Source organism: Petromyzon marinus, chromosome 21 (genome assembly GCF_048934315.1).
Source record: "Petromyzon marinus isolate PM22_M1 ecotype Great Lakes invasive population chromosome 21, UKy_Petmar_22M1.pri1.0, whole genome shotgun sequence".
In the NCBI taxonomy this organism is placed as follows: domain Eukaryota; kingdom Metazoa; phylum Chordata; class Hyperoartia; order Petromyzontiformes; family Petromyzontidae; genus Petromyzon; species Petromyzon marinus.
Window position 1 is genome coordinate 5,148,846 of NC_133687.1, and position 116,068 is coordinate 5,264,913.

Genomic DNA, 116,068 nt, shown 5'->3' on the forward strand with positions numbered 1-116,068 from the left:
TGTGTGAATCAGGTGAGTGGATTCCAGGTGTGTGAATCAGGGGAATGTATTCCAGTTGTGTGAATCAGGTGAATGTATTCCAGGTGTGTGAATCAGGTGAATGTATTCCAGTTCTGTGAATCAGGGGAGTGTATTCCAGGTGTGTGAATCAGGTGAGTGTATTCCAGTTGCGTGAATCAGGTGAGTGGATTCCACTTGTGTGAATCAGGTGCATGTATTCCAGGTGTGTGAATCAGGTGAATGTATTCCAATTGTGTGAATCATATGAGTGCATTGAAGGTGTGTGAATCAGGGGAGTGTATTCCAGGTGTGTGAATCACATGAGTGTATTCGAGGTGTGTGAATCAAGGGAGTGTATTCCAGGTGTGTGAATCAGGTGAGTGGATTTCAGTTGTGTGAATCAGGTGAGTGGATTCCAGTTGTGTGAATCAGGGGAGTGTATTCCAGGTGTGTGAATCAGGTGAGTGTATTCCAGGTGTGTGAATCAGATGAGTGTATTCCAGGTGTGTGAATCAGGGGAGTGTATTCCAGTTGTGTGAATCAGGTGAATGTATTCCAGTTGTGTGAATCACATGAGTGTATTCCAGGTGTGTGAATCAGGGGAGTGTATTCCAGTTGTGTGAATCAGGGGAGTGTATTCCAGGTGTGTGAATCACATGAGTGTATTCGAGGTGTGTGAATCAGGGGAGTGTATTCCAGCTGTGTGAATCAGGTGAATGCATTCCAGGTGTGTGAATCAGGTGAGTGGATTCCATTTGTAAATCAGGGGAGTGTATTCCAGGTGTATGAATCAGGTGAGTGTATTCCAGGTGTGTAAATCAGGGGAGTGTATTCCAGTTGTGTGAATCAGGTGAATGTATTCCAGTTGTGTGAATCACATGAGTTTATTCCAGGTGTGTGAATCAGTGGAGTGTATTCTAGTTGTGTGAATCAGGTGAGTGTATTCCAGGTGTGTGAATCAGGGGAGTGTATTCCAGGTGTGTGAATCAGGTGAATGTATTCCAGTTGTGTGAATCACATGAGTGTATTCCAGGTGTGTGAATCAGGGGAGTGTATTCCAGTTGTGTGAATCAGGTGAGTGTATTCCAGCTGTGTGAATCAGGTGAATGCATTCCAGGTGTGTGAATCAGGTGAGTGGATTCCATTTGTAAATCAGGGGAGTGTATTCCAGGTGTATGAATCAGGTGAGTGTATTCCAGGTGTGTAAATCAGGGGAGTGTATTCCAGTTGTGTGAATCAGGTGAGTGTATTCCAGGTGTGTGAATCAGGGGAGTGTATTCCAGTTGTGTGAATCAGGTGAGTGGATTCCAGGTGTGTGAATCAGGTGAATGTATTCCAGGTGTGTGAATCAGGTGAGTGGATTCCATTTGTAGATCAGGGGAGTGTATTCCAGGTGTATGAATCAGGTGAGTGTATTCCAGGTGTATGAATCAGGTGAGTGTATTCCAGGTGTGTCAATCAGGTGAGTGCATTCCATTTGTAAATCAGGGGAGTGTATTCCAGGTGTATGAATCAGGGGAGTGTATTCCAGGTGTGTGATTCAGGTGAGTGGATTCCATTTGTAGATCAGTGGAGTGTATTCCAGGTGTATGAATCAGGGGAGTGTATTCCAGTTGTGTGAATCAAGTGAGTGTATGCCAGTTGTGTGAATCAGGTGAGTGTATTCCAGGTGTGTGAATCAAGTGAGTATTCCAGGTGTGTGAATCAGGTGAGTGGATTCCAGTTGTGTGAATCAGGTGAGTGTATTCCAGGTGTGTGAATCAAGTGAGTATTCCAGGTGTGTGAATCAGGGGAATGTATTCCAGTTGTGTGAATCAGGTGAATGTATTCCAGTTGTGTGAATCAGGGGAGTGTATTCCAGTTCTGTGAATCAGGGGAGTGTATTCCAGGTGTGTGAATCAGGTGAGTGTATTCCAGTTGCGTGAATCAGGTGAGTGGATTCCAGTTGTGTGAATCAGGTGAATGTATTCCAGGTGTGTGAATCAGGTGAATGTATTCCAATTGTGTGAATCATATGAGTGTATTCCAGGTGTGTGAATCAGGGGAGTGTATTCCAGGTGTGTGAATCACATGAGTGTATTCGAGGTGTGTGAATCAAGGGAGTGTATTCCAGGTGTGTGAATCAGGTGAGTGGATTTCAGTTGTGTGAATCAGGTGAGTGTATTCCAGGTGTGTGAATCAGGTGAGTGTATTCCAGGTGTGTGAATCAGATGAGTGTATTCCAGGTGTGTGAATCAGGGGAGTGTATTCCAGGTGTGTGAATCAGGTGAATGTATTCCAGTTGTGTGAATCACATGAGTGTATTCCAGGTGTGTGAATCAGGGGAGTGTATTCCAGTTGTGTGAATCAGGGGAGTGTATTCCAGGTGTATGAATCAGGTGAGTGTATTCCAGGTGTGTAAATCAGGGGAGTGTATTCCAGTTGTGTGAATCAGGTGAGTGTATTCCAGGTGTGTGAATCAGGGGAGTGTATTCCAGTTGTGTGAATCAGGTGAGTGGATTCCAGGTGTGTGAATCAGGTGAATGTATTCCAGGTGTGTGAATCAGGTGAGTGGATTCCATTTGTAGATCAGGGGAGTGTATTCCAGGTGTATGAATCAGGTGAGTGTATTCCAGGTGTACGAATCAGGTGAGTGTATTCCAGGTGTGTGAATCAGGTGAGTGGATTCCATTTGTAAATCAGGGGAGTGTATTCCAGGTGTATGAATCAGGGGAGTGTATTCCAGGTGTGTGAATCAGGTGAGTGGATTCCATTTGTAGATCAGGGGAGTGTATTCCAGGTGTATGAATCAGGGGAGTGTATTCCAGTTGTGTGAATCAGGTGAGTGTATTCCAGGTGTGTGAATCAGTGGAGTGTATTCCAGGTGTGTGAATCAGGTGAGTGTATTCCAGGTGTGTGAATCAGGGGAGTGTATTCCAGTTGTGTGAATCAGGTGAGTGTATTCCAGGTGTGTGAATCAGGTGAGTGTATTCCAGGTGTGTGAATCAAGTGAGTATTCCAGGTGTGTGAATCAGGGGAGTGTATTCCAGGTGTGTGAATCAGGTGAGTGTATTCCAGGTGTGTGAATCAAGTGAGTATTCCAGGTGTGTGAATCAGGTGAGTGGATTCCAGTTGTGTGAATCAGGTGAATGTATTCCAGTTCTGTGAATCAGGGGAGTGTATTCCAGGTGTGTGATTCAGGTAAATGTATTCCAGTTGTGTGAATCATATGAGTGTATTCGAGGTGTGTGAATCAGGGGAGTGTATTCCAGGTGTGTGAATCACATGAGTGTATTCCAGGTGTGTGAATCACATGAGAGTATTCCAGGTGTGTGGATCAGGGGAGTGTATTCCAGGTGTGTGAATCAGGTGGGTGGATTTCACTTGTGTGAATCAGGTGAGGGGATTCCAGTTGTGTGAATCAGGGGAGTGTATTCCAGGTGTGTGAATCAGGTGAATGTATTCCAGTTATGTGAATAAGGTGAGTGGATTCCAGGTGTGTGAATCACATGAGTGTATTCCAGGTGTGTGAATCACATGAGAGCATTCCAGGTGTGTGGATCAGGGGAGTGTATTCCAGGTGGGTGAATCAGGTTAATGTATTCCAGTTGTGTGAATCAGATGAGTGTATTCCCGGCGTGTGAATCAGGGGAGTGTATTCCAGGTGTGTGAATCAGGGGAGTGTATTCCAGTTGTGTGAATCAGGTGAGTGTATTCCAGGTGTGTGAATCAGGGGAGTGTATTCCAGGTGTGTGAATCAGGGGAGTGTATTCCAGGTGTGTGAATCAGGTGAGTGTATTCCAGGTGTGTGAATCAGGTGAGTGTATTCCAGTTGTGTGAATCAGGTGAGTGTATTCCAGTTGTGTGAATCAGGTGAGTGTATTCCCGGCGTGTGAATCAGGGGAGTGTATTCCAGGTGTGTGAATCAGGGGAGTGTATTCCAGGTGTGTGAATCAGGTGAGTGTATTCCAGTTGTGTGAATCAGGGGAGTGTATTCCAGGTGTGTGAATCAAGTGAGTATTCCAGGTGTGTGAATCAGGGGAATGTATTCCAGTTGTGTGAATCAGGTGAATGTATTCCAGTTGTGTGAATCAGGGGAGTGTATTCCAGTTCTGTGAATCAGGGGAGTGTATTCCAGGTGTGTGGATCAGGTGAGTGTATTCCAGTTGCGTGAATCAGGTGAGTGGATTCCAGTTGTGTGAATCAGGTGAATGTATTCCAGGTGTGTGAATCAGGTGAATGTATTCCAATTGTGTGAATCATATGAGTGTATTCCAGGTGTGTGAATCAGGGGAGTGTATTCCAGGTGTGTGAATCACATGAGTGTATTCGAGGTGTGTGAATCAAGGGAGTGTATTCCAGGTGTGTGAATCAGGTGAGTGGATTTCAGTTGTGTGAATCAGGTGAGTGTATTCCAGGTGTGTGAATCAGGTGAGTGTATTCCAGGTGTGTGAATCAGATGAGTGTATTCCAGGTGTGTGAATCAGGGGAGTGTATTCCAGGTGTGTGAATCAGGTGAATGTATTCCAGTTGTGTGAATCACATGAGTGTATTCCAGGTGTGTGAATCAGGGGAGTGTATTCCAGTTGTGTGAATCAGGGGAGTGTATTCCAGGTGTATGAATCAGGTGAGTGTATTCCAGGTGTGTAAATCAGGGGAGTGTATTCCAGTTGTGTGAATCAGGTGAGTGTATTCCAGGTGTGTGAATCAGGGGAGTGTATTCCAGTTGTGTGAATCAGGTGAGTGGATTCCAGGTGTGTGAATCAGGTGAATGTATTCCAGGTGTGTGAATCAGGTGAGTGGATTCCATTTGTAGATCAGGGGAGTGTATTCCAGGTGTATGAATCAGGTGAGTGTATTCCAGGTGTACGAATCAGGTGAGTGTATTCCAGGTGTGTGAATCAGGTGAGTGGATTCCATTTGTAAATCAGGGGAGTGTATTCCAGGTGTATGAATCAGGGGAGTGTATTCCAGGTGTGTGAATCAGGTGAGTGGATTCCATTTGTAGATCAGGGGAGTGTATTCCAGGTGTATGAATCAGGGGAGTGTATTCCAGTTGTGTGAATCAGGTGAGTGTATTCCAGGTGTGTGAATCAGTGGAGTGTATTCCAGGTGTGTGAATCAGGTGAGTGTATTCCAGGTGTGTGAATCAGGGGAGTGTATTCCAGTTGTGTGAATCAGGTGAGTGTATTCCAGGTGTGTGAATCAGGTGAGTGTATTCCAGGTGTGTGAATCAAGTGAGTATTCCAGGTGTGTGAATCAGGGGATTGTATTCCAGGTGTGTGAATCAGGTGAGTGTATTCCAGGTGTGTGAATCAAGTGAGTATTCCAGGTGTGTGAATCAGGTGAGTGGATTCCAGTTGTGTGAATCAGGTGAATGTATTCCAGTTCTGTGAATCAGGGGAGTGTATTCCAGGTGTGTGATTCAGGTAAATGTATTCCAGTTGTGTGAATCATATGAGTGTATTCGAGGTGTGTGAATCAGGGGAGTGTATTCCAGGTGTGTGAATCACATGAGTGTATTCCAGGTGTGTGAATCACATGAGAGTATTCCAGGTGTGTGGATCAGGGGAGTGTATTCCAGGTGTGTGAATCAGGTGGGTGGATTTCACTTGTGTGAATCAGGTGAGGGGATTCCAGTTGTGTGAATCAGGGGAGTGTATTCCAGGTGTGTGAATCAGGTGAATGTATTCCAGTTATGTGAATAAGGTGAGTGGATTCCAGGTGTGTGAATCACATGAGTGTATTCCAGGTGTGTGAATCACATGAGAGCATTCCAGGTGTGTGGATCAGGGGAGTGTATTCCAGGTGGGTGAATCAGGTTAATGTATTCCAGTTGTGTGAATCAGATGAGTGTATTCCCGGCGTGTGAATCAGGGGAGTGTATTCCAGGTGTGTGAATCAGGGGAGTGTATTCCAGTTGTGTGAATCAGGTGAGTGTATTCCAGGTGTGTGAATCAGGGGAGTGTATTCCAGGTGTGTGAATCAGGGGAGTGTATTCCAGGTGTGTGAATCAGGTGAGTGTATTCCAGGTGTGTGAATCAGGTGAGTGTATTCCAGTTGTGTGAATCAGGTGAGTGTATTCCAGTTGTGTGAATCAGGTGAGTGTATTCCCGGCGTGTGAATCAGGGGAGTGTATTCCAGGTGTGTGAATCAGGGGAGTGTATTCCAGGTGTGTGAATCAGGTGAGTGTATTCCAGTTGTGTGAATCAGGGGAGTGTATTCCAGGTGTGCGAATCAGGGGAGTGTATTCCAGGTGTGTGAACCAGGTGAATGTATTCCAGTTGTGTGAATCAGGTGAGTGTATTCCAGGTGTGCGAATCAGGGGAGTGTATTCCAGGTGTGTGAACCAGGTGAATGTATTCCAGTTGTGTGAATCAGGTGAGTGTATTCCAGGTGTGTGAATCAGGTGAGTGTATTCCAGTTGTGTGAATCAGGTGAGTGTATTCCAGGTGTGTGAATCAGGGGAGTGTATTCCAGGTGTGTGAATCAGGGGAGTGTATTCCAGGTGTGCGAATCAGAGGAGTGTATTCCAGGTGTGTGAACCAGGTGAGTGTATTCCAGGTGTGTGAATCAGGGGAGTGTATTCCAGGTGTGTGAATCAGGGGAGTGCATTTCACGTGTGTGAATTAGGTGAATGTATTCCAGGTGTGTGAATCAGGTGAGTGGATTCCATTTGTAAATCAGGGGAGTGTATTCCAGGTGTATGAATCAGGTGAATGTATTCCAGGTGTGTGAATCAGGTGAGTGTATTCCAGGTGTGTGAATCAAGTGAATGTATTCCAGGTGTGTGAATCAGGTGAGTGTATTCCAGGTGTGTGAATCAGGTGAGTGTATTCCCGGTGTGTGAATCAGGTGAATGTATTCCAGGTGTGTGAATCAGGTGAATGTATTCCAGGTGTGTGAATCAGGTGAATGTATTCCAGGTGTGTGAATCAGGTGAATGTATTCCAGGTGTGTGAATCAGGTGAATGTATTCCAGGTGTGTGAATCACATGAGTGTATTCCAGGTGTGTGAATCACATGAGAGCATTCCAGGTGTGTGGATCAGGGGAGTGTATTCCAGGTGGGTGAATCAGGTTAATGTATTCCAGTTGTGTGAATCAGATGAGTGTATTCCCGGCGTGTGAATCAGGGGAGTGTATTCCAGGTGTGTGAATCAGGGGAGTGTATTCCAGTTGTGTGAATCAGGTGAGTGTATTCCAGGTGTGTGAATCAGGGGAGTGTATTCCAGGTGTGTGAATCAGGGGAGTGTATTCCAGGTGTGTGAATCAGGTGAGTGTATTCCAGGTGTGTGAATCAGGTGAGTGTATTCCAGTTGTGTGAATCAGGTGAGTGTATTCCAGTTGTGTGAATCAGGTGAGTGTATTCCCGGCGTGTGAATCAGGGGAGTGTATTCCAGGTGTGTGAATCAGGGGAGTGTATTCCAGGTGTGTGAATCAGGTGAGTGTATTCCAGTTGTGTGAATCAGGGGAGTGTATTCCAGGTGTGCGAATCAGGGGAGTGTATTCCAGGTGTGTGAACCAGGTGAATGTATTCCAGTTGTGTGAATCAGGTGAGTGTATTCCAGGTGTGTGAATCAGGTGAGTGTATTCCAGTTGTGTGAATCAGGTGAGTGTATTCCAGGTGTGTGAATCAGGGGAGTGTATTCCAGGTGTGTGAATCAGGGGAGTGTATTCCAGGTGTGCGAATCAGGGGAGTGTATTCCAGGTGTGTGAACCAGGTGAGTGTATTCCAGGTGTGTGAATCAGGGGAGTGTATTCCAGGTGTGTGAATCAGGGGAGTGCATTTCACGTGTGTGAATTAGGTGAATGTATTCCAGGTGTGTGAATCAGGTGAGTGGATTCCATTTGTAAATCAGGGGAGTGTATTCCAGGTGTATGAATCAGGGGAGTGTATTCCAGTTGTGAATCAGGTGAGTGTATTCCAGGTGTGTGAATCAGGTGAGTGTATTCCAGGTGTGTGAATCAAGGGAGTGTATTCCAGGTGTGTGAACCAGGTGAATGTATTCCAGTTGTGTGAATCAGATGAGTGTATTCCCGGTGTGTGAATCAGGTGAATGTATTCCAGGTGTGTGAATCAGGTGAATGTATTCCAGGTGTGTGAATCAGGTGAATGTATTCCAGGTGTGTGAATCAGGTGAGTGTATTCCAGGTGTGTGAATCAAGTGAATGTATTCCAGGTGTGTGAATCAGGTGAGTGTATTCCAGGTGTGTGAATCAGGTGAGTGTATTCCCGGTGTGTGAATCAGGTGAATGTATTCCAGGTGTGTGAATCAGGTGAATGTATTCCAGGTGTGTGAATCAAGGGAGTGTATTCCAGTTGTGTGAACCAGGTGAATGTATTCCAGTTGTGTGAATCAGATGAGTGTATTCCCGGTGTGTGAATCAGGTGAATGTATTCCAGGTGTGTGAATCAGGTGAATGTATTCCAGGTGTGTGAATCAGGTGAATGTATTCCAGGTGTGTGAATCAGGTGAGTGTATTCCAGGTGTGTGAATCAGGTGAGTGTATTCCAGGTGAGTGCACCCCAAGTCAGAGGTTGGTATTTTGATTATTGTTCTCCGAAACATTTCCACATGATAAGCCACTTTGTTGAGCTATCATTTGTGGCCAGGTCGAAATTGAAAAATACGTTAATAAGCTCAGTGGGCTTTATCTGGTACAATAAAAAAAAACTTTAATTTTATTTGTATATTTTTTTTAAAAAGTGAAATTAGTTTTCACCATTCCTATACTTTGCACGCCTATCGTGCTTTGTATTGTTTCTTGTTGTAACGTTCCGGAGACCCCCGTACCCATCTTCGAGAAAAACAGAAGAGCTTTATAGCTCATCGGATTCCTCCACCGACAGTATCTGTAAGATAAACGCCCGTAACGGGACTCCGATTGTGGTAAACCTCCCCACCCCCCACCACACGCGGACGGGAGTGGCGACACGTGGCTCGTGGCAGGCGAGGCGTGACGGGAGGAAGGGGGAGGAGTCGGCGCTGGCACTGCATGCTAGGAGGGAAGCGCTTCCGCTTCCGCCAACCACGAGCAGCAGCAGGATAGAGATGGAGTCGCGGTGCGGGATCAGCAGCAGCAGCAGGAGGAGGGCGAGCAGACAGCGAATGGGGGGGATCGTGAGGTGCCTCCTCTTCGCCGCCTCCGTGGCGCTCGCCTCGGGTGAGGCTGTGGAGGGAGAACGGACGAGGAGGAAGGTTGATAAGGAAGGAGATGGTAGCCACCCCCACCCCATCCCATCCCCCGGGGTGCGGAGTGGTGACGTGGCCGAGTCTGGGGGAGCCAGGGTCCGGACTCTGGGTCCCAGGCCCCGGGCTGTGAGTCCCGGGCGCCGGGCTGTGAGTCCCGGGCCCCAGGTCCGGGCTCTGGGTCCCGGGTCCCAGGTCCGGGCTCTGGGTCCCGGGTCCCAGGTCCGGCCTCTGGGTCCCAGGTCCGGTCTCTGGGTCCCGGGCTCTGGTTCCCGGGTCCCAGGTCCGGACTCTGGGTCCCAGGTCTGGACTCTGGGTCCCGGGCTCTGGTTCCCTGGTCCCAGGTCTGGACTCTGGGTCCCGGGTCCCGGGCCCCGGGCTCTGGGTCCCGGGTCCCAGGTCCGGGCTCTGGGTCCCAGGTCCGGTCTCTGGGTCCCGGGCTCTGGTTCCCGGGTCCCAGGTCCGGACTCTGGGTCCCGGGTCCCAGGTCTGGACTCTGGGTCCCGGGCTCTGGTTCCCTGGTCCCAGGTCTGGACTCTGGGTCCCGGGCCCCGGGCTCTGGGTCCCGGGTCCCAGGTCCGGGCTCTGGGTCCCAGGTCCAGGTTCTGGGATCTGGACCCAGACCCGGGGTTTTCCAGGTTCCGGGTCGCGGGCCCCGGGGTTCGGGCTCTGGGCGAGGAACCGCGGCGCTGAGGGGCGTCACTCGCATAGTGGCAGCAGCAGCTGTGTTGTGTGTCGGTGTCGAACTGGGGACTAACAGGGATAGGGGACCTCGCCTATGACCGCCTGGCTGTGTCGCCAGCATTGGTTCAATTAGCGCGACTGACTGCTGCTGATGAGACACTGCATGTCGAAACCGCTCCCGAGTTTTGCTTGTGTTGATTAACCAACGCTGCTGCTGCTGCTGGGATGATGCCTTCCCAGATGGCCGTGTGTGTGGGGCTGACGGGATGTGTGAAACAAATACTGTACTTGTTTTATATGTGGAGAGAGAGAGAGATGTGGGCTGTTAACCAGCATGGTGAAGTATGGTCAGAGGAACCCCCTCCCCCCACGACCGACACAGCGTGGGGATGCCTTAATCCTGCAGTGGATTGTCGCAGCTGTTTTAATCATTGACACAGTCTTACGTGAAAACCGCGTTTTAATTCGGACACATTCACAACAAATGCACAGTGTGGGTTTAACTCTAGAGAGGGAGTCATAGGTCTATACTCTTTGGTTCTATTCGGTAAAGTCACGTAGGTAAAAAATAAAACAACAAAAAATCACGACGTTTCGGCCACAACACAAGCGGCCTTTATCAGGTGAAGGGATCAGGCTGTCTCGAGGACAGCGCTGGAGTGAAACACAGCCACGCTCAGACCGCGACCTTTAAGCTGTGTGCGAGGAATTAGCATAAAACATTTCTATTTTTTTATGCTAATTCCTTTGTCAAGGCACCTTGTTTCCTCGCACACAGCTTAAAGGTCTGCGGTCTGAGCGTGGCTGTGTTTCACTCCAGCGCTGTCCTCGAGACAGCCTGATCCCTTCACCTGATGAACGCCGCTTGTGTTGTGGCCGAAACGTCGTGATTTTTTGTTTTATTTTTTACCTACGTGACTTTACCGAATAGAACCAAAGAGTATGGATCCTTGCAGTCACGAAAGCTTCAAATCTACAATAGTCATAGGTCTATTGTGTGCATGTCTACGGCCCTACGGGTCTCAGTGGGCCTCCATATGAGCCTGTGTGTGTGTGTCCATCTGCGTACCTATGTGAGTCTGTCTCTCTGACTCTTTGTGTCTCTTGTCAGGGTGTGGGTCTCTCTGTGGGTGTATGGGTCTTCAGAGGTGCTCGCTGACAGCACTTGCTCCTACACATCATGATGTGAACTCTGCTCATCCTTGCAGCGGCTTTTGGCTGGCCATCGAACCAAGACGGGTCACCGCATCGCGCGCTTTTAGATGCGCTTCTGCGGTCGTCTGTAACGCGCTTCCAATAATCGGAAGCCACTGGACCTATGGCACTTGTAAATAATCTAGATTGAAAACTAATTTCTTCGGACCTGCTTTTTGTTTATAGTTTGTTATCCTTCCCCCGCGCCACCGATTGGCTACGATTGGCTACGTACGCTGCGAAAGAAGTTTTAACGTACACTCGTACAGCGGCAGGGTGGCTCTCCTCGTGGTGCCGCCACTCTGCGTGGCCCCCACTCTGACCGTGTGCCCCCCCCTCCCCCCCCCCGATTCTGCCTCTGTGTAGGGGAGCTGTGTGCGGACCCCGCGGTGGTATCTTCCTCGTACAGCACGAGTGACGGTGTGCTGGCCACGGACACCGTGTTCATTGTCGAGGTTTCGCTGTACTGCGGCAGCGAGGCCCAGAACGTGGCGCTGTACGCCGACGTGGACGGGAAGCAGTTCCCCGTCACCAAGGGCCAGGATGTGGGCCGCTACCAGGTGAGCTGGCTGGAGGGCCACAGCGGCCGCACTGCGGCCCTCGCCGCTCACCCGAGTAGTCCGACAGAGGCAGTGACGCCTCGTTTTGTAAATAGCGCCATCCGGCTACAGGTAAATGAGTGGCCGTTTTAGCCCCATCCGTGCGTCTTCATCCGTCCGTGTCCATCTGTTTGCCTGGTGCGTGGTGTGTAACGTGGGGTCATTATGTCTCTCGTACGGACGATCTGAGCGAAGCGGATCACATCTGGCAGTGCTGCTGCTACCACCGGCCTAGAGGATACTGGGTCACGCCGATTCCGAACAAAAACGAGAGCTAGAAGTCCGCGGCACTGTGTCTCCTCCCCCCGCCATCCCCACCCCCCAGGTGTCGTGGAGCGAGCCCCACCGCACGGCACGCAGCGGCACGCACGCGGTGCGCTTCTACGACGAGGAGGCCTACAGCGCCCTTCGCAAGGTGCGACGCCCCGCGCCGCCACACATTGCCACGCATTACCTCCCTACACCACCATCGTACACCGTCATAGCACCATACACCGTCATAGCACCATACACCGTCATAGCACCATACACCGTCATAGCACCATACACCGTCATAGCACCATACACCGTCATAGCACCATACACCGTCATAGCATCGTACACCATCATAGCACCATACACCATCATAGCACCATACACCGTCATAACACCATACACCGTCATAGCACCATACACCGTCATAGCATCGTACACCATCATAGCACCATACACCGTCATAGCACCATACACCGTCATAACACCATACACCATCATAGCACCATACACCGTCATAGCACCATACACCGTCATAACACCATACACCGTCATAACACCATACACCGTCATAACACCATACACCATCATAACACCATACACCGTCATAGCACCATACACCGTCATAGCACCATACACCGTCATAGCACCATACACCATCATAGCACCATACACCATCATAGCACCATACACCATCATAGCACCATACACCATCATAGCACCATACACCATCATAGCACCATACACCACCATAGCACCATACACCGTCATAGCACCATACACCGTCATAACACCATACACCGTCATAACACCATACACCGTCATAGCACCATACACCGTCATAGCACCATACACCGTCATAGCACCATACACCGTCATAGCACCATACACCGTCAGAGCACCATACACCGTCAGAGCACCATACACCATCATAACACCATACCCTGTCATAGCACCATACACCATCATAACACCATACACCATCATAACACCATACACCGTCATAGCACCATACACCGTCATAACACCATACACCATCCTAACACCATACACCGTCATAGCACCATACACCGTCATAGCACCATACACCGTCATAGCACCATACACCATCATAGCACCATACACCATCATAGCACCATACACCGTCATAGCACCATACACCATCATAGCACCATACACCGTCATAGCACCATACACCGTCAGAGCACCATACACCATCATAGCACCATACACCGTCATAGCACCATACACCGTCATAGCACCATACACCGTCATAGCACCATACACCGTCATAGCACCATACACCGTCATAGCACCATACACCATAGCACCATACACCGTCAGAGCACCATACACCATCATAACACCATACACCGTCATAGCACCATACACCGTCATAACACCATACACCACCATACACCGTCATAACACCATACACCATCATAACACCATACACCGTCATAGCACCATACACCATCATAACACCATACACCGTCATAGCACCATACACCGTCATAGCACCATACACCGTCATAACACCATACACCATCATAGCACCATACACCGTCATAGCACCATACACCACCATAGCACCATACACCGTCATAACACCATACACCGTCATAGCACCATACACCGTCATAGCACCATACACCGTCATAGCACCATACACCGTCATAGCACCATACACCGTCATAGCACCATACACCACCATAGCACCATACACCGTCATAACACCATACACCATCATAACACCATACCCTGTCATAGCACCATACACCATCATAGCACCATACACCGTCATAGCACCATACACCGTCATAGCACCATACACCGTCATAACACCATACACCATCATAGCACCATACACCGTCATAGCACCATACACCACCATAGCACCATACACCGTCATAACACCATACACCGTCATAGCACCATACACCGTCATAGCACCATACACCATCATAGCACCATACACCGTAATAGCACCATACACCATCATAGCACCATACACCGTCATAGCACCATACACCGTCATAGCACCATACACCGTCATAGCACCATACACCGTCATAGCACCATACACCATCATAGCACCATACACCATCATAGCACCATACGCCGTCATAGCACCATACACCACCATAGCGGAGTGCAACGTCAATCGCGGCTGCACTCATTGCACTAAGTGGTGGTGATCGTGGTTATGGTGATGATATTGGTGGTGCTGATGTTGATGGTGCTGGCGGTGCTGGTGGTGTTGATGGTGGTGATGATGATGGTGCTGGTGTTGATGATGTTGATGGTGATGGTGGTGTTGATGGTGATGGTGGTGTTGATGGTGATGGTGGTGTTGATGGTGATGGTGTGTTGATGATGTTGGTGGTGTTGATGGTGCTGGTGGTGTTGATGTTGATGTTGGTGTTGATGTTGGTGTTGATGGTGCTGGTGGTGATGTTGTTGATGGTGGTGATGATGATGGTGCTGGTGGTGTTTATGGTGTTGGTGGTGCTGGTGGTGTTGATGGTGTTGATGGTGCTGGTGGTGTTGATGGTGCTGGTGGTGTTGATGTTGATGGTGCTGGTGGTGTTGATGGTGCTGGTGGTGTTGATGGTGCTGGTGGTGTTGATGGTGCTGGTGGTGTTGATGGTGCTGGTGGTGTTGATGGTGGTGTTTATGGTGGTGTTGATGTTGATGGTGCTGGTGGTGTTGATGGTGTTGATGGTGCTGGTGGTGATGATGTTGGTGGTGTTGATGGTGTTGATGTTGGTGGTGCTGGTGGGTGATGATGTTGGTGGTGCTGGTGGTGATGATGGTGATGGTGCTGGTGGTGATGATGGTGATGGTGGTGATTATGGTGTTGATGATGTTTATGGTGGTATTGATGGTGATGATGTTGATGGTGATGATGGTGCTGGTGGTGTTGATAGTGCTGATGTTGATGGTGCTGATGTTGATGGTGTTGATGGTGCTGGTGGTGCTGGTAGTGTTGATGGTGTTGATGGTGATGATGATGGTGCTGATGATGGTGTTGATGGTGTTGATGTTGCTGGTGCTGGTGGTGTTGATGTTGATGATGTTGGTGGTGTTGGTGATGTTGGTTATGTTGATAGTGTTGATGGTGTTGATGGTGCTGGTGGTGTTGATGGTGTTGATAGTGTTGATGGTGTTGATGTTGATGATGTTGATGATGTTGGTGGTGCTGGTGGTGTTGATGACGTTTGTAGGCACAGAGGAACAAGGAGGATGAGTCTGACATCAGCCCGCTCTTCGTCGTAGCAGTGGAACACAGGGTGAGTGCAGACGTGCCAACACACACACATGCCTACACACACACACCTACACACACACACCTTCACACACACACCTACACACTCACACACAACAACAACAACAACCGCCATTCGCCACTAAGTGGCGGGGACGTCACCACGACGCTTGTACCAGGCTATGTGCACCGTGAGGCCACGTGAAGTGTCGAACGCCCGCTGGCAGGAGGTCACTGGGCAGACCCAGGTGCCACGGGTCGACTGACTGAGATGACTGGCTGATGCACCACCTGTGCCCCCTACTGTGCCAACCTGCTGTGCTTTAGCCACCCGGCGTTCCGCTCGTTGTTGTGAGCGTCGCTCCTCCGCCCTCCGTTGTTGTTGGAGGGCGACTGCCTCCAACTGCCCAGTAGCATCCTTCACGAGCCTCCTCCACAGAGGCTGATCTTGACACCGCTGGTACCAGTCATCGGCAAGTCCACTCAGCTCTACGTCCTCCTGTACCACATCACTCCATCTCTTCTCTAGCCCGTGCCGCGCCCGCTTAGCCCCCTCAATCCGGCCAAACAAAAGCTGTTTCGGCATGCGGTGGCTGGGCATGCGGGCTACATGACCCAGCCATCGCAGCCTTGCCTGCCGGAGGAGCTCACCGATGGGACCCTGCCCAGATCTTTCAAGGATTTGTGAGCTCCTCACACAATCCAGTCTGGTTAAACCCAGGATGGATCGTAGGCAGGCCAGCCTAAATGTTTCTAACCGGCGAAGATGTTCCACCAGGGGGGTCCACGTTTCGCAAGCGTAGAGAAGGGAGGGAATGACCGTGGCCGAGAAGACCTGAAGCTTAGTGCGGAGCGACAGACCAGGTAGCTTCCACACAGCGTAGCGCAACCGATGAAAAGATATTGCCGCTCGACTGATTCGGAGTGAGACCTCTGCTGTTAAACTGGAGCCAGTCATAAGCACACTGCCCAGGTATGGGAAACACTCCACTCTCTCCACAACTTCCCCATCACCGATTGGGAGTTGTGGGGGTGGAGTGTCCGATGCTACAAAATACCCAGGCAGGTGCTTAGTTTTGGTGGGGCTGATGGTAAGGCCCCACCTCTTAGTGGCACGCTCCAGTCTCAGCAGCAGCGTCTCCAACTCCTCCTCTGACTGAGCAGCTATTACCAAATCATCAGCATACATAACGTGGTTGAGCAATAGGGAGCCATCCCTTGACCGCACCCGGGCATCGATTAGCCTCCCATTATATCTGTACCATATGGAGATTCCCCCGGTACAGCTATTGAAGGCTTCACGAACTACGTGGTCAAAATAGATGTTAAATAATGTGGGAGCCAGAGGACATCCCTGTCGCACCCCAAGGTGTACAGGGAATGGCTCTGACTCCCGGCCACGTAGTTTTACCCGGGCCCGCTCACCATCATGAAGGTCCTTAATGATCGTGAGCAGAGGGTCAGGTACTCCAAAAGCACGAAGAACGACTCACACACACACGCCTACACACACACACGCCTACACACACACACGCCTACACACACACGCCTACACACACACCTACACACACACCTACACACACACACCTACACACACACACCTACACACACACACCTACACACAGACACACCTACACACACACCTTCACACACACCTACACACACACACACCTACACACACACACTTACACCTACACACACTTACACACACACACACTTACACACACACACACCTACACACTTACACCTACACACACACGCCTACACACACACACTTACACCTACACACACACACTTACACCTACACACACACACTTACACCTACACACACACCTACACACTCACACACACCTACACACACACACGCCTACACACACACACACTTACACACACACACCCTCACACCTACACACCTACACACACGCCTACACACACACCTACACACACCTACTCACACGCCTACACACACACACCTACACACTCACACACGCCTACACACACACCTACACACTCACACACGCCTACACACACACACGCCTACACACACACACGCCTACACACACACACGCCTACACACACACACGCCTACACACACACACGCCTACACACACACACGCCTACACACTCACACACGCCTACACACACACGCTTATACACGCCTACACACTCACACACACACACACGCCTACACACTCACACACACACACGCCTACACACACACACGCCTACACACTCACACGCCTACACACTCACACACGCCTACACACACGCCTACACACACACGCCTACTCCTGCACACACGCCTACACACTCACACGCCTACGCCTACACACACACACGCCTACACACACACACGCCTGCACACACACGCCTACACACTCACACACCCCTACACACTCACACACTTACACACACTTACACACACGCCTACACACACGCCTACACTCACACACGCCTACACACTCACACGCCTACACACACACGCCTACACACACACACCTACGCCTACACACACACACTTACACACTCACACACACTTAAACACACACACGCCTACACACACACACACCTACACACTCACACACACACACTTACACCTACACACACACGCCTACACACACACACTTACACCTACACACACACACTTACACCTACACACACACCTACACACTCACACACACCTACACACACACACGCCTACACACACACACACTTACACACACACTTACACACACACACACACCCTCACACCTACACACCTACACACACGCCTACACACACACCTACACACACCTACTCACACGCCTACACACACACACACACCTACACACTCACACACGCCTACACACACACACACACGCCTACACACACACACACCTACACACACACACACGCCTACACACACACGCACACACGCCTACACACACACACACGCCTACACACTCACACACGCCTACACACACACACGCCTACACACTCACACACGCCTACACACACACGCCTACGCACTCGCACACACACGCCTACACACTCACACACGCCTACACACTCACACACGCCTACACACACACGCCTACACACTCACACACACACACGCCTACACACACACACGCCTACACACACACGCCTACGCCTACACACACACGCCTACACACTCACACACCCCTACACACTCACACACGCCTACACACACACACACACGCCAACACACTCACACGCCAACACACTCACACGCCTACACACTCACACACGCCTACACACACACGCCTACACACACACGCCTACACACACACGCCTACACACACACGCCTACACACACACGCCTACACACACACACCTACACACTCACACACCCCTACACACTCACACACGCCTACACACACACACACACACGCCAACACACTCACACGCCAACACACTCACACACGCCTACACACTCACACGCCTACACACACACGCCTACACACACACACCTACGCCTACACACACACACCTACGCCTACACACACACACTTACACACTCACACACACTTACATACTCACTCACACTTACACACACGCTCACACGCCTACACACTCACACAAGCTTATACTCACGCCTACACACGCTCACGCCTACATACACACACTTACACAAATACAAAGATCGCCCGTATAGCCTTCACATACTGTTGGGGCAAGTGCTGTTAACGAGTAGCACCTATGAAGGCCGAAAAGGTACACCAGGGGGTGGGAGGCCAGCACCGCGCCCTACCGCCTTTGTCTCCCTAGTGGTGATGTTTACACACTGCACCAGGTACTCATTTGAGGCTGAGTCGACCTAGGGGAGGCCCAGGATCGGTTCAAATAATCGTCACTGGTGTTGGCCGTAAGCGGGAATCGAACTCGGGTCGCCGGGTTTATAGCTCAGCGCGCCAATCACTACACCACCGCTCCCCACCAGACAAAGACCCCCGTATAGCCTTAACAGACTGTTCAGATAATTAATCTGCTCAGGTAATCATCACCGGTGTCGGGAAAGCGAGGTGCGCCTTCAGGCCACGTGATGTGTGTGGTTGGCGCACTGGCAGGAGGTCAGAGGTAGAGGCCCAGGTGCCCATGGGTGGACTGACTGAGATGATAGGCAGAGGGCACCACCTGTGCGCCCCACTGCGGTTTAGCCGCCCGGTGCTCCGCTCGTTGTTGCATCGCTCCTCTGCCCTCGGCTGCGCCACTGCTCCTCGTACAAACACACCCGTATATACACACACACACATATAGAGTACGCAATGGTGTGATGTATTTATTGCTACGTAAAGGTGTGGTGTGTGTATTGCCATGTAACGGTGTGGTGTGTGTATTGCCATGTAACGGTGTGGTGTGTGTATTGCCATGTAACGGTGTGGTGTGTGTATTGCCATGTAACGGTGTGGTGTGTGTATTGCTATGTAACGGTGTGGTGTGTGTATTGCTATGTAACGGTGTGTTGTTTGTATATGGCTATGTAACGGTGTGGTGTGTGTATGGCTTTGAAACGGTGTGGTGTGTGTGGCTGTGTATCGGTGTGGTGTGTGTATTGCCATGTATCGGTGTGGTGTGTATGGCTTTGAAACGGTGTGGTGTGTGTGGCTATGAAACGGTGTGGTGTTTGTATGGCTATGTAACGGTGTGGTGTGTGTATTGCCATGTATCGGTGTGGTGTGTATGGCTTTGAAACGGTGTGGTGTGTGTGGCTATGTAATGGTGTGGTGTGTGTGGCTGTGTAATGGTGTGGTGTGTGTGGCTGTGTAATGGTGTGGTGTGTGTATTGCCATGTATCGGTGTGGTGTGTGTGGCTTTGAAACGGTGTGGTGTGTGTGGCTGTGTAATGGTGTAGTGTGTGTGGCTGTGTAATGGTGTGGTGTGTGTATTGCCATGTATCGGGTGGTGTGTGTGGCTTTGAAACGGTGTGGTGTGTGTGGCTGTGTAATGGTGTGTGTGGCTGTGTAATGGTGTGGTGTGTGTGGCTGTGTAACGGTGCGGTGTGTGTGGCTGTGTAACGGTGTGGTGTGTGTGGCTGTGTAACGGTGTGGTGTGTGTGGCTGTGTAATGGTGTGGTGTGTGTGGCTGTGTAACGGTGTGGTGTGTGTGGCTGTGTAACGGTGTGGTGTGTGTGGCTGTGTAATGGTGTGGGGTGTGTGGCTGTGTAACGGTGTGGTTTGGTGTGGTGCGGCAGGGCGTGTGGGGCGGGCCGCTCGTGGCCACGGAGGTGGTGGCGGCGCTCGTCGGCGTTGGCCTCTACGCGTTCGCCTACCGGGCCAAGGGCCTCATCCAGAGCTAGCGCTCGCCTCGCTCACCGGCACCAGTTCGCCACGCCTCGCCACTCGCACCGCACCCGCACACAGTCACACACCACCCACGCGCCCGCCGTCCCTCGTGTGAACTCGGAGATGTTTGAATAAAACCAGCGGTGGCCAAATCTCGCAGCGTCCCTCGTGATGACTCCCCCCCCTTCCCCCAACGGGGATGACGGGGAGATGGAGACAGATGTTTGTGTGTTATCGAGGGTGAACACATGGCGATCGGTGCGCGGCCTCGCAGCACGAACATCACAAGAAGCACATGGGTTCGACTCCCAACCTGGACGTCGCTTCTCTGTGTGGAGTTTGTTGTTTCTCCCTCTGCCGCGTTGATTTTCTCCAGTTTCCTCCTTCCATAGCTAAAGCCCCCAACACTCAGCGGAATTGGTATTGGGCTAGGCCACATCCACAATGCTGACGATGTTCACGGAAAATCTCTCAACTGGGATCGAATAGCAGCAGCATCACCCCCGTACTGGTGCAACAAACCTGGCAGGACCCTCCTGAACACGAGTCTTGAGACTCAAACTAAACAGACGGTGAGGACTCTTACCCACGTTGAGTCTCGGAGTGTCTCGCCGTCTTTGTGTGTCCATGCCCTGTACAAGTGAAAGTGGCTCTTGTCTCTTGATTAAAAGTGGCTATATATGTCTGTCTGTGTTTCCATAACTGCTCACAGATGTGAATTCCTGAACAGCAGGGATGTGGGGGGAGAGGGATGGGGGGGTGCTGGAGAGTAATGGCAGCCACGTGCAGGACTCCCACCTCCTGTACCCCCCCCCACAACCCACTCCCCCCAGACCCCTCCCCTCCCCTGAAGAGCAACGAGTCGAGATTGAGTTCGAAGTGATTGAGTCGTCCGGTTGCTTTGTGAGTTGGTGATTTGCAGGTACACCCACCCATTCACACCCCGCACCCACTCACCCATTCACACCCCACACCCACCAGCCCACTCACCTCACCCACTCACCCCCCCATCCACTCATTCACTCCCCCACTCACCCCTCCACTCACCACCAAGTCACCTATTTACCCATCCACGCCTCCACGTGTGTGCAGCAGTGCGAGGGTCAATAGCCGTGGTGTTCGTAGCCACAGTCGCCCACAGGAGGAATCTCCGAGTCTCCTCCACTCGTGCACCTGGTGTCCTCGCCGATGAGCTCTGTGGAGTGGAAGCCGGTAGTGTGGTGGTGGTGGTGGAGGGCTCGCTGATGAGATGTGTGGAGTGGAAGCCGGTAGTGTGGTGGTGGTGGTGGAGGGCTCGCTGATGAGATGTGTGGAGTGGAAGCTCGAGGCGATGGACTTTCCTGCTTAATAACTGTTTAGCTTTGGTGCCTATGGGGAGCCAGGGTCCCTCCTGGCACCCATCCCAGGTCCCTCCTGCGAGTCCCACCCCTGCCCAGGTCCCTCCTGCGAGTCCCACCCCTGCCCAGGTCCCTCCTGCGAGTCCCACCCCTTCCCAGGTCCCTCCTGCGAGTCCCACCCCTGCCCAGGTCCCTCCTGTGAGTCCCACCCCTGTACAGGTCCCTGCTGGTCACAGGGGATCGAGGGGACTCCGCAGACTCCTCCGGCCTCGGTCGAGAACAGCGGCCTCCACTTCGCCCACCGCGCCCAGGGCGAGGAGGAGTCGGTGAGGAGGTGACGAGGAAGAGGAGACGAGGCGGAGGAGGAGGTTGTGTGCTTGAGTAGCCACAACTCTCCTCCACACAAACCAAACCCCTCCCCTCAACCTCCTCCCCCGAGCGCAGAGCCCCTCCCCTACCCCAGCTACCCCCCCCCCACCCAGATTCCACCAAACCCCTCCCCCCGCACCGGAGCCCCTCCCCTACCCCAGCTACTCCCCCCACCCAGATTCCACCAAACCCCTCCCCCCGCACCAGAGCCCCTCCCCTACCCCAGCTACCCCCCCCACCCAGATTCCACCAAACCCCTCCCCCCGCACCGGAGCCCCTCCCCTCCCCCCCCCCGCCTTTGTTCTGCGTGCGGTGTGCGAGTCTCAGAGAGGAGTGCGGTGAGTGTGAGGAGCGGTGGCGCAGCGGTTAGCGCTCCGCTACGAGTTCAATTCCCGCTGAGCATTCCCTAGGTGGACTCAGCCCAATATTAGTTCCCGGTGCGGTGCATAAACATCAGTGCCGGAGAGACAACGGCGGCCGGGCGTGCTCTGGCTGCATGGTGTTGTTGCGTCACTTTTGGGGTTGTTGTAGCAGGTTTGTGCCAGGCTAGGTTCACCATGACCGCCAATATGTGGCCAATCCTCTTGCTGCTCCTGATGGTGGCAGCTCCAGGTAAGTCCCATGTGACTTGCTCACCCATGACTCACCCATGGCTCTTTTAACCCGTGACTGACTCACCTGTGACGCTCTCACTCACCCGTGTTCCACTCACCCATGACTCACCCATGACTCTTTAACCCGTGACTCTTTAACCCGTGACTCACTCACCTGTGACGCTCTCACTCACCCGTGTACCACTCCCCCATGACTCACCCATGACTCACCCATGACTCACCCATGGCTCTTTAACCCGTGACTCACCTGTGACGCTCTCACTCACCCGTGTACCACTCACCCATGACTCACCCATGACTCACCCATGACTCACCCATGACTCTTTAACCCGTGACTCACTCACCTGTGACGCTCTCACTCACCCGTGTTCCACTCACCCATGACTCACCCATGACTCACCCATGACTCACCCATGACTCTTTAACCCGTGACTCACTCACCTGTGACGCTCTCACTCACCCGTGTACCACTCACCCATGACTCACCCATGACTCACCCATGACTCACCCATGACTCACCCATGACTCTTTAACCCGTGACTCACTCACCTGTGACGCTCTCACTCACCCGTGTACCACTCACCCATGACTCACCCATGACTCACCCATGGCTCTTTAACCCGTGACTCACTCACCTGTGACGCTCTCACTCACCCGTGTTCCACTCACCCATGACTCACCCATGGCTCTTTAACCCGTGACTCACTCACCTGTGACGCTCTCACTCACCCATGATTCACCCATGATTCACCCATGACTCACCCATGACTCACCCATGACTCACCCATGGCTCTTTAACCCGTGACTCACTCACCCATGACCCTCTCACTCGCTCTCCCGCGACTAAACCGTGACCGACTCACCCGTGACTGCTGTCTGTGGTGTAGATGGAGAAACTGGGAGTATCGGCAAGAGAGCTGGAGATGAGGTTCAGCAACAAGGTGATCCATTTACTCACCCACTCACTCACCCACTCACTGGGTGGCCAACACCACGCGCGGTCTCACCAGTGGCGATGTTTACGCACCAGGTACTCATTTTAGGCAGAGTCGACCTAGGGGAGGCCCAGGTTTCAGATAATCGTCACTGGTGAGCGGGAATCGAACTCGGGTCGCCGGGATCGTATCGCAGCGCACGAACTGCTACACCACCGCCCACTCACCCACTCGCACTGATTCATCCACGCATCAGTCCATCTCTTCTCCAGCCCGTGCTGTGCCCGTTTAGCCTCCTCTATGGGTTGGCTGGGGCATGTGGGCCACATGACCCAGCCAACGCAGCCTCGCCTGCTGGAGGAACTCTCCGATGGGACTCTGTCCAGATCTCTGGAGGATTTGTGAGCTCCTCACACAACCCAGTCTGGTTAAAGCCAGGACGGATCGTGGCCAGGGTCAGCCTGAATGTTTCATACCGGGGTAGTTCCTTCAGGGGAGTCCATGTTTCGCAGTTATAGAGAAGAGAGGGCACAACTTTGGCTGACAAAGACCTCGAGCTTCTTGTGCAGCTAGAGGCCAGGTAGCTTCCACACAGCGTGACGCAGCTGACGAAAAAGGTGACGCCACTCGACTGACTTGGAGTGAGATCTCCGAGGTTAAAAAACCCGGGTAGAGAGACTCCTCCACTCTCCCCTCTCCCATGCAGGTCACTCTTGCAAATGAGACTTCTACCCTGGTCTCTCCAGTTCTCACCTGGTCACACAGAATGTACTTGCCTATCAACACATTAACTCGCCTCCATCTCTACCCCCCCCCCCCCCCCACCTTCTATCCACCTCACGTCTCTGTCTCATCACTCCCCCGCTCCCTCCCCTTTCCACCTTCATTTCCCTATCCTCTCCTTACCTCTCCCCCCTCTACCCCCTCTCCTCTCTGTCTCATCTCCCCCCCTCTCTCTCCACCTTCACTGTCTCATTCTTTTCTCCTCCTGTTCTCTCTCCCCCCTCACTGTCTCTCCTCTCTCCCCTCTCTCCTCCCCCCCCTCTCTCCTCCTCTCCATCTCATTCCTTTCTCCTCCCATCTCCTCCCTCTCCCCTCCCTCTCCTCGCTCCCTCCCCGCAGTCTCCGTGGGCTCCCCTGCTGCCCACGCCTTCCTCCGGACCCGGCGCCAGGCCTGGGACCCCCAGGACCCCACGTTCTGGCGCCTGCACCAGCACTTCCTGCACCTGGGCCACTACGAGGCGGTGAGCGCCCCGCTGCCGTGGGCCCCGCGCTGGGAAAGGGTCCCCCATGGGACACTCTTGATTCACCCCGTGGTCCTGTTGTCCACGTTGATCCCCGCGGTCCCCCCTCGACCCGCCACGGTCCCCCCTCGACCCCCGGCAACCCCCCTTGACACTCCGCAGTCCCCCGTGGTCCCCCTTGACCCCCCCCCCCCCCACCAAAGTCCCCCGTGACCCTCGCAGTCCCCCTTGACCACCTCGGCCCCCCTTGACCCCCCGCGGTCCCCCCTCGACCCCCCCCCCCCCCCCCACCGCGCGTGCAGGTGTTTGAGATGGACGCGGCGTTCTGGGCTCTGCACGCGCGCGACCCCGAGGCCTCTCGCCGCCACTACCTCGACCGGCCCGACCCCGTCCTCGACCGCGACCCCGAGGCCGACCGCGACCCCGAGCCCCCGGGTCGCGACGACCCCGACCCCGACCCCGACCAGTCCGAGCACGACCCCGGCAACCGGGAACCGGGGTTCGAGTACCAGGGCAGGGGGGGCGCCCCCCAGCGGGGAGCCCGGCGCCACGAGGAGGACGAGGAGGACGAGGAGGACGAGGAGAGGGGTCATGGCAGGGCCCCCCAGCGGTTCCACCACGGGGACTACGGGGATTACTGAGTCCGGGGTCTCACTGGGGTCTCACTGGGGTCTTAGGGTCACCGCAACTCGCACGGAGGTCCCCCGAGCCCCCCTCTGCAGGATTCACTTTGAATCAACAAGCCCACCCCCCCAATGCCTCCCAGAGTCTCTCATAGTCTCCAGGCCCCCCCCCCATCAGTGTGCACGGTTCCCAAATTAACTTCCTAGGGGTCCCCCCCCCCATTTCGTTCCCAGGAGGGGGTCCACGATCGAACCCCCAAGATTACTCTGAAATTCCCTACCTTAGCTAGCGGAGTTCCGTTTAACCCCCACTAGGAGGGGTCTTAATTCTCTTGCTCCCCCCCCCCTTTTTCATTTTCAGGGATCCCAGTTAGACCCCCTCACCCCACCCCAATGTTCACCCCGTTTATCCCCGGGGTCTCTAAGTCGGCCGCTGGCTCACAGAAGCTGTCAGTTGCAGGGACGGGGAAAATTCAAGAAGGCGTGTGCACTAGGCAGAGCGACAAGTTACAAATGACACGCTGATCCAGTGCCGGATGAAGCTAGTGCGGGTCCTGTAGCATATGTTGTGAAGGGGCCCTAAATAAATAAATAAAACACAAAAATATTAGAACACACATTTTATACTTGCATAGTAAAGTAATTGTATTTTTCTCATTTGCTATACAGCCAGATAATAACGAGAAATCGCTAACCTTAAGCACCCAGTCGTTCATTAAAGTTGAAGGTGGTATAGTACTATAGTAATAGAGCAAGTGCAGAGTCACTGAATCGGAATTGATAGCTTGAAAGCATTTAACGCTGGGCCCTTGAAAGTGCGGGGCCCGTAGCTACTACATATGTAGCTACTACGCGTGTAGTAGCTACTACACGCTACCACACGTGTAGTAGCTACTACACGTGTAGTAGCTACTACACGTGTAGTAGCTACTACACGTGTAGTAGCTACAACATGTGTAGTAGCTACAACATGTGTAGTAGCTACTACACGTGTAGTAGCCACGCGTGTAGCTGCTACTACACGCGTAGCTACTACACGCGTAGCTACTACACGTGTTGTAGCTACACGTGTAGCTACTACACGTGTAGCTGCTAGCTGCTACACGTGTAGTAGTAGCTACTACTACTACTACACGTGTAGCCACACTCTTTGGTTCTGTCGGTAAAGTCACGTGGGTAGAAACAATAACATATCACGACGTTCCGATCGCAACACAAGCAATCGTCATCAGGTGCTGAAGTAGGCTGTGGTTGTCCCACCTGATGACGATTGCTTGTGTTGCGATCGAAACGTCGTGATCTATTAATTTTTCTACCTCCTTGACTTTACCGAAAGAACCAACGAGTATGGCCTCCTGCAGTCACGAAAGCTTCAAATCAAGATTCATATGTAGCTACTTCTGCTACGAGTATAATCCGGCACTGCGCTGATCAGCCGTAGCCACACGTCGGTTGCATGCAATCTAAATCACGTGTAGATGTGCACGTGATCTAAGGCAGGGATCATTCTCTGTCGGGCAGCTGCCACTGTCGGCAGTGATGCTTGTGGCGAGCAGCGCTGGACTTGCGATGCAGAGGTCGCCGGTTCGGTTCCATCTCCCGGCGTGGCAGCTGAAGCGATGGGAGGGGTGGGAGGGTGGTCAAGTGCCCCCCCCCCCCTTCCCATCCACCGCAGTGAAGTCGAGGATGGGCAGGGTTCGTCGTCGTGGTCGTGTGTGGCGGTGGTGGCGGTGGCGGCGGTGGTGGCAGTGGTGGTGGTGGTGGTGGCGGTGGTGGTGGTGGCGGTGGTGGCGGCGGTGGCGGTGGTGGTGGCGGCGGTGGCGGTGGTGGTGGCGGTGGTGGTGGTGGTGGTGGTGGCGGTGGTGGTGGCGGTGGCAGTGGTGGTGACGGCGGTGGTAGCGGCGGTGTTGGTGGTGGCGGTGGTGGCGGTGTTGGTGGTGGTGGCGGTGGGGTAAAGTTGTGGGCGACTCTCCAAGCTTCCTCTTTCTGTAGCGGCCTCTGGTGGAGGCCCCTTCCGCCAGCAGTGGCGCATGCGAGCACTTGCAGGGCTGCGCCTGTGCCTCGTGTGCGGCGTCTCTGGATTAGGGGCCCAGCTTCTCTCTGCAGGGCCCCCCCCCACCCCCCTGAATTCCGTGGGGGTAAGGGGGGGGGTGATGCTGACCCTGTCTGTGACCTGTGACCCCGTGACCCCACTCACTGTGGAATAAATCAATATATAGATGCAATGTCACGGAGACTCCCCAAGTTTATTGTGAGACCATCATCACCACCATCACAACCATCACCATCATCACCACCATCACAACCATCACCACCACCATAACAACCATCACCATCACCATCACAACCATCACCATCACCGCCCCTGCCTCCTATTCTTCTCCGTGTGTCGCTGGAGCGGCGAGGCCTATTCCGGGTAGAGGAGAATCCCCGAGAACATGGAGTCGTTGTTGTTGTCAGCGTAGATTCCTCCGTTCTCCGGGCCGCCAAACACCTCGAGCCACACCTACACATCACCGCCACCATCATCACCGTCACCACCGCCACCATCACCGCCACAATCACCTGCCTCGACAACATTAATATCACTACCATCATCACGAACACCAACCTCACGAACATCATAATCATGATTCGTGAACATCATCATCCCACCTCTCCTCTACCTCCATCAGCCTTCCCCCATCACTCATCACAATCATCATCCCACCATCACTAACCCCCCCCCCCCATCACTCATAGTGCTCCCCCCATCACCATCATCATCCCACCATCACTAATCCCCCCCCATCACTCATCGCCATCATCATCCCACCATCACTAACCCCCCCCCCCCATCACTCATCATCATCTCACGATCAGTAACTTCCCTCCCCATCACTCATCACCATCATCATCTCACCATCACTAACCTCCCTCCCCATCACTCATCATCATCATCCCACCATCACTAACCTCCCTCCCCATCACTCATCATCATCTCACCATCACTAACCTCCCTCCCCATCACTCATCACCATCATCATCTCACCATCACTAACCTCCCTCCCCATCACTCATCACCATCATCATCCCACCATCACTAACCTCCCTCCCCATCACTCATCATCATCTCACGATCAGTAACTTCCCTCCCCATCACTCATCACCATCATCATCTCACCATTACTAACCTCCCTCCCCATCACTCATCACCATCATCATCCCACCATCACTAACCTCCCTTCCCATCACTCATCATCATCTCACGATCAGTAACTTCCCTCCCCATCACTCATCACCATCATCATCTCACCATTACTAACCTCCCTCCCCATCACTCACCACCATCATCATCATCATCATCCCACCATCACTAATCTCCCTCCCCATCACTCATCATCATCTCACGATCAGTAACTTCCCTCCCCATCACTCATCACCATCATCATCTCACGATCACTTACCTCCCTCCCCATCACTCATCACCATCATCATCATCCCACCATCACTAACCTCCCTCCCCATCACTCATCACCATCATCATCTCACGATCACTAACCTCCCTCCCCATCACTCATCACCATCATCATCCCACCATCACTAACCTCCCTCCCCATCACTCATCACCATCATCATCATCTCACCATCACTAACCCTCACCCCCCCCATCACTCATCACCATCATCATCACCTCACCATCACTAACCTCCCTCACCATCACTCATCACCATCATCACTAACCCCCCCCCCCCCCCATCACGCATCGTGCTCCCCCCACCACCCATCACCATCACCCCCCCACCACCCATCACCATCACCCCCCCACCCCCACCACCCATCACCATCACCCCCCCACCCCCACCACCCATCACCATCACCCCCCCACCCCTCCCCCCCCCCCACCTGGTCCCCCGCGCGCAGGGGTAGCAGCGCGGTTGCGGCCGCCTGGTCCACGTCCCCAGGCTGGTACTGGTCGTAGGTGAAGATAATCCCGCGGCCATTCTGATAGAGACCCACCTGGGAGAGGACACGGGGAGGCAGAGCACACACAGAGAGTACACACAGAGCACACACACACAGAGTACACACAGAGCACACACAGAGAGTACACACAGAGAGCACACACAGGGAGCACACACAGAGAGTACACACAGAGAGTACACACAGAGAGTACACACAGTACACACAGAGAGTACACACAGAGAGCACACAGAGAGTACACACAGAGAGTACACAGAGAGCACACACAGATAGTACACATATAAAGAGTACACACAGAGAGCACACACAGAGAGTACACACAGAGAATACACACAGAGAGTACACAGAGAGCACACACAGTACACACAGAGAGTACACACAGAGAGTACAGAGAGTACAAACAGAGAGCACACACAGAGAGCACACACAGAGAGTACACACATAGAGCACACAGTAAGTACACAGAGAGTACACACAGAGAGTACACACAGAGAGCACACACAGAGAGTACACGCAGAGAGTACACACAGAGAGCACACGCAGAGAGTACACAGAGTACACACAGAGAGTACACACAGAGTACACAGAGAGTACACACAGAGTACACAGAGAGTACACACAGAGAGTTCACAGAGTACACACAGAGAGTACACACAGAGAGCACACGGTGAGTACACAGAGTACACACACAGAGTACACAGAGAGCACACACAGAGAGTACACACAGAGAGCACACAGAGAGTACACACAGAGAGCACACACAGAGAGCACACAGATAGTACACACAGAGAGTACACACAGATAGTACACGGGGAGGTGTGAGTGTGGTGAGTGTGGTGAGTGTGGTGAGTGGTGAGTGTGGTGAGTGTGGTGAGTGGTGAGTGTGGTGAGTGTGGTGAGTGGTGAGTGTGGTGAGTGTGGTGAGTGGTGTGTGGTGAGTGTGGTGAGTGTGGTGAGTGTACTGTGTGGTGAGTGTGGTGAGTTTACTGTGTGGTGAGTGTGATGAGTGTGGTGAGTGTACTGTGTGGTGAGTGTGGTGAGTTTACTGTGTGGTGAGTGTGGTGAGTGTGGTGAGTGGTGAGTGTGGTGAGTGTGGTGAGTGTGGTGAGTATGGTGAGTGTGGTGAGTGTGGTGAGTGCGGTGAGTGGTGAGTGTGGTGAGTGTGGTGAGCGTGGTGAGTGGTGAGTGTGGTGAGTGTGGTGAGTGCGGTGAGTACCTTCACGTGACTGGTGTACACGGTGAGATGGTACGAGAAGAGGTAGAGTCCGGGACTCACGCACGTGAACTTCCCGCTCTCCGGGTCGAAGTGTGGGGGGCTGTTGTACAGAACCTTGGTGAAGGAGATGGGGGTCCCGGGAAGGGGGGCCCGCGCCCCCAGCCCCGCAGAGAACGCCGAGCGCGGGGGGGGACCGGCGGTCAGCAGGGAGGAGGGGCTCTGGGGGTGTCCGGGGAAGCCCCGAGCGGACACGCCGGGGTTGCCCGAGGATCCCGGGGGGCCAGGGGGGCCGACGGGACCCTGCACCCCTGCGGAGGGAGGGGGTAAAGGAAGAGACACGCGGGGTTGTGTGGTGTTAGGGCTCGCGTACGGTGTGCGACGAGGTGCGTGGGGAGCGGTGGTGTAGCGGTGAGCACCCTGCGCTACGAACCCGGTGAAACGAATTTGATTCCTGCTCGCGCCCGCCACCAGTGACGATTATCCCAATCGGTCCTGGGCCTCCTCTAGGTTGACTCAGCCTAAAAAAATAATACCTGGCGCTGTGTGGAAACATCGCCACTGGGGAGATAAAGGCGGCCAGGCATGATTCTGGCCACACACCCCCTCGTGTGCCGATTCGCGTCAGGGATCTTTCAGAAACGGCAAAAAAGCCACTGCGAGTGGCCACGTGGAATGTTTGAACGGTCAATGTGGAGGAGAGGCTGCCACTCCTCTATCGGGAGCTGGACCGGTACCGCCTGGATCTCTGCGGTAATCAGGAGGTCCGGTGGACCGGCTCTGGCTCCTGCCACAATGAGGGGTGGACAGTCCTCTACTCGGGGCAGGAGACTGCCAAACAACAGGCAGTGGCTCTTCTTCTGAACAAAAGAATGAAGGGGGCAGGGCAGCGTGGTGGTGAGGTGTTGGAATCTGTAGGCTCCAGACTACTGTGGACTCGCCTCCCCATCAACCATGGACGAGGAGTGGTGGTGGTGGTTGCTTATACCCCCACCGAAGACGAGCATCAGTAGAGGGATGCAGGCAAGGCCGATTAGTAAGATGCCTTCAATGACCTACTGTCACAGGTGATACATTAAAGTGGCCCCTCGGGATAGCGTTATCCTGTTGTGTGACTTTAATGCCCGAGTGGGTCACGATGCTGGCACCTGGGTTGGAGTGATTGGAAAGCATGGGCCAGATCAGTTCAATAACAACGGTAGGAGGCTGATAGACGTATGTGCAGCCCATGGGCTTGTAATCACCAACACGCTGTTCCGTCATCGGTGCATGGTGTGTGGATGTGGGTTTGAATACGACCCCATTCAAACCTTCAGTGGCCTGGTCTCAGCTAGCTGATGACAGTTGCAAGCGAAAACTTCATCACCGCTTGCAGCTGGGATTGGCATCGCCCCCCTCCCCTTCTCCTGATGCCGAGGGGAAATGTGCAAGGTTTGGGAGTGTGGCTCATGCAGCTGCAATGGCTGCTTTGGGTACACGGTCCAGACCTACCCAGAGACCCTGGCTAATGGAGGAGGTGTTCTGGCTGGTTTAGAAAAAGAAACAGGCCCACTCCCACCATCTCCAGCATCCCACGTCAGAGAATGAGGAGGCTTACCGCAGCCTTCGCGTGGAGATTTCGAGAGCCATGCAGTGCTGCAAAGATGAGTGGTGGTCGCGGGTTGCTGAGGATATGGAGTCTGCCTCAGTAACCGGCGATTACAAATCACTCTTTAACTCTATCAAAAAAGTAACTTGCAGCGCCACACTTATCTCCAACTTTAGGGGAAGAAAGGTGTTTTAATGTCCGACCCTCAGAATCAGGTTTGCAGATTTTTTTGAGCATTTCTGTGAGGTTTTAGGGGAGGGGAAATTCCTCAGCCTGGAAAACATCATGGGGCAAAGTGGGGATGACCCTGCTGGGGCTGTGGTACCTCAAACATTGGAAGTAGTCACCCCCTGTGAGTGACTGGCTGAAGTGCCATCTGTTGAGGAAGTACGGAAGGTGATCCAGAGTCTGAGATGAGGAAAAGCGCTGGCATTTGTGTGGAGACTGCCCTATATGACATCATAATAACTGTCTGGACCACTGGACAGTTTCCGCAGGATTGGAAGGATACCCTGGTGGTCCCCATCTTTCAGAAGGGGGACCGCACAAACTGTAACAACTACAGGGGCATTTCCCTCCTCAGTGTGCCAAGATAGGGCCTGGCAAAGATTATTCAACATCGCCTTGCCAGGCACACTGAGGATACATATTATTGGTTCTTTTGGTAAAGTCACGTGGATAGAAAATAAAAAATAATAGAATATAATAAAAACTAAAAATAATACATTGTGCTTTCAGAATCTCTGACTCTGCTCACAATCATTGAGGACCTTCATGATGGTGGCCAGGCCCGGGTAATACTACGTGGCCGGGAGTCGGAGCCATTCCCTGTTCACCTTAGGGTGCGACAGGGATTTCCTGTGGCTCCCACATTATTTCACATCTTTCGACCACGTAGTTCAATTCGCCTTCCATGGCTGTACCGGAGGAATCTCCATCTGGTACAGTTACAATGGGAGGCTGATCGGTGCCCGGGTACGGTCGAGGGATGGCTCCCTATCGGTCAATCATGTTACGTATGCTGATGATCTGACAATTGAATAATTTCTGCGGGACCCCGGGGTCCCGCAAAAATCAGGTCAATAATTATTCTTGTTGTTCAGTCCGCCCACTCGTGATCCCGACAGCAACGCGCCGCCCGCCCAGACTCGCGCCAACAAGCGCCAGCAGCAGCTGGCGGCGATCGACACGACGGGCGCCACCCCCACCGGCCAAACGCAAGCCCCGGTGGGGCGTCCGCCGCAGTCGCGAGCGGCGACGACGCCGCCCTCCGGTCAGCCGTCGTTCCTCGGCTTCTTTGCCAAGGCGAGCCCCGCCGCCACCCCAGGCGGTGAATTTAACGTGTTTATGTAATTTTTCAACTTCTTACGAAACTTAGTGCCCCGAGTAGCTCTCGACGAAGCCAATCGTTTGACCACTAGTTTAGTTGTCGGTAAGGCAAGACTCGTGTAGCTACGCGGGTTTCCCCACCCCGGGGCAGTGATGGGGACCCCGGGGTCCCGCCAATTGCTTCAATTACTGCTCCCTCAGAGGAGGAAGGAGTTGGAGGCGCTGCTGTTAGACCAGGAGCCTGCCACTAAGAGGTGGGGCCTTACCATCAGCCCCACCAAAACTAAGCAACTGCCTCGGTATTTTGTGCCATCAAACACTCCACCCCCTCAGCTCACCATTGGTGATGGGGCAGTTGTGTAGAGAGTGGAGAGTTTTCCATAAATGGGACAGTGTGCGTATGACCACGTCCGGTTTGATAGCAGAGGTTTCACTCCGAATCAGTCGAGCGGCATTATCTTTGCTTCGGCTGTGTAACACGCTGGGTTGAAGCTACCTGGTCTGTCGCTCCACACGAAGCTTCGGGTCTTTTCGGCCACGGTTATGCCCTTCTTTCTCTGTGCTTGTGAAACGTGGATCCCCCTAATGGAGCATCTTTGCAGGCTAGACACATTCAGGCTGGCCTGTCTGCGATCCATCCTGGGTTTAACCAGGCTGGATTGCGTGAGGAGCTCACAAATCCTTGAAATCGGTGAGCTCCTCCGGCGGGCAAGGCTGCGATGGCTGGGTCATGTAGCTCGCATGTCCAGCCACCGCATGCCGAGGGGGCTAAGCGGGAGCGGCACGGGCTAGAGAAGAGATGGAGTGATGTGGTACAGGAGGACGTGGAGCTGAGTGGACTTGCCGATGACTGGTACCAGCGGTGTCAAGATCGGCCTCTGTGGAGGAGGCTCGTGAAGGACGCTACTGGGCAGTAGGAGGTAGTCGCCCTCCAACAACAACGGAGGGCGGAGGAGCGACGCTCACAACAACGAGCGGAGCGCCGGGTGGCTAAAACACAGCAGGTTGGCACAGTAGGGGGCACAGGTGGTGCATCGGCCACTCATCTCAGTCAGTCGACCCATGGCACCTGGGTCTGCCCCGTGACCAGCGGGCGTTCAACACTTCATGTGGTCTTAAAGCGCACCTAGCCTGGCATAAGCGCCGTGGTGACGTCACCAGCACTTAGTGGCAAATGGCGGTTGTTGTGCGTGATGAGGTGTGTGTGACGAGGTGTGTGTGTGATGAGGTGTGATGAGGTGTGTGTGTGACGAGGTGTGTGTGTGTGCTCGCTAACAGCACTTGCCCCTACAGTCTGTTAAGGCTATACGGGGGATCTTTTGTGTGTGACGAGGTGTGTGGGTGTGTGACGAGGTGTGTTTGTGACGAGGTGTGTGTGTGTGACGAGGTGTGTGGGTGTGTGACGAGGTGTGTGTGTGATGAGGTGTGTGTGTGTGACGAGGTGTGTGGGTGTGTGACGAGGTGTGTGTGTGATGAGGTGTGTGTGTGATGAGGTGTGTGTGTGTGACGAGGTGTGTGGGTGTGTGACGAGGTGTGTGTGTGATGAGGTGTGTGACGAGGTGTGTGGGTGTGTGACGAGGTGTGTGTGTGACGAGGTGTGTGTGTGGTGAGGTGTGTGACGAGGTGTGTGTGATGAGGTGTGTGACGAGGTGTGTGTGTGACGAGGTGTGTGTGTGTGATGAGGTGTGTGACGAGGTGTGTGTGTGATTAGGTTTGACGAGGTGTGTGTGTGATGAGGTGTGTGGGTGTGTGACGAGGTGTGTGTGTGATGAGGTGTGATGAGGTATGTGTGTGTGACGAGGTGTGTGTGTGATGAGGTGTGATGAGGTGTGACGAGGTGTGTGTGTGATGAAGTGTGTGACGAGGTGTGTGTGTGACGAGGTGTGTGTGTGACGAGGTGTGTGTGTGATGAGGTGTGTGACGAGGTGTGTGTGTGTGACGAGGTGTGTGTGTGATGAGGTGTGAGGTGTGTCTGTGTGTGACGTGTGTGTGTGTGACGAGGTGTGTGTGTGATGAGGTGTGTGACGAAGTGCCTGTGTGTGATGAGGTATGTGTGTGATGAGGTGTGAGGTGTGTGTGTGACGAGGTGTGTGACGAGGTGTGTGTGTGACGAGGTGTGTGTGTGATGAGGTGTGACGAGGTGTGTGTGTGTGTGTGTGATGAGGTTACCGGGCTCCCCTCGCTCCCCCGTCTGGCCGTCCCTCCCGTCCCTGCCGTCTCGCCCCGCGACTCCGTTGTGCCCCGGGACTCCCGGGACCCCCAGGCACGGGTAGTGGGGGGCCCCGTGTCCCTCTTTGGCGGGGGGCCCGTCCGCTACAGCGGGGGGGTCAACGGGGGTAGAGGCAGCCGAGACCTGGGGAGAGGGGGGGGGGACAGCTGAGCAACAACTAATCAACCACCACACAACCACTTTACAACTACCACCATGCCTAGTATCACCACCACCACCGCATTCATCACCACGACCACCACCACCACCACCATGCCTAGTATCACCACCACCACCGCATTCATCACCACGACCACGACCACCACCGCATTCATCACCACGATCACCACCACCACCGCATTCATCACCACGACCACCACCACCACCGCATTCATCACCACGACCACAAGCACAACCACCACCACCGCATTCACCACCACCACCACCACCGCATTCATCACCACGACCACCAGACAACCACCACCATGGGCCTCTATGAACACCACCACCACCACCACAATCACCTCTACCAAAAGCACCGCCATCATCACTACCACCACCAACACCACTACCGGCCACAATCATCACCGATCGCCGTCATCAACACCGCCACCATCTCGACGATTCGACCCCATCTCAACTCGCACCTCCGCCTCGTGCTGCACCTCCGCCTCGTGCTGCACCTCCGCCTCGTGCTGCACCTCCGCCTCGGGCTGCACCTCGGTGCCCTCACTGACCTCATCTTGACCCCGGATCACCGGGGTCAGCGAGGTCAGCAGGAGCAGGAGCAGACCCAGCAGCGCTCGAGGAGACATCTCCAGGGAGACCACGGGGATCAGAGACAACGGGGGGTCAGAGACAGCGGGGGGTCAGAGACAGTGGGGGGTCAGACACAGCGGGGGGTCAGAGACAGCGGGGGGTCAGAGACAGCGGGGGGTCAGAGACACTGAGAGCAGAGGTGAGAGACACGGAGACACCGGGAGAAGAGGAGACGAAGAGACACCGGGATGAGAGACACGAAAATCTGGGTGGGACCGGACAGAGTGCGCTTGGACGAGATTAAATATGGGGGGGGGGCGTGTGGGGGGCTCGAGGTTAAATATAGAGGGGGGGGGCTGCTTCAGTAGAGCAGGAACGTGGTAACGCGACTCGCGGCTATTTCAGACACGGGGACAGAGAATCCCGTGGGACAGGGAGAGTGTGTGTGTGATGTGTGTGTGTGTCTAGAGTTCGTGTGGTGTGTGTGGTGTGTGTGTGTGTTTGTGGTGTGTGTGGTGTGTGTGTGTCTGGAGTTCGTGTGGTGTGTGTGTGTCTGTGGTGTGTGTGGGGTGTGTGTGTGTCTGGAGTTCGTGTGTGTGTGGTGTGTGTGGTGAGTGTGTGTGTCTGGAGTTCGTGTGTGTGGGGTGTGTGTGTGTCTGGAGTTCGTGTGTGTGTGGTGTGTGTGGGGTTTGTGTGTCTGGAGTTCGTGTGTGTCTGTGGTGTGTGTAGGGTGTGTGTGTGTGTGTGGAGTTCGTGTGTGTGTGGGGTGTGTGGGGTGTGTGGGGTGTGTGTGTGTGTGTCTGGAGTTCGTGTGTGTTTCGGTTGTGTGTGTGTGTGGAGTTCGTGTGTGTCTGTGGTGTGTGTGGGGTGTGTGTGTGTCTGGAGTTCGTGTGTGTCTGTGGTGTGTGTGGGGTGTGTGTGTGTGTGTGGAGTTCGTGTGTGTGTGGGGTGTGTGGGGGGGGTGTGTGTGTGGGGTGTGTGGAGTTCGTGCGTGTGTGGTGTGTGTGTCTGGAGTTCGTGTGTGTGTGGGGTGTGTGGGGTGTGTGTGTCTGGAGTTCGTGTGTGTGTGTGGTGTGTGGGGTGTGCATGTGTGTCTGGAGTTCGTGGGTGTGTGGGGTGTGTGTGGAGTTCGTGTATGTGTGGGGTGTGTGGGGTGTGTGTGTGTCTGGAGTTCGTGGGTGTGTGGGGTGTGTGTGTCTGGAGTTCGTGTGTGTGTGGGGCGTGTGGGGTGTGTGTGTGTCTGGAGTTCGTGTGTGTGTGGGGTGTGTGGGGTGTCTGGAGTTCGTGTGTGTATGGGGGGGGGGGCGTTGTGTGTGTTGGGGAGGGGTGTGTGTGGGTTGCGTGTAGTATTTGTTGTGTGCATGTGTGTGGGATGTGTGGTGTGTGTGTGTGGTGCGCGTGTGGTGTGTGTTTATGGAGTCTGGGGTGTATGTGTGGTGTGTGTGTGTGGTACGCGTGGGTACGTGTGGTGTGCGTCGTTCGCGTGTGGTGCGTGTGGCGTGTGTATGGTGTGCATGTGTGTGTATATTTGGAGTTTGCGTGTCTCTCTCCTCGTGGTCGCGTTGATTTTTCTCCGGGTCCTCCGGTTTTTGCCTCCACATTTAGAAACACGCCTTTAGAGTATAAATTTCCACAAGACGACAAGACACTTCGTTGAGTGCTCATTTGCGGCCAGGTCGCTTCTGTGGGCCTTACCTGGTCAAATAAAATGGTTTAGTTTAGTGCGGGGTCCGTTGGCTGGCCTGCCTACAATCCATCAATGGGTTTAACCGAGCTGGATTGTGTGAGGAGCTCACAAATCCTTGAGAGACGTTGGACACCGTCCCATCGGTGAGCTCCTCGAGGAGGCGATGTTCCGTTGGCTGGGTCTGTAGGGGCAAGTGCTGTTAGCGAACACCTATATAGGCCGGCACAGCACAACACCACGCCCGTCCGCCTTTGTCTCCCTAGTGGCGATGTTTACACACCGCACCAGGTACTCATTTGCGGCTGAGTCGACCTAGGGGAGGCCCAGAACCCGGGTCGCCAGGTTCGTAGCGCAGCGCGCTAACCGCTACGCCACCGCTCTCTATGGATGGAGAGGCGCGGCACGGGCTAGATAAGAGATGGACTGATGTGGTACAAGAGGATGTAGAACTGACTGGACTTGCTGACGAATGGTACTGGCATTGTCACGATCGACCTCTGTGGAGGAGGCTCGAGAAGGACGCTCCTGGGGAGGGCAGGGGAGCGGCGCTCACAACAATGAGCAGAACGCCGGGCGATTAAAACGCAGAAAGTTGGCACAGGGGGGAGTACAGTTTGTGCATCTGCCAGTCATCTCAGTCAGACAACTCATGACATCTGGGTCTGTCCCGTGATCCTCCTTCCTTCGACACTTCACGTGGGTGAGTGAGTGAATGAGGCTCGTGTGGGTGGGTGAGTGAGTGGGTGAGTGAGTGAGGCTCGTGTGGGTGAGTGAGTGAGGCTCGTGTGGGTGAGTGAGTGAGGCTCGTGTGGGTGAGTGAGTGAGGCTCGTGTGGGTGGGTGAGTGAGTGGGTGAGGCTCGTGTGGGTGGGTGAGTGAGTGGGTGAGGCTTGTGTGGGTGGGTGAGTGAGGTGTGGGTGGGCGAGTGAGTGAGTGAGGCTCGTGTGGGTGGGTGAGTGGGTGAGTGAGGCTCGTGTGGGTGAGTGAGTGGGCGAGGCTCGTGTGGGTGGGTGAGTGAGTGAGTGAGGCTCGTGTGAGTGGGTGAGTGAGTGAGTGAGGCTCGTGTGGGTGAGTGAGTGGGCGAGGCTCGTGTGGGTGGGTGAGTGAATGAGGCTCGTGTGGGCGAGTGAGTGGGTGAGGCTCGTGTGGGTGGGTGAGTGAATGAGGCTCGTGTGGGTGAGTGAGTGGGTGAGGCTCGTGTGGGTGAGTGAGTGGGCGAGGCTCGTGTGGGTGGGTGAGTGAGGCTCGTGTGGGTGGGTGAGTGAGGCTCGTGTGGGCGGGCGAGTGAGTGGGTGAGGCTCGTGTGGGTGGGTGAGTGAGTGGGTGAGGCTCGTGTGGGTGAGTGAGTGGGCGAGGCTCGTGTGGGTGGGTGAGTGAGGCTCGTGTGGGCGGGCGAGTGAGTGGGTGAGGCTCGTGTGGGTGAGTGAGTGGGCGAGGCTCGTGTGGGTGGGTGAGTGAGGCTCGTGTGGGCGGGCGAGTGAGTGGGTGAGGCTCGTGTGGGTGGGTGAGTGAATGAGGCTCGTGTGGGTGAGTGAGTGGGTGAGGCTCGTGTGGGTGGGTGAGTGGGTGGGTGAGTGAGCGAGGCTCGTGTGGGTGGGTGAGTGAATGAGGCTCGTGTGGGTGGGTGAGTGAGCGAGGCTCGTGTGGGTGGGTGAGTGAGCGAGCTGGCTTGTGCGTGAGTCACGGTGGCTCTCCATGTGAGTTGACGATGGAGGCAGCGTCACCAGACAATTCCCCTCACCTGGCATCGTCATCATCACCGGGTACCTGAACGCCAACAGCCCTCGTCACGTGAACACCCCCCACCCCCACCGCGTGGCGCGCGCTCACCGGTCGCCTCGCGCACGCGCCGCCAATTAGCGCGATGGTTACCCGCGTGGTCCGCTCATTGGTCACGCGGCGCGCTAATTGGTCACGTGGCGCTCTAATGAGTACGAGCAGTTAAGAGGCGCGCGGCAGGTGCGGCGCGCGCCTCTGCGCTGAAACGCGGAGACTCGGGACCGGAGATTCAGGACCGGAGATTCAGGGGACTTGGGGTAAAACCTCAGGGGGGACCCCCTCGAGACTTTGGGCCCACGGAGAATCTTGGACCAGGGGGTGGAGGGATCGGAGACTCGCTCAGAACCGAGGCTGCGGAGCGGGGGGCGGGGGGCGGGTGAGTGGAGGGGGGGGGTGCCGGCTCTGAGTCGGCTCTGAGTCGGCTCTCTCGACACGGATCGGTCCGGGTCTGATCGGGTGAGGTCAGGGGTCGGGTCCGGGCGGTTGGGGTCCGGGTCGGGGTCCGGGTTGGGCCCCCTCCCGTTCGCAATGCAGTGCGAAGGGCTGCCCCCCTATGCGTGTCCTCCGTGCCCCCCTTACGCCTCGTACCCCCCACTATTCGCCCTACTTCTACGCGGGGGGAGCGCTGCGCCCCCCCACGCTGTGGAAGCGGCGCCGCTACGGGGGTCCTGTGGCGGGGGGGCCCGGCGCGTGGCTGCCCCCAATGGAGGGCAGCGATGCACGGGGGGTGATGGCGATGGCGGCAACGCAGAGCGACACGCGGGGCAGCGGACCCCCACCTCTGGTAAGCGGTGAGGATGATTATGATGTGGTCGAGAGCGATGGTGTGTCAATGTGTTGGCGTGGCCCTGCGATGGTGTGTCAATGTGTTGGCGTGGCCCTGCGATTGTGTGTCAATGTGGTGGCGTGGCCCTGCGATGGTGTGTCAATGTGGTGGCGTGGCCCTGCGATGGTGTGTCAATGTGTTGGCGTGGCCCTGCGATGGTGTGTCAATGTGGTGGCGTGGCCCTGCAATGGTGTGTCAATGTGTTGGCGTGACTCTGCGATGGTGTGTCAATGTGTTGGCGTGGCCCTGCAGTGTTGGTGAAGGAATCGATGCGTGAAGTTGACGTGTCCCGTGACCACCGTGGAGAGGAAGCAGCGATAGCAGAGCGACAGGGAGGCGTGTGGGGGAGCTCGCATGACAACATCACGACCATTTGATCTCTGACCCGTTCTCCAGGCGCGGCAGCCGTGGGAGGCTCTGCGCTCTCCCCCCTCTCCCCTCCGTTCGCCCCCCAGCGCGGGCTCTGCTGCTTTCATCAACCACCACAACGTTCACCACAACCCTCACCACAGCCCTCACCACAGCCCTCGCCACCACGGCGAGGCGGTCTCCGCCGCCGCTGCCGCCTCCGCCTCGCCACCAGCAGGGGAAAAGACGCGGAGCGCGGGAGAGGCGGCCGGCGGAAATTATGGGGAGGTGACGACCCGTGACGCGGGTGTGCAGGTGAGCAGGAGGGGTGGGGGGAGGGTGGTGAGTGTGGAGTGTTGGGGGGGGGGGGGTGGGAAAGGGGAGGTGGTGGGGGGGTGGGAGATTAGGGGGGGGCGGGTTTGAGATTGAGGAGGGGGGGTGGAGATTGAGGAGGGGCGGTGGAGAATGCGAGGGGGGGGTGGTGATTGAGGGGGGGGGTGGTGATTCGAGGGGGGGGGGGTGGAGATTTGAGGAGGTGGTGGAGATTTGAGGGGGGGGTGGAGATTCAGGGGGGGGGGGGGGTGGAGATTCAGGGGGGGGTGGAGATTCAGGGGGGGGGGTGGAGATTCAGGGGGGGGGTGGAGATTCAGGGGGGGGGTGGAGATTCAGGGGGGGGGGTGGAGATTGAGGGGGGGTGGAGATTGAGGGGGGGTGGAGATTTGGGGGGGGGTGGAGATTTGGGGGGGGGGTGGAGATTTGGGGGGGTGGAGATTTGGGGGGGGTGGAGATTTGGGGGGGGGTGGAGATTTGGGGGGGGGTGGAGATTTGGGGGGGGTGGAGATTTGGGGGGGGGGTGGAGATTTGGGGGGGTGGAGATTTGGGGGGGGGGTGGAGATTTGGGGGGGGGGGGGTGGAGATTTGGGGGGGGGGGTGGAGATTTGTGGGGGGGGTGGAGATTTGGGGGGGGGTGGAGATTTGGGGGGGGTGGAGATTTGGGGGGGGGTGGAGATTTGGGGGGGAGTGGAGATTTGGGGGGGGGGTGGAGATTTGGGGGGGTGGAGATTTGGGGGGGGTGGAGATTTGGGGGGGGGTGGAGATTTGGGGGGGGGTGGAGATTTGGGGGGGGGTGGAGATTTGGGGGGGGTGGAGATTTGGGGGGGAGTGGAGATTTGGGGGGGGGTGGAGATTTGGGGGGGGGTGGAGATTTGGGGGGGGGTGGAGATTTGGGGGGGGGTGGAGATTTGGGGGGGTGGAGATTTGGGGGGGGGTGGAGATTTGGGGGGGGTGGAGATTTGGGGGGGGGTGGAGAGTTGGGGGGGGGTGGAGATTTGGGGGGGGGTGGAGATTTGGGGGGGGTGGAGATTTGGGGGGGGTGGAGATTTGGGGGGGGGTGGAGATTTGGGGGGGGGTGGAGATTTGGGGGGGGGTGGAGATTTGGGGGGGGGTGGAGATTTGGGGGGGGTGGAGATTTGGGGGGGGTGGAGATTTGGGGGGGGGTGGAGATTTGGGGGGGGGTGGAGATTTGGGGGGGGGTGGATGTGGTTGGGGGGGGTGAGATTTGGGGGGGGGGTGGAGATTTGGGGGTGGGGGGGGGTGGAGATTTGGGGGGGGTGGAGATTTGGGGGGGGGGGTGGAGATTTGGGGGGGGGTGGAGATTGGGGGGGGCATTTTGGGGGGGGGGGGGATTTGGGGGGTGGGGGATTGGAGATGGGTGGTGGAGCAGAAGTGGGGAGGTCGTGTTTTTTTTATTTGGTCCTGGTTGCTATGGCAGTTGCTATGCCACTGTGGTTGCTATGGTGGTTTCCAGGTTAGTTGTGGTGGCAATGGTGATGGCTTGATGGTTGCTATGTGGCTGTGGTTGCTAGGCGAGCCCCGAAACGTGACTCGGGCGCGCAGTGCACGCTGGGATCGCGCACCCTCGTGCAGCTGCGGCGCCGCGGCCTCTCGCCGTGGTGGGCGGAGCCAGTTGTGACCCCGCCCACAGCTCTGCCCACCACTCCGTCCCCCGCGGTGAGGACCCCCCCCGAGTGAGACCCCCCCCCCCCCCAGTGAGACCCCCTCCCCCCCCCAGTGAGACCCCCTCCCCCCCCCGAGTGAGACCCCCTCCCCCTCCCCAGTGAGACCCCTCCCCCCCCCCCCCAGTGAGACCCCCTCCCCCCCCCCCCCAGTGAGACCCCCTCCCCCCCCCCCCCCCCCAGTGAGACCCCCTTCCCCCCCCAGTGAGACCCTGCCCTCAAGGGTAAATATTCATTGTGCATGTAAATATTTAACATTGTGCATTATATTCTCTGTTTTTTGCTCGAATTGCCTTCGCTCGCGTGGATTTCTTTTCTCCTGGCCCCCCGGGTTTGCGCTCCACGTTTAGACACGTGCCTTTTTACGGCTGCTAGCAATTTTCACATGATAAGCCACTTCGCTGAGCTATATCGCGTGTGAGAGCCAAGTGGCTTCTCAAAAAGCTTAAGTAAAGCTCTGTTCGGACCCCTTACCTGGTAAAAAAAAATACGTAGTCTGTAGTTTTTATTTGCTTAGTTGCAGTCTCCACAATTAGGTTTGTTGTCGTCATTCTGGTGAGCCAGGTCCCTGTGTGCTCGTCACCTGGTCGCACAAAGTCAACTTGCATCCTGAAGCTGCCCCCCCCCCGTACCCCCTCCTAGGTCCGCCCGGCTCTGGGCTTCATGCGCCCCCCGCGAGCCAGACCCGGCCTCTACTCCCCCGTGTCCCCCCGCCTGCTCCCCACGCTCCCCCCGGGAGCCGCCCCGCGCCTCCTGGAGCTCCCGGAGCTCGCGGGGGACGCGGCGAGGGGACCCGTGGGGGTCGTGGTGTCCACCCAGCAGGCCAAGGACGTGGAGGAGCGGGGAGCCGGGGACCAGCAGGCGGAGGAGGCGCCGGGGCCGAAGCCTGAGGCTGTGGAGTCTGCCGGGGAGGTGCCCAAGGAGGCACGCGCAGCCGTGAGGCCAAGGAGCAGAGGTGGGGTGGGGGGGGGCGTGTCTGTGGGGGATGCAGTAGGAGGGGCATAGAGGGGGAGGGCCATTGGGGGGGGGGGGATAGAAGTGCATGGGGGGGGGGATAGAGGGGATGTATGGGGAGGAGCAGGTTAGTTGCTCAGTGGTGACACCCTCGCAGCAATAACTTGCTTGGTTCGATCCCCCACTAGAGTTTGTTCTCCCCATGTTCTGGGTTTATTCAAATTACCCAATCGGGATCACGCAGCAGCATGCCTAGCTGCTGCGCCAAAACCCGGCAGGGACCCTCCTCAACACGAGTCTTGAGACTCGACGATGCTTCTCTGGGTAAAAAAATAATAATACCGAGCATAGTGGAAAAAATATATTTTAGGTGCTCACGCAGGACCATTGCCCGAAACGTTGCCTATTGTTCTTTAAGGGCCGCAGTGTTGACAAAATATCTTTTTTTACCGTATACAAAATTGAGAGGGGGTGCGGTTAATTTACAGGGAAACCCGGGGCAGATCGTGACAAGAAGCCCAGTGCGGATCCTGGAGCAGAGCTGCCCGAGGCCGAGCAGGCGGCAAAAACCGGGGATCGGATCTCCAGAAGCCCGGAGCGGAGTCGGAAAAGCCCGGAGCGGAGTCGGAAAAGCCCGGAGCGGAGTCAGAAAAGCCCGGAGCGGAGTCGGAAAGGCCCGAGCAGAGTCGGAGAAACCTGCAGGAGATGCTGGAAAGTCCGGAGTGGATTCGGAAAAGTCTGGAGCAGAACCCAGAGGAGAGCAGGGAGCGCAGGTGAGGGGGAGGGGGGTGGTCTGGCTGTGTACGTACGGTGTGAGATTCTATGCAGTGTGGTGAGTGAGTGGTGAGAGAGCTGAGTGTGGTGTGCGGGGTGCAGGTACGCGCGTTCCCTGGGCTGCAGGATCCACTCCGCACTGTGGGCGGCACACGCTTCCAGGTGAGACCCTTGCGTTTAAAGGGGGGGGGGGAGGGTTGGAGGGGAGGGGCAGAGGGGGCTTGGTGGGGAGGGGCAGAGGGGGCTTGGAGGGGAGGGGCAGAGGGGGCTTGGAGGGGAGGGGCAGAGGGGCTTGGAGGGGAGGGGCAGAGGGGGCTTGGAGGGGAGGGGCAGAGGGGGCTTGGAGGGGAGGGGCAGAGGGGGCTTGGAGGGGGAGGGGCAGAGGGGGCTTGGAGGGGAGGGGCAGAGGGGGCTTGGAGGGGAGGGGCAGAGGGGGCTTGGAGGGGGCAGCGGGGCAGAGGGGGCTTGGAGGGGCAGAGGGGGCAGAGGGGGCTGGGGACTGCATATCCCTGCGCGCGTCTCAGGCGTGCGCGTCTCTCTGCGTTACAGTTCCTGGAGCAGAAGTACGGCTATTACCACTGCCGCGTGTGCAACGTGCGCTGGGGAGCGCCTACGTGTGGTGCGTGGCGGGGACCAGCAAGGTGCCACGCTCCCTCACTCGCACCTGGCGCGCTCACGCGCTCACTCGCACCAGTCGCTTGTGTCTACGTGATTTGGCGTGGATTGTGGGTCCCGACGTCCACCCCCCCCCACCGCCTTCGCTGGGCAGGTGTGGGGGGGGGGCGGGTTCCGGCCATCCGCCCGACTCCCGCCGGGCCCCCGCCCTCTCCGAGGGGGACATGGCTGTAGCGCTGGCTCACCGCTGCATGGCGTTAACCCCGACGCGCACACCGCAGCTGTCGCTGACACAGCACGCAGCAGCACGCCCGCTCTCACCTGCGGCTCTGCCTTCCCTCTCTCTCGCCGCGCGTTCGCCCACGCAGTCGCCCCACACACACCAGACACACCCACACACATGAGACACACCCCACACACACCAGACACACCCACGCACATCAGACACACCCCACGCACATCAGACACACCCCACGCACACCAGACACACCCCACACACACCAGACACACCCCACGCCTGCGCTCTGTTCTAACTTTTATTGTCGGCGCAAACCCCGCACTGCCCAGAGGGAATATTCTGCGAGCAGAGCCCTAGCCTTACTGCTGCCCAAGTCCCCCCCGGATACTCAGACGCCCCGTCACGTGTACCTCGCAGCTGTAACTCACGGCATCGCACGGACGCTGCGAGTCGGAGGGGGGAGGATGACGAACGAGAACTTTACCTATCACGGTCTCGTGGCGGCACTCGCTGGCGTTGCACGGACGCTGCGAGTGGCTCGAAGGCAGGACGGCAAGGAGTGGTGGTGTCTTGGCGGCCAAAGAGGTTTAAAGACAAGATCTTGAACGGTCCCAGGCTCCCATTTTTATCCCCCCCCACCCCACCCTGACTTCAAAAATCCAGGGTTACGTTCTCCTGCGTGGCAAATCGTGCGCCTACCTGTGATTATCGCTCGTTTTCTTCTCTTACATGGAGCACTGCGACTGTTACTTCTGCGACCCATTGCCTATCCACCCGTACTCGTTAATTTGTCACTCATCCTGGTTAATCTGGAAGGATGGCGAATGCACACCCTACTGTTGTGTGTATTCGTTCTGGGGCCGGGGGAGATCGTGTCGCTGCGATCCCTGACCTCCTGGTCTGCTCTGCTCGCCCCCCCCCCCGATGTCGTGAATGACTCATTGCGGCTGGCCCGGTGAAAACTTTTCGCCCATACAATATGAAGCCAACTCGGGGGGGGGCACTGCGATGTGACCTGTCCTGCGAGGGTGGGCCAGTCTCCCGGCACCGGGAAACCGTGGGGGACAAACCCGTCGTGCCAGGCAATCCCCCGCCAGGACCTTGCGGGGTGTGCTCGGTGTGGGGGGCCGGGGGGGGGGGGACGAGTCTCGCGGCGCTTGCAGAGTTGTTCCCAGGCCGTGGCGCCGCAGGATACCTGTGTGAGGCTGGGGGTAACCTATGTGAGGCTGCGGGTTACCCTGTTACCCTGTGCGAGGCTGCGGGTTACCCTGTGTGAGGCTGGGAGTTACCTGTGTGAGGCTGGGGGTTACCTGTGTGAGGCTGGGGTTACCTGTACGAGGCTGGGGGTTACCTGTGTGAGGCTGGGGGTTACCTGTGTGAGGCTGGGGGTTACCTGTGTGAGGCTGGGGTTACCTGTGCGAGGCTGGGGGTTACCTGTGCGAGGCTGGGGGTTACCTGTGCGAGGCTGGGGGTTACCCTGTGTGAGGCTGGGGGTTACCTGTGCGAGGCTGGGGTTACCTGTGCGAGGCTGGGGGTTACCCTGTGCGAGGCTGCGGGTTACCCTGTGCGAGGCTGGGGGTTACCTGTGTGAGGCTGCGGGTTACCCTGTGTGAGGCTGGGGGGTTACCCGTGCGAGGCTGGGGGTTACCCGTGCGAGGCTGCGGGGTTACCCTGTGCGAGGCTGCGGGGTTACCCTGTGCGAGGCTGCGGGGTTACCCTGTGCGAGGCTGCGGGGTTACCCTGTGCGAGGCTGCGGGGTTACCCTGTGCGAGGCTGCGGGGTTACCCTGTGCGAGGCTGCGGGGTTACCCTGTGCGAGGCTGCGGGGTTACCCTGTGCGAGGCTGCGGGGTTACCCTGTGCGAGGCTGCGGGGTTACCCTGTGCGAGGCTGCGGGGTTACCCTGTGCGAGGCTGCGGGGTTACCCTGTGCGAGGCTGCGGGGTTACCCTGTGCGAGGCTGCGGGGTTACCCTGTGCGAGGCTGCGGGGTTACCCTGTGCGAGGCTGCGGGGTTACCCTGTGCGAGGCTGCGGGGTTACCCTGTGCGAGGCTGCGGGGTTACCCTGTGCGAGGCTGCGGGGTTACCCTGTGCGAGGCTGCGGGGTTACCCTGTGCGAGGCTGCGGGGTTACCCTGTGCGAGGCTGCGGGGTTACCTGTACGAGGCTGCGGGTTACCTGTGCGAGACTGCGGGTTACATTCATACTCCCTCCCCCCGTGCCGCCCTCCCCTACCCCCAGGTGTACTTCAAGCAGCTTTGTCGCGGCTGCTCGCAGGAGTACAACCCCTACCGCGTGGAGGAAATCGTGCTCAAGGTGGGGGGTGGTTGGGGGATAGGGGATGATGGGGGGGGGGTCTACAATTGTTCATCTGACTGCTCTCCATACCCCCCCCCCCCCACTTCTCTCCTATCATCTTTATCATGGTCTCTCACATACCCCCCCCCACCCCCATGTAGAGGCGGAGTGGCGGTGTCCGCACTAGTGCGGCCGACTCGGCTGCTGGTGCGGTCGGTGCTGCTGGAGCTGGCGTTGTGGCTGCGCCCGGCGTGGACTTGAGCCGCCCGCACCGCCAGGAGCTGTGCTGCCGCTGCCGGGGCCGGCGCCTCTCGTGCGACCACACGTTCAGCTTCAAGTACCTGGTGTAGGGTCACGGCTGGGGGGGGGGGGGGGTCGCGGCCAGGAGGTCATGGCCGGCGGGTCACGGTCGGGGCGGGGGTCGGGGTCACGTTGTGAATAATAAACACTGAGGCAGCACCGCGGTGAGCGAGTTTCCAGTGCGGGTGAGCGTGAGTGAGCGGGTGGGGGGCGGTGAGTGTGAGTGGGCGGGTGGTGGGGGGGGGGGGGGGCGGCGGGTGAGTGGGGGGGGGTGACTGAGCGGGTAGGGGGGGGCGTGACCGGGTGGGGGGGGGGGGCGTGAGGTTCGTGTGCGGTTGAGAGGACAAATGGGGCCTCGGAGTCCAGCGTTGTGGAGGTTGCAGAGAGGGATGATGGATCGCACAAATGTCATGAACCTCCCTCCTGTACCCCCCCGCCCCCCGTACCCCCCCTCGTACCCCCCCCGTGGGTGTCGAGGAGGAGCTATGCCCTGGCTCGCCAGGAGATGGCGGAGTGTCTGAGCCCACGGGTTCACACGGACACCGCGCCTCCTGCTTCCATTTGCCTCTAAATGGAAAAAAAACCTGACACGTTTTACCCCCCCGCCACACCCGACCTTGCCTACTGGAAGTGGATAATTTCGGCAGCATTTGCTCTGAGCAAACACAACTCTGGACCAACGTTGGTTTGGCACACGCGTCCTTCCGATTGCAAACCAGAACCCCCCTCCGTGCACTGGGACCCCTAACACCCCCCCCAGAACCCCCCCTCCGTGCACTGGGACCCCTAACACCCCCCCCCCCCCCCATACCATCAACCTCGACCATCTCCTGCAGCAGCTGCAGCAGCAGCCGCTGCCTTTTCATGTGGACCTCGTGCCGACGCGTCACGATCCCGAAACGCGCACGAGGGACGCACGGCGCAACGGCACTCGAAAGGCGTCCAGCTCCGCTCGTTCACACGGGGTGGCCTCGCCGGGCACTCGAGGCTCTCGTCGTGTTCAGGGTAGGGGTCGTCCCGCCAACTTCCTCGCAACACCGGGGGGAGGGGGGGCGATGGTGGTGGTGCTGCTGCCTGCTGCTGCTGCTGTTGTGCGATCCCAGTTGGTGACATTTGCAGGGAATGTCGGCATCGGCGGTTTGGCCGAGCGGTGTTGTTTTTCCGATACGCAGTGGAACTGCGCGTGTAAGTTTAGCTATGGGAGGAGGAAAACCCCATTGCAGGACGGCGAAACTCGTCATACCCTCACGGTCTCACTAGAGAACAGGGCGGGCGGGCGCGGCGCACACAGCGACGCCCGAGTCGGGGATTGAACCTGGGTGTGCTGCACGGTGCTGCGAGTCGCCAGCAGCTTCACCGCAGTTGGACGCAACGCCCTGGCAGCCCGGCGTCACGCGCCGCTTGTTGCAGACGTTGGCGGTTCTATTCCGGCATGCCGCCCTGGTTAATACTGGGCTCGTCTCAACCGTACACAACAACACCGCGCGCCCCTGCTTCGCTCGGTGGGAGGGAAATAATTTCCTGATGTCTGCGAGAGTCGGCCAGTATGTTGTTCCAGCGTCACGGTCTAAGTTTGAAAACAACGCCGCAAATTACACGTTTGTGATTACACACCCACGGCAGGCATAGCCCACGCCTGGTAGCCGGCTACTGCACAGGGATAGCTGCCACTGGGGGTGCCCCCAACGCTAGACCACATCGCAACTTCATCACTGACACAATCGCCACGCCCCCCCCCCCCCCCATCACCACTCGTTCCACCAGAAAGCTGCAGCACCAAGGGGCGATGGAGTGAACCACAGTCGGTTTATGAGTGGAGTCGAACTCAAACAGAATAAATCCGAACAATCCTCCCCTGCGTGACACGGGCTGAGGAATCCGTTTGAAAAAGTCTCAGCGAGCAGGGCAGCACCCTGTGTTGAGAAGCAGCAGAAGATCTCGGCCAACCGACTCGACCGTGTGCCGTGTCAACATCTTCGTTGCTTTCAGGGGAAAAAACGCCTATGTACATGATGGCCGACGTTTTGGGCAATGGGCCTTTTTCATGGCAGACTGAAATGAAACGTGTTTAGAGTATGTGGCTGCAATAAATTTCCACAATCCACTTCGTCGCTTCTGAAAAAGAGCTATATTGATCGGTGGGCCTTGCCTGGTAGTTTTTTAGACACTTTGAAGAAGGCCCATTTCCCGAAACGTCGCCTATATATTCATCCTTTTGAGCAAGGGCGCAACTACATATTTCAACGGGGGGGGGGGGGGGGGGGTAATGCAAGCTAGGACTGGGCCCCCTCCCGACTCACTTTTCCTGAAATAGTTACGGATGTTTTAACCCGTATGAAAACAATGTAGGCTATAGCATTATATTATTTCACTTGCACCGTGTATTGGGTTGAGGAAGACCGTCTCACGGTGGGAGTATTAATACAAATATTTAAAGGTAACAATACTCAAGTTGTCATGCGTCTTGCTTTCATGCGCATGTCATTTGGCAAAAAAAGTGTGCTTGTTCGGTCACAAACGCCAGCCAGTCACGTGACTATTGTACGCTGTATTTTTTGGAATTTTTTTTTTCCCATTGCAACTTTTTTTTTGGCATTTACGGTTCTTGGATTTTTCTTTGTAGCCGTCTAGATTTCGCATGACGCTGCTGAATACCCCCCCCCCCCCGCCATAGTTGCGCCCCTGCCTGGTGATGCAGAGGTCGCCGTTTCCATTCCAACTCCCGGCACGACAGCTGAAACCATTGAGGGGCGGGGGGGGGTCAAGTTTCTCCCCCCCCCCTCCTCAACAAGCAGCAGCCGCCCTGTTAATGGGCTCCCTACCCCCCCACCCCTAACCCCCACCGCCGTGAAGTCGAGGATCGGCAGGGTTCGTTCGTTGCGTGGACGTGGTGGGGTAAAGCAAGACGCATTGGCCAGTGTTGAAGAGTAGACAAAATAGCACTTACATAGCGGCCTCTAGTGGCTGGAACACATTGGCTATATCGCCCTCGATTAGCTGCCGTGGCTGCTGCATCTTCTGCCCCTTCCCCCACCCTGCAGGTCTCCATCTCCTACCCCTTTCCTCCTCCCCCATCCGCCTCCTCCCCTCATCTATCTCCTCCTCCCCCTCCCTTTTCCCTCCTACCCCCTTCCTCTCCTCCCTCTCCCCTCCCTCTTCTCCTTCCTCTTTCATTTCCTCTTCCCTCCTCCCCTCTCTCTTTTTTTTACGATCAGAGGAAACAAGAAGATGCTCGGTGTATTCGGCACTTTGCTTCGTTCATCATTTCGTTTTTTTCAATGCTTTGCTTTATGTAACCCCCCCCCCACCCCCTTTTTTAAATGAAAGATTTCACAAAAGATTTCACGTTCTGCTCTCCTTACCCCTTCCCTCTCTCTCGACCCCCTCTCCTTACTCCATGTCTATGTTCCCCTATGTTTTCTATGTAATATTTGTAATTTTCTCCCCCCCCCCCCTAACTCTCCTCCTCCCCCCTCCCTCTAATTCTCCCTCTTCCTGTCCTCCCTCCACCCCTCTCCTCCTCCCTCTCCACCCTTTCCTCTCCTCTCTGCTCCCTCTCCTCCTCCCCCTCCCTCTAATTCTCCCCCATTCCTCCCTCTCCTCCCCCTCCCTTCTTCCCTCCCTCTACTCCTCCTCCTCATCTACCCTCCCTCCCTCTTCTCCCCCTCCCTCTCCTCTCCCTCCCTTCTTCCCTCTCCCCCCCCTCCTCCTCTCCCCTCCCTCCCGCTACTCCTCCCTCGCCCATCGCGAGCTCAGGGACCACAATTCGGAGTCGATTTGGGGCAGTGACCCAGCAGTTGGGAGGTGTTTGTGGTTGGAGTCCGGCGGCCGCCATGGTTAATACCGCTAGTTGCGCGTATCAACCGGAACAATACCATCACGCGCCGCCTGCTTCACTCACAGCGGACGTTAAAAAGATCTCGCGATGCCGTTCGACATAGGCCACCGTGTGCCGCCGTCACGTATCCAAAAAGAGGCAAATTTGAAAAATTGCGCTGCCAAGTGACTCCACCGGGAGTGGACGCCCCAGCAGCAATCGTCGCCCCGCTCACTGGCAGCAGACGAACGCTGCCGCGTGACAGCTTCCACGGGGGGCCGCCCCGTCGTATGCGTTTGAAGAGAGTATAGGAGGGCAGCTCCATCGGAAACCATTCGTGACTGTCATGGCTCTCATCGTCATCATCGTCCTCGCAGGACAGGCGCCATGGGACAGCGTGCGTCTAGGGGCGGGGACGCGGCGGTGGGTGGGGGGGGGGGGTTCAGAGGGCATTGCGGGGGGCGAAGGCGGCTCGCACTGCGGCTCCGAGCCCCCCCAGCGCGGCGTAGCGCCCTCCGCTGCGACGCTCGCACCCCCATGGGAGGGGCTCCGGGGACGTGGGTGACGGCCCTGCACGCGGCCGTGGGGGAGAGACGCACACGGAAGGACACAAGAGTTGAAGTGTAGGCCGAGTGACCGGATGAGAACGCAAGAGACCAGCGTACAGGAGGAGTCTCGTTTGTAAAAGGGACCTGGGGAATGAGTCTGCTGCTGGGAGAGAGAGAGAGAGTGCTGCTGTGTGTCATTGCAATTGAGCGCTCTACTGGGGTCGGTTTTCAATATTTAGCGCAATGTGGATTTGTGACGCCGCCACAATAGCCCCACTCACGCGAACGACGTCACGGGATCTTTAACGAGCACTGCGTGAAGGAGATGGAGCAATGTTTAGTTTAAGGGCCAATACACACCGCAGTATTCAGCAGGGCGGCCACTGGATTCGACCCGCGAGCCGCGGCATTAAGCAGGGAACGCGCTACCGCTGGGCCACCGCGCTCGGATTAGAGGTGTTCACATGGGCCCTAGGGGTACCCGTGGGGATTGTATGGGGGGGGGGGGGGGTGGGGGTGACCTCCAGGGGGCTTGCACAGTAATTGGCCGCACCATGAGAGTGGAGGCAGCGAGTAGAGGTCACGCGCTTCGGCACTGTCCCACACCGCACGTCGCCATAGCGATGATGAAAGGCTGTGCATCCAGACAGTCTCGTCCCTTCGCCTGATGAAGGCCGCTTGTGTTGTGGCCGAAACGTCGTGATTTTTTATTTTATTTTCACCTACGTGACTTTACCCAATAGAACCAAAGAGTAAAGAGGGAATGTGTCGCCACGGCAGTGAGAAAGCGCGCGTTGTTATGCGAGGAGGGGGGGGGGGCGTGGCGTTGCGATGGGGGGGCGTGGCGTTGCGATGGGGGGGGCGTGGCGTTGCCATGGTCACCGTATCGGGGCTGCACGGTGACGCGCGCCGTGCACGATGCCAGGAGCCCGGAGCGCGAGCGGCAGGAGACCGAGTACCAGCCTGCGTCACGTGACCCCGCCCGGCCAATCACAAGGCACGCGTAGCCACAGCCGTCCTCGTGCATCCTGAGGAAGGGGGGCGCGTGGGGGGGTAGAGGAAGGTGTAGGCGAGTGGGGGTGAGTGTGGTTGAGTGTGGTTGAGTGGGGGTGAGTGTGGTTTAGTGTGGATGTGTGTGGGAGAGTGTGTGTGTGTGTGGTTGAGTGGGGGTGAGTGTGTGTGGGTGAGTGTGTGTGTGGGTGAGTGTGTGTGAGTGGGTGTGTGTGTGGGTGTATGTGGTTGAGTGGGAAATGCTGAGGGAGGGTGGCGTTTGTGCACAGACTGCACTCTGACATCATAACAACAGTCTGGACCACTGGATGGGTTCCGCAGGATTGGAAGGATGGCCTGGTGGTCCCCCTCTTTAAGAAGGGCGACTGCACAGATTGTAACAACTACAGGGGCATCTCACTCCTCAATGTGCCGCGAAAGGTCCTGGCAAGGATTATCGAACATCGCCTTGCCAGGCACGCTGAAGAGAGGCTTGCGGAGCCCCAATGCGGTTTCAGGAAAGAGCGGTCCTGCACAAATGCCATTTTTCTGTCCGTCTGCTAAAGCAGAGGCGTAGGGAATTCCAACAAGACCTACATCTCTGCTTTATTGACGTGGTCAAGGCCTATGATACCATCAGTAGGCCTGGGCTGTGGGTTGTTCTTCATGCTTTTGGAGTCCATGACCCCCTGCTCACGATCATTAAGGACCTTCATGATGGTGAGCGGGCCCGGGTAAAACTACGTCGCCGGGAGTCAGAGCCATTCCCTGTACACCTTGGGGTGCGACAGGGATGTCCTCTAGCTCCCACATTATTTAACATCTATTTTGACCACGTAGTTCGCGAAGCCTTCAATAGCTGTACCGGGGGAATCTCCATTTGGTACAGATATAATGGAAGGCTGATCAATGCCCGGGTGTGGTCAAGGGATGGCTCCTTATTGCTCAACCACGTTATGTATGCCGATGATTTGGTAATAGCTGCTCATTCAGAGGAGGAGTTGGAGACGCTGCTGTTGAGACTGGAGCGTGCCACTTAGAGATGGGGCCTTACTATCAGCCCCACCAAAACTAAGCACCTGCCTGGGTATTTTGTACCATCGGACACTCCACCCCCACAACTCCCAATTGGTGATGGGGCAGTAGTGGAGAGTTTCCCATACCTGGGCAGTGTGGTTTTGACCGGCTCCAGTTTAACAGCACAGATCTCACTCCGAATCAGTCGAGCGGCAATATCTTTTCATCGGTTGCGTGCCGCTGTATGGAAGCTACCTGGTCTGTCGCTCCGCACTCAGCTGCAGGTCTACGCGGCCACGGTCATTCCCTCCCATCTCTACGCTTGCGAAACGTGGACCCCCCCTTAATGGAACATCTTCGCCGGTTAGAAACATTTAGGCTAGCCTGCCTATGGTCCATCCTGGGTTTAACCAGGCTGGATTGTGCGAGGAGCTCACAAATCCTTGAAAGATCTGGGCAAGGTCCCATTGGTGAGCTCCTCCGGTAGGCAAGACTGCGTTGGCTGGGTCATGTAGCCCGCATGTCCAGCCACCGCATGCCGAAACAGCTTTTGTTCGGCCGGATCGAGGCGGTTAAACAGGCGCGGCACGGGCTAGAGAAGAGATGGAGTGATGTGGTACAGGAGGACGTGGAGCTGAGTGGACTTGCCGATGACTGGTACCAGCGGTGTCAAGATCGGCCTCTGTGGAGGAGGCTCGTGAAGGATACTACTGGGCAGTTGAAGACAGTCGCCCTCCAACAACAACGGAGAGCGGAGGAGCGACGCTCACAAAAACGAGCGGAGCGCCGGGTGGCTAAAGCACAGCAGGTTGGCACAGTAGGGGGCACAGGTGGTGCATCAGCCAGTCATCTCAGTCAGTCGACCCGTGGCACCTGGGTCTGCCCCGTGACCTCCTGCCAGCGGGCGTTCGACACTTCACGTGGCCTCACGGTGCACATAGCCTGGCACAAGCGTCGTGGTGACGTCACCGCCACTTAGTGGCGAATGGCGGTTGTTGTTGTTGTTGTTGTTAGTGTGTGTGGGTGAGTGGTTGAGTGGGGGTGAGTGTGTGTGGGTGGGTGAGTGGTTGAGCGAGGGTGAGTGGTTGAGCGAGGGTGAGTGGTTGAGCGAGGGTGAGTGGTTGAGCGAGGGTGAGTGGTTGAGCGAGGGTGAGTGGTTGAGCGAGGGTGAGTGGTTGAGCGAGGGTGAGTGGTTGAGCGAGGGTGAGTGGTTGAGCGAGGGTGAGTGGTTGAGCGAGGGTGAGTGGTTGAGCGAGGGTGAGTGGTTGAGCGAGGGTGAGTGGTTGAGCGAGGGTGAGTGGTTGAGCGAGGGTGAGTGGTTGAGCGAGGGTGAGTGGTTGAGCGAGGGTGAGTGGTTGAGCGAGGGTGAGTGGTTGAGCGAGGGTGAGTGGTTGAGCGAGGGTGAGTGGTTGAGCGAGGGTGAGTGGTTGAGCGAGGGTGAGTGGTTGAGCGAGGGTGAGTGGTTGAGCGAGGGTGAGTGGTTGAGCGAGGGTGAGTGGTTGAGCGAGGGTGAGTGGTTGAGCGAGGGTGAGTGGTTGAGCGAGGGTGAGTGGTTGAGCGAGGGTGAGTGGTTGAGCGAGGGTGAGTGTGTGTGGGTGTGTGTGGGTGAGTGAGTGGTTGAGCGTGGGTGAGTGAGTGGTTGAGCGTGGGTGAGTGAGTGGTTGAGCGTGGGTGAGTGAGGGTTAGGAGTGTAAGTCAGCGGTGGGTGAGCATGAGTGAGGAGTGGGTGAGCGTAGGTGAGGAACGTGGGTGAGGAGTGTGGGTTAGCGTGGGTGAGCAGTGGATGGGTGAGTGTGGGTGAGTGAGCATGCATGAGCGGGTGGGTGGGTGACGAGTGTGGGTGACGAGTGTGGGTGACGAGTGTGGGTGACGAGCGTGGGTGACGAGCGTGGGTGACGAGCGTGGGTGACGAGCGTGGGTGACGAGCGTGGGTGACGAGCGTGGGTGACGAGCGTGGGTGACGAGCGTGGGTGACGAGCGTGGGTGACGAGCGTGGGTGACGAGCGTGGGTGACGAGCGTGGGTGACGAGCGTGGGTGACGAGCGTGGGTGACGAGCGTGGGTGACGAGCGTGGGTGACGAGCGTGGGTGACGAGCGTGGGTGACGAGCGTGGGTGACGAGCGTGGGTGACGAGCGTGGGTGACGAGCGTGGGTGACGAGCGTGGGTGACGAGCGTGGGTGACGAGTGTGGGTGAGCGGAGGGTGACGAGTGTGGGTGAGCGGAGGGTGACGAGTGTGGGTGACGAGTGTGGGTGACGAGTGTGGGTGACGAGTGTGGGTGACGAGTGTGGGTGAGCAGTGGGTGAGTGAGGGTGAAGAGCGTAGGTGAGGAGAGTGCTCTCACCGGGTGTGTTCGGAGGGGTGGACGCTCTGCTTGTCCTTGAGCCAGGAGAAGGTGAGGAGAGGCCCCTCCCCTCCGTCCTCCCCTCCGTCCTCCCCTCCGTCCTCCCCTCCGTCCTCCCTGCCGTGACCCTGCTGGCAGGTCGCGACGACCTCGAGGCGGAAGGGCGATCCCTCCTCGGCCACCACGTGTCTCAGCGGCATCACGAAGTGAGGCGGTGACTCCACCTCCCTCGCTGCTAACCACACTCACCGCGTTAGTCACTCACCACGCTCACCACACTCACCTTACACACTGCGTTTGTCACTCACCACGTTCACCACACTCACCGCGCTCACCGCGTTAGTCACTCATCACGCTCACCACACTCACCTTACACACCGCGTTAGTCACTCACCACACTCAGCTTACACACCGCGTTAGTCACTCACCACGCTCACCACACTCACCTTACACACCGCGTTAGTCACTCACCACGCTCACCACACTCACCTTATACACTGCGTTAGTCACTCACCACACTCACCACACTCACCTTACACACTGCGTTAGTCACTCACCACGCTCACCACACTCGCCTTACACACCGTGTTAGTCACTCACCACGCTCACCACACTCGCCTTACACACCGCGTTAGTCACTCACCACACTCACCACACTCACCTTACACACCGCGTTAGTCACTCACCACGCTCACCACACTCACCTTACACACCACGTTAGTCACTCACCACGCTCACCACACTCACCTTACACACCGTGTTAGTCACTCACCACGCTCACCACACTCACCTTACACACCACGTTAGTCACTCACCACGCTCACCACACTCACCTTACACACCACGTTAGTCACTCACCACACTCACCACACTCACCTTACACACCACGTTAGTCACTCACCACGCTCACCACACTCACCTTACACACCACGTTAGTCACTCACCACACTCACCACACTCACCTTACACACCGCGTTAGTCACTCACCACACTCACCACACTCACCTTACACACCGTGTTAGTCACTCACCACGCTCACCACACTCGCCTTACACACCGCGTTAGTCACTCACCACGCTCACCACACTCACCTTACACACTGCGTTAGTCAATCAGCACACTCACCACACTCACCTTACACACCGCGTTAGTCACTCACCACGCTCACCTTACACACTGCGTTAGTCACTCCCCACACTCACCACACTCACCTTACACACCGCGTTAGTCACTCACCACGCTCACCACACTCACCTTACACACTGCGTTAGTCACTCACCACGCTCACCACACTCACCTTACACACCGCGTTAGTCACTCACCACGCTCACCACACTCACCTTACACACCGCGTTAGTCACTCACCACGCTCACCACACTCACCTTACACACTGCGATAGTCACTCACCACACTCACCTTATACACTGCATTAGTCACTCCCCACACTCAACACACTCACCTTACACACCACGTTAGTCACTCACCACGCTCACCACACTTACCTTACACACGGCGTTAGTCACTCACCACGCTCACCACACTCACCTTACACACCGCGTTAGTCACTCACCACGCTCACCACACTCACCTTACACACTGCGTTAGTCACTCACCACGCTCACCACACTCACCTTACACACTGCGTTAGTCACTCACCACGCTCACCACACTCACCTTACACACTGCGTTAGTCACTCACCACGCTCACCACACTCACCTTACACACCGCGTTAGTCACTCACCACGCTCACCACACTCACCTTACACACCGCGTTAGTCACTCACCACGCTCACCACACTCACCTTACACACTGCGATAGTCACTCACCACACTCACCTTATACACTGCATTAGTCACTCCCCACACTCAACACACTCACCTTACACACCACGTTAGTCACTCACCACGCTCACCACACTTACCTTACACACGGCGTTAGTCACTCACCACGCTCACCACACTCACCTTACACACCGCGTTAGTCACTCACCACGCTCACCACACTCACCTTACACACTGCGTTAGTCACCACCCACACTCACCACACTCACCTTACACACCGCGTTAGTCACTCACCACGCTCACCACACTCGCCTTACACACCGCGTTAGTCACTCACCACGCTCACCACACTCACCTTACACACTGCGTTAGTCACTCACCACGCTCACCACACTCACCTTACACACCGCGTTAGTCACTCACCACACTCACCACACTCACCTTACACACCGCGTTAGTCACTCACCACGCTCACCACACTCACCTTACACACTGCCTTAGTCACTCACCACGCTCACCACACTCACCTTACACACTGCGTTAGTCACTCACCACACTCACCTTACACATGGCGTTAGTCACTCACCACGCTCACCACACTCACCTTACACACTGCCTTAGTCACTCACCACGCTCACCACACTCACCTTACACACTGCGTTAGTCACTCACCACACTCACCTTACACATGGCGTTAGTCACTCACCACGCTCACCACACTCACCTTACACACTGCGTTAGTCACTCCCCACTCACCACACTCACCTTACACACCGCGTTAGTCACTCACCACGCTCACCACACTCACCTTACACACGGCGTTAGTCACTCACCACGCTCACCACACTCACCTTACACACCGCGTTAGTCACTCACCACGCTCACCACACTCACCTTACACACCGCGTTAGTCACTCACCACGCTCACCACACTTACCTTACACACGGCGTTAGTCACTCACCACGCTCACCACACTCACCTTACACACCGCGTTAGTCACTCCCCACACTCACCACACTCACCTTACACACCGCCTTAGTCACTGCTGCACAAAAAAAAAGATCTCCCGTATAGCCTTAACAGACTGTTGGTGCAAGTGCTGTTAGTAAGCACCTATGAAGGCTGGAACGGCACACGAGGGGGTGGGTGGCCGGTACCACGCCCGGCCGCCTTTGTCTCCCTAGTGGTGATGTTTACACACCGCACCAGGTATACATTTGACGCTGAATCGACCTAGGGGAGGCCCAGGACCGGTACAGATAATCGTCACTGGTGTTGGACATGAGCGGGAATTTAATTCGGGTCACCGGGGTTCGTAGCACAGCGTAGCGCTAACCGCTACTACACTACCGCTCCCTTAACTACTGCACACCCACTTTTTCTCACTCGCGCTCGCTCGCCCTCTCTCCCACACGCGCGCGTCACAATCACGCGTCACAATCACACACGTACGTACGCGTGATTGTGACGCGTGCGCTGCTTTCGCTCTCCCCCGCCGCGTTGCGTGCCACGCACATCACCAGCAAGCCACCGGTGCCACCGGTGCCTCCGGGCCGCAGCTGCAGCAGCAGCGAGTGCAGGCCGCTCTCCTGAACCAGCGCCCGGCAGCCTGTGGTGCGGCCGCTCACCGGATGGCCCTCCACGCTCCACGCCACCTCCGGCTCCGGCAGCCCCGTAACCTGCGCGCATAGACGCAGGCAAAGGTCCCCCGCGTAGCCGGCGCGGGCCGCTGGGGCAAGTGCGCGCTCGGCAACGGGCGGCAGCAACGGTTCGCCGTTCGCCGCCAGGCGGTGACAATAATGCCGCGTCGCTCGCGCCAGCCTAGGTGTACTTTGGAGGCTATCGTGTGAAGTGTGGAAGGCTGGCCTCTGGCCGGAGGTCACTGGGACAGATCCATGTGGCATGATGTGACTCGCTTGCACACTAAACTACAAACTGTTCTTATTTTACTGGGTAAGGCCCACTGAGAGATAAAGGTCCCCCGTATAGCCTTAGCTATACGGGGGACCTTTATCACGCGCAGAACAATGAAGCGCTGTCGGGGCGACAGCGCTTCATTGAACAGCGCTTCATTGAAGCGCTGTTGTCCCGACAGTTCTGTACCTTCACCTGAAGAAGGCTACTTGTGTTGTGGCCGAAACGTCGTGAGAAATTTAATTGTCTTATTTTGTTTTATTGTTTTATTCTCATTCTACGTGACTTTACCGAAAGAACCAAGAAGAGGGCTACTGTTGCCGCAGAGACTTGCATTAACCTCCACTGCCGTGGAGATGAGTACTACATCACCATGGAGGACCAGTGTCATTGCTCCCATTGCCCTGGAGACCCATGTGACCCCCCCCCCCCGTCACTCCGGTTGCCGTGGACACGGGGGTGAGGTGGAAAGGGGCGGGGGGTGGTACCTTGCAGTCGAGGCGGCAGAGATCCCCCTCGCTGCCCGTGACGTCGCTCAGCGGCTGCACAAAGTGAGGCCGGTAGTACTGCCGGGTCAGAGGGCACTCGGGCACACTGCACACAAAGACAAAGATCCCCCCTATAGCCTTAACAGACTGTTGGCGCAAGTGGTGCTAGTGAGCACATATGAAGGCCGGCATGGCGCATGAGGGGGTGGGTGGGCCAGGACCACACCTGGCCGCATGTCTCCCTAGTGGCGGTGTTTACATATCGCACCAGGTACTCATTTGAGGCTCAGTCGACTTAGGAGATGCCCAGGACCGGTTCAGATAATCGCCAAGGTGTTGGTGGCTATGTGCAGGAATCGAACTTGCGAATTTGCGTCACCGGGTTCGTAGCACAGCGCATCGGGATCATGCATGGGTCGTGCGTGGGTCACGCGGGGGTCAGGTGGGGGTCACGTGGGGGTCACACAAGGGTCACGCAGGGGTCACCTGGCCCCCGGGTTGCTGGCGATGTCTGTGTCAGACGTGACTGAGTCCTGGAACAGAAACCACGGGAGAGAGGACGGTTGTGCAGCTGTTGTTGCGCGGCTGTTGTTGCGCGGCTGTTGTTGCGCGGCTGTTGTTGCGCGGCTGTTGTTGCGAGGCTGTTGTTGCGCGGCTGTTGTTGCGCGGCTGTTGTTGCGCGGCTGTTGTTGCGCGGCTGTTGTTGCGCGGCTGTTGTTGCGCGGCTGTTGTGTTGGCGTGGTGGCGTTATGTGTCAGTGGTGTGCACAGTTTGTGTGGTGTGCTGCGGTGTGCTGCTCTGTCGTGCATGGTGGACACAGTGTGGTGTGCTGCTGGCTGTGTGCTGCCGTGCTGCGTGGTGGATACGGTGTGGTGTGCTGTTGCCTGTGTGCTGCTGTGTGGTGGACACGATGTGGTGTGCTGCGTGGTGGACATGGCGTGGTGTGCTGGTGTGGTTTGTGCTGCTCTGCAGCGTGGTGGACACGATGTGGTGTGCTGCTGGCTGTATGCTGCTGTGCTGCGTGGTGGACACGGTGTGGTGTGCTGCATGGTGGACACGGTGTGGTGTGCTGCTGGCTGTGTGCTGCTGCGCCTTACCTCGTATTTGTTCCCAAACAGTCGCCGTGCCATCTTCTCCTCGTGCGACAAGCGCGGCTGTGTGGGGGGAGGGGTGGGGGGAGGGGTGGGGGGAGGGGTGGGGGGGGAGGGTTGACGGATCACGCACCGACCTGACCTGGAGTCACTCCACTGTGGTGGTAGTCGTGGTGGTGATGGTGATGGTGGTGGTGATGGTGGTGATGGTGGTTTGGTGGTTGAGGTGGTTGAGGTGGGTGTGGTGGAGGTGCTAATGTCGTGTTGCGTTGTAGGTGGTTGTGATGGAGGTGGTGGAGGTGTCGTTATGGTTATGGTGGTTGTGGTTGGGTAGTGTGGTGGTAGTGGTGGTTGTGGTGGTGGTGGTTGTGGTGGTGTGGTGGAGGTACTAATGTCGTGGTTGTGGTGGAGGTGGTGGAGGCGGTTGCGGTCATGGTGGCCGTGGTGGTGGTGTGGTGGTGTGGTGTGGTGGTGTGGTGGTGTGGTGGCCGTGGTGGTGGTGTGGTGTGGTGGTTTGGTGGAGGCGGATGTGGTCATGGTGGCCGTGGTGGTGGTGGGGTGGTGCGGTGGAGGTAGTTGTGGTGCTAGTGGGGTGGTTGTGGTGGAGGTGGGATGCCTGTCGCGGAGTGGATCTCATATGCAGTCTCTTCTCCAGGTCCTGGATGAGGGCGTCCTTCGACTGGCGGATATCACGCTCCGACATGGACTTCCTCACCCTGGCGCGCGCACACACACAGACACACATGGACACAAATATCCCCCCCCCCCTTATAGCTTTAACATACTTTAGGAGCAAGTGCTGATAGCGAGCACTTATAAAGACCAGCACCACGCTACGCTCGTTATTGTGATGTTGGAGAGCGACTGCCTCAAACTGCTCAGGAGCATCCTTCACGAGCCTCCTCCACCGAGGCCGATCTTGAGACCCCCGGTACTGGTCTTTGGCAAGTGCACTCAGCTCCCACATCCTCCTGTACTGCATCAGTCCATCTCTTCTCTAGCCCTTGCCGTGTCTGTTTAGCCACCTTTATCCGGCCAAACAGAAGCTGCTTGGACATGGGGTGGCTGAGCATGCAGGCTACATGACCCAGCCAACGCAGCCTCACCTGCTGGAGGAGCTCACCAATGGGACTCTGTCGAGATCTCTCGAGAATCTGTGAGTTCTTCATACTGTAGTCCAGTCTAGTTTCAACCCAGGATGGATTGTAGGCTGGGTCAGCCTAAATATTTCAAACCGGCGCAGAGGTTCAATTCGAGGGCTGCACGTCTCGCAAGCGTAACAAAGGGAGGACATGACTGTGGCTAAGAAGACCCGGAGCTTTGTTGTAGTGATAGACGAGCTGGCATCCACGCAGCATTACGCAGAAGATGAAAAGATAATGCTGCTCGACTGATTCGGAGTGAGACCTCTGCTGCCAAACCGGAGGCGGTCATAAGCACACTGCCCTGCTATGGGGAACCTTCTGCACACACACCCACCCACCCATTCACACACTCACCAACAGATGCTCACAAACACACTCGCCCACAACAAAGATCCCCCATGTAGCCGTAACAGAAGTGCTGTTAGTGAGCACCTGTTAAGGCCGGCACGGCGCACGAGGGGATGGAATCACGAGCACCACACCTGGCCGCCTTTGTCTCCCCAGTACTGATGTTTACCGAACACCACACAAGGCACTCATTTAAGGCTGAGTCGACCTAGGAGAGCCCCAGCACCGGTTCACATAGTCACTGATACGAACCCCACGCGTGGTTTTATCCGACCAATAGGAGGAGGCGGAGGGGGTGGAGGGGGCGGAGTCGACGACAGGATCCGCGACGTGATTGGATGACGCGATACCCTGAGGGGGGAGGGTGCAGGTGGAACAGAGGTGAGTGAGCGGATGAGTGAGTGGGTGGGTGAATGAGTGAGTGAGTGGGTGAGTGAGTGAGCGGGTAAGTGAGTGGGTGAGTGACGGGTGGGTGAGTGAATGAGGGTGGGTGAGTGAGTGAGTGGGTGAGTGAGTGGGTGAGTGAGCGGGTGAGTGAGTGGGTGAGTAAGCGGGTGGGTGAGCGGGCGGGTGAGTGAGCGGGCGGGTGAGTGAGCGGGCGGGTGAATGAGCGGGCGGGTGAGCGGGTGGGTGAGTGAGCGGGTGGGTGAGTGAGTGGGTGGGTGAGTGAGCGGGTGGGTGAGTGAGCGGGTGAGTGAGTGAATGAGGGTGGGTGAGTGAGCGGGCGGGTGAGTGAGTGAATGAGGGTGGATGAGCGGGCGGGTGGGTGAGTGAATGAGGGTGAGTGATTGCGTGGGTTAGTGAAAAAAAAAACCCTTATTATGAATGACATTGGTCGCGAATGCCTCCTCCGTGTTAAACCAAATGAGGGTGAGCGAGTAAATGGATGACTCCGCCTGCAATATTTGGAGCCTGCGTGTTCACTCTCCCCGTGCTAAATCTGAAAACTGATCCCGTAGAGTACTCAATCGGAAGGACTCACAGCAGCATCTTCTGCTGGCACTGTGGCGGGATGTTAAGTGCCCCGCCTGGTATACAGGAGGACGTGGGTTCCATCGCTATCCTGACGCCTGTTGTATATTCGGAGTTTGAATGTTCTCTCTGTCCGTGGTCGCGTGGATTTTCCTCCGGGCCCTCCGGTTGTCCCCTCCGCATTTAGAATCGACAAAGCGCGCTTCGAGTATTCGGCGGCTGTAAATGTCCACGTGATAAGCCGCTTCGTTGAGCTATCATTTGTAGCCAAGTCGCTTCTGATGAAGAGCTTCGTAGCTCAGTGGGTCTTGGTAAAAATTGACATTATTTTGCAGTTTTAGGCAAAGTGAGTAACGTAAGCGAGTGAGCTGGGTGAATGATTGAGCGAGCGAGTAAGTGGGGGATGAGTGTGGGGTGAGTAGGCGAGTCGTTGGGGTGAGTGGTGCGTAAGCAGTGTGTATGCGGTTCGGAGTGTTCGGTGTATGGTATGCGAGCGGTGAGTGAGTGGTGAGCGCATGAATAATATGTGTGTATGGTAAGTGGTGTGTCTGTGTTGTGTATATACGCGCTGTGTGTGCATGGTGCACGTGGTGAGTAGGGAGCGGGCGGCGTTGTGCTCACGGTTTGGGTGGAACTGGTGGTGGCTCCTTCTTCTTGCGGTGAGGAGGGGGAGGAACAGCTTCACCTGTGACATCATCACCACCACCACCACGATAATTCCACCAACACCATCATCATTGACGTCACCACGGCACCTGTGCCAGGCCAGGTGCACTTTGAGGCCACATGAAGTGTTGAAGGCTCACCGACAGGTCACGGGACAGACCCGGCAGGTGCCATGGGTTGACGGACTAAGATGACCGACATGCACCAGCTACTGTGCCAACCTGCTGTATTTTAGCCGCCCAGCGCTCCGCTCGTTGTTTTGAGCGTCGCTCCTCTGCCCTCCGTTATTGAAGGAGGCCGACTGCCTCCAACTGCTCAGTAGCAGCGTCCTTCACGAGCCTCCTCCATAGAGGCCGAACTTTACACCGCTGGTACCAGTCATCGGCAAATCCACTCAGCTCCACATTATCCCATATCACATTAGTCCATCTTTTTTCCAGTCTTTTCTTGGGAGCGGTGGCGCAGTGGTTAGCACACTGCACTACGAACCCGGACATCTCCTAGGTCGACTCAGGTGAGAGTGAGTGTGAGTAGGCGGGTGAGTGTGGGTGAGTTTGGATGAGTGTGGGTGAGTGAGGCTGAGTGTGGCTGAGTGTGGGTGAGTGTGGCTGAGTGTGGGTGAGTGAGGTTAAGTGAGGCTGAGTTTGGGTGAGTGTAGGTGAGTGTGGGTGAGTGAGGCTGAGTGTGTCTGAGTGTAGGTGAGTGAGGCTGAGTGTGGCTGAGTGTGGGTAAGTGTGGGTGAGTGTGGGTGAGTGAGGCTGAGTGTGGCTGAGTGTGGCTGAGTGTGGGTGAGTGAGGCTGAGTGTGGGTGAGTGAGGTTGAGTGTGGGTGAGTGTGGGTGAGTGAGTGAGGCTAAGTGTGGGTGAGTGTGGGTGAGTGAGGCTGAGTGTGGGTGAGTGTGGGTGAGTGAGGCTGAGTGTGGCTGAGTGTGGCTGAGTGAGGCTGAGTGAGGGTGAGTGAGGGTGAGTGAGGGTGAGTGTGGGTGAGTGTGGGTGAGTGAGGTTGAGTGTGGGTGAGTGAGGGTGAGTGTGGGTGAGTGAGGCTGAGTGTGGCTGAGTGTGGGTGAGTGAGGGTGAGTGTGGGTGAGTGAGGCTGAGTGTGGCTGAGTGTGGGTGAGTGAGGCTGAGTGTGGCTGAGTGTGGGTGAGTGTGGGTGAGTGAGGCTGAGTGTGGGTGAGTGAGGTTGAGTGTGGGTGAGTGAGGCTGAGTGTGGGTGAGTGTGGGTGAGTGTGGGTGAGTGTGGCTGAGTGAGGCTGAGTGTGGGTGAGTGTGGGTGAGTGTGGGTGAGTGTGGGTGAGTGTGGGTGAGTGTGGCTGAGTGTGGGTGAGTGAGGCTGAGTGTGGCTGAGTGTGGCTGAGTGAGGCTGAGTGAGGCTGAGTGAGGCTGAGTGTGGCTGAGTGTGGCTGAGTGTGGCTGAGTGATGGTGAGCACCGGTGGTGAGGCTGAGCACGGCCGAGGTGGTGGCGCTTCCGTGCCGGTTCCGGGCGACGCAGGAGTACCGCGCCAAATGCAGCGCCGCTCGCGCCGCCGCCACCTCCAGCGCGTGACGCACAGAGGTCGCGGCCCCGTCCGCAGAGGTCACGGCCCCCCGCACGGAGGTCACGACCCCTGGCGGCAGGACGCACGAGTCCTCGCAGGTCCAGCTGCACGCACGCAACAGGCGTGGAGGCGACGTGGAGTTGACGTCGGCGTGGTGACGTTTGGGGTCATGCTCGCATCTCACGGCGAGAGGAACCTCCAAAAATTATGAATTTGCAAAAATTTATTTATATTTTTATTTTACTACGGTAAGGCCCCCCCCACTGAGCTACATCGCTCGTTTTTCAGAAGCGACCCCTGGCCACCTGCAAACGACCGCTCCGCGAGGTCGCTTATCGCCGCGTGGAAATCCACAGCAGCCCAAATGCTCTGAACGCGTGATGCTGATTCTTCTAAATGTGGAGGGACAAACCCGGGGGAAAAAAATCCACGTGACCACCATGGGGAGAGTGGACATGCAAACTCCAGATATACAGTTGGCGTCGTGGTTGTGATCGGATCCGCGACCTCCTGTACACCAGGCGAAGTCGTGAACATCTCCTAGCCATCGTGGCACCCCGGGTTCGATTCACAATCCGTGCGCCTCCTCTCTCTGCATGGATTTGGCGCCCGCCTCTGTTCTGCAGAGTGAGTGTGAGTGAGTGAGTGTGAGTGAGTGAGTGAGTGTGAGTAAGTGAGTGAGTGTGAGTGAGTGTGAGTGAGTGTGAGTGAGTGTGAGTGAGTGAGTGTGTGCGGCAAAACAACCCCCTACCTCCTCGCGGTGCCGGACGGGCAACTCTGTCGTGGACAGTGCTGTGGGGGGAGGGCCAATTCAGATTGGGTCCTCCCCTCATGGCGTCTGTGACCACCACAGGGGATAAACGGGGGCTCTGGATGGGTGCGAGGGGCTGGTAACCCCTCCACCTTCAAAAAATTACCACGAAACTACGACTTAAACTTAAATATGTAACAAATAAGCTTGTGCCGGAGGCCCCGGGGGGACAAGCGTCTATGACGTCCCCTGGCCAAACCCCAATTGGCGGAGCCAGGAGATTGAATCTCAACCCTCGGGGCTCCTCCAGAAACAACGAAAAGCCACTTCGTTTGGCCACGTGGAATGTTCGAACGCTCACTGCGGAGGAGAGGCTGCCACTCCTCTGTTGGGAGCTGGACCGGTACCGCCTGGATCTCTATGGCATTCAGGAGGTCCGGTGGACCGGTTCTGGCTCCTGCCACCATGAGGGGTGGACAGTTCTCTACTCGGGGCAGGAGACTGCCAAACAACAGGGTGTGGCTCTTCTTTTGAACAAAAGAATGAAGGGGGCGTGGGAGCGTGGCAGTGAGGTGTGGGAAGCTGTAATCCCCAGGCTACTTTGGGCTTGCCTTCCCATCAATCGGAGGCGAGGATTGGTGGTCGTGGTTACTTATGCCCCCACCGAAGACGAACATCCGTGGAGGGATGAAGGCAAAGCCGATGAGTCAGATGCCTTCTATGACCTCCTGTCACAGGTGCTGGCTAAAGTGGCCCCTCGGGATAGAGTCATCTTGTTGGGTGACTTCAATGCCCGAGTTGGTCATGATGCTGGCACCTGGCCTGGAGTGTTTGGAGGGCATGGGCCGGATCAGCTTAATAACAACGGTAGGAGGCTGCTGGATTTTTGTGCAGCCCATGGACTTGTAATTACCAACACGCTGTTCCGGCATTGGCGCATCCACACAACATCATGGATGCATGCCGGGTCCAAGCAAGAACATCTGCTGGACTACATAGTGACGGACCAGCGGATGCGAGCCCATGTCCTTGACACCAGGACCTACCGTGGAGCTGATCTGCCCTCTGACCATCGACTTGTCATCTGTAAGATGCGCCGCCCATTCTTCCGCTCCGGTGGTGGGTGTACACCCAGGACCCCATTCCAACCAAAAGTGGCCTGGTCTCGGTTATCTGATGAAAGTTGCAAGCGAGAATTTCATCATCGCCTGCGGCTGGGGTTGGCATCGCCCCCCACTCCTCATGATGTCGAGGGTAAATGGGCGAGGTTTAGAACTGTGACTCATGCGGCTGCAATGTCTGCTTTGGGTACGCGGTCAGGACCTCCCCAGAGACCCTGGCTGACAGAGGAGGTGTCCAGGATGGTTGAGAAAAAGCGACAGGCCCACTGTCATCGGCTACAGAATCCCACGTCAGAGAATGAGGAGGCTTACCGCAACCTTCGCTCGGAGGTACGGAGAGCCGTGAAGCGCTGCAAGGATGGGTGGTGGTCGCGGGTTGCTGAGGAGATGGAGTCTGCCTCAGTGGCCCGTGATCACAAATCTCTATTTAACTCCATCAAAAAAGTAACATGCAGTGCCACACCTATTACCATCTTTAGTTGAAAAAACGGTGATCCAATCTCCGACCCCCAGGAACAGGTTTGCAGATTTGCTGAGCATTTCTGTGAGGTCCTGGGGGAGGGAAAATCTCTCAGCCAGGAAAACATCGTGGCACAAAGTGAGGATGACCCTGCTGAGGCTGCGGTGCCTCAAATATTGGAAGAAGTCACCCCCTGTGAGTGGCTGGCTGAAGTGCCATCTGTTGAGGAAGTACTGAGGGCGATCCGGAGTCTGAGACCAGAAAAGGCAGCGGGCAGAGATGATCTCCCAAGCGAGATGCTGAGGGAGGGTGGAGTTTGTGCACAAACTGCCCTATATGACATCATAACAACAGTCTGGACCACTGGACGGGTTCTGCAGGATTGGAAGGATGCCCTGGTGGTCCCCCTCTTTAAGAAGGGGGACCGCACAGACTGTAACAACTACAGGGGCATCTCACTCCTCAGTGTGCCGGGAAAGGTCCTGGCAAGGATTATTCAACATCGCCTTGTCAGGCACGCTGAGGAGAGGCTTGCGGAGCCCCAATGCGGTTTCAGGAAAGGGCGGTCCTGCACAGATGCCATATTTTCTGTCCGTCTGCTACAGCACAGGTGTAGGGAATTCCAGCAAGACCTACATCTCTGCTTTATTGACCTGGTCAAGGCCTATGATACCATCAATAGGCCTGGGCTCTGGGTTGTTCTTCGTGCTTTTGGAGTCCCTGTACATCTTGGGGTGCGACAGGGATGTCCTCTGGCTCCCACATTATTTAACATCTATTTCGACCACGTAGTTCGTGAAGCCTTCAATAGCTGTACCGGGGGAATCTCCATATGGTACAGATATAATGGGAGGCTGATCGATGCACGGGTGTGGTCAAGGGATGGCTTCCTATTGCTCAACCACGTTATGTATGCTGATGATTTGGTAATAGCTGCTCATTCAGAGGAGTTGGAGACGCTGCTGCTGAGACTGGAGCGTGCCACTAAGAGATGGGGCCTTACCATCAGCCCCACCAAAACTAAGCACCTTCCTGGGTATTTTGAACCATCGGACACTCCACCCCCACAACTCCCAATCGGTGATGGGGCAGTTGTGGAGAGAGTGGAGAGTTTCCCATACCTGGGATGTGTGCTTATGACCAGCTCCAGTTTAACAGCAGAGGTCTCACTCCGAATCAGTCGAGCGGCAATATCTTTTCATCGGTTGCGTAACGCTGTGTGGAAGCTACCTGGTCTGTCACTCCGCACTAAGCTTCAGGTCTTCTCAGCCACGGTCATTCCCTCCCTTCTCTACGCTTGCGAAACGTGGACCCCCTTAATGGAACATCTTCGCCGGTTAGAAACATTTAGGCTGGCCTGCCTACGATCCATCCTGGGTTTAACCAGACTGGATTGTGTGAGGAGCTCACAAATCCTTGAAAGATCTGGGCAAGGTCCCATCGGTGAGCTCCTCTGGCGGGCAAGGCTGTGATGGCTGGGTCATGTAGCCCGCATGCCCAGCCACCGCATGCCGAAACAGCTTTTGTTCGGCCAGATCGAGGGGGCTAAATGGGCGCGGCACTGGCTAGAGAAGAGATCGAGTGATGTGGTACAGGAGGACGTGGAGCTGAGTGGACTTGCCGATGACTGGTACCAGCGGTGTCAAGATCGGCCTCTGTGGAGGAGGCTCGTGAAGGATGCTACTGGGCAGTTGGAGGCAGTCGCCCTCCAACAACAACGGAGGACGGAGGAGCGACGCTCACAACCATGAGCGGAGCGCCGGGTGGCTAAAGCACAGCAGGTTGACACAGTAGGGGGCACAGGTGGTGCATCAGCCAGTCATCTCAATCAGTCGACCCGTGGCACCTGGGTCTGCCCCGTGACCTCCTGCCAGCGGGCGTTCCACACTCCACGTGGCCTCAACGTGCACATGTCCTGGCACAAGCGTCGTGGTGACATCACCGCCACTTAGTGGCGAATGGCGGCTGTTGTGTTGTTGTTGTGAGTGAGTGTGTGAGTGTAAGTGAGTGAGTGCGAGTGAGTGTGAGTGAATGAGTGTGTATGAGTGAGTGAGTGTGTGTGAGTGAGTAAGTGAGTGGGTGATTGTGAGGAGGAGAGGGAGTGAGTGTGAGAGAGTGATTGAGTGTGAGTGAGTGTGAGTGAGTGTGAGTGAGTGAGTGTGAGTGAGTGTGAGTGAGTGAGTGTGAGTGAGTGTGAGTGAGTGCGAGTGAGTGCGAGTGAGTGAGTGCGAGTGAGTGAGTGCGAGTGAGTGAGTGTGAGTGAGTGTGAGTGAGTGTGAGTGAGCGATTGTGAGTAAGTGTGAGTGAGTGTGAGTGAGTGTGAGTGCAGTGGCGCAGCCGTGAGCACGTCGAGTTACGAACCCGGCCACCCGAGTTCTATTCCCTCTCACGACCAACACCAGTGACGATTATTCGAACCGCTCCTGGACCAATCCCTTAGGTTGACTCCGCCTCAAACGAGTACCTCGTGCGGTATCATTACTGGAGAGACAAAGGTGGCTGGGGCGTGGTGCTGGCCACATAACTCCTCGTGTGCCATGCCGGCCTTCATAGACGTTAAGGCTACACGCGGCGGGATCTTTGGAGTTTGTGTATTCTCCCCCTGTTCTGTGTGGGCCTTCTCCGGGTTATCCCTTTGCCTCCCTGAGCTAAACCCACAGATCCAGTGAAGCTGGCATCGGCCTCACCACATCCCCACTGCTGACAAATTCTCCGCAAATCTGTCAACTGGGATCGCACAGCGGAAGCAGCAGCAGCAGCATCACCCCCTTCTGTTGAGACAACGCCGGCAGGACCCTCCTGAACACGAGTCTTGAGACTCTGTGAGGCTCTCCCGGGTGAACGAGCCGACTCATAATGCCACCGCTCAAATGTACGTAATGTATATGGGTATCTAAGTCTATGGGTGTCTGTGCGAGTCTCTCTCTATATATACGTCTATGAGTATCTGAGTCTATGGGTCTGTACGAGTTTATATATACGTCTATGAGTATCTGAGTCTATGGGTCTGTACGAGTCTATGGGTCTCATTGTAAGTCAATGAATGTCTGTGTGTCTATGAGTCTCAATGTAAGTCTATTGGTCTCTTATGTGCATCTTGGGGTCTGTGTATGATATGTGAGGATGAGCGTGAGCGTGGATCTAATGGTGAGTGGGTGGGTGAGTGAGAGAGAGTGAGCGGATAAAGAGTAGTGTGAGCGGGTGAGTGGGTGAGGATGAGTGTGAATGGGTTAGTGAGCGAGGATGAGGAGGAGTGTGAGTGAGTGAGTGGGTGAGTGGGTGAGTGAGTGGGTGAGTGTGAGGATGAGGATGAGGAGTGTGAGTGAGTGGGTGAGTGAGTGGGTGAGTGTGAGGATAAGGAGTGTGAGTGAGTGGGTGAGTGTGAGGATGAGGAGTGTGAGTGAGTGTGAGTGGGTGAGTGTCCGGCAAAACAACCCCCTACCTCCTCGCGGTGCCGGACGGGCAACTCTGTCGTGGACAGCGCTGTGGGGGGAGATCCAATTTTGATTGGCTCCTCCCCTCATGGCATATGTATCCACCACAGGGGCTAAACGGGGGCTCTGGATGGGTGCGAGGGGCTGGTAACCCCTCCACCTTCAATTAATTACCACGAAACTACGAATTAAACTTAAATATGTAACAACTAAGCTTGTGCCGGAGGCCCCGGGGGGCCAGGCGTCTATGACGTCTCCTGGCCAAACCCCAATTGGCGGAGCCAGGAGATTGAATACCTACCCTCGGGGCTACTCCAGAAACAACGAAAAGCCACTACGGTTGGCCACGTGGAATGTTCGAACGCTCACTGCAGAGGAGAGGCTGCCACTCCTCTGTCGGGAGCTGGACCGGTACCGCCTGGATCTATGCGGCATTCAGGAGGTCCGGTGGACCGGCTCTGGCTCCTGCCACCATGAGGGGTGGACAGTCCTCTACTCGGGGCAGCAGACTGCCAAACAACAGGGTGTGGGTCTTCTTTTGAACAAAAGAATGAAGGGGGCGTGGGAGCGTGGCGGTGAGGTGTGGGAAGTTGTAAGCCCCAGGCTACTTTGGGCTCGCCTTCCCATCAACAGGAGGCGAGGAATGGTGGTCGTGGTTACTTATGCCCCCACCGAAGATGAACATCCGTGGAGGGATGCAGGCAAAGCCGATGAGTCAGATGCCTTCTATGACCTCCTGTCACAGGTGCTGGCTAAAGTGGCCCCTCGGGATAGAGTCATCATGTTGGGTGACTTCAATGCCCGAGTTGGTCATGATACTGGCACCTGGCCTGGAGTGATTGGAGGGCATGGGCCAGATCAGCTCAATAACAACGGTAGGAGGCTGCTAGATTTTTGTGCAGCCCATGGGCTTGTAATTACCAACACGCTGTTCCGGCATCGGCGCATCCACACAACATCATGGATGCATGCCGGGTCCAAGCAAGAACATCTGCTGGACTACATAGTGACGGACCAGCGAATGCGAGCCCATGTCCTTGACACCAGGACCTACCGTGGAGCTGATCTGCCCTCTGACCATCGACTAGTCATCTGTAAGATGCGCCTGCCATTCTTCCACTCCGGTAGTGGGTGTACACCCAGGACCCCATTCCAACCTAAAGTGGCCTGGTCTCAGTTATCTGATGAAAGTTGCAAGCGAGAATTTCATCATCGCTTGCGGCTGGGATTGGCATCGTCCCCGACTCCTCCTGATGTCGAGGGTAAATGGGCGAGGTTTAGGACTGTGACTCATGCAGCTGCAATGGCTGCTTTGGGTACGCGGTCCAGACCTCCCCAGACACCCTGGATGACAGAGGAGTTGTTCACGATGGTTGAGAAAAAGCGACAGGCCCACTGTCATCGGCTACAGAGTCCCACGTCAGAGAATGAGGAGGCTTACCGCAGCCTTCGCTCGGAGGTTCGGAGAGCCGTGAGGCGCTGCAAGGATGGGTGGTGGTCGCGGGTTGCTGAGGAGATGGAGTCTGCCTCAGTGGCCCGTGATCACAAATCTCTATTTAACTCCATCAAAAAAGTAACCTGCAGCGCCACACCTATTACCATCATTAGGGGAAAAAACGGCGATCCAATTTCCGACCCCCAGGAACAGGTTCGCAGATTTGCTGAGCATTTCTGTGAGGTCCTGGGGGAGGGAAAATCCCTCAGCCAGGAAAACATCGTGGCACAAAGTGAGGATGACCCTGCTGAGGCTGCGGTGCCTCAAATATTGGATGAAGTCACCCCCTGTGAGTGGCTGGCTGAGGTGCCATCTGCTGAGGAAGTATTGAAGGCGATTCGGAGTCTGAGACCAGGAAAGGCAGCGGGCAGAGATGATCTTCCAAGCGAAATGCTGAGGGAGGGTGGCGTTTGTGCACAGACTGCCCTATATGACATCATAACAACAGTCTGGACCACTGGACGGGTTCCGCAGGATTGGAAGGATGCCCTGGTGGTCCCCCTTTTTAAGAAGGGGGACCGCACAGACTGTAACAACTACAGGGGCATCTCACTCCTCAGTGTGCCGGGAAAGGTCCTGGCAAGGATTATTCAGCATCGCCTTGCCAGGCACGCTGAGGAGAGGCTTGCGGAGCCCCAATGCGGTTTCAGGAAAGGGCGGTCCTGCACAGATGCCATATTTTCTGTCCGTCTGCTACAGCAGAGGTGTAGGGAATTCCAACAAGACCTACATCTCTGCTTTATTGACCTGGTCAAGGCCTATGATACCATCAGTAGGCCTGGGCTCTGGGTCGTTCTTCGTGCTTTTGGAGTACCTGACCCTCTGCTCACGATCATTAAGGACCTTCATGATGGTGAGCGGGCCCGGGTAAAACTACGTGGCCGGGAGTCAGAGCCATTCCCTGTACACCTTGGGGTGCGACAGGGATGTCCTCTGGCTCCCACATTATTTAACATCTATTTTGACCACGTAGTTCGTGAAGCCTTCAATAGCTGTACCGGGGGAATCTCCATATGGTACAGATATAATGGGAGGCTAATCGATGCCCGGGTGCGGTCAAGGGATGGCTCCCTATTGCTCAACCACGTTATGTATGCTGATGACTTGGTAATAGCTGCTCAGTCAGAGGAGGAGTTGGAGACGCTGCTGCTGAGACTGGAGCGTGCCACTAAGAGGTGGGGCCTTACCATCAGCCCCACCAAAACCAAGCACCTGCCTGGGTATTTTGTACCATCGGACACTCCACCCCCACAACTCCCAATCGGTGATGGGGCAGTTGTGGAGAGAGTGGAGAGTTTCCCATACCTGGGCAGTGTGCTTATGACTGGCACCAGTTTAACAGCAGAGGTCTCACTCCGAATCAGTCGAGCGGCAATATCTTTTCATCGGTTGCGTAACGCTGTGTGGAAGCTACCTGGTCTGTCGCTCCGCACTAAGCTTCAGGTCTTCTCGGCCACGGTCATTCCCTCCCTTCTCTACGCTTGCGAAACGTGGACCCCCCTAATGGAACATCTTCGCCGGTTAGAAACATTTAGGCTGGCCTGCCTACGATCCATCCTGGGTTTAACCAGACTGGATTGTGTGAGGAGCTCACAAATCCTTGAAAGATCTGGGCAGGGTCCCATCGGTGAGCTCCTCCGGCAGGCAAGGCTGCGATGGCTGGGTCATGTAGCCCGCATGCCCAGCCACCGCATGCCGAAACAGCTTTTGTTTGGCCGGATTGAGGGGGCTAAGCGGGCGCGGCACGGGCTAGAGAAGAGATGGAGTGATGTGGTACAGGAGGACGTGGAGCTGAGTGGACTTGCCGATGACTGGTACCAGCGGTGTCAAGATCGGCCTCTGTGGAGGAGGCTCGTGAAGGATGCTACTGGGCAGTTGGAGGCAGTCGCCCTCCAACAACAACGGAGGGCGGAGGAGCGACGCTCACAACAGCGAGCGGAGCGCCGGGTGGCTAAAGCACAGCAGGTTGGCACAGTAGGGGGCACAGGTGGTGCATCAGCCAGTCATCTCAGTCAGTCGACCCGTGGCACCTGGGTCTGCCCCGTGACCTCCTGCCAGCGGGCGTTCGACACTTCACGTGGCCTCAGGGTGCACATAGCCTGGCACAAGCGTCGTGGTGACGTCACCGCCACTTAGTGGCGAATGGCGGTTGTTGTTGTTGTTGTTGAGTGTGAGGATAAGGAGTGTGAGTGAGTGGGTGAGTGTGAGGATGAGGAGTGTGAGTGAGTGTGAGTGGGTGAGTGTGAGGATGAGTGTGAGTGGGTGAGTGTGAGGATGAGGAGTGTGAGGAGTGTGTGAGTGTGAGAGTGAGTGAGTGAGAGTGAGTGAGTGAGTGTGAGTGAGTGAGAGGGAGTGAGTGCGTGTGTGAGTGAGGAGTGTGAGTGAGTGTGGGTTTCCACGTGGCTGTTTGGAGGGGCGGGGTTGATGGAGGGGCGGGGTTGGGGGACGGAGGTGGGGGAGGGACAGGTGCAGCCTAGAGCGACTCAAAAATAGACGAACCCTGGGGGGGGGGGGGTCTGTGTGAGTGTCTGTGTGTGTGTGAGTGTCTGTGTGTGTGTGAGTGTCTGTAACAACTACAGGGGCATCTCACTCCTCAGTGTGCTGGGAAAGGTCCTGGCAAGGATTATTCAACATCGCCTTGCCAGGCACGCTGAGAAGAGGCTTGCGGAGCCCCAATGCGGTTTCAGGAAAGGTCGGTCCTGCACAGATGCCATATTTTCTGTCCGTCTGCTACAGCAGAGGTGTAGGGAATTCCAACAAGACCTACATCTCTGCTTTATTGACCTGGTCAAGGCCTATGATACCATCAGTAGGCCTGGGCTCTGGGTTGTTCTTCGTGCTTTTGGATTCCATGACCCCCTGCTCACGATCATTAAGGACCTTCATGATGGTGAGCGGGCCCGGGTAAAACTACGTGGGAGGGAGTCAGAGCCATTCCCTGTACACCTTGGGGTGCGACATGGATGTCCTCTGGCTCCCACATTATTTCACATGTATTTTGACCACGTAGTTCGTGAAGCCTTCAATAGCTGTACCGGGGGAATCTCCATTTGGTACATATATAATGGGAGGCTGATCGATGCACGGGTGCAGTCAAGGGATGGCTCCCTATTGCTCAACCACGTTATGTATGCCGATGATTTGGTAATAGCTGCTCATTCAGAGGAGGAGTTGGAGATGCTGCTGCTGAGACTGGAGTGTGCCACTAAGAGATGGAGCCTTACTATCAGCCCCACCAAAACTAAGCACCTGCCTGGGTATTTTGTACCATCGGACACTCCACCCCCACAACTCCCAATCGGTGTTGGGGCAGTTGTGGAGAGAGTGGAGAGTTTCCCATACCTGGGCAGTGTGCTTATGACTGGCTCCAGTTTAACAGCAGAGGTCTCACTCCGAATCAGTCGAGCGGCAATATCTTTTCATCGGTTGCGTAACGCTGTGTGGAAGCTACCTGGTCTGTCGCTCCGCACTAAGCTTCAGGTCTTCTCGGCCACGGTCATTCCCTCCCTTCTCTACGCTTGCGAAACGTGGACCCCCCTAATGGAACATCTTCGCCGGTTAGAAACATTTAGGCTGGCCTGCCTACGATCCATCCTGGGTTTAACCAGACTGGATTGTGTGAGGAGCTCACAAATCCTTGAAAGATCTGGGCAGGGTCCCATCGGTGAGCTCCTCCGGCAGGCAAGGCTGCGATGGCTGGGTCATGTAGCCCGCATGCCCAGCCACCGCATGCCGAAACAGCTTTTGTTTGGCCGGATTGAGGGGGCTAAGCGGGCGCGGCACGGGCTAGAGAAGAGATGGAGTGATGTGGTACAGGAGGACGTGGAGCTGAGTGGACTTGCCGATGACTGGTACCAGCGGTGTCAAGATCGGCCTCTGTGGAGGAGGCTCGTGAAGGATGCTACTGGGCAGTTGGAGGCAGTCGCCCTCCAACAACAACAGAGGACGGAGGAGCGACGCTCAGAACAACGAGCGGAGCGCCGGGTGGCTAAAGCACAGCAGGTTGGCACAGTAGGGGGCACAGGTGGTGCATCAGCCAGTCATCTCAGTCAGTCGACCCGTGGCACCTGGGTCTGCCCCGTGACCTCCTGCCCGCGGGCGTTCGACACTTCACGTGGCCTCAAGGTGCACATGGCCTGGCACAAGCGTTGTGGTGACGTCACCGCCACTTAGTGGCGAATGGTGGTTCTTGCTGTTGTTGTGTCTGTGTCTGTCTGTCTGTGTCCATGTGTGAGTTGGGAGTGGTAATGTAGCGGTTAGTGCGCTGTGCTACGAATCCGGCAACCCGAGTTCGATTCCTGCTCATGGCCAACACCTGTGACGCTTATCTGAACCGGTCCTGGGCCTCCACAAAAGTCGACGCAGCCTCAAATGAGTACCTGGTGCGGTGTGTAAACTCCGCCCCCGGGGAGACAAAGGCGGCAGGGCGTGGTGCTTGGCCACCCACCCTCTCGTGCGCTGTGTCGGCCTTCATAGGCGCTCGCATAAAGCACTTGCCCCAACAGTCTGTAAAGGCTATACGGGAGATCTTTGTCTTTGTCTCTTTGTCTTTGTGTGTGCGTGTGTCTGTGTGTGTGTGACAGTGTCTCTGTGTATGAGCGTGTCGTTGTGTGGGAGTGTGTCTGTATGTGAGAGTGTGTCTGTGGGTCTTTGCATGGGGAGCGGTGGCGCCGAGGTTAGCAGGCTGCGCTACTCACCTGGTGACCTGAGTTCGATTCGCGCTCACGGCTACTAAATACCAGTGACAATTATCTGAGCCCGTCCTCCCTCCCCTAGGTCGACTCAAAATCAGTACCTGGTGTGCGGTGTGTCAACTTCACAACTTGGAAGAGAAAGGCGGCTAAGATGTGGTGCTGACCACCCACCCCCCTCGTATACCGTGCCCAACTTTATGGGTGCTTCTCGCTAACACCACGTGCCCCCTGCACTCTGTTGAGGCTTACACACGCACTCTCTCACATATGGATACTCGTTTGGGTGAGCGTGACGATGTGGATGAGTGCTGATTGCTGTCTGCACGTGTGTGAGTATGGGAGCAAGTGGGTAAGTGTGTGGGTGAGTGGTGCTGAGTGGCCGGTGAGTGTTGTGTCACCTGACTGTGGGTGTAGGGTCACCAGTCACGTGACACTCCATGACGACCTGTGACCCCTCGCTTACTCGACAGCTGCGCAGCCTCTGCGTGAAAGAGGGGGCTGGGGGAGTAGGGGGCATGGCGATACAATCAGTATTATCCTCACCACCCGAACCACTCTCACCACCCTCACGTGCTTAAATACCTCTACCTGAGTATATGGGCCTCGACCTGAGTCTATGTGCCTCTATGTTAGTCTACCGATATCATGGGACCTTTTTGCCAGTATCAAATTATGAAAAATAAGAATAGGTTTTGCCCCTTTTTGGCAATAAAACAGGTGTTAAGATGTTCAAACACCAGAGACCTTTACCAAGGAATCAAGCCTGCATAACTGTACTTACTTGTGGTGAACGTGCAAACAAACATGCTCTGATCGTATATGCATTGTCTCTGAAACAGATTGTCTATAGATATTCACCAGGCTACTTATCTACCTAACCACTTGCTCACTCACTCACAGTGAACGGCTCTCCTCCCCCACTCTGCACTCGAGTCACACTCATCGCTACCTCCTCCTCCTCGTTCCAACCTCCTAGTTGCTTATCATATCCTACTCCATCCTGTACACGTGACACCTCCATTGTTTCTGTGGTCAGTTACCGTGGCCAATGTTACCATGGCCATTGTTATCGTGGCCATTGTTACCTATCCATTGTTACACTGCACATTGTTACCCAAGTCATTATTTCCATGGCATCGTTATCTTGTCCACTGTAACCGTGGCCATTGTTTCCGTGGTCATTGTCACCTGCTCATTGTTATCGCTGGTATTGTTACCTTGGCCATTGTTACGGAGGCCATTGTTACCCGGGTCATTGTTACCGTGGCTATTGCTTCCATGACCATTGTTTCCATGCTAATTGTTACCTTGCCCATTGTTATCATGGTCATTGTTATGTGTCCATTGTTACCTTGGCCATTGTTACCTTGGCCATTGTTACCCAGGTCATTGTTACCATGGCTATTGTTTCCATGGTCATTGTTACTATAGTCATTGTTTACGTGGCCATTGTTACTGTGACCAATTGTTTTAGTGGCCATTGTTTCCGTGGCCATTGTTACCATGGCCCGGCGCTCGCCTGGGCGCCTCTCCGGTTCCGTCATGCAGCCCCCCGGTAGTGGTGCCGGTTCCAGTCCCGGCCGTCGAGAAGGGCTTCTCCAGCACAAGGCTCTCCACAAACGACGAGAGTGACGCCGTGTCCGACCTCGTGTCCCAGCTCTCTGGTGGCGTTGGGGGGTCCTCGGTCCGGAACCCGGTCCCCAATTCGGACCCCTCGGCGTCCGAACCGTCTCCCCAGAGCTCCCCGACAACACTGGGGGCTCGTCCGGGTGACACAGGGAATCCACCGATGGGCGGGCCTGCCGCCGCGGTCGCACCGCCCGATGCGGTGGCGATGGCGTGGCGCGCGAGGCACACACTTCGCTCGAGCTGCTCGCCGCTGAGGAAGGAGCTCAGGGGGTCCTGAAAGGAAACCCCGGGAACCCCGTGACCCTCGGGGAGGGGTCCGTCAGGATACCCTTGCGGATGTGTGTCGACGACGACGCCTTCATCGACAACGTATTCGGGAGGTGGAGGGAAGGCGACATCGCCGTGGTGATCCTGGAGAGGCAGGGTTGAGTTGTCTCCTTGGTAACCGGGAGGCGGGGGGGGCAGGTCGTCGCCGTGGTAGCCGGGAGGTGGGGGCAGGGGCTCCCCCTGGTAGCTGGGAGGAGGGGGCAAGTTTGTGTCATCGCTGTGGTAATCGGGAGGAGGCGGGGCAGGATCATTGCCACAGTAACCGGGAGGCGGGGGGACCGGGTCGTCGCCATGGTAACCGGGAGGAGGGGGGAGCGGCTCCTGGAAGAGCGTGGAGAGAGTGGGTGTCTCCCTCAGGGGCAGTGGATCCATCCTAAGATGTAGGCACAAGGAGACACGAAAGCACAAGGATATTGTATGTGGGGATGCAGTGACATAGAGCAATGGGGACACAGGAACATGGGTATATGAGCCACAGGGATGCGGGGACGTGGAGACATGAGTCATGGGGGGCAATGGAACACAGCCCACACACATAGTACACACACAAACACAGTACAAAGAATGCAGGCAGACCTGGCTTAGTGCCCACAATGCGTTCCTGGACAAGTGAGCGCTAATCCAATCAGCGCTAAAAGGGGTCATTATATAATTGCATGTATTGGGGATGTGTACCCGACAGCGTTATTTTTGACGCATGAGGAATATATGTGGGCTTAATTATGTGGTCAGAGTGCTAATAATAATACAGATAGTAAACATGACGAAATGAATAAAATCTATTATTTGATATAACAGTAACTATTATGGACTGCACTCACGAGTGCCTTCTGCTGTAATCCCCCTACAAGGCCCACAGTTGGAGGAGCTGCTGCTCTCTTAGTCCGCGTCACTCTCAGAGAAGAGCTCCACAGGACCTCCGTGATGGCCTTAGTGATGCCCTCGGTCAACATTTCTGTAGTGACGTTTATTTTAGGTGGAGCCTGAGACTCTATTCTGGTCTCGTGAGTTATTGTCACCTTGGCAATGAAAAAGAAAAAGTCGACTTCAACAAAGAAAATAATAATGTAATCGTGACGACGAATCCTGATAATCGAATCGCGTGGGTCGGCGGTGGGATCTGGTTGGCTCCAGAGCGTAGGCCGCTCTCATTGGCTGAGCGAATGATGGGTGTGGTTACGTTTCGTGCTGCATGTAATTACTCGTAAGCGCTTTGTAGATTGTTGAAGTCTACAACTTGTTGGGGAAAATGTTCTCCAGGTCAAAGAGCGCTGTAACGAATCGGTGTTCTACAAGCGAGCTCTGCCTGTAAACGAGATCACTTCCTTCATGATCCTCCCTTGTGTTATACACACATCCCTCCATCGCCCCGCACACAGAAACACTATCACTGCTCCTGCACCCAGCAATATTATCACTGCTGCTGCACACAGCAACACTATCACTGTTACTGCACTTAGCGAGACCGTCACTGTTACTGCACACAGCAACACTGTCATTGTTACTGCACACAGCGACACTGTCACTGTTACTGCACACAGCGACACTGTCACTGTTACTGCACACAGCGACACTGTTACTGCACAAAGCGACACCGTCACTGTACAAAGCGACACCGTCACTGTTACTGCACACAGCGACACCGTCACTGTTACTGCACACAGCGATACTGTCACTGTTACTGCACACAGCGATACTGTCACTGTTACTGCACACAGCGACACTGTCACTGTTACTGCACACAGCGACACTGTTACTGCACACAGCGACACTGTTACTGTTACTGCAAATAGCGACACTGTCACTGTTACTGCACACAGCGACACTGTCACTGTTACTGCACATAGCGACACTGTTACTGCACACAGCGACACCGTCACTGTTACTGCACACAGCGACACCGTCACTGTTACTGCACACAGCGACACTGTCACTGTTACTGCACACAGCGACACTGTCACTGTTACTGCACACAGCGACACTGTTACTGTTACTGCACACAGCGACACTGTTACTGTTACTGCACACAGCGACACCATCACTGTTACTGCACACAGCGACACCGTCACTGTTACTGCACACAGCGACACCGTCACTGTTACTGCACACAGCGACACCGTCACTGTTACTGCACACAGCGACAACGTCACTGTTACTGCACACAGCAACACCGTCACTGTTACTGCACACAGCGACACTGTTACTGCACACAGTGACACTGTTACTGCACTCAGTGACACTGTTACTGCACACAGCGACACCGTCACTGTTACTGCACACAGCGACACCGTCACTGTTACTGCACACAGCGACACTGTTACTGTTACTGCACACAGCAACACTGTCACTGTTACTGCACACAGCGACACTGTCACTGTTACTGCACACAGCGACACTGTTACTGTTACTGCACACAGCGACACTGTCACTGTTACTGCACACAGCAACACCGTCACTGTTACTGCACACAGCAACACTGTTACTGCACACAGCGACACCGACACTGTTACTGCACACAGCGACACCGACACTGTTACTGCACACAGCGACACTGTTAGTGCACACAGCGACACCGTCACTGTTACTGCACACAGCGACACCGTCACTGCTACTGCACACAGCGACACTGACACTGTTACTGCACACAGCGACACCGACACTGTTAATGCACACAGCGACACCGTCACTGTTACTGCACTCAGCGACACCGTCACTGTTACTACACACAGCGACAGTGTCACTGTTACTGCACCCAGCGACACTGTTACTGTTACTGCACACAGCGACACTGTTACTGCACACAGCGACACCGACACTGTTACTGCACTCAGCGAAACCGTCACTGTTACTGCACACAGCGACAGTGTCACTGTTACTGCACCCAGCGACACTGTTACTGTTACTGCACACAGCGACACTGTTACTGCACACAGCGACACTGTTACTGCACACAGCGACACTGTCACTGTTACTGCACATAGCGAAACTGTCACTGTTACTGCACCAGGCGACACTGTCACTGTTAGTGCACACAGCGACACTGTCACTGTTACTGCACACAGCGACACCGTCACTGCTACTGCACACAGCGACACTGACACTGTTAATGCACACAGCGACACCGTCACTGTTACTGCACTCAGCGACACCGTCACTGTTACTGCACACAGCGACAGTGTCACTGTTACTGTACCCAGCGACACTGTTACTGTTACTGCACACAGCGACACTGTTACTGCACACAGCGACACCGACACTGTTACTGCACTCGGCGAAACCGTCACTGTTACTGCACACAGCGACAGTGTCACTGTTACTGCACCCAGCGACACTGTTACTGCACACAGCGACACTGTTACTGCACACAGCGACACTGTCACTGTTACTGCACACAGCGACACTGTTACTGCACACAGCGACACTGTCACTGTCACTGCACACAGCGACACTGTCACTGTTACTGCACACAGCGACACCGTCACTGTTACTGCACACAGCGACACTGTCACTGTTACTGCACACAGCGACACTGTCACTGTTACTGCACACAGCGACACTGTTACTGTTACTGCACACAGCGACACTGTTACTGTCACTGCACACAGCGTCACTGTTACTGCACACAGCGACACTGTTACTGCACACAGCGACACTGTTACTGCACACAGCGACACTGTTACTGCACACGGCGACACCGTCACTGTTACTGCACACAGCGACACCGTCACTGTTACTGCACACAGCGACACTGACGCTGTTACTGCACACAGCGACACTGTTACTGCACACAGCGACACCGCCACTGTTACTGCACTCAGCGAAACCGTCACTGTTACTGCACACAGCGACAGTGTCACTGTTACTGCACCCAGCGACACTGTTACTGCACACAGCGACACTGTTACTGCACACAGCGACACTGTCACTGTTACTGCACACAGCGACACTGTTACTGCACACAGCGACACTGTCACTGCACACAGCGACACTGTCACTGTTACTGCACACAGCGACACCGTCACTGTTACTGCACACAGCGACACTGTCACTGTTACTGCACACAGCGACACTGTCACTGTTACTGCACACAGCGACACTGTTACTGTTACTGCACACAGCGACACTGTTACTGTCACTGCACACAGCGTCACTGTTACTGCACACAGCGACACTGTTACTGCACACAGCGACACTGTTACTGCACACAGCGACACCGTCACTGTTACTGCACACAGCGACACCGTCACTGTTACTGCACACAGCGACACTGACGCTGTTACTGCACACAGCGACACTGACACTGTTACTGCACACAGCGACACTGACACTGTTACTGCACACAGCGACACCGACACTGTTACTGCACACAGCGACAGTGTCACTGTTACTGCACACAGCGACACTGTTACTGCACACAGCGACACTGTCACTGTTACTGCACACAGCGACACCGTCACTGTTACTGCACACAGCGACACTGTCACTGTTACTGCACACAGCGACACTGTCACTGTTACTGCACACAGCGACACTGTCACTGTTACTGCACACAGCGACACCGTCACTGTTACTGCACACAGCGACACTGTCACTGTACACAGCGACACTGTCACTGTACACAGCGACACTGTTACTGCACACAGCGACACTGTTACTGCACACAGCGACACTGTTACTGCACACAGCGACACTGTCACTGTTACTGCACGGAGCGACACTGTTACTGCACACAGCGACACTGTTACTGCACACAGTGACACTGTTACTGCACACAGTGACACCGTTACTGCACGCAGCGACACTGTCACTGTTACTGCACACAGCGACACTGTTACTGCACACAGCGACACTGTTACTGCACACAGCGACACTGTTACTGCACACAGCGACACCGACACTGTTACTGCACACAGCGACACTGTTACTGCACACAGCGACACTGTTACTGCACACAGCGACACTGTTACTGCACACAGTGACACTGTTACTGCACACAGTGACACTGTTACTGCACACAGTGACACTGTTACTGCACACAGTGACACTGTTACTGCACACAGTGACACTGTTACTGCACACAGCGACACTATAACCACTGCTGCACCCGATAAACTTTCAATTGATTTACTCCAACGGCTCGCTCATCCGGCAGGCAGTCACACTCTTCTCCTCTCGCTGCTACCATCACGGTCACCATTGCCGTGGACTTCCCCCGGAGATTCCTCCTGCTGCCGCGTTCAGGACTCGGGGTCTGCCAGATGATAATCTCATGGGATGTGTCTGCAGTGGTTGAACTTCACACCACGCTGTTTACGCCTTCCATAGGCTAGCCCCCAAATGACCCCAACACTGTCCGTGTGATCAATACAATCGCGCAGTTTCCCCAGCACGCCATTCTACTCCACTACGTGTCCAACCATCTCGCCGTGTTTCCCTCCCCCAGCAACACGGTGTCCGTGATCAGCCCGCTCATTTGCCTCCCTATCACTCTCCCGTCGCTCGCTGCACGGACTCCGCACACACAGGGGATGTGAGATTTATGGGAAGGGTCAGAGGGCCAAGCTAATTGGGGAACAGCGTGGGTACACAAACACACTCACCAGTAACACTCACCAGCAACACTCACCACCCACTCACCAGCAACACTCACCACCAACACTCACCAGCAACACTCACCACCAACACTCACCAGCAACACTCACCACCAACACTCACCACCCACTCACCAGCAACACTCACCAGCAACACTCACCAGCAACACTCACCACCAACACTCACCACCCACTCACCAACAACACTTACCACCAACACTCACCAGCACACTCACCACCCACTCACCACCAACACTCACCAGCAACACTCACCACCAACACTCACCACCAACACTCACCACCAACACTCACCAGCACACTCACCACCAACACTCACCACTCACTCACCACCAACACTCACCAGCAACACTTACCACCAACACTCACCAGCAACACTCACCACCAACACTCACCACCCACTCACCACCCACTCACCACCAACACTCACCAGCAACACTTACCACCAACACTCACCAGCAACACTCACCACCAACACTCACCACCCACTCACCACCCACTCACCACCAACACTCACCAGCAACACTCACCAGCAACACTCACCACCAACACTCACCACCAACACTCACCACCCACTCACCACCAACACGCACCAGCACACTCACCACCAACACTCACCACCCACTCACCAGCACACTCACCACCAACACTCACCACCCACTCACCACCCACTCACCACCCACTCACCAGCAACACTCACCACCCACTCACCACCCACTCACCAGCACACTCACCACCAACACTCACCACCCACACTCACCACCAACACTCACCACCCACTCACCAACACACTCACCACCAACACTCACCACCCACTCACCACGCACTCACCAGCACACTCACCACCCACTCACCAGCACACTCACCACCCACTCACCACCAACACTCACCACCCACTCACCAGCACACTCACCACCCACTCACCAGCACACTCACCACCAACACTCACCACCTACTCACCACCCACTCTCACCAGCACACTCACCACCCACTCACCACCAACACTCACCACCCACTCACCACCAACACTCACCACCAACACTCACCAGCACACTCAACACCAACACTCACCACCAACACTCACCACCCACTCACCACCAACACTCACCAGCACACTCACCACCAACACTCACCAGCACACCCACCACCCACTCACCACCAACACTCACCAGCACACTCACCACCAACACTCACCACCAACACTCACCACCCACACTCATCACCCACTCACCGCCAACACTCACCAGCACACTCACCACCCACTCTCACCAGCACACTCACCAGCACACTCTCCACCAACAATCACCACCAACACTCACCACCAACACTCACCACAAACTCTCACCACCCACTCACCACCAACACTCACCACCCACTCACCACCAACACTCACCACCCACTCACCACCAACACTCACCACCAACACTCACCACCCACTCTCACCAGCACACTCACCACCAACACTCACCACCCACTCACGACCAACACTCATCAGCACACTCACCAGCACACTCACCACCCACTCACCACCAACACTCACCACCCACTCACCACCAACACTCACCATCATACTCACCACCAACACTCACCACCAACACTCACCAGCCATTCACCACCAACACTCACCACCCACTCACCACCAACACTTACCACCAACACTCACCACCAACACTCACCACCAACACTCACCACCCACTCACCACCAACACTCATCAGCACACTCACCAGCACACTCACCACCAACACTCACCAGCACACTCACCACCAACACTCACCATCACACTCGCCACCAACACTCACCAGCACACTCACCACCCACTCACCACCCACTCACCAGCACACTCACCACCAACACTCACCACAAACACTCACCACAAACACTCACCAGCACACTCACCACCCACTCTCACCAGCACACTCACCAGCACACTCACCACCCACTCACCACCAACACTCACCACCAACACTCACCACCAACACTCACCAGCACACTCACCACCAACACTCACCAGCACACTCACCACCCACTCACCACCCACTCTCACCAGCACACTCACCACCAACACTCACCACCCACTCACCACCAACACTCACCACCCACTCACCACCCACACTCACCACCAACACGCACCAGCACACTCACCACCCACTCTCACCAGCACACTCACCACCAACACTCACCACCCGCTCACCAGCAACACTCACCACCCACTCACCAGCACACTCACCACCAACACTCACCACCCACTCACCAGCACACTCACCACCCACTCTCACCAGCACTCACCACCAACACTCACCACCCACTGACCACCCACTCACCACCAACAACTCACCACCCACTCACCACCAACAATCACCACCAACACTCACCAGCACACTCACCAGCAACACTCACCAGCACACTCACCACCCACTCTCACCACCAACACTCACCAGCACACTCACCACCAACACTCACCACCCACTCACCACCAACACTCACCACCCACTCACCACCAACACTCACCAGCACACTCACCACCCACTCTCACCACCCACTCACCACCAACACTCACCACCCACTCACCACCAACACTCACCAGCACACTCACCACCCACACTCACCACCCACTCTCACCAGCACACTCACCACCCACACTCACCACCCACACTCACCACCAACACTCAACAGCACACTCACCACCAACACTCACCACCCACTCACCACCAACACTCACCACCAACACTCACCACCCACTCTCACCAGCACACTTACCACCAATACTCACCACCAACACTCACCAACACTCACCACGTACACTCACCACCCACACTCACCACCCACTCACAGCCAACACTCACCAGCACACTCACCACCCACTCTCACCAGCACACTCACCAGCACACTCACCACCAACACTCACCACCAACACTCACCACAAACTCTCACCACCCACTCACCACCAACACTCACCACCCACTCACCACCAACACTCACCAGCACACTCACCACCCACTCACTACCCACTCACCACCAACACTCACCACCAACACTCACCACCCACTCTCACCAGCACACTCACCACCCACTCACCACCAACACTCACCAGCACACTCACCACCAACACTCACCACCAACACTCACCACCCACTCTCACCAGCTCACTCACCACCAACACTCACCACCCACTCACCACCAACACTCACCAGCACACTCACCAGCACACTCACCACCCACTCACCACCAACACTCACCAGCACACTCACCACCAACACTCACCAGCACACTCACCACCAACACTCACCACCAACACTCACCAGCACACTCACCACCCACTCTCACCAGCACACTCACCAGCACACTCACCAGCACACTCACCACCAACACTCACCACCCACTCACCACCAACACTCACCAGCACACTCACCACCAACACTCACCAGCACACTCACCACCCACTCTCACCAGCACACTCACCACCCACTCACCAGCACACTCACCACCCACTCTCACCACCAACACTCACCAGCACACTCACCACCAACACTCACCACCCACTCACCACCAACAATCACCACCAACACTCACAGCACACTCACCAGCAACACTCACCAGCACACTCACCACCAACACTCACCACCCACTCACCACCAACACTCACCAGCACACTCACCAGCACACTCACCACCCACTCACCACCAACACTCACCACCCACTCACCACCCACTCACCACCCACTCACCAGCACACTCACCACCAACACTCACCACCCACTCACCAGCACACTCACCAGCACACTCACCAGCACACTCACCACCAACACTCACCAGCACACTCACCACCCACTCACCACTCACTCACCAGCACACTCACCACCCACACTCACCACCCACTCTCACCAGCACACTCACCACCCACACTCACCACCCACACTCACCACCAACACTCAACAGCACACTCACCACCAACACTCACCACCCACTCACCACCAACACTCACCACCAACACTCACCACCCACTCTCACCAGCACACTTACCACCAATACTCACCACCAACACTCACCAACACTCACCACCTACACTCACCACCCACAATCACCACCCACTCACAGCCAACACTCACCAGCACACTCACCACCCACTCTCACCAGCACACTCACCAGCACACTCACCACCAACACTCACCACCAACACTCACCACAAACTCTCACCACCCACTCACCACCAACACTCACCACCCACTCACCACCAACACTCACCAGCACACTCACCACCCACTCACTACCCACTCACCACCAACACTCACCACCAACACTCACCACCCACTCTCACCAGCACACTCACCAGCACACTCACCACCCACTCACCACCAACACTCACCAGCACACTCACCACCAACACTCACCACCAACACTCACCACCCACTCTCACCAGCTCACTCACCACCAACACTCACCACCCACTCACCACCAACACTCACCAGCACACTCACCAGCACACTCACCACCCACTCACCACCAACACTCACCAGCACACTCACCACCAACACTCACCAGCACACTCACCACCAACACTCACCACCAACACTCACCACCCACTCTCACCAGCACACTCACCAGCACACTCACCAGCACACTCACCACCAACACTCACCACCCACTCACCACCAACACTCACCACCCACTCACCACCAACACTCACCAGCACACTCACCAGCACACTCACCACCCACTCACCACCAACACTCACCAGCACACTCACCACCAACACTCACCAGCACACTCACCACCAACACTCACCACCAACACTCACCAGCACACTCACCACCCACTCTCACCAGCACACTCACCAGCACACTCATCAGCACACTCACCACCAACACTCACCACCCACTCACCACCAACACTCACCAGCACACTCACCACCAACACTCACCAGCACACTCACCACCCACTCTCACCAGCACACTCACCACCCACTCACCAGCACACTCACCACCCACTCTCACCACCAACACTCACCAGCACACTCACCACCAACACTCACCACCCACTCACCACCAACAATCACCACCAACACTCACAGCACACTCACCAGCAACACTCACCAGCACACTCACCACCAACACTCACCACCCACTCACCACCAACACTCACCAGCACACTCACCAGCACACTCACCACCCACTCACCACCCACTCACCAGCACACTCACCACCAACACTCACCACCCACTCACCAGCACACTCACCAGCACACTCACCAGCACACTCACCACCAACACTCACCAGCACACTCACCACCCACTCACCACCCACTCACCAGCACACTCACCACCCACTCTCACCAGCACACTCACCAGCACACTCACCACCAACACTCACCACCAACACTCACCACCCACTCACCACCCACTCACCACCAACACTCACCAGCACACTCACCACCAACACTTACCACCCACTCACCACCAACACTCACCACCAACACTCACCACCTACTCACCACCCACACTCACCACGAACACTCACCAGCACACTCACCACCAACACTCACCAGCACACTCACCACCCACTCCCACCAGCACACTCACCACCAACACTCACCAGCACACTCACCACCAACACTCACCAGCACACTCACCACCCACACTCACCACCCACTCACCACCAACACTCACCAGCACACTCACCACCCAAACTCACCACCCACTCTCACTAGCACACTCACCACCCACACTCACCACCAACACTCAACAGCACACTCACCACCAACACTCACCACCCACTCACCACCAACACTCACCACCAACACTCACCACCCACTCTCACCAGCACACTCACCACCAATACTCACCACCAACACTCACCAGCACACTCACCACCAACACTCACCACCTACACTCACCACCCACACTCACCACCCACTCACCGCCAACACTCACCAGCACACTCACCACCCACTCTCACCAGCACACTCACCAGCACACTCTCCACCAACACTCACCACCAACACTCACCACCAACACTCACAACAAACTCTCACCACCCACTCACCACCCACTCACCACCAACACTCACCACCAACACTCACCACCCACTCACCACCAACACTCACCACCAACACTCACCACCAACACTCACCACCCACTCTCACCAGCACACTCACCACCAACACTCACCACCCACTCACCACCAACACTCATCAGCACACTCACCACCCACTCACCACCAACACTCACCACCCACTCACCACCAACACTCACCATCATACTCACCACCAACACTCACCACCAACACTCACCAGCACACTCACCAGCACACTCACCATCATACTCACCACCAACACTCACCACCAACACTCACCAGCACACTCACCAGCACACTCACCAGCAACACTCACCAGCACACTCACCACCAACACTCACCACCAACATTCACCAGCACACTCACCACCCACTCACCACCCACTTACCACCAACACTCACCAGCACACTCACCACCCACTCACCACCCACTCACCACCAGCACACTCACCAGCACACTCACCAGCACACTCACCACCCACTCACCACCCACTCACCACCAACACTCACCAGCACACTCACCACCAACACTCACCAGCACCTCACCACCAACAAAGCTCAACGTACACACACCACCACACTCACCACCAACACTCACCATCGACAAACTTCAACTTACACACACTCACCATGATCACTACCACACTCACCACTAACAAACCTCAACGTACACACGCTCACCACACTCACCATCACACTCACCATCAACAAACCTCAACTTATACAGACTCCCCATACTCACCACCACACTGACCACTACACTCACCACCAACAAACCTCAATTTACACACACTCACCATGATCACTACCACATTCACCACCAACAAACCTCAACTTACATAAAAACACTCACCATACCAGACACTCACCACACATCATGCTCACCACACGTTTGTCATATTCACGCCGTCACTCAAACCAAATCCTCCTCACTCACCCCCTCACTCACAACCACATCACCCCTCACTCCTTCACTCACAACACCGCACAAAGACCCTCACTCACACCCTGACTCATACTTTTACGCACAACCTGAAATCATCACTCACCCCATCACCCACTCACAATAACGCTCACTCACTCCCTCACATCGTCACACCCTCACTCACCCATTTACTCACTCACACCCTGACACTCACCCCTTCATTCACTTATAATCTTACTCAACCAATTCAACCCTCACTCACCTCCTCACTCAAGTACTCAACCCTCCCTCACACCCTCACTCACCCCTTCACTCAGTCACACCCTCACTGTCAGACACTCTGACCCGCTAACTCGCATACTCACTCCCTCACTCACTCACACACTCACCCCCTCACTCACACACTCACCCACTCACACACTCACCCCCTCACTCACACACTCACCCACTCACCCACACACTCACCCCCTCACTCACACATTCACCCCCTCACTCACACACTCACCCACACACTCACCCCTCACACACACACTCACTCCCTCACTCACCCACACACTCACCCCCTCACTCACACACTCACACACTCACCCACTTACCCCCTCACTCACACACTCACTCAAACGGTCACCCCTCACTCACTCACACACTCACCCCCTCACTCACACGCTCACTCACACACTCACACACTCACCCACTCACCCCTCACTCACACACTCACCCACTCACACGCTCACCCCTCACTCACACACTCACCCCCTCACTCACACGCTCATCCACTCACTCACACACTCACCCCTCAATCACACACTCACCCACTCACCCCCTCACTCACACACTCACCCACTCACCCCCTCACTCACCCCCTCACTCACACACTCACCCCCTCACTCACACACTCACCCCCTCAATCACACACTCACCCACTCACCCCCTCACTCACACACTCACCCACTCACCCCCTCACTCACCCACTCACCCCCTCACTCACACACTCACCCCCTCACTCACACACTCACCCCCTCACTCACACACTCACCCTCTCACTCACACACTCACCCCGTCACCCCTCACTCACACACTCACCCACTCACCCACACACTCACCCCCTCACTCACACACTCACCACTCACTCACACACTCACCCCCTCACTCACACACTCATACACTCACCCCCTCACTCACACACTCACCCACTCACCCCCTCACTCACCCCTCACTCACACACTCACCCCCTCACTCACATACTCACCCCCTCACTCACACACTCACCCCCTCACTCACACACTCACCCCTTACTCACACACTCACTCACTCACCCACTCACTCACACACTCACCCCCTCACTCACACACTCACCCCCTCACTCACACACTCATCCACTCACTCACACACTCACCCTTCACTCACACACTCACCCCCTCACTCACACACTCACCCTCTCACTCACACACTCACCCCTCACTCACACACTCATCCACTCACTCACACACTCACCCCTCACTCACACACTCATCCACTCACCCCCTCACTCACCCCCTCACTCACCTCCTCACTCACACACTCACCCCCTCACTCACACACTCACCCCTCACTCACACACTCACCCACTCACCCCCTCACTCACACACTCACCCCTCACTCACACACTCACCCACTCACCCCCTCACTCACACACTCACCCCCTCACTCACCCCTTCACTAACCTCGTGGCGTTGCGAGCTGCACTCCCCACGCAAAAATGAGAAACTCAACGGGAGATGCAGCGAGAGAGGGAGGGAAGTACACGTGGAGGGAGGGGGATAGAGAAGAGAACACAGGGGGACAGGGGGGTGAGCGAGGGGGAGAGAAGGGGGGCACGGGGGGTGAGCGAGGGGGACACGGCGAGAGAGGGGGAACAGGGGGAGGGATGGGTGCAGGGAGAACTCCGAGGGAAGGGAGAAGAGAAGAGAGGGGGAGGAGGAGGGGGTCTCTGGGGGGGGATGGAGTCGCCGCTATTTGTAGAGGCCGCTATATTTGTATGAGGAGGGGGCGCGGGGGTGGGGGGCAGGGGTGTGTGTGCGTCGGTGTGTGTTGGGGCTGTTGTTGTTTGTTTGTGTGTTGTGTGCAGTGGATATGGCGCTGGTGGATATAATTGAGTGTATTCTCTAATTTGGTGCCTGTGTGTATGTGGGTGGTGTTGTGCGCTGGTTTGTGCTTGCGTGCTGTATTGTATGTGGTGTGTGTGTGTTGTGGGGTGTGCGCTCTGGTGTATGGGGTGTGTGTTTATGGTGTACGGGGGGTGTGTTTATGGTGTATGGGGTGTGTGTTTATGGTGTGTAGTGTGTTGTAATGGGGGGGGGGGGGTGTTCTGTGGGAGTTGTTGTGTAAGTGTGTAGTGTGGGCGAGTGGTGGGGTTTAGTTTGGAGTGTTGAGTATATACGAGGCGTTAGATGTTTTGAATGTTTGCCGTGTGTTAATAAGTATGTGATTATGTTAGTGTGTTAATGCGTATGTTAGTGCGTTAATGGGTATGTCGGCGTGTTAATGCAGATGTTAGTGTGTTAGCACACTAAAATGACCATTTATGGGTGTATTAGTAGTGTGTGAAAGAGTGTTGTGTTGTGAGCGAATCGGTTAGCGCGCTGTGCTACGAACACCGCCAATCGGGTTGGATTCCCGCTCACGGCCAACACCAGTGATTCATTATTATCCGAACGGGTTCTGGGCATCCCCTAGGTCGACTAAGCCTCAAATCAGCGACTTGTGCGGTGTGTAAACTTGCGCATGGTGCTGGCTACAAAGGTCGTGCCGGCCTGTACAGGTGCTGCTGCTGCTGCTCACTAGCAGCACTTGCTCCGACACTCTGTTAAGTCTACACGGGAGATCTTTGTCTTTGTGAGTCGGGGGAGAGGTCATCGTGGCCGCCAGGGGGCGATGTCGCACCGCGATGAGTGGAGCTGGTGTGGTTGGAGTGGGGTGAAGGTGTGATGGGGGGGTGGGGGTGGGGTGAAGGTGTGATGGGGGTGTGATGGTGTGGTGGGGGTGGGGTGAAGGTGTGGTGGGGGGGTGGGGGTGGGGTGAAGGTGTGGTGGGTTGTCTGGTGAAGGTGTGATGGAGGTGTGATGGGGGTGTGGTGGAGGTGTGATGGTGTGGTGGGGGTGGGGTGGAGGTGTGATGGGGGTGCGATGGTGTGGTGGATTGTCTGGTGGAGGCGTGGTTGGGGTGGGGTGGATTGTCTGGTGGAGGTGTGATGGTGTGGTGGGGGTGTGGTGGAGGTGTGATGGAGGTGTGATGGGGGTGTGGTGGATTGTCTGGTGAAGGTGTGATGGTGTGGTGGGGTGTGGTGGAGGTGTGGTGGATTGTCTGGTGAAGGTGTGATGGTGTGTTGGGGGTGGGGTGGAGGTGTGGTGGATTGTCTGGTGAAGGTGTGATGGAGGTGTGATGGGGGTGTGATGGAGGTGTGATGGTGTGGTGGGCGTGGGGTGAAGGTGTGATGGAGGTGTGATGGGGTTGTGATGGGGGTGTGATGGAGGTGTGATGGTGTGGTGGGCGTGGGGTGAAGGTGTGATGGAGGTGTGATGGGGTTGTGATGGGGGTGTGATGGAGGTGTGATGGTGTGGTGGGCGTGGGGTGGAGGTGTGATGGAGGTGTGATGGGGGTGTGGTGGAGGTGTGATGGAGGTGTGATGGGGGTGGGATGGAGGTGTGATGGAGGTGTGGTGGAGGTGTGATGGGGGTGTGGTGGGGGTGGATTGTCTGGTGAAGGTGTGATGGAGGCGTGGTTGGGGTGGATTGTCTGGTGAAGGTGTGATGGAGGTGTGATGGGGGTGTGGTGGAGGTGTGGTGGAGGTGTGATGGTGTGGTGGATTGTCTGGTGAAGGTGTGATGGAGGTGTGATGGGGGTGGGGTGGAGGTGTGGTGGGGGCGGGGTGAAGGTGTGATGGGGGTGTGGTGGATTGTCTGGTGAAGGTGTGATGGTGTGGTGGGGGTATGGTGGAGGTGGGGTGGAGGTGTGATGGTGTGGTGGATTGTCTGGTGAAGGTGTGGTGGAGGTGTGATGGGGGTGGGGTGGAGGTGTGATGGAGGTGTGATGGTGTGGTGGATTGTCTGGTGAAGGTGTGATGGAGGTGTGATGTGGGTGTGGTGGATTGTCTGGTGAAGGTGTGATGGAGGTGGGGTTGGGTGGATTGTCTGGTGAAGGTGTGATGGTGTGGTGGGGTGTGGTGGAGGTGTGGTGGATTGTCTGGTGAAGGTGTGATGGTGTGTTGGGGGTGGGGTGGAGGTGGGGTGGAGGTGTGATGGTGTGGTGGATTGTCTGGTGAAGGTGTGATGGTGTGGTGGGGGTGGGGTGAGGGTGTGGTGGATTGTCTGGTGAAGGTGTGATGGAGGTGTGATGGGAGTGTGATGGAGGTGTGATGGTGTGGTGGGCGTGGGGTGAAGGTGTGATGGAGATGTGATGGGGCTATGGTGGGGGTGGAGGTATGATGGAGGTGTGATGGAGGTGTGATGGGGGTGTGGTGGTGTGATGGAGGTGTGATGGGGGTGTGATGGGGGTGTAATGGAGGTGTGATGGTGTGGTGGGCGTGGGGTGAAGGTGTGATGGAGGTGTGATGGTGTGGTGGACGTGGGGTGGAGGTGTGGTGGAGGTGTGATGGGGGTGTGATGGAGGTGTGATGGTGTGGTGGGCGTGGGGTGAAGGTGTGAATGGTGTGGTGGGCGTGGGTGGAGGTGTGGTGGAGGTATAATGGAGGTGTGATGGAGGTGTGATGGTGTGGTGGGCGTGGGGTGAAGGTGTGATGGTGGTGTGATGGTGTGGTGGGCGTGGGGTGGAGGTGTGGTGGAGGTATGATGGAGGTGTGATGGTGTGGTGGGGGTGTGATGGTGTGGTGGGGGTGTGATGGGGGTGTGGTGGGGGTGGGGTGGAGGTGTGGTGGAGGTGGGGTGGGGGTGTGGTCGAGGTGTGGTGGGGGTGTGGTGGGGGTGTGATGGGGGTGTGGTGGGGTGGAGGTGGGGTGGAGGTGTGGTGGAGGTGTGGTGGAGGTGGGGTGGGGGTGTGTGGGGGTGTGATGGGGGGTGGTGGCGGTGTGGTGGGGGTGTGATGGTAGTGTGGTGGTAGTGTGGTGGGGGGTGGTGGAGTGGTGGGGGTATGATGGGGGGTGGTGGTGTGGTGGTAGTGTGGTGGGGGGTGGTGGAGTGGTGACGGGTGGAGGGTGTGTGGTGGGGGTGTGGTGTTTTGTTGGGGCGTTGTATGTCTGTACGGGCTGTTGAGCTTCTTTCGCACCGTACGTAATCAACCGTGCTAATCGGAGGTGCGGTCTAAGGACAGCAAACTAAACACAATCACCGTTAATTAGGCGAAGTTCAACATAGATGTGAAGGCCGGAACGGCACACGATGGGATAGGTGGGCAGCACCACGCCCGGCCGCCTTTGTCTCCCTAGTGGGGACGTTTACACACCGCACAAGGTACTCATTTGAGGCTGAGTCTACCTAAGGGAGGCCCAGGACCGGTTCATGTAAACGCCACTGGTTTTGGTCGCCGGGTTCGTAACGCATCGCGCTAAACCACGACACTACCGCTCCACATGACACCACCATCTCAACCACGAACACCACCACACCATTATTAACACGACCGCTACAAACACCTCACAACAACCACCACCACCAACCACCACCGCCATACCCACACCGCCGTGTGCTGTGATGGTATAACCACACGAAACGCGACCATCACAAAAATATACAAAATTTATTTCGGTTTCTCATTCAAAACATCGGGCATGGCAAGACGGCGGCGGCTGCGCGCCTGCGTGAGTGCGTGTGTGGAAAAGGGCCACTGCCCGAAACGTCGCCTCTTCCAGTTTTCCGAAGCTAAAAGAAACCGCGCAGGGGTGAGCTGAGTGGGGCGGTCTCCGCCCCTCTCGCCACGCCCCTCACCCCTCGCCACGCCCCTCGCCACGCCCCTGCCCCCTCGCCCCCACGCCTCTCAGCTCCGCCGCACGCGCGCGAAATTTGAAACCGAGCGACTCCACGAGACACAGAGCTCCGCCCACTCCACAATAGCCCCGCCTACCCAGCACCAGCCCCCCCATAGCGTTACGCCCATTGCGTACTGACCCCGCAACACCCCGCCATAGCCCTGAGCCCCCCACCAACCCACGACCACCTACATAGCCCTGGACCAAGACCAACTCCCGCCATTCGCCACTTAAGTGACGGTGGCGCCTGTGCCAGGCCAGGTGCACTTTGAGGACCACGTGAAGTGTCAAAGGCTCGCTGACAGGAGGTCACGGGACAGACCCAGCAGGTTGCCATGGGTTGGCTGACCGAGATGACCGGGAGATGCACCACCAGCTGCGCCACCTGATCCCGCCCACTGTCAGTCTGGCCACGCCCTCTCCAATCAAGGTAACCCCGCCCCCTGCCCTTCGGCCCCGCCCCCCTGCGCGAGCGCGTCGCTTAGCGCCGCGATGTAGAGCAGCGCCACCTGCAGCGTCTCGTGCTTGGATAACTTCCGGCCGCACGAGGCCCCACCCCCTGAGGGGGAGGGGTGCGACGAGGCTCCGCCCCCACTGGCTCCGCCCCCCCCTGCGCGGGGGACCACCCCCCTCAGCAGCTCGAACGCCTCGTTGAGACCGCGCATGCGTCGTCGCTCGCGCGCGTTGGCTGCCGCGCGCCGCTCGGGGCGCCCCGCCCCTCCACCCCCGCGGGGGCTGTGAACCCCGCCCCTCGGAAGCCCGCTCGCCCGAGGTCCTGAGGCTCCTTCACCTCCAGTCTCTCCTCCACGGTGGGGCCCATTGTCTTCACCTCCACGGTGGGGCCCAGTGTCTCCTCCTCCACGGTGGTGATGCCTCTCGTCTCCACCTTCACGGTGGGGCCCAATGTCTCCTCCATGGTGGAGCCCAGTGTCTCCTCCTCGACCACAGAGCCCAGTGGCCTCTCCATCACATAACCCAATGTCTCCTCCTCCAAGGAGGAATCTCGTGTCCTCTCCTCCACAGTGGGGCCCATTGTCTCCGTCTCCATGGCGGGGACCATGGTCTTCTTCGTGGTGGGGCCCAATATCTCCTCCTCCACCACAAAGCCCATTGTCTCTTCCTCTCTGGCGCTGCAAGGGAGGAGAGCCATCTCTTCTCTTTCCCCTGGCGTCCTCTGATTCCTGAACACGCGGAGAGGGTCGTTATCAGATATCATAATTAGTGAACGAATGGGGAACTAATTGGTGATCAGCTATTTAGTGGTCAAATTATGATTCGTGGTGAGCTAATGAGCTCTCAAATGATAAGTATCCAGTTAATTAGTGCGCAGCTAATTGACAATCAGATGATGTGTGGTGATATAAACTTTCCCCGGTGTGTGAGTTCACGCGCCTCACCGAATAATGCTTTACACTTGTAAAGCGCATTTCATCCGTAGATCCCAATGCGCGATATGAGGTTTGTGGCGAGGGGTCAAATGAGAGGCGCGGGTTTAGGTGAGGTGAGAATTGTTGTGAAGGCTGAGGTGACAGTTAAGTTGAGGTGAGAGGTTAGGTGAGACGCGTGGGTTGAGGTGAGATGAGAGGTGATCGCCTCGACCCTCTTCGGGGCCCCCAGAGCCCTGAGATCCCCTTGCCTACCTCGTCCCCGTGTCCCGCGCTCCCCGGAGACTCCTGGCTGGGTGAATCCCAGCTCCCTCCTCCTGTCTCCCACGTCTCCTCGCCTCCTCTGGCCCACGTTTCCTCCTCTCCTCCTCGGGACCAGCTGTCAACTGCTGGCTTGATCCAGGTCTCTTCGAGACCCTGCAGCCAGAGGATTGGCCGTGCAAGCTCCATGGGCGATGGCGATGATAAGATGGTGGTGACACTGGGAGGGGATGATGATGGTGATGATGATGATGATAGTGGTGATGATGATATTGATGGCGGAGTATGGGTTGATGGTAACTATGGTCCTGACGGTGAGGATGGTACTAAAACTACCGACCGTATTGATGATGATGATTGTAGTGATGCTGTTTATTTTTTCCGCTGATGTTGATGTTGCTGATGATGTTGCTGATGTTGCGCGTGCACGAAGGCGCGTGCATTGAGCAGCACGTGCGGCGCGCGCGCGTTTTAAGCGCACGACCTCCGGGTGGGGGGGGGGGGGGGGTTTGGGGAGGGATGAAGGGGGGCGGAGGGAGTGGGGGGACCCCCTGCAGAGAAGGAGTGTGCGACACCTGTAAGATGGGTGGTTCAGCATTAGGGTGTGACCGCGTGTGTGTTTGTTATGATAATGCATGTGTGTGCGTGAGTATGTATGCGGGGTGAGCGGTGGCGCAGTGGTTAGCGCTGCGCTAAGAGCCCTGCAGAGGTCCGAGTTTGATTCCTGCCCACGGCCAACAGTGACAAATAATGGAACCGGGATTCCTCCCAGGACCAGTGCGGTGTGTAATCGATATCACCACTGGGGAGACAAAGACGGCCAGGCATTGCTTTGGGCACACCATCTCCTTTTTAGGGGCGCCATGTCGACACTTCGTAAGAACCTTTTGTAGGCTACACGGGGGAGCTTTGCCTGTGTCTGTCTTGCACACAGGTGTGGAGCGAGAGGCGCGTGGCCGGCGCGTGCCAGGCCCCGCCCTGCCCGCGCGGCGCGCGCCACGCGCGTGCGTGCGTGTGTCTCTGTAGGTGTCTGTGCGTGTGTCTGTGTGTGTCTGCGTGTGTCTGTGTATGTGTCTCTCAGTGTCTGTGTATGTGTCTGCGTGTGTATGTGTCTGTGTATGTGTCTGTGTGTATGTCTGTCCGTGTCTGTGTGAGGAGCGGCAGTGTAGCGGTTAGCGCGCTGCGCTACGAATCCGACGATCCGAGTTCAATTCCCGCTCATGGTCAACACCAGTGACGATTATCTGAACCGGTCCTGGGCATCCCCTAGGTCTACTCAGCCTCAAATCAATACCTGGTGCGATGTGTAAAAACTTCGCCCACTAGGGAGCGTGATGCTGGCCACCCACCCCCTCGTGTGCCGTGCCGGCCTTAATAAGCGCTCGCCAACAGCACTTGCCCCAACAGTCTGTTAAAGGCTATATCGGGGCATTATTGTTGATGTTTGTGTATAAGTGTGTATTCATCTCAGTATTATGTGGGTTAACCGACATGGATGACTGGCAGATACACATACAAAGAACTTCTTTCGCACCGTACGGAGCCAACCCTGCTCATCGGAGGTGCGGGAGGGAGAGTGCAATCAGCACCACGCCCAGCCGCGTTTGTTTCCCTCGTGGCGATGTTACACATCGCAGCAGGTAGTAATTTAAGGCTGAGTCGACCTGACGGAGAACGAGGAGCCTTCCAACACTGAATGTGAGTGCTTAAATGCGCTGCGAACCCGGCTACAACCGGAGTTTGAATCCCGCTCACGGCCACTAACATCAGCGACGATTTTATGAACCAGTCCTGAGCTTAGCCTAGGTCAAGTCAGCCTCAAATGAGTACCTGGTGAGATGTGTAAACACCAGTGAAACAAAGGATTCCGGTCTGCGTAGGTGCTCCTCGCGAACAGCACTTTCCCCAAAAGTATCTTGATGCTATACGGGTGATATTTGTATTTGTGAGTATTACGAACGCGGCGACTGCTCACGACCAATAACGAAAGTGGTACTGGTACCTCCTCATCCCATTCGGTGTGTGGAGGAAGGCCGTAGCCATGGAGTCAACATTGTGGGGGGACCAAATCTTCCAGGGGGTCTGGGGGTGTGTCCGCCCCCCCCTCCCCAGAAATTTGAAAACTAATTTCCTGCCCATTTCCTGCCTAAAATATAAAAAAATTCACTCACACATAGGATGGACTTTTTTTTTACAATAATGTCTAATAGTGTATTGTATTAGTTTAACACGTAGGCTTTCGCGACCAATATTATTCATAATAAAGGTTTTTGGGTTAGATCGCGTTTATTTATAAATGTGTCGTAACCCTCCACCACCCGACACGGCCAATCAGCAAAAAAAGTGTCACGTTGACAAAAAGACAAATAGTTCACTACTTTAGCCCACCGGTGTGTTGAAGAGTGAATCCACATTTACAGTTTGAGTACGACGTTTCGCTGGTAAATACATCCAGCATCATCGGGCAATTCGCCAGAATGGTAAAGCCCTCGCTTGCTCCCGGTTTTATGAGTGTATTGAGTGTATTGTATTACATTGCTCTGTTTTTTTTCTTGTTTCATTGTATGTCATGGCAGAGATTAGGGATTAATAAAGTACAACCATAACCACAATCATATAGACAGAAATCTATTTTATAGCAATATATTGGGTGGGACATTTTGAGCATATTTGAATATTGGGGGGGGGGGGGATGTGTCCCCCCCCCCCAATATATATTATAATTCGGAGGTGCAGGGGAAGGACAACAAACTAAACACAAAAGTAGTTCTACGAAAATTCGTTTGAAAATCGGGATGATTTAAAAGTGCAAATTTCCAGTGGTTTCCTAATATCGAAAGGAAGAGCGTTCCAGAAGCGCACCAAGATGCGCGCGATGCAGCAGCAGCAGTGACCACTTTGTTCGATGGCGAGCCGAAGTAACAACCCATTAGACAAAGGCGGCCGGGCATACGTGGGTGCTGCTACTCGCTAACAGCAAAGCACTTGCCACGACAGACCGCGTGGGCTACACGGGGGACTTTTGTGTGCGTGTGCGCGTGCCTGTGCGTGTGCGCGCGCGTGCGCGCGCGGGGTGTTTACAGCGGAGAACCGCGCAGAGTTCACGGGTCAGGCTGCTGCTGACAGAGGCGTCCCGTGGCTGTTTGGGTTTGGGCTGGGCTCATGGCACCTCCGTGGCCATTATACCCCCCTCCCCCGCCGCTGACTATTACCGTGACCACCACTGTTGACTATTGGCTGTTACGCGTCAACCCGTAAACCGAAATGATTGGTAGTGAATATAATTTTAAGTGCATGAATGTGCTTGATTGGAACGCGCGAACGGACAGACGGCACGGCGGCGTAAGTCACCGCGTGGTACGCGTATTTTCCCTCGTTTCTCAGTCACAAGGTAAGGGCGCAGCCCTGCAATGTCTCGCACGCGTCACTGCTGGCGGAAAGGGCCTCCACTGGACGCCGTTACAGAGCGACGGTATACGGGCTACTCGTCCACGGTGGCCAGTACGTCGTGAAAGAGGAATGTGAAGAGTCGCCCACACTTAACCCCACCACCGCCACACACGACGCACCCTTCCGATCCTAGACTTCACTATGGTGGGGGTTAGGGTGGGGGGGGACTTGACCCCCCCTCCCCCCCATCGCTTCAGCTGCCGCGCCGGGAGATGAAGCCGAATCGGCGGCCTCTGGGTCGCAAGTTCAGCGCTGCTCACCACCACCACCACCAAGTGGCAGCTGCCTCGGAACAGTGTTAACCGAAATGAGAACCGCTACAACAACAGCGCGTGTTGAGTGCGTGTACAATTCTCCGCGCGGGTCCACTGCTGGATGAGGGCCTCGACTGTGGAGAGCGTGCGGCTCTATCGCACCCTCACCACAACCTCACCGCACACCACAAACATAGCCACCCTCACCCACCGTACACTCGCCCATGCTTCACCCACCCAATACACACATCACTCATACCTCATCCCCACCGCGCCCACACTGCCTACACCACTAAATACAAAGATTCCCCGAATAGCCTTAACAGACTGTTGGGACAAGTGCTGTTAGCGAGTAGCACACGATGGGATGGGTGGCTGAGTCGACCTAGGGGAGGCCCAGGACCGGCTTAAATAATCGCCACTGGTGTTGGCCGCGAGCGATAATTGAACGCGGGCCGCCGCGTTCGTGGTGCAGCGCGCCAACCACTACACTACCGCTGCCAACGCCACCTAAAAGACAAACATTTCCCGTATAGCCTCAGCGGACTGTTGGGGCAAGTGCTGTTAGCAAGTAGCACCTACGAAGGACGGCACGGAACAGGAGGTGTTATCCCAATTCGCGATTTTTACACACCGCACTAAACTACTCATTTAAGGCTGAGTCGATCTAGGGGAGGCCCAGGACCGGTTCGGATAATCGTCGCAGGTGTTGGCCGTGAGCGGGAAACGAACTGGGGCGGCCGGGTCCGTAGCTTAGCGCGCTAACCGCTACCCTACCGCCGCTATTCACACCACCACCACCACCAACCACACTCACACGTCACTCACATCTTACCGTCGCCACACTCACCCACCCATCTGTCACACACCCCAATCTGCGCACGCACAACAACGCACTCGCCCTCTCCTACACTCACCCTCACCACAAGGAGACATGTGCGCAGCGGGGAGAGGCCGCTCGGCGCATTATTGCTACGATCCCGACAGTCCAGGCAGTACCGACAGTCAATGCAGTCCGCGTGCCGCACCTGCGCATGAATAATGGAGTTCAGTTTTGCGAGTTTCTGTGCGCGGTGAAGGGGACATTCATTATTCATGGGGACCGACTCAATTATGAATGAGTTGGTGGTGGGGAAACAAAGGCGGTCGGGAGCAGCCCCCTGGGGCTAAAACCACTAAACCATCCCCCACCCCCTCACTGCACCCCCCCCCCCCACCGATACAGACAAGTCAGCATCATACCACAACATAACAAAGCATCACACCACGGATCACCTAAGCGCATAATACCACACCATCATGCATTATATGAGCGCCCAGCATCATACCATCGCACATCATCATAATCATACCACACCGTCACGCTCAACAGCGCACGCCCTCTCTCTCGCACGCACCCGCAGACGCGTGCGAAGCGGGAGACCCACTCGTGGTACCACTGCTACCATCCCGGCAGCCTAGGTACAGCCATCGCATCATTACACGGCACCCGTAGCTCGGCCAATTACCGCGGGACGTCTTATCGCAGAGACGAGGGGGGCGAGGAGGGGAGGGAGAGGAGGGGGAGGAGAGTCCCTCGCAGTCTAATGGACGGGTTCACCACGGACACTCCCCGGGGGGAGGTGGGGGGGGCGTCTGGGTGAACGAGGAGGATTGAGGATGAGGTGGATGATGAGGAGGGGTGAGGGATACCTCCCTCCCCACCACCGCTACTCCTCCCCGTGCCCCCCCCGGGGGCTCTTCGCATAACTGCGCCCCGCCTCTGCCTCTGCTCATGGCGACTCCGCTGCTGCTGTTCTCGCTCCCGGCCCAATAATTAGCGCGCCCCCTCCGCTATTAGTGCGGCCCCCGCCCTCGCGAATGGGGTGGGGGGGGGGGAGTTTAGTGGGGGGGGGGGGGTAAGGCTCTTTAGCACACACACACACACGCAGGTACACACACGCAGGTACACACACACACGCAGGTACATACATGCAGGTACACACACGCAGGTACACACACACGCACGCAGGTACACACACGCAGACACACACACAAGTACACACACACGCAAGTATACACACACGCAGACACACGCAGGCAGACACACACAGACACACACACGCAGGTACACACACACACGTAAGTACACACACACGCAGACACACGCAGGCAGACATACACAGACACACACACACACACGCAAGTACACACACGCAGGTACACACACACGCAGACACACACACTTGCACGCAGGTACACACACATAGCCTCTTAGTGAGCACTTATGAAGGCCGGCACTGCGCACAAGGGGGTGGGTGACGAGCACCACGCCCGGCCGCCTTTGTCTCCCGAGTGGCATGTTTACATGCCACATCAACTATTAATTTGAGGCTGAGTCGACCTAGAGAAGGCCTAGGATCGGTTCAGATAATCGTCACTGGTGTTGGCCGTTAGCGGGAATCCAACCCGGGTCGCCGGGTACACACACAGGTACATAGGTACATGCGCGCGGACGAACGCACCTGCACGCAAAAAGGGTACACGCAGGTATACATGTGTAGTGACTGTGATTGTCACTGTGTGGTGCCGGGCTTACGAAGCCACGGCGGATAATCTGCTGACATTATGTAGCCCGCTCATGGGACGTAGTACCAGCCCTAGCGGGGCTTGGGTGAGCGCTGGTCAGCGCGGAGGCACCGCGAGCAGTGAGGGGTGCAGACTCCTGGTGAGGGAGCAAGAGGGAGCGTCAGCCGGCCAGGGTTACGTTGGGGCATGATACGCCGGTTGACCTGCCGACACGTGACCGGATGATATTGGAGGGGGGCCACCGGTGGACGGGGGCCACTGGGCGGTCACGTGGTCTAAAAGAGCTCTCGGAAGCCTTCGAGAAAGAGCTCGAAAGATCTGGAAGGTGGGCGGGGTGAAGAGCAGAGCCAGCCCAGGGGGATATAACGGGGGCCCCGTGAGGAGCTCGGGGTTCTTCGTGTGAAGAAGATCCACGTTGGGGAGAAGAAGCCTCTAGCCACGCGGTCCGGGACCCCGTTTGTGGTCTGGGCCGGGATAGCGAACCGTGTCTAGTTCTGCCGTGGCGTGGTTAGATGGGCATTCGAGACCTGAGTGTAGATTGTGTGATGTTGTGTTAAAGCTGCGTAATAAATAGTGTTGCTCCGAAGATAACGTCTGCAACTCAGTTGGACTCACTACAACTGGTGTCAGAAGTGGCCAACTTGCTAGACTGTAGCTAGCGGTAGACGAGTCATGTCTACGTGTCGCAGAGTTCGTGTACGTGCGTCAGACGACGAAGACGACGAGGAGTTGATTCCGCCCACAGCCGCCGAGGAAGGAGCGGAGATGCTGCCCGCGAAGCAGGGCGCAGTCGGGGCGCGGAGCGCCTCGCCTTCATTGGAGGAGCTCGTCAGGGACGCGCACGGCCGTCTTGCTGACCTCCTCCAAGCGGCGCCCTCCATCCTCATCGAGATGCGGTCCCTACCCTCGATGGCGAAGGAGGGGGCGGCGGAGCTGTCCGGACGGGGCGACTCGGCCGCCATTTAACCAAATGTGGGAACGCCATCGCCGCTGCCTGCACTCGCGGGCGCCATTTTGCCACCGGCGGGGAGCGCTGAACCTGCCAAGCTTAAAGCGGGGACGTCCTCGTCGATCGACGTCCAGTCGCTCTGCCATCAGCTGCCCTTCATTAAATAATTTGTTGCTTTCAGCGGCGATTGGGTGGCATTTAATCGGTGATTTTTCACAGATGCCGACTTAGCGGGATGGTCGGAGGCGGACGCGCTGAAGGCACTGCCCGCCGCCCTCGACGATGATGCTTTGGCGGCGTTCTTCGCCATCCCGCTGTCCGAGAGGTCCACCTTCATGCAGGCATTTGATCAGATGGCCGCTGTTTTCGAGCCTCCGCTGAAGACCCGTCAGAATTTCGCTATGAGGCGGAAAGGGGAGGGTGAGTCGGCTTTCGCCTACAGAAGTGCGCTCTTGGCGTTGGCGAAGGCCGCGTTCCCGAAAATGGATCACAATGGCCTTGAACGCCTTGGTCCTCGCGAAGATGTTGGAACTCGCCAAGGATCTCCGTACTGTGCTTCCCGCCGAGGACGTGGAGGTGTCTTCGCTCAAAATCGCCGGGTGCATTTAGGTGCAGCAGAACCTGCAACGTGACAGGGTGTTGGTGGCGTGCTCCGCATCCGAGACCCACACGGACGAGGAGCCTGGTTCCGTGTGCTCGCTGCATCAGCGGAGCGGCGATCGTCGGGGTGATGGAGATCGGCGGCGGGACGACCGGCGGCGGGCGAGGTCTGCTTCGTCCCAGTCCAGTGGGAGATGGGTCACCTGCTACAACTGCGGCCTGCCGGGGCATGTCTAGTCGGGCTGCCGGGTTCCTCGACGGCGGGCCCCGGGACATCTACCTTTCTACGACTCCCTGCTCTCTAAGGCGAGTCGCGTCGCACCTAACACTCAGCCCCAGGGTTCACTTCACCCATCGGGGGGGTCCGATTTGCGTCGGGGTCACGCGCGGTTTCGCGGGGAGTCGGTGCATGTTCGCGATACCCGGCCGCTCCGACCAGATCAGTGGTCGGAGCTGGCTCATCATGTGGTCGCAGCGACCGGGGGGTCGTCGGCCGTGTTTGGGTTCATTAAGGGGGTTGAAGTTCGCATGCTTATTGACACCGGCGTGTCTTCAACCGTTATTTCCGAACTAATTTACAACATTTTGCCCCCCAGTGTTGGGTTTTGGAGCCGGTGGATGCTCCGTGTTTCGACGCCAGCGGCGGATCGTTGGGGATAATCGGTCGGATTTCCATTGCGTTGCGCAATGCCGATGTCTCATTGTCGGGCCATGTTTTGGTTTCTACATCCCTGGCTGTCCCGTGCTTGCTGGGGACTGATTTTCTTGGCAAAATGCCCCTGAAGATTTGTATCGACTGGGGCTGTTTGGAATTGTCATCGGGACGGTGTCTGGCATTTCTTCCGTCTCCGACCTGCATGTATTCTGCTAACGCTACGGTGCAAGCACTTGCGTGCCGAATGGTGCGGATTCTACCCGGCACGCAAATGTTGGTGCCCCTTCGATTGCGTAAACCGCTCGATGTGCGCACTGTGGGGGACGGTATTGTGTTGGGTCCCTCGAATAAGCGTAGTCGGGAGATGTCGCTCGTAGCGGCTCAGACGCTGGTCTCCCGGGACCAGGCACCGTTTATTCAAGTCCTTAATACCGGGTCGGACACTACGGTTATGCAGGAAGGTTCCGTGATCGCTCACGCATCTCTGGCGTGTCTGGAGGCGGATGTTGTGGAGAATGTTGGGGTCGGCGTTCGGTCTCGCGGACCTCCGCTTGTGAATGAGGCATGGATGGACAAGCTGTGATCGGAATGCGGCGATTTATCCACAGGGCAAATGGGGAAGCTGACAGCGTTCCTGTGGGAGTCTTCGGATATTTTTAGTAAAAGTATATTTTCATATCGGTCTCACGTCTCTGTTGAGCCACCATATTGACACGGGAAATGCCACTCCCATTCGGCAGAATCCTTATCGCCTGAGTCTGGCTGAAAAGAAACACGTTCTTGTGGCGGTAGATGAAATGTTGGCCGCGGATATCATTTTGCCGTTCACCAGTCCATGGAGTGCTCCGATCGTCCTTGTTAAGAAGCACGACGGCAGTCTGCATTTTTGTGTCGATTTACGAAAACTTAACAAAGTTTCTGTCGCGGATGCATACCCCCTGCCTCATATGGACGATTCATTGGACGCTCTAGCGGGCGCACGGTTCTTTTCCACCCTTGACCTTTTGTCGGGTTTTTGGCAGTTGCCGCTTGATGAGGCCTCAAGGCCCAAGACAGCTTTTTGAACAAAATTTAACCGCAAGGGTTGTTCGAGTTTAACCGGCTCCCAATGGGGCTCTATTCCGCACTGGCCACTTTTCAGAGGTTGATGGAATTGGTTTTGGCGGGCCTCCAGTTGGATTCGTGCCTAATCTACTTGGATGACGTCATAATTTTCGGCCGCACGTTCAATAAGCATTTGGATCGCCTTGCGGGCTGTTTTCATTAAGATGCGTACGGCCGACTTGAAATTCAAGCCCCAAAAATGTCATCTGCTCTAAAATCTGTTCGATACTTGGGCCACATAGTCAGAGAATTGGGTATCGCAACGGACCCTGAGAAAACTGCTTGCGTTCGGACGTGGCCGACCCCCACCTCGGCCAGCGAGTTGCGCAGTTTTTCGGCTTTGCCTTTTATTATTGCCGATTTGTCGCGGGGTTCGCATCTATACCTAAACCTCTCCACGCCCTGACAGCAAAGGGCCAAAAATTTAATTGGGGGGAGGAGGAGGCTGCGTTCTGCTCTATTCGCGATGGGCTGGTTAACGCCCCTCCCCTGCGTTATCCCTACTTTTCGTTGCCGCCCAGTAATACCGGCATTGGTGCGGTGTTATCCCAAGTTGTAAATGGCGTGGAGCACGTGGTTGCATATGATCAGCAGGCTGCTGTCTCCGGCTGAGCAGCTGTACTGCGTAACGCGCCGGGAACTGTTGGCCATTGTGGTTTTTGTGCAACAATATCGGCCATACTTGTACAGGCGACACTTCGAGGTGTGCTCCGATCACGCGGCGCTCCAATACGCGCTGCGTGTTGACCAGCCCTCCAGTCAATTGTCACGCTGGCTCGAAATCCTGCAGGATTTTTCATTCAATGTCACATATCGTAAGGGTTTTCGCCATACGAACGCCGATGCCCTATCGCGATTGCCAGCACTCGGAGAGTGCACTTGTTTTTCTGGTTCGGGTCGTTGTCGACCGACCAGCTCGATCTCCCCCTCCCCTATCGTTGCGTCTGCCGCGGACGCGATTGGGGGTGGGGTGCGGGGGGGGGGGGGGAACGGGCGATATCAATGTTGTATGGGATGCAACTTTGGGGCTGGACTATGAGGTATGGGGACGCCGGCAAGAGGAGGACGCATTCCTCCTTAAGTTTCACCGGCGTGTCAGAGGGACCGCCGATGGTAAGGCTCCGTGGGGTGTTAACTTGTTTGAGTTGCGGGGAGGGTTGCTCATGTACTGGGACGGAGGATTGCGCCGTTATGCTATTGTTGTCCCTACCGCCCGTAACACCTCGGAGTGCAGAAGATGCTGGCCGCTCTTAAATTTGATTTTTATTGGCCGGCCATGGCGTCCGACATTGAGGATCTACTTAAAGGCTGCGTGCAATGTGCCGGGCGGAAGCCGCCGGTGCGATCCTGCTGTCCTCCGCTGCAATCCATCCAGGTGTCACGGGAAACAAATATTTACTCGTGGGCGTTGAGTATTTCTTATGCTGGCCTATGGCTTGGTCGCTCCCTAATCAATCAGCTGTGGCTATTACCGAGGCGTTCCTTAATTGCTATGTTCTGGATAAGGGTGCCTCTAAGCACCTCTTGATCGATCAGGGCAATTTTTTTTCCTCCAAGCTGCTGCGTGAGGTTTGCGATCTGCTGGGGACGAAAAAGGAACGCACGTCGCTGTACCATCCGCAAACGGATGGCATGGTCGAACGCCTACACCGGACTCTGACCTCCATGTTGAGTCACTTGGTCAGCTAGTCACAGGTCGATAGGGATTTGTATATTCCTGCGCTTCTTGCCGCTTATAGGATAACCCCTCACACGTCCACCGGCTACTCTCCCTTCTTTTTGATGTATGGGAGAGAGTATGATCTTTCCATCGATGTCCAATTACAGGCCGCGCCCACCCCGAAGGGGTCCAAAATTTCTGACTCGATTCGGTTCACGATCGAAAAACTTTCCGAGGCACGGGAAGCCACCAGTATTAACTCTCGGGCCAGGCAGCTGGCCAACGAGCGGCTCAAAGGTGCCCGTGTTTCCCTGTGCGATTGGTCGCTGGGGGACAGGGCCTGGTAGCATTGTCCGTAGGTGCCAGTGGGCACATCTCTTAAATTGCTGCAACCTTGGAGAGGGCCGGTTGATGTGGTTCAGGTCGTGCTGCGGCAGTGTGTCCAGGTTCGGTTTGGTAAGTGGAGCTGGTTTGTGCACCCCTCTTGACTTAAGCTGTTTATCACGCCGTGCAAGTTTGTTTGATCTCCATATCGAAGGGGCCCAGTGTCGGGTGTGCCCAACGAGCTGAGGCCCCCAGGCGCCGCGCGACTGATGCCTCGCACGCAGCCGCTCGTGTCAGCCTCGCGTGCTCGGTACGCCAAGGACCCGACAGCCCGGCCTACTGCTCTTCGTGAGGAGCAGTCGGGTCGATTTCTTGTTCCCCCCAGCCCTCCCAGGGCAGTCGAGCCCAACCCGTCTGGAGGACCGGCGTCACGGACTCGTCCAAAGACTCGATTCGCGTGATCCCCGTGCATTGCACACTCCCACACCGTCATGGGCTGTCATGCTCGCGTGAGTCATGGCGAGTATTTGGCTGATCCTGCGCGCCATCGAGCTCACGGGCGTTGTTACACGTTGTGGGTGGGAGATGTTGATTGTGGGGATCTCGTGCGGCGCGATTATTGGTTCGTTCGGTTTTTTTCCTGTGTGTGTATATATTGTAGAGTTGGGTTGGATAATTTATTGCGTTGTTATGTTTGTTGGAGCACACTTGTTGTTATGTTCTGTATGATTATACGTCGGTTGCTTACTTGGGGGGGAGTTGGCAGCCGGGACGGCTGGAATCTACGAAGGGGGGGTGATGTAGTGACTGTGATTGTCACTGTGTGGTGCCGGGCTTACGAAGCCACGTCGGATAATGTGCTGCCATTATGTGTAGCCCGCTTATGGGGTGTAGTACCAGCCCTAGCCGGGCTTGGGTAAGCGCTGGTCAGCGCAGAGGCACCACGAGCAGTGTGCGGTGCAGGCTCCCGGTGAGGGAGCGAGAGGGAGCGTCAGCCAGCCAGGGTTACGTTGGGGCATGATACACTGGTTGACCTGCTGACACGTGACCAGATGATATTGGAGGGGGGCCACCAGTGGACGGGGGCCGCTGGGCGGTCACGTGGTCTAAAAGAGCTCTCGGAAGCCTTCGAGAAAGAGCTCGAAAGATCTGGAAGGTGGGCGGGGCGAAGGGCGGAGCCAGCCCCGGCCCAGGGGGATATAACGGGGGCCCCGTGAGAAGCTCGGGGTTCTTCGTGTGGGGGTGTGAAGAAGATCCACGTTTGGGAGAAAAGGCCTCTAGCCACGCGTTCTGGGACCCCAGCTTGTGGTCCGGGCCGGGATAGCGAACCGTGTCTAGTTTTGCCGTGGCATCGTTAGATGGGCATTCGAGACCCGAGTGTAGATTGTGTGATGTTCTGTTAAAGCTGCGTAATAAATAGTGTTGCTCCGAAGATAACGTCTGCAACTCAGTTGGACTCAATACACATGCACAGACAGCTTTATATACAAGATCCCTGTATAGCCTGAAAATACTGTTGCGGCAAGTGCTGTTAGCGAGTACCTATGAAGGCCGGAACGTCGCGGCCTATCAGGGAGTGGCGTAATCCAGCAACCACGACCGGCCACCTTTGTCTCCTCAGTGCTGATGTTTTATACACACCACAACAGGTACTCATTTGAGGCCGAATCGACCGAGGGGAAACTCAAAACCGTTTCAGATATTCGCTCCCACTGTTATTGGTGCCGCAAGCGGGAATCGAACTCGGGTCGACGGGTTAGTAGCGCGACGGCTCCCCCCCCCCACCACCACACGTACAGACAAAGATAAAGATCCCCCATATAGCCTTAACAGATTGTAGGGGCAAGTGCTGTTAGCGAGCACCTATGAAGGCCGGAAAGGTACACGAGGGGGTGGGTGGCCAGCACCACGCCCGACCGCCTTTGTCTCCCTAGTGGCAATGTTTACACACCGCACCAGGTACTAATTTGAGGCTGAGTCGACCTAGGGGAGGCCCGGGACCGGTTCAGATAATCGTCACTGGTGTTGGCCGTGAGCGGGAATCGAACCCGGGTCGCCAGGTTCATAGCGCAGCGCGCTAACCGCTGCACTACCGCTCCCCACAGACAAAGACACACACACAGACACGCGCGTGCGTCTGTGCGTGAGCCTAACACGCATTCCGGGGCTCCCTCTCTCTCGCTCTCTGACAATGAGCGAATCAAGAGCCGCACAGAGAGGAAGGGGACGTGAGCGAGTGACATGAATAGTGCGAGGGGAGACAAAGGCTGGCTCATGAACACACTCACACTCTCACAACACTCACAACACTCACCACTGTGTCACACGTACACCTAACACACACACACACGCACGAGAAAAAAAGATCCTAGTTTGGCCTTAACAGACTTTTAGCGAGCACCTATGAAGGCCGCCACGTACACAGGAGCGATGTCTACACACCGCACCAGGTACTCATTTCAGGCTGAGTCGACCTAGGGGAGGCCCAGGACCGGTGAAGATAATCGTCACCGGTGTCGGCCGTGAGCGGGAATCGAACTCGGGTAGCCGGGTTCATAGCGCAGCGTAGCGCTAACCGCTACACCACCGCTCCCCTCACACACACAGACACACTCACACAGAAAAAACAAAGGGGCCGTCCATAAATGACGTCACGCACCTGGGGGGGGGGGGGGTCAGACATTTGTGACGATGTGTGACGAGGGGGGGGGGTTTGAGAAATGTGACGTCACATCAAAATGCGCAACTTTTAATAAATATAGACAACACGTTCTACTTAATTAATAAATGTGTCTCCTACAACATCAGAGTGCAGTGCCACATTAAATACGCACTAAAATGGCAATAGTTTAAAGCGATTTGAAGTATGTTTTTTTTGGGGGGGGGCATAGTTTTGTGACGTCACATTTGAGGGGGGGTTTGACTTTTTGTGACGCCGTGTGACGAGGGGGCGGGGGGGGGGGTAAAAAAACGTCCAAAATCGCGTGAGGTCATTTATGGACGGCCCCAAAGACAAAAATCCCCCCATATAGCCTGAACAGACTGTTGGACAAGTGCTGTTAGCAAGCACCGTTGAAGGCTGGTAAGGCACATGAGGGGATTGCTGGCGAGTACCACAGCCGGCCGCCTTTGTCTCACCAGTGGCTCATTTGAGGCTGAGTCCACCTAGGGGAGGCCCAAGGTTCGATTCTGCTAATCATCACCGGTGTTGGCCGTAAGCGGGAATCGAACTCGGGTCGCCGGGTTCGTAGCGCAGCT

The 116,068-nt window shown here is 56.1% G+C and overlaps 4 protein-coding genes and 1 pseudogene across 5 annotated transcripts; 2 read left to right on the top strand and 3 right to left on the bottom strand.

Moving 5' to 3' along the window:
• The first annotated feature begins 8,976 nt into the window (after positions 1 to 8,976).
• SSR4 (signal sequence receptor subunit 4) lies at positions 8,977 to 20,606 on the top strand. Its single transcript, XM_076068450.1, has 5 exons — positions 8,977 to 9,146; positions 11,417 to 11,610; positions 11,975 to 12,064; positions 15,129 to 15,194; positions 20,364 to 20,606. The coding sequence occupies exons 1-5, from the start codon at positions 9,035 to 9,037 to the stop codon at positions 20,466 to 20,468; spliced, it is 567 nt and encodes a 188-aa protein (XP_075924565.1). The 5' UTR covers positions 8,977 to 9,034; the 3' UTR covers positions 20,469 to 20,606.
• Positions 20,607 to 27,803: 7,197 nt separating this feature from the next.
• LOC142925551 (uncharacterized) lies at positions 27,804 to 36,912 on the bottom strand. The gene is made up of 5 exons (XM_076068451.1): positions 36,526 to 36,912; positions 35,839 to 36,022; positions 30,756 to 31,063; positions 29,462 to 29,575; positions 27,804 to 28,082 (listed from the first exon to the last, which is right to left on the bottom strand). The coding sequence occupies exons 1-5, from the start codon at positions 36,691 to 36,693 to the stop codon at positions 27,984 to 27,986; spliced, it is 873 nt and encodes a 290-aa protein (XP_075924566.1). The 5' UTR covers positions 36,694 to 36,912; the 3' UTR covers positions 27,804 to 27,983.
• A 3,360-nt stretch (positions 36,913 to 40,272) lies between these two features.
• LOC116944341 (uncharacterized) lies at positions 40,273 to 48,550 on the top strand (annotated as a pseudogene).
• Positions 48,551 to 52,172: 3,622 nt separating this feature from the next.
• Positions 52,173 to 95,969, bottom strand: LOC116944486 (uncharacterized). 2 transcript variants are annotated; one of them, XM_032958126.2, is made up of 14 exons: positions 95,345 to 95,964; positions 80,587 to 81,413; positions 79,483 to 79,582; positions 67,022 to 67,233; positions 65,547 to 65,610; positions 64,206 to 64,304; positions 63,077 to 63,176; positions 62,467 to 62,523; positions 61,856 to 61,902; positions 61,370 to 61,475; positions 60,424 to 60,646; positions 57,183 to 57,414; positions 53,714 to 53,859; positions 52,173 to 52,853 (listed from the first exon to the last, which is right to left on the bottom strand). In XM_032958126.2, exons 2-14 carry the CDS (start codon positions 81,410 to 81,412, stop codon positions 52,726 to 52,728), a joined length of 2,340 nt encoding a protein of 779 aa, XP_032814017.1. In that variant the 5' UTR covers position 81,413; positions 95,345 to 95,964; the 3' UTR covers positions 52,173 to 52,725. The 2 variants fall into 2 exon arrangements, with proteins under 2 accessions (XP_032814017.1, XP_032814018.1); XM_032958127.2 differs by lacking the exon at positions 64,206 to 64,304 and having other exon boundaries at positions 95,345 to 95,969.
• Positions 95,970 to 99,352: 3,383 nt separating this feature from the next.
• On the bottom strand, positions 99,353 to 101,703 carry LOC116944505 (uncharacterized). The gene is made up of 2 exons (XM_032958164.2): positions 101,241 to 101,703; positions 99,353 to 100,781 (listed from the first exon to the last, which is right to left on the bottom strand). The coding sequence occupies exons 1-2, from the start codon at positions 101,433 to 101,435 to the stop codon at positions 100,026 to 100,028; spliced, it is 951 nt and encodes a 316-aa protein (XP_032814055.1). The 5' UTR covers positions 101,436 to 101,703; the 3' UTR covers positions 99,353 to 100,025.
• Between the last annotated feature and the right edge of the window lie 14,365 nt (positions 101,704 to 116,068).

Coding starts and splice junctions, on each gene's coding strand:
- SSR4 (XM_076068450.1), top strand. CDS start 9,035: ATGGAGTCGCGGTGCGGGATCAGCAGCAGCAGCAGGAGGAGGGCGAGC. Junction 12,065..15,128: donor CCTACAGCGCCCTTCGCAAG/GTGCGACGCCCC, acceptor TGACGTTTGTAG/GCACAGAGGAACAAGGAGGA. Junction 15,195..20,363: donor TCGTAGCAGTGGAACACAGG/GTGAGTGCAGAC, acceptor GTGGTGCGGCAG/GGCGTGTGGGGCGGGCCGCT.
- LOC142925551 (XM_076068451.1), bottom strand. CDS start 36,693: ATGTCTCCTCGAGCGCTGCTGGGTCTGCTCCTGCTCCTGCTGACCTCG. Junction 31,064..35,838: donor GGGGGAGCGAGGGGAGCCCG/GTAACCTCATCA, acceptor CTCCCTCCGCAG/GGGTGCAGGGTCCCGTCGGC. Junction 29,576..30,755: donor TGTACACCAGTCACGTGAAG/GTACTCACCGCA, acceptor GTCCTCTCCCAG/GTGGGTCTCTATCAGAATGG.
- LOC116944486 (XM_032958126.2), bottom strand. CDS start 81,412: ATGGATCCACTGCCCCTGAGGGAGACACCCACTCTCTCCACGCTCTTC. Junction 79,583..80,586: donor CAGGCGAGCGCCGGGCCATG/GTAACAATGGCC, acceptor CTACTCCCCCAG/CCCCCTCTTTCACGCAGAGG. Junction 63,177..64,205: donor CGGATAAAACCACGCGTGGG/GTTCGTATCAGT, acceptor TGCGCGCGCCAG/GGTGAGGAAGTCCATGTCGG.
- LOC116944505 (XM_032958164.2), bottom strand. CDS start 101,435: ATGGAGCTTGCACGGCCAATCCTCTGGCTGCAGGGTCTCGAAGAGACC. Junction 100,782..101,240: donor GCGCGGGACACGGGGACGAG/GTAGGCAAGGGG, acceptor CCGCGTGTTCAG/GAATCAGAGGACGCCAGGGG.